The following is a 118,162-nucleotide window of genomic DNA, read 5'->3' on the forward strand; positions in this document are numbered from 1 at the left end:
GCAGGCCAGTCAAGTTCCTCCTCCTCAATCTCGCTCATCCATGTCTTTATGGACCTTGCAATGTGCACTGGTCCAAATCATTTGGTGGAGGGGGGATTATGGTGTGGGGGGTTGTTTTTTTAGAGGTTGGGTTTGGCCCCTTAGTTCCAGTGATGGGAACTCTTAAGGCGTCAGCATACCAAGACATTTTGGACACTTTCATGCTCCCAACTTTGTGGGAACAGTTTGGGGACGGCCCCTTCCTGTTCCAACATGACTGCACACCAGTGCACAAAGCAAGGTCCATAAAGACATGGATGAGCGAGTTTGGGGTGGAGGAGCTTGACTGCCCTGAGTCCTTACTTCAACCCGATAGAACACCTTTTTTGATGAATTAGAGCGGAGACTGCAAGCCAGGCCTTCTCATCCAACATCAGTGCCCGACCTCACAAATGCGCTTCTGGAAGAATGGTCAAACATTCCCATAGACACACTCCTAAACCTTGTGGACAGCCTTCCCAGAAGAGTTGAAGCTGTTATAGCTGCAAAGGACGGGCCAACTCAATATTGAAACTTACAGACTAAGACTGGGATGCCATTAAAGTTCATGTGCAGGCGTCCCGATACTTTTGGTAATATGGTGTATATGTCATGCTTATGATTGGTTATATTATAATTTTGGTGAAAGGACAGTTGCAATGGCAATGATAAATATGCAGGTGGGCTTAAATAACGCTACTTTGATGTTTTTGGACATGTGGATTTGGTGGGTGTGGCAAAGGGGGGGGGGGGGGGGGTCATGAAAGAATGACCAGGTTTTTTTGATCAGTAACAGATTTGCAAGGGATGGGCATTTAATTTGTTCTGCGTTTTTGTTGAAGAATCCCTTACACATGTTTGGAAATTGCTCTTTGAATAAATCTGGATTTAGAAATCGTTCTCTGTGTATACGAGCGGATGAGATCGGTAACCCTGACCCTCCGGTAAAGCTTGGAACATCAGCAGTGGAAATGGCCGGCTGCACAGCCATGCGTATGGCAATCCTTTGCCTTTTCACTGTTCTGCTGCCTGTTGAGTAGGAAGGATTATGTAAAATTTTACAAGAGGAGCATTTTTCTCTTTAAAGGGATTCCTCCGGCTCCTGGCAGTTACAGGTTTGCCCGTCGGGCTCTCTGCCACGTTTTTTTTTTGGAGAATAGCAAACAGACATGCCAGGAGCCTTCCCTCACTGGCTGATTATCTCTGTTTGGGCTGTTTGTACACCTGGCAGGGCGTTCTGCAATGATTCCAGGGCTGCAGAAACTCTGCATTTTGATGTACTCGTGTCTTGCGGATCCTCGCTATGTGTTGATATATTAGCTACAAGTACAAGCTAGATAAGCTATGTCCACTTGATGCAATAAATATCCTGTTGGTTTGCCTTAAGGGGGCATGCATGAGATAAGAGTGTTCAGTTCAGTCTTGCAACAAACTCAACCTGTATGGAAAGCTGAACTCCAAGGTTGAACTTTGTATCAGCATTGGGAAGTATCTCATACCTGGTGGACCACTTGGGAATCTGACAATTGCTCTAGTAGGTGGCACTACTAAAGTAATAGCAGCTATATTCTGGGTCCTGTGCCAAGCAATGCCCCCTAGTGCACCAAGATCAGAGGAGGGGTTCACTTGCTTGGCAGTGCTGCCATTTACAGAATGTCTTGAATGAATACAAGATGGCCTATGAATGGGCGAGATGGCGATCATGGTGTTACCGCCCTTCATCTCTACCTGCTCCAATCATAAAAAGCCCTTATATTCATAAAAAATACAAGGCTTCTTTGGAATGGGATAAGAGTATTCAGTTTGGTCTTGCAACAATCTCAACCTGTTGCTGACCATCCATAGCCTTCGAAAGCCTTGCCATAGTGCAAAGTAATGGTTTGTGAAGGCTCCCAGTGTGCCCATATTGTACCACCATTGTAGTTTTGGAGTAAAGGTAACTTAATCCAGACCAATTTTTCAGAAAGCATTATCACCTTGAATAGTCTGGCTCCTGAACACTGGAGGAACTTGGCCATCTCCTCACAATATGTTTCTGAGGGAAGCAAGAAGCAAGCCAAGGCTGGGTTGAAACCACACTGGGAAACAGTTACTTAACGAGTAGGACTGCCATTTATATTTTAAAGGCAGCAGCAAGAGGATCCAAAGTTTAGTTTTAGGTCTGATTTTAGTTTAATGAAGCAAGGATAAGCTCTGAAGTCTTCCCCTCCAAAACCATTTTTGTAGAGTCTGCTTCCATAATTTCTATCGTACATTGCAGAGCTGCTATTGTTTGCTTTGTATGTTGAGGTGGCTGGGTACTTTGCATCCTTCTTCTCGGCCTTGCCATAGTGGAAAGAAATTGTTTGTGAAGGCTCCCAGTGTGCCCATATTGTACGACCATTGTAGTTTTCTCATTTTTTAGGAAGGTATGTAGCCATGGGTTTTTGTTTTGTTTTTTGTCCCTGTAATACTTTTAGTTGTGACGCACTCTCATCTGTCATTCATTATGTATAATTATGCTTGCATAAGGGAAGTAGAACAAACTTTGGGGTCATTTATACCATGTGTTCCACAGTGAATTTCATTTAACCCCTGGCTACTTGGTTTAATATATTCTATTGAGATTTGTCCTGTACTTACACAAAGAAGAATAAAGAAAAAAAAAATTCCAAAACTGACCGTAGATGTTCTCCAAATGCTGACTGGGTTTTTCTTTCTAGTCTTCATAGTTGACCTCAAACCTCTGGTCAATGCTCCTTCATAGTGGTGCTTGCTTGAGCTCTAAACAGACCGGAATCTAGCACAGTCTTTATCAATCTTTTCAATGCAAAGGAACACTTGAAATCTCTTCCTGGTCTCAGGGAACCCATCTACATCTCATGATACATTAGTGTGATGGTCAGTGGAAAGAATGTGTCTTACACTTAGGGTGATTGGGAGGAATTACCCCTAACAGATCGCTAAAAAGATCAGTGGTGTCAGTGGGAACTTAGCTGAGAGGCACAAGTTGCTCATTGCTCAAGGAACCCCTAGCAACCTCTGGAGGAACCCTAGGCTTCCATGGAACCCTGGTTGAGAAAACCTGATTTTGGGGTGGTCTGTGTGTTTAATACTTTTGTCAATAACCGCTATGGCTGCTCGTTTTCTAACACTTGCAGTATGTACCCCATAGATACCAAATACAGGTTTTGTCAACAAGTGTTTGTGTCCATTAATATATATATATATTATAATTTTGGGGGTGGGTTGGAGATGGAGGTGTTTAGATGGACCTTTTTAGATGGCACTTGGATAGTGAATACAAGATCCAAATCTACGGTCCTATCACATTTACACTATATTGTCAAACGTATTGTGACGCCTGCCTTTACACACACATGGACTTTAATGGCGTCTTAGTCCTTAGGATTCAATATTGAGTTGGCCCACCCTTTGCAGCTATAACCGCTTCAACTCTTCTGGGAAGGCTGTCCACGAGGTATAGGAGTGTGTCTGTGGGAATGTTTGACCATTCTTCCAGAAGCACATTTGTGAGGTCAGGCACTGATGTTGGATGAGGAGGCCTGGCTCACAGTCTCTGCTCTAATTCATTCTAAAGGTGCTCTATCGGGTTGAGGTGCAGGCCAGTCAAGTTCCTCCACCCCCAACTCGCTCATCCTTTTCTTTATGGACCTTGCTTTGTACACTGGTGTGTAATCATGTTGGAACAGGAAGGGGCCATCGCTAAACTGCTCCCATAAAGTTGGGAAAATGAAAATGTCCAAAATGTCTTGGTATGCTGACGCCTTAAGAGTTCCCTTTACTGGAACTAAGGGGCCAAGCCTAATCCTTGAAAAACAACCCAACACCATAATCCCCCCTCCACCAAATGATTTGAACCAGTGCATAAAGCAAGGTCCATAAAGACATGGATGAGCGAGTTTGGGGTGGAGGAACTTGACTGGCCTGCACGGAGTCCTAACCTCAACCCAATAGAACACCTTTGGCATGAATTGGAGCGGAGACTGCGAGCCAGGCCTTCTCGTTCAACATCAGTGCCTAACCTAACAAATGTGCTTCTGGAAGAATGGGCAAACATTCCCATAGACACACTCCTAAACCTTGTGGACAGCCTTCCCAGAAGAGTTGATGCTGTTATAGCTGCTAAGGGTGGGCCAACGCAGTATTGAACCCTACGGACTAAGATTGATCTGCCATTAAAGTTCACGTACCTTTAAAGGCAGGTGTCTCAATACTTTTGACAACATGGTGTATATGCTGATACGTGTGGCAGGGTTAACGTCTAGGTAACAGTAGCAATGAGTTAGTTAAGTCCAACCCAATTCCCTAACTTGTCCCCTTTTGAGATTGGCTGCCCGGGGTTGTTTGCCTACTCTGGAGTTATGTGCTTGTGGTGTTTGTTACCTGATAAGGTTTTGACTGGTGTTGGACTTTAATTCTTACCACGGAGGATCTTGTAATCTTGGGCATGCAGCCTAATAAAAAGGGATGCAAAGCTTTACTGTGGATGGAGCATGATGTCATTGTACGTGTGGCCCAAACCGCCATGGCACCAAAGTGTGATAATAGGAAGGAGCGCAGAGCAAGAGAAAAACCACAACACTCAACACAACACAACAATTTGCTTGAAATCCGTACAGAGATAAAAATCTAATACTGTATCTGGTATAAACATTTCCCTGCAGTAGATGAAACTTAATAAGGACATTTTTTTGGTTAAATCTTGAGCTGAACAATTCCGTTATATACTCCGGCTTTTAATGAGAGAGTTCTGTCTCTTAGGACTTGTTTTTTATTTCATTTTTTTTCTTTTTTTTTTTTTTGTCCCTGTAGTGTGCCCCAGCAAGTGTGAGAGACTCGCCTGTACGGACAAGGGCGAGTGCTGCCATCCCGAGTGCCTGGGAAGCTGTACCGCTGCAAACAACGACAGCGCCTGCGTGGCTTGTCAACACTTCTTCTACGATGGCAGATGTGTCCCAAGTTGTCCGGAGAACACCTACAGCTTTCAGGGGTGGCGCTGCATCACCTTGGAAGACTGTGCCAACATGCACACCATATACAACGACCCAACCCATTTCATCCTCCATAACGGGGAGTGTGTGGGCGACTGTCCATCAGGATATCGAGTCAATGACAGTCAAAGGTAATCGTGTCCATTTCTTTGTAATGACTAGGGCTTTTTTTTTTTCAGCAGGAACGTGGTGGAACGCAGTTCCAGTACCTCCAGTACTGTATTGACTGGGGTGTGCTGGAGGGTCTATCGTTGCTGGTTTCTAGGGGATCTGTTGTCACTGGGGGGGTCTTTTGTTGCTGGAAGGGTTTTATGTTACCTGGGTGTCTGTTGTTGCTGGACGGGATCTACTGTTGAGGGAGGGGTCTGCTGATGCCAGCTCCTGAGAGATATATTATTGCTGGCGGGGGGGCTGTTGTTGCTGGGGTGGATCTATTTTTGCTACGGGGTATGTTGTTGCTGCAGGATCTATGGTTGCTGTGGTGGGGGGGAGTAAATTGCTAGCTGCAGGGAATTTTATTTATTTTTTTTTACTTTTCTAGTTATTAAAGTGTTTGTAAAGGTTTCCCTTTTTTTTTTTTAAATAAACATGTTATCCTTGCCTCCTCTGTGCAAGGGTTTTGCACAGAGCAGCCCCGATCCTCCTATTTTGGGGTGCTCCGGCAGCGCCCCTGACCCCTCCTTTTCATCGGGTGCCGCCATAGAGAGCCACTTTCCATGGGGGGCACCCGTGTGCTCCCGAGTCCTTCTGCTGTATCCATTGACACAGACAGCAGGACTCAGCTCCGCCCCCCAGCTCTGTTGTCACTAGATTTGATGGACAGCAGCAGGAGCCAATGGCTTCTGCTGCTATCAATCTATCCAATAAGGGCCTGCGACAGCGGCTGAAGCTGCTGTGCTCATCCCCGTCGCTGGAACAATCAGGTTCAGGTAAGAAAAAGGGGGGGGGGGGGGGGGGGGGGGCTCTGGGGGCGGCAGCAGCACAGAAGGTTTTTCACCCTAATGCATACTTGCCTCAATCCAAAGCACCTGGTGTGATTCACGGCTGCTGTATCCTTCCTCTGCTATCTGCAGGAGTCACTTCTGACAGTCTAGGTCAGTGATGGTGAACCTTGACACCCCAGATGTTTTGGAACTACATTTCCCATGATCCTCAACTACAATGCAGAGTGCATGAGCATCATGGGAAATGCAGTTCCAAAACATCTGGGGTGCCAAGGTTCGCCATCACTGGTCTAGGCTGACACCAAGGAGATCACAGGGGACCCCCCAGCACACAGCAGGTGATTGGCAGCCTCAGCTGTGCCTCTTTCTATATGGCACTCAGATCCCAGATTACACTTGGCTCCTCCATTCAGGTCTCAGATTACACTCCCTGCTCTATGCTATGTAGTGTGTGACATCAGTCCCCCTCTTTGCTTGAAATGCTATGTAAATTCTGTACTTTGAATGTTGTAGAGGAGAGATGGCAGCAAGTAGATGGGGTACATCTTATGTAGGATATGTTTTATCTCTGTGTAACGCCTGAAGCCTGTCAATTCACTGGGTATATGTAAGGGTTTACAACTGCTTTAAACCAGGACTATTAATATTGTTTTTAAATGCTCGTCAATTCCCCTAGGGGGCCTAGTGCAGGGAGCCTTTGGTTGCTGAGCACCACTCTCCGGCCCCCGCCCTTCCCCTCCACTACACACTCTGCAGAGCTCAGTGAGAGCTGATTGGAGAGAAGGGACACCCCCCCCCCCCCCCCCCCCCCCCCTTCACATAACAAGAACAGAGCTGAGGCTGTCAATCACAGGCTGTGTGATGGAGTTCCTTCCCCTGTCACCTTTTCTTTTCTCTTGATGTCAGGAAAACATGTCAGAAGTACAGCCAGCAACAGTAGATCCCCCCCCACTAGCAACAATAGACCCTCTCCAGCAGCTAGCAACAAACGATCCCCCTCAACAGAAGATCCCCTATGCAACATAGGACCCCCCTCCCCAACAGCAATGGATCCACCAGCAGCAACAATTGATCTCTCTGGCAGACAGCAACAGTAGATCCACTCCAGCAAAAATAGACCCCCAACAACAATAGATACCCCTCAACAGTAGATACCCCCCCCAAGCAGCAATAGATTCAACAGAAACAATGGTTCTCCCCAGCAGCCAGCAACGCTACACCCCCGCCAGCAACAATAGATCTCCGCAGCAGCCACCAACAGTGGACCCCCGCCAGCAAGACATAGATAGACACTTAGATAATTTGGCAACAATAGATCCACCTCTAGCAACCAACGATCTCTGGCAGCCAGCAACAATATACCCCCTAGCAACACCCAAACCCTTCCAGAAACATAATACCCCCCCCAGCAAGAATAGGCCCACTGCCAGCAACACTACCCTCCCCAGCGACAATAGATCCCCCAGCATCAGAAGACCCTCCAGAGCCCCTTCCCTGTACGGACATTCAGCCCTGATGAAGATCAGTCATAAAATGTGTGTCACTTGTGTGGCTCTGTAATCTTGATGATGAAGTTTTGCTTTTGTCTTGCAGTATGTTCTGCATTCCATGTGAGGGCCATTGTCCTAAAGTCTGCATCGAGGATAAGACCATTGACTCCGTCACCTCCGCCCAGATGTTGGAAGGATGTACAGTGCTGCAAGGAAACCTGCTGCTCAACATCCGCAAAGGCCGTAAGTAGCAAAAAAAAAAAAAAAAGACAATGGCCTGTGTGGCTTGTGGTGGACAATGATCGGTCTTTGTAAGGCTTTTCTATGGGGTAGTAATGACCACATCAGACCAATGGGGAGAAGGTGAGCGGGTCCCATCCATGTGCTGAATCATTTTCCGGACCTGGACAGACATTTCTCTCATTTACAATACTACTTCTGTATTCTGCACTTGTGGTTTCCATTCAACGATGGTTTTCTCATTACGTTGGTTCATTTCTTTTTAGTATTTTTCATGATCGGATCTTGTTCTTCTGCTCAGGTAGATTTTGCCTTCACTTCTCGGAGGTTGAGGTTAGGGATCGACCAATCATCGGTGGCCGATATTCATTTTTTTAGAAGTATCGGTCAAAAAACTGATATTGCTTCAAGGGGTTTTACCGGGGGTGATGCCTGCAGCTGCAGGCAGCACCCGGGGACCGTTCTTTAGAGCGGACGGTCAGCTTCACGGTACTAACAACCGATGAGGCTCAGCAGCTGCTCGGCTGTTGTTACAAGCAACGGGAGGGGGCGCCCCCCCTCCCCCCACCTTCCGTCGCTCGCCGGGGCTCTCCCGACCCACCGGGAGTCCCGGGCAACCGGCCGGCACGACCGCCGGCTGGCCGAAGACCCGAACCAAGCCGATGCTTCGTTCGGGTTTTGGACCTAGTAACCCGGAAGAGATGTCACGACATCACATCACTTCCCGGATTACCGTCATTTTAAAGGCGCCAGTTTAAAAAAAAATAGAACGTATTCAAAGATGAAAAGAAAAAAACTTTGAAGTGCAGAGGATGGGCTTGGGGTTTATAGAACCCCCAATCTCTCCATAAAGAGTACCTGTCACTGCCTATTACTGTCACAAGGGATGTTTACAATACTTGTGACAGCAATAACAGTGATTTAAAAAAAAAAAACACAGAAAAATGACAGTGTAAAAAAATAAAAATAAAATGTAAATGTAAAAAATTTCGGGGCATGAGAGGTGGCCAAAATATCCGTGAAATATCTGTATCGTATCGGCACCGAAAAAGCGATATTGGTCGATCCCTATTTGAGGTATAATTTCTATGTGTGATGAATACATGTGAAGAGCATTATATTTTATACATGCCGTGGTTGTTTCAGCTGGTTACACCACTGCTCGCTCCACCTACACTGTGTGGGTGGAAGTGATCATTAGAAAATGTCGTGTCATGCTGTTTTGACCCAAAAACATTGGGATACTTAAAGCGGCCTAAAAAAATTAAAAATCAGCAGCTACAAACACTGTAGCTGCTGACTTTAAATAAGTACTTACCTGTCCTGGGTGCCCGCGATCTCGGCCGCCCGAGGCCGACGTGTCCCTCGGCTCTCGGGTCCCGGCACTGCCATCCTAGGTAAAGGAAACAGGCAGTGGTGCCTTGCGGCTTCACTGCCAGTTTCCTACTGCGCACTCGCGAGCGCTCTGTGAATGGCCCCGTGGTGTTCTGGGAACACACACAGTTCCCAGAAGACAACGGGGCCGCTCACCGAGGAGCAGAAGACGCCGCGGAAAAGGAAGAGGCAGATTATTTAGACTGCCTAGCAACAAGGGTTTAGGTAAGTTTAAAAAATTTTTTTTTTTTATCTTTTTTAGGATGTTTGGTGTCATTTTTTTTTTTTTCAGGGTGGCCCTCCACTTTAAAGTGATTGTAAAGTCTCGTTTTTTTTCTCCTATAAAAATAACAAACATGTTATCCTTGCTGGCTCTGTTGCAGTTGGTTTTGCACAGAGCAGCCCCGATCCTCCTCTTCTCGGGTCCCTCGTCTGTGCTCCTGGCCCCTCCCTCCTGTTGAGTGCCCCCCCCCCGCAGCAAGCAGCTTGCTATGGGGGGCACCCGAGCCGAGTCACAGCTTCCTGTGTCCATTCAGTCATGGAGCCCTGACCTGGCCCTGCCCCCTCTCTCCCCTCATTGGCTAGCTGGCTTTGATTGACAACAGTGGCAGCCAATGGCTGCGGGGGGGATCCTGTGCTTGCGCAGATGGTTGGCTCTCTCAGGACCTGAAGCAATGCAGCACATCTGCTCACGCGAAAACATTTGCTTATGTAGTTGGCCTGTCAGCCCTCCTCCTCCTGATAGGAGCCCAATTGATGCTGCCACTGTGCAGGTGTTCTGACGCCCACCAATCAGCAAGAGGGAGATTCAGCCATCTGGGCTGTATAGCTTGCATGGAGGGACCTGATTTCTTTTTCGTTCAAGTAAAAAAAAAAAAAAAGAAGAAGCGTACGGCCAGCTTTAGCATAACTTTTTAACTGGTGGGTCAGTTTAATCGCAAGCTCTTTGTCACAGGTTTGTATCGAGGTGCCCAAACACTTTGTATATCCATGTAAAGTAGAAAGATCTACTACTAGGTCCAGTTGCAGGCTACTCTGTCTATACTGTTACCATAATATAGAGCGTATCGGCAGATGTTTTACATTTGTTGGAAATAGTCTGTAAAACAAAGAGCGCCTTGTTCTTGCACCTTTATCGCACCTCATTTACCCCGCTTACCTCTGGCTGAATGATATAGCCTTGGTTGTTTGGCAGGGAGCGCAGCACCGAGTCGCAGGGGTTAGTGTAGAAGTCTGCAGATAGATTTGGACGAGGTTACAGATTGGGGGGGGGGGGGGGGTATATCGCAGCCGTGTGATTCTGGAGGAAGCTTCAATAATTCATGCGGCCCTTGACTGCAACTGCTGGCACAGCCCGTGCCAAGAGAGAGGCTGCTGAAAGCTCGGGACCTGTTACTGGCATCCACGTGGAGTATTCTTGGAAACGCGGGCAGATCCATAGAGGACTTATGAATGGGAGTTTAACAGCATCCTTTCCTGATTCTGTACCTGTCACTTCTCTAACGCTGAGGCTGGCGGGTGTTTAATCGCATGCATTTTTGCCGGATATTCTGATTTTTAAAAAGGCAAATCGGTGCCCAGAGCAAGAACTAGCCTTCTTGGAGGGGTTCCACTTTTTTTTTTTTTTTTTTTTCACTAATGAACTGAGGATGAAATTTCTTCACAATAATGCTGGGGGTTTTCTTTCTTCTCAAAGGATAAAAAAAAAAAAAACCTAAAACACATAACGTGGAACTAAACTGCATCCGAGCCCCACAAACTGAAACCGCTATTTCGCTTAATTTTCAAAGCAAACTCCTCCGTCTATCCATGTCTCCGCCATGCTTTTATGTTGTTGCAGAATCCTTTTTGAAAAAGACCCCACCCTAACATTTCTAGCCGTGGTCATCTTAAACCAGGGCAGATGATTCATGTAGTGCAGGGGTAGGCAACCTGGGGCCTTCCAGCTGTTGCAGAACTACAAGTCCCATCATGCCTCTGGGAGTAATTGTAACTACCAGCCTTGCAATGCCTCGTGGGGAAATTTAGTTCCACAAAAGCTGGAGGGCCCCAGGTTGCCTACCCCTGATGTAGTGTTTACTTCCTGGAATCCATCTGCCCTTAGCTCAGGCATGCAGGCAGGAGAGGAGGGTGTGCCCTTTATCCCTTCCTCCACATAAAAGGGAAAAAAAAAGACCCTTTGGATGCAGTGGCAGGACGAGGTCATCTAGTTTCCAGAGCGAAGGTGCACCGCCCTCAAAACGTATGAGCTTTATTTGTCAGCAAAAATCCCCTCCCAAAAAAATTCTAGCGCTAATCTTTACACTTACCTCTAAGCATAAATTCCCTTTTGCAAGGCAAAATTCTCCCCAAACAAAAAACCCTCTTCCAGTACAACCCCCCCCTCCTAAATCAAATCCTCACCCTCCCCAAATCACCCCTCCTAGCATAAATCCCCCCCAACACAAATCCATCCTCCTAGTACAAAGTCTGCCCTCTAAATCACCCCTTCTAATAATATCCCCACTGCGCCCAGGGCAGCCGTCCCTCCGTCCCACACCTTGTCCCAGCTTTGCTTGGATATATCACATTATTGTGGCCTAGGCCAGAAACCAGGAGGCACCATGAAGACTCCTGGAATGTATTACATAATTGTGGCCTAGCCTGAAACCAGGAAGCACCATGAAGTCTCCTGGGATATATGGCATAATTGTGGCCTAGGCCTGAAACCAGGAATCGCCCTGAAGACTCCTGGGATGTAGGACATCATTGCGGCCTAGACCTGTAACCAGGAAGCACCATGAACTCTCCTGGGATATATGACATAATTGTGGCCTAGGCCTGAAACCAGGACGCACCATGAAGACTCCTGGGATGTATGACATCATTGTAGCTAAGGCCTAAAACCAGGAAGCACCATGAAGACTTCTGGGATTTATGACATAATTTCGGAGACCAGGAAGCAGCTGAAGTAATGTAAAAAAATTAAGATTAAAGCGGCAGTAAACTGCTGCATGCTAGCACGTGAAATACCTGCCGGGGCTTCCATCTTCCTCCGGTCTTCATTCTGGGTTCGTGGTCCCTGGCTGTATGAGCGGCCGGGGCTGCAATGCCGGCACGGTATGCCCCACCTTCAGAGCTCATGGGCCGGTGACGTCACCGGCTGCATCCAGTGTAAATATCTCCTAAACACCGCAAGTTTAGGAGCTATTCCCTGTTACTACAGGTACGTCTATAATAAGACTACAAGTTAAACTACAGCTTTAAAACAAGTCAATATAATATACTGTACCTTTCTATCTATTTATTACGGCTAGCAGCATAAGGAATCAAAATGGTCAATGTTGATTGAGTTTTTAGCTCTACTTATAGGAGCTACTAAAACCAAATATGTAAGTTTGTCATGCACGTAAAGTTCTTTTTTATTTGTATTTCCTCTGAAGCACAGTACAGCCTGTATTTATTCCATTAATGCCAACAGCCATTTTAGGCTAAAGTAGACCTAGCAGAAATTGCCATCCCTGTCACGCCCTCTGAGATCTGGTGTTTTTTTTTGGTCCCACAAAATTTAATATATGCCAAAGGAGCCACTCGTGAAAAACGACTTATCCTCCTCATCTAGTAGTAGCTGGTCGAATTCAACTGGACTTCTGTTCAGTGTTAGACGTTCCGTAGTTTACTCACTGACTACTTCTTCGGTACCTAGAACAGCCTTTCTCTACCAGATGGACAACTAAGTGGGGAAAATGCCCCCTACATTGGGTGGTCAGTAAGAAGACTACCCTCATTACAGTGGTGGTCAGAATGCCACACTTACAGACTGCCATAAGAAATAGTTGGTATTGTGCTGTTGGCATTGCCAAGTGGTATTGGCCCTGGAACTACCCAGGCACCGTCAAATGGGAGGTCAATCATCCACAGCCCAAGGAACACCTGGTAACCTTTTGAGGAATCCTAGAGTTCCACAGAGTCCTAACAATTCGGGAAGAAGATACCCAAAATTTATATCCTCAACCAGAACACCTTAATCTTTATAGTGTAAGTTCACCTTCGGCAAGATATCCCCCCCCCCCCCATACATTTCCATATCCTGTGAACAGTACATACTAGAGCCCCTCCTGTTTTACATGGTGCGTGTTCTTCCATTATACATGCAGCTGTTGGTGGGGGGCTCCCCACAAAACATATCCACTTTCTAAATGTGAAGTATAACCTGGAAAATGTTTGAGGGTGAAATGTTGTCTGAAGGGATGTAACCAGGTAGAGCAATGTCAGCACTTGGGGTGTAGTTACTTGGAGAGTACTGCTTGGACCAAGAAGGGAACACCCTGAAAGCTTGTCCTGGAGCTATATTACACAATTGTTTGGGTGGAATTGGAATAATGTTGTTTGTGTCTCACCCTGGTCTTGTCTTATTGCAGAAAACATTGCCGCAGAGCTGGAGAACTTTATGGGTCTCATAGAGACGGTGACCGGGTACGTGAAAATCCGCCACTCCCATGCTCTGGTTTCGCTGTCCTTCCTGAAAAGTCTGCGTTACATCAACGGAGAGAACCTCACCGATGGGTCAGTCTACAGTCTCGTCTGTTACCATCAATTTTTTGTTGGGAACCAGATCTCCAGATGAGGAACATTTTGTAGTAGTTTGTGTATTTAGGGAAAGTTTTTATCATGCATATTATCATAGTAACATATAATAGGTAAACCCTAAAGTGTCAAATTGAATCGCTTGGGTGGCTTTAATGTTCACAATTAGACTTATCCAATAATCTGTTATACATGATATTGTCGAAAGTATTGGGACGCCTGCCTTTACACGCACATGCACTTTAATGACATCCAGTCTTAGTCCATAGGGTTCAATATTGAGTTGGCCCACCCTTAACAGCTTCAGCTCTTCTGGGAAGGCTGCCCACGAGGTTTAGTAGTGTGTCTATGGGAATGTTTGATCATTCTTCCAGCAGCGCATTTGTGAGGTCAGGCACTGATGTTGGACGAGAAGGCCTGGCTCGCAGTCTCTGGTCTTATTTATTCCAAAGGTTTTCCATCAGGCTGAGGTCAGGACTTTGTGCAGGCCAGTCAAGTTCCTCCACCCCCAAACTCGCTCATCCATGTCTTTATGGACCTTGCTTTGTGCACTGGTTCAAATCATTTGGTGGAGGGGGGATTATGGTGTGGAGTTGTTTTTCAGGGGTTGGGCTTGGCCCCTTAGTTCCAGTGAAGGGAACTCTTAAGGCGTCAGCATACCAAGACATTTTGGACAATTTCATGCTCCCAACTTTGTGGGAACAGTTTGGGGATGGCCCCAAAGACATGGATGAGCGAGTTTGGGGTGGAGGAACTTGACTGGCCTGCACAAAGTCCTGACCTCAACCTGATAGAACACCTTTGGGATGTATTAGAGTGGAGACTATGAGCCAGGTCTTCTCGTCAACATCAGTGTCTGACCTCACAAATGTGCTTCTGGAAGAATGATCAAACATTCCCATAGACACACTCCTAAACCTTGTGGACAGCCTTCCCAGAAGAGTTGAAGCTGTTATCTCTCTGATCTGTCCCAGAAGCCAGAAGGGAAGAAAAGCGGGGCTTTCACATTTCTGGACTGCTGCATCAATTGCGTAGGCAGTAACTCCTCACACACGGAGATAAGTGCGGTGGGGGGGGGGGGGGGGGGGGGTCAATTTTTTTAGGTGAATTTACACTTTAAGAAAGATATAAACCATTACTAGTCATGGTAAACTGACTATATATTTTTTCAAATGTTCACAGGAAAATCATTAGTCGGAACATCTTTTTCTCCATCGTTGAATGTTGGTATGGTATGGTGAATCTTCTTTTTTCATTGCAGATAAATAATGGATTCCAAGCAGAAGCAACATGTCATCATTGAGTTCTTGATGAAGGAGGGGTGCAGGCTGTGCAACATCCACAGAAGGCTACAGAATGTTTTACGGAGAGGACACCATTGAGAGGAGCGATGTCTTGTCATTGCTGACGCTTGTCAATGGTGTCGTCTCCTAAACCACTTGCCGACCGTGCCTTAGCCATATAACGACTACAGCATGGTCGTCCAGTTCTGGGAGGCCTCCCGTAATCGCGCCTGCCTCGGGGCGTGGGTAGCGTGCTCTGTGATCAGTGTCCTTTGGACAGTGCTGATCACAGATTGAGGTAAAGAGCCAATCAGCAGCTCTTTACCACGTGATCAGCTCTGTCCAATCACAGCTGATCAGGGAGGTAAACAGAGGCCGGTTATCGGCAGTTCTTTGTTCATGCTGACGGCATGAGGAGAGGAGAAGAGAGCCGATAACCAGCTAGTGTAAAAGGGACATCTACACTGATAATCAGGGCACCGATTATCAGGGCAATCCCAACAGTGCCCACCTGTCCTGCCAATCAGTGCCCATCAGTGCACCTCATTGAAGGAGAAAAGTTACCTGTTTGCAAACAATGTTTTTAAACAAACTATAAAAAATGTTTTTCTTCAAAGTTTTTGGTCTTTATTCAGTTATTTAGCAAAGTATATATAAAAAAAAAACAGTGGAGATTAAATATCACCAAAAGAAAGCTCTATTTGTGTGAAAAAAAAAAAAACAATAAAAATTTAGTTTGGGTACAGTGCTGCATAACCGCGCAATTGTCATTCAAAGTGTGACTTTGCCTCGGCAGTAAGGTGCCGCCTTCTGTGGATGTTGCACAAAAGAAGAACTCAATGATGGCACATTGCTTCTGCTTGGAACCCGTTATTTACCTGCAATGCGAAAGAAGAGCAAGAGTTGCTCCGGAGCAAGAGTTGCTCCGGAGCAAGAGTTGCGATAGAGGAAGTGCTGCTATAGAGCAGTGGTCTCCAAACTGCGGCCCTTTGCTTGCTTTTATCAGGCCCTTGGGGCACCGTTTCATCCACTAATACCAACATTAACCCCCCTCCCCCCCCCATACTGAGACCATTGAAGGGGCACAATTCCTCCCAATGATTGGGCAAAAAGCCACCAATAATGGGGTACAATTCCTCCCACTGACGCCAACGAAGGAGCACTGTTTATTCCCACTGATGTTGGGCCCTTTTCTACTCCCAATGGCCACAGTCCAGCCCCCCTAATGTCTTAGGGACAGTAAACTGGCCCCCTGTTTGGAAAGTTTGCAGACCCCCTGCTATAGAGGAAGCGTTGCTTATAATTTCCATGTTGTAAGTTTATCCAGAAAGTTCACATCTAAATGAATCAATTTTTTGTAATGCGTAAAATTTTAATGATATTCTTTTTATTGTCATTTTTCTGGTGTTGGATGTTATGTCTGCACCTCTCAATATACAGTATTATTTGTCCCAGGCACAGAAAGGGTAAACCTCTGCTTAATTTTGTGTGGCTTGGAATGCCAATGTTTGGACACATTCCACTAGTATCCTGGTTTATCGTTTCACTCCAAAACAGAGGAGAAACCTGTTCTCTTCCCTGGATAGCCGGGTCTTGGAAATAGGGGCTCCTGTGCTGCAAAGGGAAGCACAGCTTTTTTTATTTTTTCTTTTTTTTTTTTTTTGGAGGTCCTGGGAAAAGCTTTGCCTCTGTTAGTTTATCTGACCTGCCCTTCTAAAATTTCCAGCAGGATGAATTCCTGGCAGCGTCTACTCTTTTTTACTTCTCATCTCAGGTTGCTCCTAGTAGTGTGTCAGAAATTCTTGAAATTCTACATCCTTCATCAGCTGATCCGCCACACTTCTGGGGTCCCCTACAGTGCATCCGGAAAGTATTCACAGCGCTTCACTTTTTCCACATTTTGGTATGTTACAGCCTAATGCCGCGTACACACGGTCAGACTTTTCGTCTACAAAAGTCCGACAGCCTGTCCGACAGACTTTCGATGGACTTTTTTCGGACTTGCGGCAGACTTTCTTACGAACAGACTTGCCTACATACGATCACACAAAAGTCCGACGGATTCGTACGTGATGACGTACACCGGACTAAAATAAGGAAGTTGATAGCCAGTAGCCAATAGCTGCCCTAGCGTGGGTTTTTGTCCGTCGGACTAGCACACAGACGAGCGGATTTCTGGGTCCGGCGTAGTTACGACGTAAAGATTTGAAGCATGTTTCAAATCTAAAGTCCGTCAGATTTGAGGCTGGAAAAGTCCACTGAAAGTCCGGGGAAGCCCACACACGATCGGATTGTCAGCCAGCTTTAGTCCGTCGGCCTTTTGTAGACGAAAAGTCCGACCGTGTGTATGCGGCATAATTCCAAAATAGATTAAATTCATTATTTTCTTCAAAATTCTACAAACAATACCCCATAATGACAATGTGAAAGAAGTTTTTTTTTTTTTTTTTTAAATCTTTGCAAATTTATTAAAAAGAAAAAAGAAAAAAAAATCCCATGTACATAAGTATTCACAGCCTTTGCTCAGTACTTTGTTGAAGCACCTTTGGCACCAATTACAGCCTCTAGTCTTTTTGAGTTTGATGCTTCAAGCTTGGCACACCTATTTTTGGGCAGTTTCTCCCATTCTTCTTTATAGGACCTATCAAGCTCCATCAGGTTGGATGGAAAGCATTGGTGCACAGCCATTTTTAGATCTCTCCAGAGATGTTCAATCGGGTTCAAGTCTGGGCTCTGGATTCAAGGACATTCACAGAGTTGTCCCATAGCCACTCCTTTGTTATCTTGGCTGTGTACTTAGTTTTGTTGTCCTGTTGGAAGATGAACCTTCGCCCCAATCTGAGGTCCCAAGCGCTCTCAAGCAGGTTTTCATCAAGGATTTCGCTGTACATCGCTGCATTCATCTTTCCTTCATATTTCATCTTTCAGTGGCAGGAACTGGGACTAGTCTCCCGATTCATGCCACTGAAAAACATCCCCACAGCATGATGCTGCCACCACCATGCTCCATTGTAGGGATGGTATTGGCCAGGGTGATGAACGGTGCCTGGTTTCCTCCAGACATGACGCTTGCCATCCAGGCCAAAGAGTTCAATCTTTGTTTCATCTGACCAGAGAATTTTGTTTCTCATGGTCTGAGAGTCCTTCAGGTGTCTTTTGGCAAACTCCAGGCGGGCTGTCATGTGCCTTTTTACTGAGAAGTGGCTTCTGTCTGGCCACTCTACCACACAGGCCTGATTGGTGGAGTGCTGCAGAGATGGTTGTTCTTCTGGAAGGTTCTCCTCTTCCCACATAGAAAACCCTGGAGCTCTGTCAGAGTGACCATTTTTTAGATGCAATACATTCTCTGCATTAAGGTGAAAAACATTCTGCTAGCTGTTGCCCCCCCCCCCCCCCCCCCCCCTCAATCCAGAGCTGTGCCTGTGTGCCCACTCTCCACTCTCTCTCTTCTCACAATCAGCAGTGGGAGCCATTGGTTCTTGCTGCTTCAAGGGCGGAAGGGTGTGGCTGAGCCCTAAGCCGTGCTGTGTGTCTATGGATGCACAACACAGCTCGGCTCTGGAGCTCGCTTGCACATGTCCCCCCACCCATAGCACATGACTTGCTATGTGGGCACATGCAGGAGAGGAGGAGCGGACAGCACCAGCGGGGGTCTTCAGAAGAAGTGCTCACAGAGGGCCACTCTGTGCAATATCCTTGCCTTTAGTATCACCTTAAGCTACATCTCCACCAAAGTTTGCACTGAAAGCGAAAAGAGAAGCCTCCTTGTGACTGTATTCTGTGTGCTGCAATCACAAGCTTCAAAGTGAAGTCCATTTTCCTCAACATGTTTCATGTTACACCCCGTATTTACCCCTTTGCAAAATGTGGAATTTTCCTTTAAATATTGCTGCTAATATAATCCAATCTTTCACATGACCTCCCCTCTTCCATTCAGACTTGAAATTAGACACACGCCCCATTGAGAAAAAAATTCTGCCTTTTTACATTAATTTTTTTTCCTCCAAGTTGCATTCCCTTGGCTAAAAAAAGCTTGCTTTCCCAAATGAAACCTGTGTGACCATTTTACATTCTGTTAATGGATAGATTTCCCAGCCTTATTTGTTATATGTACTTCATACAGAGGGCTAGGATGGAGACAGGTGAGACAGAGTTCATCGCAGTTGTTGAATGTCTCCTCAGTTCACGTCCTCAGATTGTTTTTCAGAGGTTGCCTTTTGGCCATCCTTATTTTGAAAGGTTGTAGTGTATGCTGTCACAGGTTAAAAGTCTAGTTAATCAAAACTTGAAGCATTTATGAACTTTTTCTCACACATACCAAAGCAAACTCTGCTTCCCAGCTCTTTGACCACTGTAGCCGAAGTACAATGGCTAATTAACAGAGTGTGACATCTTTTTTATTTGAAGAAGAGGTCTAATTTGTATAGCCATGCTCCTTCACTGTGGCCAGAAGACCTGGTTGGGGAATCAGTCTTGTTGTGTAGCCATGCTTTTTCACTGTGGTCAGAAGACCTGGTGAAGAATCGTTCTTGTTGAGTAGCCATGTTCCTTTACTGTAGTCAGAAGACCTGGTTGGACAATTGGTTTGTTATGTAGCCGTTGTCTTTCACTGTGGTCATAAGACTTGGTTGGAGATATGGTCTTCACTATGGTCAGAAGATTTGGTTGGAGAATTGGTCTTGCTGTGTAGCCATGCTCCTTCACTGTGGTGGGAAGACTTGGACAATCAGTCTTATTGTGTAGCCATACGCCTTCACTGTATTTGGAAGACCTGGTTGGAATATCCGTCTGTTTGTGTAGTCATGTGCCTTCAATTTGGTTAGAAGACCTGGTTAGAGAATTGGTTTGTTGTGTAGCCATGGTCTTTCACTGTGGTCAAAAGAGCTGTTTGGATAATCAGTCTTGTTGTGTAGCCATGCATCTTCACTGTGGTCAGAAGACCTGACTGGATAGAGAAGAGCACAGCGGCTAGCTTCTGGCCAACTCTAACTTCATAAATCACTTTGGTAATCTAGAGATTCCCCGTGGGCATAAAGAAGTGAAAACGATATAAGCCATGTCAACCGTCTATATGCAGTTGGTAAAATTTTGTGAAAAAAGCTGTATATTCGCCATACTACCTTGTGTGAACCGAAATTGTAGCGGTGCAGCCATCTTTGTTGATTTTAAGTATCTTTACATTAATTTTGTGCAGGAATTATGCCTTTTATGTTCTGGACAACAACAATCTACAGCAACTGTGGGATTTTTCGAAACACAGCCTCACCATCAAAACCGGCAAGATGTATTTTGCATTTAACCCAAGGCTATGTGTAAAAGAGATCGTTGATATGGAAAATGCGACAGGAACCAGAGGACGGCAGACAGAGCTGGACATAAATCCTAGAAATAATGGAGACCGAGCATCTTGTGAGTAAAAGGAGATTATTTATATATATATCAAATTTCAGTCAGGGTTTTTTTAATTACAGGTATTGACTGTTTACACAATGCTGCACATTCACATCAGTCCCTCCTCTCAAGGAGCTTGCAATCTAAGATCCCTATCTTACATGCATACAGAAACATACTTGGGGACATTTTAGACAGGAGCCAGTTAACACACCTGCATGTCTTTGGAGTGTGGGAGGAAACCAGAATGCCCGGAGGAAACCTACGCAAGTACAGGGAAAACATGCAAAGTCCATGCAGGTAGTGTCCTGGTTGGGATTTGAACCGAGGACCCCAGTGCTGCAAGGCAGGAGTGCTAACCACTAAGAAATGTGTACTCAGAAGAACATAGATGCTGTGATCTCTTTACCTCTTTCTGAAAATGCTAGTTGCCTGCCTGCCTGCAAGTGGTTCGAATAAGTTCTTGGCTGCAGCTGCTGCCATGAGCTTGGTGTTATTTTTTTTACAGTTGGCAATTGTCTGCTCAATAAAAGTGATCTGGGTGGCTGTACAGCCACCTGATCACTTTTACTGAAGGACAAGCACCGCATGTGCCTGATTAGCTGCAGTAGAGAGCAGGGGAGACATTGGGGGTACAATAGACCCCTGAGGTGTCCATACAGAAGATCTGCCACCTAATGTAAGCTATGACATAGCGGGCTTGTTAACCCCTTGTAGTAGTAATGACGATAAAGTGGTTGAAAATGCTCAAGGTTTTTTACCTTCATGCATTCTATACATGAAGGTGAAAAACCTCCTCTGTGCAGCAACCCCCCTCCCCCCCCCCCCAATACCTGAGACCAATCTTCCTCCAGCAATGTGCACGAGAGCCTCGGCTCTCTGAGGACTCGCACTCCTCATTGGCTGAGGCAGCAGCGGGAGCCATTGTCCCAGCCATTGAGGAGATAGAGAGGCAGGGCTGAGCCTACTTGAGTGCCCCTATTGCAAGCTGCTTGCTGTGGGGGGGCACTCAGCAGAAGGGGGGGGCCAAGATTGCCAGCGGGGGACACGAGAAGAGGAGGTTCGGGGCTGCTTTGTGCAAAACTACTACACAGGGCAGGTAAGTATTACGTTATTTAAAAAAAATAAACAAAGCCTTTAATATCACGTTAAATGAAAAAACGTGTAAGAAAAATAACTTTTAATAATATACAAATAATTTTAAAAAATAAAACCACCCCCATATCCTAGTTTAAAGTGTCACCTAATGAAAAATTTTAGTTAGTGTTCTGGAAATATTATAGATAGGACACTCCTATCCTCATATTGATTAGTGGTTCCAATTAATAACTACTGCAGTAGGGAACAGACACAGAAGATACACTCAGCATCTTTCCAAATAACTGTTCTGTTTATTTAACGCAATTGACGTTTTTCTAATAGACATGTTTTACACATGTATCACATTAATATTATAATTGTACTTTTATAGTAACAAGGGGCATAACATAGGCAGGCTAATTTCTAATCAGGACTTGTAATGAAAATATTAGTGCCGTGTGCAATAAATAGGTAAAGCATACAAAGTAGAATACAATTATATACAGAATTGACAATTACCTTAACAGTATTCTAGTTTGATGCCATTTCGACACACAGAATTTTAAGTCTCGACATGTTTGGTATCAGATTGCTCGACGAAACATTCTATTTTCTCTCAACAATGGTGTATTGTTTGTGTGCACTAAAATTCATTTTAGTTTTATTTTTTTTATTTTTTTCTAAAAAATGTGCATTCCATAAATGGCTGCACAAATATCACATAATGTAAAAAAAAAAAATTGCAACAGCCACTAGTTTATTCTCCGGGACCTCAGTTTTCAGAAAATAATTTTTGTTTTGTTTTTTTCTAGCTAAATAAATATGGATTTTAACGTGTTCAAAAAATAAAAAAATTGCCCCGGACAGCAAGTGGCTAAACGTTAGAGGGAGAGTAGTCCTTAAAAAAATTATCCATTTCCTATTTTGTAATCAAAATAATTTTATACTTTTTATTTGATTCACCTCTTATTTTCTTCTCAGGTGAAAGTCACACACTGAACTTCATATTCAACAGCACACAGAAGAACCGGATCATGTTGACCTGGGAGCGATACCGACCACCTGATTACAGAGACCTCATCAGCTTCACTGTCTACTATAAGGAGGCGTACGTTCTAGATAATTTGTTGTTCTTTTTTTTATTATCCTTCTACATTCTTCTATATAAATTGTTGTGATGAGCGATATATGCCTAATGGGTCCTACATAGAAAATAGTTACTGATCAGCCAGCTTGTAGAAGTTTTTTAAGGCTGCACAGACTTAAAGGTCAGATCATGTACCCTTGCTAAGGTTTCTAACATTGTGGCTGACGGACAAAGCTAAAGTGAACCTGCCAAATTCAAACAGACTTCTTTTTACTAGTTACCTGGCAGGCGTGCTTTTCCAATGGCTTCCCTACTTGGTATGCAGGGACGTGACAAGGTGGGAGCGAAGGAGCATGTGCCCCATGGCGCAGTGGCTGTATGTAGAGGAGAGGATGCTCTGGGAGTTCCTGCTGCTCCCTTCTGCCCGCCTCTCACTGACAGGAGTGACTTCAGCGTCACTCGTGTCCGCGGGGCATTTTTTCATCCGGAGTGCGATGATAATGGTCATATGCCGCCTCCGGCACTAGCCCCGTGCTTCCTGCTGTCACTTGTAAACACAGAAGCCGGCTTACTGTAACACCACTGACACAGGGGCGTGGTTTTATTTATTTATTTTTTTCAGTGACCTCACCAACACGGACATTTTTTCCTTCCAGTGTCACCACCAGCCCAGGGACATTTTTTCATTACTGTGACACCACCAGCCCAGGGACATTTTTTTTCATTCCAGGGACACCACCACCCCAGGGACATTTTATCATTTCAGTGACACCACCAGCCCAGGGACATTTTTTCATTCCTGGGACACCAGCAGCCCAGGGGCATTTTTTTCACTCCTGGGACACCACCAGCCCAGGGACATTTTTTCTTTCCAGGGACACCACCAGCCCAGGGACATCTTTTGATTCCTGTGACACCACCAGCCCAGGGACTTTTTTTTTTATTCCAGTGACACCACCAGCCCAGGGACATTTTATCATTTCAGTGACACCACCAGCCCAGGGACATTTTTTCATTCCTGGGACACCAGCAGCCCAGGGGCATTTTTTTCACTCCTGGGACACCACCAGCCCAGGGACATTTTTTCTTTCCAGGGACACCACCAGCCCAGGGACATTTTTTCATTCCTAGGACACCACCAGCCCAGGGACATTTTTTCATTCCTGGGACACCACCAGCCCAGGGACATTTTTTCTTTCCAGGGACACCACCAGCCCAGGGACATTTTTTCATTCCTGTGACACAATCAGCCCAGGGACATTTTTTCATTCCAATTACACCACCACCCCAGGGACAATTTTTTTTTTCATTCCAGGGACACCACCAGGCCAGGGACCTTTTCAGTGACCGCTGAAGCAGGGACATTTTTTTTTCCTTTCAGTGACACCAATAACCTAGGGACATTTTTTCCCTTGTCACTGGCGGGTCCATCGATTTTAAGCTTTTCACTGGAACCATTTCATGCTACAAACATCTTGGTGCTCGCCACTATTGGCTCTGTCCCCAACGGACGGGTGTCCAATAGGCGGATGAGGGCTTCACTTTCCCATCTTCGCCCTGGGCACTGGTCGACCTTGTCACTGTGTCACCTTGGCACTGTGGTATGTAACCCAGAATGAGTCTGCGGGTTGGACTTTATTGACCTCATGCTTGTTCCGCATTAGTAAAAGCTTGTTCACACTAGAGGCGCTCTTTGAAGATCGATCTGCGCTCAGATCGCTTTTTGGAGCACATTTGACAGGCAGGGGAGAGGCGTATCGCCACCTCCCTGCCTGTTTTAACCCCTTGATCTTCACTCTCGCACCCTGCAGCTGCATGGATTGCGCATGCTTGTAGAGTGGCCCCATTCAGTTGCATATAGCAACAGAGAGTAGTATTCTTGCTACAAAGTATGGCCACACACCATGTGTGTGCCACTGCCTCTGCAGCTAAAGGGGAGTAGTGGTATGGGGAGGCGATAAAAGCACAGGTCAACTGTGCTGCGTAAATTGTCAGCACTAAATAAATATTGGTAATAAATAATGCCTGCTCACCGAAAAAAAATCATATTACGTGTATTCTGTTTTCTTTTTCCTGTTTAGTCCTGTTCCTGATGTGACCGAATACGATGGTCAGGACGCATGTGGGTCAAACAGCTGGAACATGCTGGATGTAGACCTGCCACAGAGCAAGGAGAAGAACCCCGGGGTCCTCCTGCAGGGCCTGAAGCCCTGGACTTCCTATGCAATCTTTGTGAAAGCTCTCACACTGACTATGGCGGAGAATCATCACATCCATGGAGCAAAGAGCAAGATTGTCTACATCCGCACCGAGCCTGCAGGTATTTACATTTCTTCATCGTATTTCATGGCAGGGGTGCGTTTTTCACTTCTAGGCATGTTGTAGAGAAAGAGAAAAGCTACATAGAATTCCTCATGAGGAGTAAAAGGAATATTTTCCTTCACCCTACCTAGCAAAAATATATATATTTTATCTATATCTATATATATTTTAAAAAATTAAATATATATAGATATATCTATATAATATTTAATTTTTAAAATATATAGATATAGATATTTATTTTATTATTATTATAAAAAAAATATATATATAATGTACTGTATATCTATATTTATATTTAAAAAAATAAAATATAGATATTTATATTTATTTTATTTTGTTAGAGATATATATATATATATAGATATATAGATTATATATAGATATATATATATATCTATATATAGATATATATAGATTATATATAGATATATAGATTATATATAGATATATATATATATATATATATATATATATATATATATAGATATTCCTCCTCTCCATTGCCCCTTTCTGTGGGGGTCCCCCAAGGCTCGGTTCTTGGACCCCTTCTCTTCTCTATCTACACCTCCTCCCTTGGTCACCTAATAACTGCCCACGGCTTCCAATACCACTTATACGCTGATGACACCCAAATCTATCTGTCTACTCCTCACCTCACTCCTTCAGTCTCCTCTCGCATTACTAACTTACTAACTGACATATCAGCATGGATGTCGCACCACTTCCTTAAACTAAATCTCTCCAAAACTGAGCTATTAATATTCCCCCCCGCCCGTGCCCCCCTCCATGACTTTTCCATCAAAATCAACAATGCAACCATCAGTCCCTCCCCTCACACCAGGGTACTTGGTGTAATCCTAGACTCCGACTTGTCATTTCAGCCTCAAATCCAATCATTGTCAAAAGTTTGTAGAATTCACCTCCGTAACATCTCTAAAATTCGCCCTTTTTTAACAAATGAAACCACCAAGCTCCTCATTCACTCCCTTGTTATCTCTCGCCTTGACTATTGCAACTCCCTTCTCATTGGCCTACCGCTCCATAGGCTATCCCCTCTTCAGTCTATCATGAATGCTGCTGCCAGACTTATCCACCTTACCAACCGCTCAGTGTCTGCCAACCCTCTACTTCAATCCCTACACTGGCTCCCAATCACCCAGCGAATTAAATTCAAAATTCTAACCACAACATACAAAGCCATTCACAACTCTGCCCCAAGCTACATCACTAATCTTGTCTCCAAATATCGCCCAAATCGACCTCTCCGCTCTTCTCAAGACCTCCTGCTTTCAAGCTCTCTCATCTCCTCCTCTCATGCTCGTCTCCAGGATTTCTCCAGAGCCTCTCCCATCCTCTGGAACTCGCTGCCTCCATCTATCCGGCTATCCCCTACTCTTGCTACCTTCAGGCAATCCCTGAAAACTCATCTCTTCAGGAAAGCCTATCATGTCTCCAACTAATCTCCTACCACTTCCACCAGCTCATTCCCCACAGTTACAACCTTTTGTACCACCTGCCCCACCCTATTAGATTGTAAGCTCTTCTGAGCAGGGCCCTCTTAATCCTATTGTATTGTATTGTCTTATATTATAACTGTATTATCTCCCTTTTATATTGTAAAGCGCTGCGTAAACTGTTGGCGCTATATAAATCCTGAATAATAATAATAATAATAATATTCTCTATCTATATAGATATATATATTTAATTTTATTTTTTATATATTTATATATGTCAAAATATATATATATATATAATATATATATATATATATATATATATATATATATATATATATATATATAAAATTGTGTGTGATATATATATATATATATATGTGTGTGTGTGTGTGTGTGTGTATATATATATATATATATATATATATATATGTGTGTGTATATATACATACACACACACATTTTAATAGTACCCATTTATTAGTGGAGTAGTATGGAGTAGTGTACATGTAGTGTTGGGCACGTGGCGCTGGGTATGTGGACACGTACAGCACATGTAATTGAATTGTCTGCAAACATCTTATTTTATTTTTTAGTTCCCTCCATCCCCCTGGACGTCATCTCGGCCTCCAACTCCTCGTCTCAGCTGATTGTGAAGTGGAAGCCTCCGTCTCTTCCAAATGGCAATCTCTCCTATTACATTGTGCGCTGGCAGCAACAGCCTCAGGACAGTTATCTTTACCAGCACAACTACTGCTCCAAAGGTGCCGTTTCCTATTACTATGGAAGGGGGGGGGAGGGTTGTGGATAGTGTGAGTTGGATACACAGATACTGTTTATTCATTTTGCACATAGCATAAAGGCCTTCTAGGGATGTGTGTATAGGAAATAATTCTGCGCTAACTCAAATAGAAGAAAAGTGAAAAGCTGCTACATAGACAATGTGACAAAGATAATAAACAGTGAATGATAAATAATGTAGCACTGAAAAATAAACATATGTATCTATATGCACATGAATGATACGTGAATCAATCATACAAAAAAATAACAAGCAAAATGGAAATGGCAGCTTACAGGAGGGTGACCGTACCAGAAGGACGTGTTTCTTCTTATGAGCTTTTTTAGGGCCTTTTCACACCACAGTGTCTGCATTTTCTGTGCATTAAGGGCTCTTTCAGACTTGTGGTGCCTTCCGAAGAGCATTCAGATCACTTTTCAGAGGGTATTTGGCAGACAGTGAGGAGGTGTTGTAATGCCTTCTCACTGCCTGATTTAACCTGAGTGATTGTAAATGCTCTTTTTTTTTTTTTATTATTTAAATGTTTTGCACAAAGCAGCCCTTATCCTCCTCTTCTCAGGTTCCCCCGTGTGGCACTCCTGGCTCCACCCCTAATCCCCCCCATCCCTTCCCCCCTGTCCCTCCAAGGCACTTGCTCTGAGGGCACTTGTGCATGCATGCTCCCGAGCCCCCGCCATGTGGCTCCCACTGCTGTCTCTGAATCAATGGGGACTGAGAGAGCCGCTGCTCTTGTGCACATGGCAGGATCGAGATGAGCTCAGGTAAGTATAAGGGAGGGGCTGGGGAGCGGCATAAAAAAAGTTTTTTTTACCTTTTAAAGAGGAATTCCACACAAAAATGGAACTTCCGCTTTTCGGAACCCTTCCCCCCTCCGGTGTCACATTTGGCACCTTTCAGGGGGGAGGGGGGTGCAGATACCTGTATAAGACAGGTATTTGCACCCACTTCCGGGCATAGACCCCCCGCAGAATCTGCTGGGGTCTACGCCACTTCCCGTCCCCCCGCTCTGTCTGCTGAGAGACACACAGGTCCCAGAGACAGCAGGGACCATTCGGATTGCGCAGCGTGATTCCCATACCGAAGATGGCGGCGGCATCATCCGAGGACCGAGGGACGATTCGGCCCTCGGGTACCGACATCGCAGGCGCCCTGGACAGGTAAATGTCCATATTTTTAAAAGTCAGCAGCTGCAGTATTTGTAGCTGCTAACTTTTAAAAAAAATTAAAAATCAGCGGACCTCCGCTTTAATGCAGAGAATGCATTTATAGCAGTGATGGCGAACCTTGGCAGCGCAGATGTTTTGGAACTACATTTCCCATGATGCTCATGCACTCTACAGTATTGTGAAGCATCATGGGAAATGTAGTTCCAAAACATCTGGGGTGCCGAGGTTCACCATCACTGCATTATAGGATAAGTTCACATTTTAACAAAAAAAGATAATAAATGCACATTTTTATTTTTATTTTTGCAGGTAAAAAAAAATGTGCATTTATTATTTTATGTTTCTGAAGCCTCTAAAGCAGGGGGTCTCAAACTGGCCGGCCCGCCAGCTGTTGCAGAACTACAAGTCCCAAGAGGCATTGCAAGGCTTGACAGTTCCATCATGCATCTGCCTGTGGGGAGTCATGCTTGTAACTGTCAGCCTTGCAAGGCCTCTTGGGACTTGTAGTTCCGCAACAGCTGGCGGGCCGGCCAGTTTGAGACCCCTGCTCTAAAGCATTGCGCCAGCGACCAGCAGATTGCTGGTGCAATGCAGGTCTCAGTCAGATCTGTCCGTGTATCTGTGCTCCCATACATCGTACAGGGAAAGCAGATACAATCTGACAGGAAGACTTGGTGAACTACTGCAGCACTCCATAGCACCGTGGTAGTTCATTGAGAACTACAAGCCGACAGCCGCAAAGGATATTGGGACTTGTAGTTTTCCATTCATACGGCCAGGTGGGAGGAGCTTTTTTTTTTTTTTTTAAATTGTTGACAGATAGCGGGGGGGGGGGTGCAGATCCCCGCTAGCTGTTAGATTGGGTGGGAGCGGAGGCCGGTCCATTCATACTATGTTACATGTTACACACCGAATATGGGTGTAACGTAATGTTACGAAAAGTGATCCTATCCTCTAAGGTAAAAACCTTCTGCCTTTAGAGCAACTTTAATGCTTCACCACTGTGCCGCAATTGCATGCAGTTGCAGTTGCAGCTCGGCCCCGTTACTTGGCAAACTTGGCAGGCGCTACCACCTGTCAAACCCTCCACAAGGAGTTTAAAATTTCGCAGCCATGGCATCTGTACTGCCCCATCTGGCTGTATTGGGACAGTTTGGGTGAGCAGCCAGGGGGCAATAAAATTGCTATAGCCGCTAGCAGTAATCGATGTGTTCTGCTGGCCAGGAAGGCTCCCCGTGGCAGCCCCTCCACGCTAGCAGAATACAAATACAGGAGGAACCTTGACTGTGTTGAAAATGGAGCGACTTTCTTTCCTTCAACCCATGCTGGAAGGAAAGACTATAGAATCATCTATGGGGCTGCTTTTCTGTCTTAGCCCCCGGTTATACCAAATCCGTCTTTGAAACCGTGCGACTTCACTTGAAAGCGCACGATTTCAAAGCCGCATGTCAGTGCGACTTCAGGTGCTACTTTTCTGACATCTGTGTGATTTCATGCACAGATGTCTATGCAAGTCGCACCTGAAATTGTCAAGAGTGCAGGAACTACTCTTTCAAATCGGTGCTTTGAACAGTTCCATTGATGACAATAGGGTGCCACATGTCATGCGATTTGGACCTGTCAAATCGCATGACAAGTCGCACCGGTGTGACCAGGGGTTTACAGAGAAAAAAGGCTTAGAGTATACATACTGCCCCCCCACCCCCCCAACCTTCCACCTGAACCATGTAGCCGCTCAGGGCTGTACACATGCCGTGGCATGTCGCATTTGCCGGGTGTTACCACCACCGAACCCGACCAGTGCAAGTCTGTGGGGCCATGCGGCGTGGTGGTGCAATATTTATAGGTGTTAAATCAAACAGTGAGGAGGCCACATGTTGCCTACTTGTTGCCTGTCAAATCCCCATTGATCCATCGCAAAGCACTTCTTGCTTGAGGTTGCCATTTTGATAAAGCCCAGAGCCCCCCCGAGCAGCAGTAAATCTTAAAGCTGTCAGCAGATCGGCCTCTACATTTTAGGCACAGTGCCAGGGAATAGAGAGCAACTGAGCATGTGCAGAGCATGGTGAGACAGTATAGTACTGGATTTTAACCACTTCCCGTCCCTGCCTATAGCAGAATTATGGCCAGGCGGTGGTTCTGTTATCCTGACTATGACGTCTTTCAGGATAACATGCCGGCGCGCCCACTTGGGTGCAGAGTGGCGATCGGTGGTGCTGTGTGTCATTCTGGCACACGTCTCCGATCGCGGTAAGGAGTCCCTGATGGAGGCTCCTTACCACGTGATCAGCTGTGCCCAATCACAGTGTGAACCAGGAAGTGCCCGTAAATGGCTTTCCTCGGTTCACGCTAACAGGGAGAGCTGATCGGTGGCTCTCCCTGTCAGAAGGGGGGGGCGGGGTCTGCGCTGATAATCAGCATATTGATTATCAGCGTAGCCCCCATGAGAGGTGCCCATCAGTAACACCTGTCAGTGCCCCATCAGTAATGCCCGTCAATGCCCTTCAGATGCCAATCAGTAATGCCTGTCAGTAGCTCCTCATCAGTGCTGCCTATCCAGTGCCATCTATTAGTGCCGATCAGTGCCGCCTATCAGTGCCCATCAATTGTTCATATGGGTTCCTTCTCATCGGTGCTCGTCAGTGAAGGAGAAAACAAAATTTTATAACAGAAACGAAGAACAGAAAAAGAAAAACTTTTTTTTTTTTTTTTTTCCAAAATATTTCAGTCTTTTTTTAGTTTAGAAAAAAATAAAAACCCCTGAAGTGATCAAATACCATCAAAAGAAAGCTCTATTTGTGGGAAGAAAATGTTTAAAAATGTAGTTTGTGTACAGTGTAGCATGACCGCGCAATTGTCCTTCAAAGTGCGACAGCTGAAAATTGTCCTGGGCAGGAAAGGGGGGGGGGGGGGGGGGGGAGTGCCCGGTATTGAAGTGGTTAAACAGTATAGATACTTTATTTTTAATGTATTGCATAGCTAAACCTGCAGAATTTGCCAGCCTGAAGAGATCTAGGAGGACTTCATTTTTTTTTTTGACCACTTTAAAATGTACACATGTAGCGCTTCATTCTCAAAGCTAACACATCAGGATAAATACTTATTTAAAAAAAAAAAAAAAAATGACAGTTATTTTAAGTTTGAATCCAATATAATTTGAGCATTACAGTCACTTGGCTGATAATAGAGGTGCCTTAGGCTGGTGTTAAAGCTTTAAGAATTCGATCTGTAGTGCCAGACAGCCTGAGATGAGATGCAGTTGTTAAATTCCTCTTTACTTTAAAAACATCCTTATAGTGGAATTCCGCGCATACTTCCCAATACTTCATTCTGACGTTCAGATAACGCAGGATTAGAATGTCACCATTGGGTTGTATTGATAGCCTTTGTATTGATTTGTTTTTAGGGATCGACTATGGTATGTGCAAAACTTGGCTGTTATCTAATATTATCTTATATTATGTTTTATCATGGACATTTTTCGCTGTCTCTCATTATTTCGCGGTTCCCAACCTTTATTTCACTTGTTGTACCCCTTGGCAATCCATTATCATAAACTGTGACCCCGCCCCCAAAATCAGTCAGTATGATACTGACGCTAAATTAATAGTGCGCTAAATTTCAATTCTAAACTTCATTTTAAACTCCAGTGAGTATGTGACAAACCGAGATCTTAAAAAAAAATACGTAAAAAGTCCACATGCACAATAATATAAAAAACCTCTTGATTGCTGAAGAAACGTGAATAAACTCAATCCTTGCTCTGTGTTAGTCTCTACAAAGAATACGGGCCGACCAGTAATCACCACCACCTCCATGTGCAATGCCTGCTCACCTCAATTAAAGACCCCCTTGGGTCTATTTGCACTTTTGATAATAATCCACGAACGGGTTCCGATCGATCGTACACTAGTTTTCAGCTAATGGCTCCAGGAATACCAGGACTTTTCCCATAGACCATTTCTTCCTCCAGATTACAGTTTCTCAAAGCAAATAAAACATAATCATCGCGCAAGATTGCTTAAAAAGTACTTGCTTTTAATAAATAACATCGTATACGCTCACATTTAGGCAGAAATAAAACCACATTGAACGATGAGTTCAGTATTGGGACAGCTCTCCTCCTCACTACACATCCAGGGTAATGAGACACTCAAGGTGTCATCACCAGCTCCTCCCGACGCGTTGCGTCACAGGTCACGTGACTTGAGAAAGCTTAATATGAAGTTTATAATCGCAATTTAGCGCACTATTAATTTTTGCTATTCTATTTTATATGTGGTAACAGAACACATTTGAAATGGTTGCAGCTGTTTTTCATTAATATAATTAGTCACATTATTTTAGTTTTAGGTTGTTTGTTACTCATATCAGCGCTTTAGTAATATATTTCACAATGTGATACTGACACTGCCTGAAACATGTCCACAAGTTGTATACATAGAATGTGTAATTAAAATCATCACCATCAGAACACCAGGACTCACCCCAAACCTTATACTATACTTTTTCTAATTTACAAAATTACAGTTTACCAGTATTGGGTGTGGTTTAGGTACTCCTGTGGCTCTGATTTTAAGTACACCACAATATTTAAGGATCAAAAGCATACAGCTTGTCAGCATTGGGTGAGGTATTGGGTGAATCCTGGTGCTCCTGTGGCCCCCGATTTTAAGTATAGTTGTCACTTAACAGCACAATTACATTCCCCGCATCTGATATTCACTGTCATCCTGTGCCTTAATCCTCACTTCTCTTTTCTCCTTCTCCTCTCCCTCCTCCTCTCTTTCACCTCTTCTTCTCCTTCCCTCCTCCTCTTTTCTTTCCCCCTCTTTTCCTTCCCCTTCCTTTTTCTCTGCTCATCTCCTTCCCCTTTCTCCTCTCTTTGCCTTCCCTTTCCCCGCTCTTTGCCTTCCCTTTCTCCATTCTTCACCTTCCCTTTCTGTGCTCTATACCTTCCATTTCTCCATTCTTCACCTTCTCTTCTCTTTGCCTTCTCTTTCTCCTCTCTTCTCTTTGCCTTCTCTTTCTCCTCTCTTCTCTTTGCCTTCCCTTTCTCCTCTCTTCTCTTTGCCTTCCCTTTTTCCTCTCTTCTCTTTGCCTTCCCTTTCTCCTCTCTTCTCTGTGCCTTCCTTTTCTCCCCCTCTGTGCCTTCCTTTTCTCCCCCTCTGTGCCTTCCTTTTCTCCCCCTCTGTGCCTTCCTTTTCTCCCCCTCTGTGCCTTCCTTTTCTCCCCCTCTGTGCCTTCCTTTTCTCCCCCTCTGTGCCTTCCTTTTCTCCTTCCCTTTCTCTGCTCTTTACCTTCCTTCTCTTTGCCTTCCTTGTCTCCCCTCTTTGCCTTCCCTTTTTTCTGCTCTTTGCCTTTTCTTTTCTCTGCTCTTTGCCTTTTCTTTTCTCTGCTCTTTGCCATTTCTTTTCTCTGCTCTTTGCCTTCCTTTTCTCTGCTTTTCTCCTTGTCTTTCTCTGCTCTTTACCTTCCTTCTCTTTGCCTGCCCTTTCTCCCCTCTTTGCCTTCCCTTTCTCCCCTCTTTGCCTTCCTTGTCTCCCCTCTTTGCCTTCCTTGTCTCCCCTCTTTGCCTTCCTTGTCTCCCCTCTTTGCCTTCCTTGTCTCCCCCTCTTTGCCTTCCTTGCCTCCCCCTCTTTGCCTTCCTTGCCTCCCCCTCTTTGCCTTCCTTGTCTCCCCTCTTTGCCTTCCTTGTGTCCCCCTCTTTGCCTTCCTTGTCTCCCCTCTTTGCCTTCCTTGTCTCCCCTCTTTGCCTTCCTTGTCTCCCCTCTTTGCCTTCCTTGTCTGCCCTCTTTGCCTTCCTTGTCTGCCCTCTTTGCCTTCCTTGTCTGCCCTCTTTGCCTTCCTTGTCTGCCCTCTTTGCCTTCCTTGTCTGCCCTCTTTGCCTTCCTTGTCTGCCCTCTTTGCCTTCCTTGTCTGCCCTCTTTGCCTTCCTTGTCTGCCCTCTTTGCCTTCCTTGTCTGCCCTTTACCTTTCCCTTTCTCTGCTCTTTACCTTCCCTTTCTCTGCTCTTTACCTTCCCTTTCTCTGCTCTTTACCTTCCCTTTCTCTGCTCTTTACCTTCCTTTTCTCTGCTCTTTACCTTCCTTTTCTCTGCTCTTTACCTTCCTTCTCTTTGCCTTCCCTTTTTCCCCTCTTTGCCTACCTTTTCTCCGCTCTTTGCCTTCTTTTTCCCGGCTCTTTGCCTTCCTTTTCTCCGCTCTTTGCCTTCCTTTTTTCCCTTCTCTGCTCTTTTCCTCTCCTCTCCTCTCCTCTCCTCTCCTCTCTTCTCCCTCCCTCCTCTTCTCTTCTTCCTTCATTCACTCTTCTCCTTCCCTTCACTCATTCTTTTTTTTGTATGGATCATATGTTTTAGGATATAGTTTGTAGGACCAGATTGTGAGTGTTTCTGGTGTTCATCTGCGGGATTGTATGTGTCTTTATGCAGGTAAAGTTCCTAGTCGAAAATATGCCAACGAGACGATTGACGCAGAGGGCGAGAAGGAGCCCACCAAGACTGATGCTGGAGGGGGGCGAGAGAAGGGGATGTGCTGTGCCTGCCCCAAAACTGAAGCGGAGAAGAAGAAAGAGAAAGATGAGGCCGAGTACAGGAAGATGTTTGAGAATTTCCTACATAACTCCATCTTTGTACCCAGGTAACACAGCATAGCCCAGCATACAGTATGTTTGTAACAAGTGCCTTCAGGGCGAGAACGACATTGTCCTCACTGCTGAGAGTGAATGTAGGCATGGCCTGTTTACCTGTTCAAGCTCTGCAACCTCTAGCAGACTCTTCCACCACTTCCTCAAACTCAACCTATTCAAAACCGTGCTCATAAGTTTCCCTCCCCCATGTGCCCCTTCCCCCTGATCTCTCTGTCAAGATCGATGGCACAACTATCTGCCTGGCATGCCAAGGATCTAGGTGTAGTCCCGGACTCTGAAATCTCCTTTCGGCCCCACATCCAATCACTGTGCCGCCTCAACCTCCGTAACATCTCCAAAATATGCCTCTTTCTAACCAATGACACCATAACTTTCCTAATTCCTGGTTATCTCCCGCCTCGACTCGCTCCTCATTGGCTTATCTTTAAATAGGCTATCCCCCCTTCAGTCAGGCTAACAGGCTCATCCACCTTACAAACCGCTCTCTGCCAATCCTATTGGCTCCCGCTCACCCAACAAATTACACTCATAATATTAACAACTTACAAAGCCATCCACAACACGGCCCCCAGCTACATCACTAACCTGGTCTCAAAATACCAACCAAATCTTTCTCCCAAGACCTCCTCGCCTTTTTCTGAGCCTCTCCTATCCTATGGAACTCCCTACCCCAATCTGTCCGACTATCTCCTTCTCTGTTTGCTTTTAGACGATCCCTGAAAACCATCCTCTTCAGAGAAGCTTATTCTGCCCACACCTAACAATTGTACTTAATTTTCTCCATCAGATCGTCCCCCACAGCTATTACCTTTTGTATTACTTGACCCTCCCTTCTAGATTGTAAGCTCTAATGAGCAGGGCCCTCTGATTCCTCCTGTATTAAATTGTATTGTAACTGTACTGTCTGCCCTCATGTTGAAAAGCGCTGCGCAGACTGTTGGCATTGCCCATTCGCTGATCACCGCCATTTGTAGTTAAAAAAAAAAATAAAAACAAATTTCAGTATTTCTACCATAGTTTAGGCACTAGAACGTTTACGCAAACCAATCAGTATACACTTATTGGGATTTTTTTTTTTTTTTTTTTTTAGCCAAAGACATGCAGTAAAATACATTTTGGCCAAAATTTATGAAGAAATTTGATTTTTTTACATTTTTTTATTGGATAAGTTATGTAACAGAAAGTAAAAAATATTTGTTTTTTTTGTTTTTTTTTTGTTTTTTTCAATATTTTCGTTCTTCTTTTTTTCTTTTTATTGCAAAAAAAAAAACCCAGTTCTGATCAAATACCACCAGAAGAAAGCTCTATGTGTGTGAAAAAAAATTGTATACATTTTGTTTGTGTACAGCATTACATGATCTCGCAATTACTAGTTAAAGAAGCGCAGTGCTGAATAGCAAAAAAATAAAAAAAAATGACCTGACCATGAAGGGGGTAAAATCTTCCGAAGCTCTATAATTATTTATTTACTCATTTTGATTTATTTATTTTTGTTTAGGTTAGGGGGTTAATTTATTTATTTTATTTCATTATATTATTTATTTTTAATTACTGCATTTGAGCAGAAAAATGCTCAAAAACTCACAAAAAACGCTAAAAAAAATGTACAAAACGTGCGTTTTAATGCATTTCTGAGGGGGGAATATGCTTTTGAAAATGCACCAATCTACCCAAATCAAGTTACAGGCGACTTGGAGTGGAGAGGTGTACCAACTCCATAGAGAACAATTGATTTATTTTTTTTTTTTTTTCCTTCTACTCCAGCGTTTTGGAGCTTCGAGCTACAAAATGCTCCGATCTGAATTGGGCCTAAAGCCTAGTACACGCAATCAGAGAATTGTACGAAAAATACCACTTTCGAATCGATCGTACGATAATCTGATTGTTAGTACACAGCTTTTGAAAGCCGTACACGACAGTTCATCCGAAATTATTGGAAGGGACAAACGCGAAAATGTTTCTCGTACTATACCAGATTGTACGATTTTTCCTTTAACCACCTCAATACCGGGCACTTTCACCCCCTTCCTGCCCAGTATTTTGTATTTTATCACTGCTGGGATTTTTATTTTTTTCAAAAAGAAAAAAGACCGAAAGTTTTGAAAAAATTGTTTTTCTTATTTTCTGTTAGTAAATTTTGTTAATAAGTAATGATGGGCCGCACTCATGGGCGGGCATTGATTGGCGGCACTGATGGGCACTGATTGGCGGCACTGATGGGCACTGATTGGCAGCACTGATGGGCACTGATTGGCGACACTGATGGGCACTGCTGGGGCTTTGCTGTAATCAGGGCACTGATGATCAGTGCCCCGTTTACCTGCCCAGGTCTCCTCTGCGAGGAGATGCCACTGATCGGCACTCCTTGCCACACACTGTCTGTGTGAGGATAGCCGATTCACGGCACTTTCATATTTACATGTGACCGACTGTGATTGGACACCGCCCATCACATGGTTAAAGAGCCGCGGCTCCTCCCAGAATGAAAGCCGCACCGCCCCTCCATTATTTGACGGTGGGCGGGCGGCAAGCGGTTAATTAATACAGTTTTCATCTGATAATACAATACAACACATTACATCACTTCCGAAGTTGTATTCTGTCATAAGGGAGTGTTTGGAACTTTAGTAACCTCTTCATTTTTGATTTATGAGACTAGCATGAAAAAAAAATGGACGACCATTTGTCTGATAATCTCGTGTGTACCAGGCTTTGGTGTTGAGTATTTAAAGAAAATATATACAGTGCCTTGAAAAAGTATTCATACCCCTTGAAATTTTCCACATTTTGTCATGTTACAACCAAAAAATGTAAATGTATTTTATTGGGATTTTATGTGATAGACCAACACAAAGTGGCACATTATTGTGAAGTGGAAGGAAAATAGTAAATGGTTTTCAAATTTTTTAGAAATAAATATGTGAAAAGTGTGGTGTGCATTTGTATTTAGCCCCCTTTGCACTGATACTCCTAACTAAAATCTAGTGGAACCAATTGCCTTCAGAAGTCACCTAATTAGTAAATGGGGTACACCTGTGTGTAATTTAATCTCAGTATAAATACAGCTGTTCTGTGAAGCCCTCAGAGGTGTGTTAGAGAACCTTAGTGAACAAACTGCATCATGAAGGCCAAGGAACACACCAGACAGCTCAGGGATAAAGTTGTAGAGAAGTATAAAGCAGGGTTAGGTTATAAAAATATATCCCAAGCTTTGAACATCTCACAGAGCTCTGTTCAATCCATCATCCGAAAATGGAGAGAGTATGGCACAACTGCAAACCTACCAAGACATGGCCGTCCACCTAAACTGACCGGTCGGGCAAGGAGAGCATTTATCAGAGAAGCAGCCAAGAGGCCCATGGTAACTCTGGAGGAGCTGCAGAGATCCACAGCTCAGGTGGGAGAATCTGTCCACAGGACAAGTATTAGTCGTGTTCTCCACAAATCTGACCTTTATGGAAGAGTGACAAGAAGAAAGCCATTGTTCAGAGAGAGCCATAAGAAGTCCCATTTGCAGTTTGTGAGAAGCCATGTGGGGGACACAGCAAACATGTGGAAGAAGGTGCTCTGGTCAGATGAGACCAAAATTGAACTTTTTGGCGTAAGGCCCCTTTCACACGAGGCGGGCTCCGTTTCTACGGAGCCCGCCTCGGTCCGCCGGCTCAGCGGGAGATCTGTCCGTTGATCTCCGCTGAGCCGGCGGATGACAGGTCCCTCTCTGCTCACTGAGCGGGGAGGGGCTTGTCAGGCGCCGCTGCCGCCTATGGAGGGATCGGACGAAAACGGACAGCGTGTCCGTTTTCGTCAGATCTCACCCGATCCGATCCGCCAGCGACGGATCTGGACGTAGAGCCATACGTCTGCTTTTAGCGGATCGGACGGGGTCGGATGTCAGCGGACATGTCTCCGCTGACATCCGACGCTCCATAGGCTAACATGGAGCGCCCGTTCAGGTCCGCCGTCAAAACTGACAGGCGGACCTGAACGGTCCGATCGTGTGAAAGGGGCCTTAAAGAAAAGGGCTACGTGTAGCGGAAAACTAACACTGCACATCACCCTGAACACACCATCCCCACCGTGAAACATGGTGGTGGCAGCATCATGTTGTGGGGATGCTTTTCTTCAGCAGGGACAGGGAAGCTGGTCAGAGTTGATGGGAAGATGGATGAAGCCAAATACAGGGCAATCTTAGAAGAAAACCTGTTAGAGTCTGCAAAAGACTTGAGACTGGGGAGGAGGTTCACCTTCCAGCAGAACAACAACCCTAAATATACAGCCAGAGCTACAATGGAATGGTTTAGATCAAAGCATATTCATGTGTTAGAATGGCCCAGTCAAAGTCCAGACCTAAATCCAACTGAGAATTTGTGGCAAGACCTGTTCACAGATGCTCTCCATCCAATCTGACAGAGCTTGAGCTATTTTGCAAAGAAAAATGGGCAAAACTTTCACTCTAAATGTACAAAGCTGGTAGAGACATCCCCAAAAAGACTTGCAGCTGTAATTGCAGTGAAAGGGGGTTCTACAAAGTATTGATTCAGGGGGGCTGAATACAAATGCCCCCCACACTTTTCACATTTATTTTATAAAAAAAAATTGATAACCAATTATTTTCTTTCCACTTCACAATTATGTGCCACTTTGTGTTGGTCGATCACATAAAATCCCAATAAAATACATTTACATTTTTGGTTGTAACATGACAAAATGTGGAAAATTTCAAGGGGTGTGAATACTTTTTCAAGGCACTGTACACTCACCGGCCACTTTATTAGGTACACCTGTTCAATTGCTTTGTAACACAAATTGTAATCAGCCAATCACATGCCAGCAATTCAATGCATTTAGGCATCTAGGCGTGGTGAAGACGACTTGCTGAAGTTCAAACCGGGCATCAGAATGGGGAAGAAAGGGAATTTAAGTGACTTTGAACATGACATGGTTGTTGGTGCCAGACAGGCTGGTCTGAGTGTTTCAAAAACTACTCATCTACTCACCTTGTTGAATCTATGCCATGAAGAACGAAGGCAGTTCTGAAGGTAAAAGGGGGTTCAACCCGGTACTAGCAAGGTGTACCTAATAAAGTGGCCGGTGAGTGTATATCTGGTTAGCGTTTAACTTTAACCGTGTCTACACTAAAAATGGTTAAAAATTCAGCTTCTCCGCCTATTTGTGTAAAGGTCGGCCAGACTAAGTAGACAAGAAAAAAAAAAAAAAGCAAGATGTAGCTGCAGGAGGAATGTGAAGCGGGATTTTGTTTTAATCCTACCTGACAAGTACAGGCAGCCCAAGGAGAGGAAAAGTCTATCCAAGGGGGGTGGCCGAATCACAATGGAAAGTCCTAATTTCTTGTGTTCTGTGTGACATCATGTTTACCTGCTGTTTTCTGTGTTAACCCCTTCCATTGAAAAGATGACAGGAAATGGCACGATGCATGAAAGACTGCTGTCACTTCTTCATTACAGTGATGTAAGTGCAGTTGGGTTCTTTGCATAAGTTCCTGCCAGTCCAATGCCTTCTGACTTTTTTGTAGTTCTTCGCTGCACCATGCACTCTTCTGAAGTTGAACCCAGTCTTGTTGTAGCAGAGAAACACAACAGTGTAGCTTAGAAAGAACATTGTGCCCTAGTCTCTGTCCTAAAGTGGGGCAGCACAGTGGCTAAGTGGTTAGCACTTCCACCTGGCAGCACTGGGGTCGTTGGGTTCAAATCCCAACTACAGCACTACCAGCCTGGAGTTAGCTTGTTCTCCCTGTGCCTGCGTGCAGTCTTCTCCGTGTACTGCGCTGCTTAAATTGACGACTCTAAATAACTTCATGTAATTAACCATTTGCCGACTGTGCTTTAGCCACGTGACGGCTACTGCGCGGATGTCCAGTTCTGGGAGGAGCGCCTATTGACGATTTCCCAGAACCACGCCCTCCCAGAACGCCACGCTCTGTAAATAGTTGTGTCCTTCATTTTGTCAATCATAGTGGCCCTTTACCATGTGATTGGCTGTGCCCAATCACGGCTGATCACGATGTTAACACACTTGCCGGTTATCAGCATTCCTTTCCTCATGCTGTCACTGTGTGAGGAGAGGAGAGGCGCTAACCGGCAAGTGTGAAAAAAGAAATCTACACTGATTAGTAGGGCACTGATCATCAGTGTTCTGATGATCAGTGAAGCCTCAACAGTGCCCACCAGTGCTGCCTCTTCAGAGCCCACCAGTGCTGCCTCTTCAGAGCCCACCAGTGCTGCCTCTTCAGAGCCCACCAGTGCTGCCTCTTCAGAGCCCACCAGTGCTGCCTCTTCAGAGCCCACCAGTGCTGCCTCTTCAGAGCCCACCAGTGCTGCCTCTTCAGAGCCCACCAGTGCTGCCTCTGCAGAGCCCACCAGTGCTGCCTCTGCAGAGCCCACCAGTGCTGCCTCTGCAGAGCCCACCAGTGCTGCCTCTGCAGAGCCCACCAGTGCTGCCTCTGCAGAGCCCACCAGTGCTGCCTCTGCAGAGCCCACCAGTGCTGCCTCTGCAGAGCCCACCAGTGCTGCCTCTTCAGAGCCCACCAGTGCTGCCTCTTCAGAGCCCACCAGTGCTGCCTCTTCAGAGCCCACCAGTGCTGCCTCTTCAGAGCCCACCAGTGCTGCCTCTGCAGAGCCCACCAGTGCTGCCTCTGCAGAGCCCACCAGTGCTGCCTCTGCAGAGCCCACCAGTGCTGCCTCTGCAGAGCCCACCAGCGCTGCCTCTGCAGAGCCCACCAGCGCTGCCTCTGCAGAGCCCACCAGCGCTGCCTCTGCAGAGCCCACCAGCGCTGCCTCTGCAGAGCCCACCAGCGCTGCCTCTGCAGAGCCCACCAGCGCTGCCTCTGCAGAGCCCACCAGCGCTGCCTCTGCAGAGCCCACCAGCGCTGCCTCTGCAGAGCCCACCAGCGCTGCCTCTGCAGAGCCCACCAGCGCTGCCTCTGCAGAGCCCACCAGCGCTGCCTCTGCAGAGCCCACCAGCGCTGCCTCTGCAGAGCCCACCAGCGCTGCCTCTGCAGAGCCCACCAGCGCTGCCTCTGCAGAGCCCACCAGCGCTGCCTCTGCAGAGCCCACCAGCGCTGCCTCTGCAGAGCCCACCAGCGCTGCCTCTGCAGAGCCCACCAGCGCTGCCTCTGCAGAGCCCACCAGCGCTGCCTCTGCAGAGCCCACCAGCGCTGCCTCTGCAGAGCCCACCAGCGCTGCCTCATTAGCGCCCACCAGCGCTGCCTCATTAGCGCCCACCAGCGCTGCCTCATTAGCGCCCACCAGCGCTGCCTCACTAGCGCCCACCAGCGCTGCCTCACTAGCGCCCACCAGCGTTGCCTCATTAGCGCCCACCAGTGCTGCCTTATCAGCGCACATCAGGGAAGGCAAAAAATTACCTGTTTGCAAAATTTTATAACACGAACTAAGAAAAACTTTTATTTTTTTCTTTCAAAACTTATGGTCAAATTTCATATGAGTACAGCGTTGCAAGGGCCGTGCAATTGTCATACAAATTATGACAGCGCTGAAAGCTGAAAATTGGCTTGGGCAGGAAAGGAGTCAAAGTGCCCGGTAGGCAAGTGCTTACGCCCAGCATTGGTCGGTATCTGACATGATTCTGCATGACTTGGTTCTGTTGGCAAGTGTGTGTTTTTTCCCCACATACACTTTTTTGGGGATGCCTGGGGGTTATAGAACAGGTATAGACAGTGATCACTATTAAACCCTTCTATCCTAATCTTACAGGACACAGACCGAGTGTTCATTATTATGATAATGTTCATTTATTATTTTATCAGTCAACTTTACTGTTACTGCAACGATAGAAGCAGTGTATCCGGAGCAGTGTAACCTTGGTAAATCCTTGGGAACCCTACCTGGACCCCACGATGTGTGATATCTAAACCCTTATTTTTTTTTCCAGAAGAGTAGGTCCACACTTAAAATTAGATAATTTTTGTTCTTTTAATTTGTCTCTTTCCGTCTTATCTGGCTGGTCCCCAAAATTCTAAGGCCCCCCCCCCCGCTTGCTTGCAGGTGTTTTCTTTAGCTACCGTAGCTTGGTTGCTAAAGAAACTCCCGTATCTGCGGTAAGGGAGCAGAGCTGTGTGAATCCCTAGACACACGCAGCTCCCGGCAAGCCGTACCCGGCTTCCTCCTCCTCTCTGCTCCCAGCAATTTGACTGACAGAAGCAGGAGCCTATCACCCAACTGCTCTCAGTACTCTCCTCTACAACCTGTAATTTTGGAGAATGTGCATTTTCTTAGACCCGACGGCCGTGACAGGAGACTGCAGGTAAGTGTTTGGGGACGGGAGGTCGTAAAAAGTAATGGTGGTGTTTTTTTAACTTAATGCAAAGAATGCATTAGGAATTAAAAATGCCTAACGTTTAGTTTTCACGATTGACAGTTCACCTCTTGCCACCCATGTGAGACATATATGCAGTGTGGCAAAGAGGATCTGGATTTTCAGTAGACCCCGGTTTTGAGAAATGGTCAGGAGCTGGTAGCACCAGATGCTGATCACCTGACTGCTGTGACAGCCAGTCACAGTGGTCACGTAATAGGGCAGTCTTGACCGCCCCCCCCCCCCAGGTATAAAGACCCTGTTAAAGAGACTCTGGGCTGGGGGAGAAGATATTTTGTGCTTTTAAAGATTGAAACATTAGCCTGTTGCCATCCGCATAACACTCATGTGCGGAACCAAAAGTATGGGCTTTAAAGGCCACGCGCCACACACGTGTCACTGGGCAGCCAATGTTTTTTGTGCGGAGAACGGGCTCCCAGCACAGAGACCAAGCTGTCAGTCCCCACTAATGACCCCCCTGCCCCCTTCCCGAGCATACAGACCATATTAAAGGGACCCCAGGGCTGGATGGGAAGAGGTTAAATGTCTAGTGATGGGGTCTTAAAATGTATCTGGCCCTACTGGGTACTATACCTTCTACTGCCCCCAAAGAAGGGGCTCTATTCCTTCCACTAACACAAACAATGGGGTACTATGGGGCACAAACAATGGGGTACTATTCCACCCACTAATGTGAGAGATGGTGAACTAATAGTCCCATTGACACCAATGATTGGGCACTATTCCACCCACTGACAGGAAAGACGAGCACTATTTCTCCTATTGACTCCAAAGATTGGGGCACTATTCCTCCTACTGACACAAACAATGGAGTGCTATTCATCCCACTGATATCAGAGATGGGGAACTAATAGTTCTACTGACACCAATGCTGGGGCACTATTCTTCCCACTGACACCAATGACAGGACACTATTCCTCCCACTGCTATCAGAGATGGGGAACTAATAGTCCCACTGACGCCAATGTTGGGGCACTATTCCTCCTACTGACACCAATGACAGGACACTATTCCTCCCACTGATATCAGAGATGGGGAACTAATACTCCCACTGACACCAATGATGGGGCACTATTCTTCCCACTGATATCAGAGATAGGGAACTAATAGTCCTACTGACACCAATGATTTAGCACTATTCCTCCTACTGACACCAATGATGGGCCACTATTCCTCCCACTGACCAATTATGTTCTTTCATTCCCACTGACCGCCAAGCCTATGGCGTTGTGTGCTCCCATAGGCCATAGTCCGGTCCCTGTAAAGTTTGAAGGGGAGTAAACTGGCCCTTGGTTTTGAAAATTTGGAGACCCCTGGTCTAGTGTAATATCTAAAAAAGAAATACAAAAAAATTGTATTTTTGTTAATTTTTTTTTTTTACAATATTTGCTGATGCGATACGATCATTGCATGCCGTGAAAATTGCAGTAGTTTCAGTCGCAAAAAAACGTTTCTAGGCTGACAAACCAAGCAGACACTTTTCCAGGAAGATGAGACTTTACAAGCATCGGTTTCCATCACCGAATGCTTTGAACACGACACCCAACAAGAATTTCGATTTTGCCCTTAAAATATCCCATGTGAATGGCAGCTGAATGCCGAGTGTTTGTGAAACTTCTAAAGAATAGATAAAGTGAATTCATCACTCATCGCGGCTCCTGTTAATGGTGGATCACATTTCTCAGCTACGTTCTGAGAGCAATTCCGCCCTTATTTATCTTCAACCGTGGCTGGAGGAGTCTGTAGGATACACACTACATGGTGATGAATGTAAGTGCTTGGATGGCTTATGACTTCATCCTGCCCGAGCTTGTCTGGTGGGTTCTGCGGAATATTGTTTTTGCAGAGAAGAGGAAGTAATGCAGTTAGACAGGTGATCCTCATTTGCCCTTATTAAGGTGAGGATGGGGCTCCTTGGTTTGTTTTTTTTTTGCAAATACACAGAGGGACTGATTTCTGCTGTTTGCACAGCTTTTTGCTGCCTTGAAGGTACGTTGTCCATGAAAACAATTGCATCATGTGGGAGAGCTTATAATAACATTTACAACTGTGTGTGTAAAAGTACCCACGTCTAGTTGAGCAGCTTAGTTCTTTGTTAGCTGCCAAAGGAGGCAACCCAAGGAAAGTTGGTTGTTTTCTCCTCTGGGACTTCTTGACGAGAGTTTGGCTGTGCGAACAGTGGTGATACTCTCTCCAGGATGACCCCCTAGCTCTACTTTTACACCTTACCCCCTTCATAAAAGAAGGCCTACAAAAAAAACAAAAAACTCTTCTTGTCCATCTACTTCAGGGGTCTCCAAACTTTCTAAACAAAGACCAGTTTACTGTCCTTCAGACCATAGAGGGGCCAGATTGTGGCCAGTGGAAGTAGATAATGCCTCAGGCTTGGTGGTCAGTGGGAGGAAGAAAAAATACATACCACTCATATGGTTTAGTAGGAGGTGGAATAGTGCCCCAATATTGGTGTCAGTAGGAGAAATAGTGCCCCATCATTGGTATTATTTTGACGAATATTGCATTGAATCAGCAGAAGGAATAGTGTCCCAAGGGCCACATCTGCCCTGTGCACCACATTTTGGAGAGTAACAAAGTGGGAGTTAAAAAAAAAAATACATACCACCCATGTGGTTAGGAGGAGGAATAATGCCCCATGATTGGTATCAGTGGGAGGAATGTGCCTCATCATTGGCGTCAGTGAGGGGGGGAATAGTGCCCCATCATTGGCGTCAGTGGGGGGGATAGTGCCCCGTCATTGGCATCAGTGGGGGGGATAGTGCCCCGTCATTGGCATCAGTGGGGGGGATAGTGCCCCGTCATTGGCATCAGTGGGGGGGATAGTGCCCCGTCATTGGCATCAGTGGGGGGGATAGTGCCCCGTCATTGGCATCAGTGGGGGGGGATAGTGCCCCGTCATTGGCATCAGTGGGGGGGATAGTGCCCCGTCATTGGCATCAGTGGGGGGGATAGTGCCCCGTCATTGGCATCAGTGGGGGGGATAGTGCCCCGTCATTGGCATCAGTGGGGGGGGATAGTGCTCCGTCATTGGCATCAGTGGGGGGGGATAGTGCTCCGTCATTGGCGTCAGCGGGTGGGAAAATAGTGCCCCATCATTGGCGTCAGCGGGTGGGGGAATAGTGCCCCATCATTGGTGTCAGTGGGAGGAATAGTGCCCCATCATTGGTGTCAGTGGGAGGAATAGTGCCCCATCATTGGTGTCAGTGGGAGGAATAGTGCCCTATCATTGGTGTCAATGGGAGGAATAGTGCCCTATCATTGGTATCAGTGTGGAAAATTGTGCCCCATCATTGGTATTATTGGGAGGAATAGTGCAGTGAATCTGCAGCAGGAATAGTGTCCCAAGGGCCGCATCTGCCCTGTGAGCCAAAGCTTGGAGATCACTGGTCCTACTCAATGATTCCAAGGCATGCATCCCACCTCAAGAGAAGAACTCTCATCTCCAACTCCAACCTAAGATTGTGTAGTGGTTAGTGAGAATTGAGTAGTAATGACCATGGAGGATCTTACGACTTCCCTTAAGGCCTGGAATGAAGAATTCAGATGTACATGGTTCTCCTGGATCGAATACAAAACCTCTCCTGAATATGGACTCCATTTGTCCTCTTCCACACCTTCCACAATTCACCCACATAGCTAGATCCCCAACTGGATCCTTCCACCACAGATCAGGACTTCTCTTTTCTATGTCTTCCTTCCTCTCTCTGCTTCCTCGGTATTCCTCTCCCCCATTCTTACATCCCCTTCCCCTCTCCTCATTCCCCATTCCTGTTCCATGCTCTTCACATGGTCCTCTGAACCCTCTGTGTTCTAGGACCTTTTCGCACTTCACCCCTCTTTTCTTTCCCCTCCCTTCAACCCCCCCCTCCCCCTTCCCAACCCATTCCTTATATTTAGAAACATGAACATTTTGGACCACACACCATATGTTTTTACTCCCTGTTTTCTGGAATGCTTATAATGCTGTGATTGATGCATACTGCCTTCAGCGGTCAAATGCTGAGCACCTGACCGTCTGTTTTATGTCCAAATGTGTTTACAATCCTATAAATGAATTTTTCTTTTAAATGAGGACCCACAATATAAATCAATATAAATTATAGAATTGTATCTAAACCAAAGCTTTTCTTTCCTTTTTTTTTTTTTTTTTTTTTTTTTGATAGAGCGGTGATAGATGATAATCTGTCGGGTTCTTATTGCTTTCCGTGTTGCTACGGAGGGGAGACAATATTTCTATTTGTTTTATTATTATTATTATTATACAGGTTTACATATTGCCAACAATTTGCGCAGCACTTTACAACATGAGGGCAGACAGTACACTTACAATACAAATCAATACAGGAGGGATCAGGAGGCCCTGCTTGTTAGAGCTTACAATCTAGAAGAGTGGGTCAATTGGAACAAAAGGTAGTAACTGTGGGGGGTGAGCTGATGGAGAAAATGAAAAAACAGTTGTTAGGTGTTGGTAGGGTAGGCTTCTCTGAAGAGAAGGGTTTTCAGGGATTGTCCAAAAGCTATTAGAGTAGAAGATAAGCGGACAGATTGGGGTAAGGCATTCCATAGGATTGGAAAGGCTTTGGAAAAGTCCTGGAGGCGAGCATGGGAGGAGATGACGAGGGAGCTAGAGAGCAGGAGGTCCTGGGAGGAAGGAAGAGAACGAGTAGGTTGGTATTTAGAGACTAGGCTAGTGCTGTAGCTGGGGGCTAAATTGTGGGTGGCTTTATAAGTAGTTTGAATTTATTTGTTGGGTCAGCGGAAGCCAGTGGAGGGATTGGCAGAGAGGGGTAGCAGACACAGAGCGATTGGTAAGGTGTATAAGTCTGGCAGCAGCATTCATGATGGATTGAAGAGGTGATAGACTATGTAGAGGTAAGCCAATGAGAAGGGAATTGCAATAGTCGAGGCGAGAGATGACCAGCGAGTGAATTAAGAGCTTTGTTGTGTCATTGGATAGAAAGGGTTGTATTTTGGAGATGTTACGTAGGTTGAGGCGGCAAATTTGGACAGTGATTGGATGTGGGGCTTAAAGGAGAGTTCAGAGTCCAGGACTACACCTAGAACCTTGGCATGCGGGGATGGGTTTATAGTTGTACCATCGATTTTGACAGAGAGATCAGGGGAAGGGAAAAGGACATATGGGAGAGGAAAAATGATACATTCGGTTTTGGATAGATTGGGTTTCAGGAAGTGGTGTGACATCCAGACTGATATATCTGATAGTAAATTAGTGATACGTGAGGAGACCGAGGGGGTGAGCTGAGGGGTAGAGAAATAGATTTGGGTGTCGTCAGCGTAGAGGTGGTATTGGAAGCCATGGGAGGCTATCAGCTGACCCAGAGAGGAGGTGTAGATTGAAAATAGGAGAGGTCCAAGAACAGAACCTTGGGGAACCCCAACAGAGAAAGGAAGAGGGGAACCCCAACAGAGAGGAGGAAGTAGAGTTGTAAGAAACGCTAAAGGTTCAGTTGGATAAGTAGGAAGAGAACCAGCGAAGAGTACGGTCACGGAGACCAAAGGCGTGGAGTTTTTTTTAGGAGGAGGGGGTGGTCAACCGTATCAAAGGCAGCAGAGAGGTCCTGGAGTTAGGAGTACAGAATAGTGTTGATTGGTTTTGGCCATTAGTAGATCGTTTGTTAGTTTTAGGAGAGCCGTTTCTGTGGCGTGTTGAGGATGAAATCCAGACTGAAGGGGATCAAGAAGGCCATTATCAGTGAGGTGGACGCTCAGTTGGCTGTGGACCAGATCCTCAAGGAGTTTGGATAAGAAGGGGAGCAAGGAGATGGGACATAGGTTGTTAAGATTGGATGGGTCCAGTGAGCGCTTTTTAAGTATGGATTTGACAAGTGTAAGTTTTAGAGAGTTGGGGAAGATGCCAGAAGAGAGGGAGAGATTGAAGATGTGGGTTAGAGAGTGTAACATAGAGCCAGAGGGTGAACGTAGCATTTGCGTGGGAACAGTTTAGCAACCTCGTCTATAGTGGTGGGGTTGAAAAAGAGAAGTAATGATTGTGCCTGTGGGCATGAAGTGTAAAGTTTGGAGGGTATCTGAACAGTAGAGATCTCCTCACAAATTGTATCAATCTTCTGTTTGAAGTGATTGACGATCTCCTGGGCAGTGAATGAGTTGCCGGGTGGAGGCAGTGGAGGACGAAGCAGAATGTAGAAGGTAGAGAAGAGTTGACGGGGACGTGATGACAAGTTGCTAATGAGAGTGATAAAATAGGTCTGCTTGGCAGTGAGGAGGCTGGAATTGTATTTTTGGAGGGCAGATTTATATTGGTTGAAATCTTTCTGAGACTTAGTCTTACGCCACAGGTGCTCATGAGCACGACTATGTTTTTTTCTTCTAGTATCATCTGTTTGCCAAGGTTGAAGAGGTCGGGGCCTGATTTTTTGTCTAGTGAGGGGGGCCAGTGAGGCTAGAAGTGAAGCGTTGTAGACAGAAGTGGCTAGGTTGCTGCAGGATAGGAGTGAGATTTTGTCGTAGAGGTTGTCGGTAGCAGAGAAGGGTTGAGATGAGGTAGGTTTCTGCGGGTAACTTTGAGGCGGTTGGAGGGAGAGGAGGTGGAGTGAAACTAATAAGGTAGTGATCAGAGAGAGGAAATGGATAGCTGGAGAGGTTGCATGGAGTGCAAAGGTGAGAGAAAACGAGGTCAAGGGAATTGCCTTCAAAGTGTGTAGAAGCGTGTATCCACTGCTTCAGGTCAAAGGAGGAGGTTAGGCTGAGAAGTTTGGAAGTGGCAGGAGTGTTAGTATTAATAGGGATGTTGAAGTCACCCAGAATGATTATGGGGAATTTCAGAAGAAAGAAAGTAGGGTAGCCAGGCAGAGAAGTCATCAAGAAAGGTTGATACTGGTCCAGGGGGTCTATAGATCACAGGTATCCTTAGAGAAATTGGAGTTTTATGGACCAATGTCACCAGGGCACAAAGAGAGGCCAACATTTTGGGTTGCCAGCAGAACAGAAATAGAAGGGAAATCTTTCAATAAGAAAGATCTACAGAGATCTACAAAATACATCTGTTAAATTCGTCAAATGCAATGTAACCTTGTAGCTGCAAGAAAAGATCTTTTACTGCCACATTTTACCTTTTTAGAGTTTTTTTTTTTTTTTTTTATGCCTCCTGTAGACATTGCTACAGCCTCTGAAAAACACACAAATGCAGGCTCTCTCAAAGTCAGTATTTGCATATCGCTTTTTCCAGTCAAGGCACCCTTTAAAATTCTGCACAATCTCAAGGTATCCCATTATAAAATGTAAAAAATGAAACTAATAGTTTTACATAATGCAGCAACATCTACACATGTAGGACACACCCAACATTAGAGATGATTTATTCTTCTAAAGCAGGGGTCTCCAAACTTTCAAAACAAAGGGCCAGTTTTCTGCCCTTCAAATATTAGGGGAAACTGTATCCAGCGGGAGTAGGAAATGCCCTGGCATTGGTGGGAGTAAAAAAAATGACATCATTGGTGCCAGTTGGAGGAATAGAGCCCCATCATGGGTATCAGTGGGGGTATAGTGCACCATCATTGGTGTTGGTTGGAGGAATAGTGCCCCATCAATGTCAGTTTGTAGGAATAGTGCCCCATCATTGGTGTCAGTTGGAGGAATAGTCCCCCATCATTGGTGTCAGTGGGAGGAATAGTGCCCCATCGTTGGCGGCAGTGCGGGGAATAATGCCCCATTATTGGCGTCAGTGGGGGGAAAAGTGCCTCATTATTTGTGTCAGTGGGAGGAATAGTGCCTCATTATTGGTATCAGTGGGAGGAACAGTGCCCCATCATTGGTATCAGTGTGGAAATTGTGCCCCATCATTGGTATTATTGGGAGGAATAGTGCAGTGAATCAGCAGAAGATATAGTGTCCCAGGGGCCGCATCTGCCCCGTGAGCCAAAGTTTGGAGATCACTGGTTCTACTCAATGATTCCAAGGCATGCATCCCACCTCAAGAGAAGAACTCTCATCTCTAACTCCAACCTAAGATTGTGTAGTGGTTAGTGAGAATTGAGTAGTAATGACCATGGAGGATCTTACGACTTCCCTTAAGGCCTGGAATGAAGAATTCAGATGTACATGGTTCTCCTGGATCGAATACAAAACCTCTCCTGAATACGGACTCCATTTGTCCTCTTCCACACCTTCCACAATTCACCCACATAGCTACAGTGCCTTGCAAAAGTATTCAACCCCCTTGAACTTTTCAACCTTTTGCCACATTTCAGGCTTCAAACACAAAGATATAAAATTTTAATTTTTTGTGAAGAATCACCAACAAGTGGGACACAATTGTGAAGTGGAACGAAATCTATTGGATATTTTAAACTTTTTTAGCAAATAAAAAACTGAAAAGTGGTGCGTGCAAAATTATTTGGCCCCTTTACTTTCAGTGCAGCAAACTCACTCCAGAAGTTCAGCGAGGATCTCTGAATGATCCAATGTTGTCCTAAATGACTGATGGTGATAAATAGAATCCACCTGTGTGTAATCAAGTCTCTGTATAAATGCACCTGCTCTGTGATAGTCTCAGTGCCGGTTCACATAGGGGCGACTTGTCAGGCGACCTAGTCGCCTGACAAGTCGCCTCCCGTTCTATGCTACGGAACCGTTCTAATAGGAGCGACGCAAGTCGCTCCGACTTAGAAAAAGGTTCCTGTACTACTTTGGGGGCGACTTGGGGCGACTTGCATAGACTTCTATACAGAAGTCGTTTTGCAAGTCGCCTCGGAAGTCGTTTGCAGGTCGCCTCGCTGAGGCGACCTGCAAGTCGTGCCGCCCCTGTGTGAACCGGCACTCAGGGTTCTGTTGAAAGCGCAGAGAGCATCATGAAGACCAAGGAACACACCAGGCAGGTCCATAATACTGTTGTGGAGAAGTTTAAAGCCGGATTTGGATACAAAAAGATTTCCCAAGCTTTAAACATCCCAAGGAGCACTGTGCAAGCGATTATTTTGAAATGGAAGGAGTATCAGACCACTGCAAATCTACCAAGACCTGGCTGTCCCTCTAAACTTTCAGCTCAGACAAGGAGAAGACTGATCAGAGATGCAGCCAAGAGGCCCATGATCACTCTGGATGAACTGCAGAGAACTACAGCTGAGGTGGGAGAGTCTGTCCATAGGACAACAATCAGTCGTACACTGCACAAATCTGGCCTTTATGGAAGAGTGGCAAGAAGAAAGCCATTTCTCAAAGATATCCATAAAAAGTCTTGTCTAAAGTTTGCCACAAGCCACCTGGGAGACACACCAAACATGTGGAAGAAGGTGCTTTGGTCCGATGAAACCAAAATCGAACTTTTTGGCCACAATGCAAAATGATATGTTTGGCGTAAAAGCAACACAGCTCATCACCCTCAACACACCATCCCCACTGTCAAACATGGTGGTGGCAGCATCATGGTTTGGGCCTGCTTTTCTTCAGCAGGGACAGGGAAGATGGTTAAAATTGAGGGGAAGATGGATGCAGCCAAATACAGGACCATTCTGGATGAAAACCTGTTGGAGTCTGCAAAAGACCTGAAACTGGGACGGAGATTTATCTTCCAACAAGACAATGATCCCAAACACACAGCAAAATCTACAAAGGAATGGTTCACAAATAAACGTATCCAGGTGTTAGAATGGCCAAGTCAAAGTCCAGACCTGAATCCAATCGAGAATCTGTGGAAAGAGCTGAAAACTGCTGTTCACAAACGCTCTCCATCCAACCTCACTGAGCTCGAGCTGTTTTGCAAGGAAGAATGGGCAAGAATTTTAGTCTCTCGATGTGCAAAACTGATAGAGACATACCCCAAGCGACTTGCAGCTGTAATCGCAGCAAAAGGTGGCTCTACAAAGTATTAACGCAAGGGGGCCGAATAATTTTGCACGCCCCACTTTTCATTTTTTTATTAGTTAAAAAAGTTTCAACAATCCAATAGATTTCGTTCCACTTCACAATTGTGTCCCACTTGTTGGTGATTCTTCACAAAAAATAAAAATGTTATATCTTTATGTTTGAAGCCTGAAATGTGGCAAAAGGTTGAAAAGTTCAAGGGGGCTGAATACTTTCGCAAGGCACTGTAGATCCCCAACTGGATCTCTCCACCACAGATCAGGACTTCTCTTTTCTATGTCTTCCTCCCTCTCTCCGCTTCCTCGGTATTCCTCTCCCCCATTCTTACATCCCCTTCCCCTCTCCTCATTCCCCATTCCTGTTCCATGCGCTTCACATGTTCCTCTGAACCCTCTGTGTTCTAGGACCTTTTCCCACTTCACCCCTCTAACCCCCCCCCCCCCCCCCATAGTAAGCTTGTCTCCCACCCCTTCAACCCATCACTTCCCCAACCCATCCCTTACATTTAGAAACATGAACATTTTGGACCACACACCATATGTTTTTACTCCCTGTTTTCTGGAATGCTTATAATGCTGTGATTGATGCATACTGCCTTCAGCGGTCAAATGCTGAGCACCTGACCGTCTGTTTTATGTCCAAATGTGTTTACAATCCTATAAATGAAATTTTCTTTTAAATGAGGACCCACAATATAAATTTTAGAATTGTATCTAAACCAAAGCTTTTCTTTTCTTTTTAATTATTTTTGATAGAGCGGTGATAGATGAGAATCCATGTCGGTGTTCTTAATGCTTTCCGTGTTGCTACGGAGGAGAGACAATATTTCTATTTGTTTTATTGACCAATGTCACCAGGGCACAAAGTGTGAGAGAGGCCAACATTTTGGGTTGCCGGCAGAGCAGAAATAGAAGGGAAATCTTTCAATACGGACACTTTTCTCATTTTTTTGAAATGTTTCTTCTCACTTCCTGTGGTGCCTATAAGGCAGGATGTTGAGGACCATTTCTGAAATGTGACATAAATGGCAAAGAAAATAAACTGCCAGGAGCTTAAATTATTACCTACACTATCCAAAATTTGGCTTTAGACATTCCTCAAAGTACATCTGTTAAATCCGTCAAATGCGATGTAACCTTATAGCTGCAAGAAAAGATTTTTTTTTTTTTTTAGAAGTTTTTTTAGACGTTTTTTTAAAAATTTTTTTATGCCTCTTGTAGGCATTGCTACAGCCTCTGAAAAAACACACAAATGGAGGCTCTCTCAAACTCAGTATTTGCATATCACTAGACCAGTGTTTCTCAACCTTTTTCCAGTAAAGGCACCCTTTAAAATTCTGCACAATCTCAAGGTACCCCATTCTAAAATGTAAGAAAAACGAAACAAATAGTTTTACATAATGCAGCAACATCTACACATGTAGGACTCCCAACATTAGAGATGATTTATTCTTCTAAAGCAGGGGTCTCCAAACTTTCGATACAAAGGGCCAGTTTACTGCTCTTCAAATGTTAGGGGGGAACTGTATCCAGCGGGAGTAGGAAATGCCCTGGCATTGGTGGGAGTAAAAAAATGACATCAGGAATAGAGCCCCATCATTGGTATCAGTGGGGGTATAGTGCACCATCATTGGTGTTGGTTGGAGAAATAGTGCACCATCATTGGTGTCAGTTGGAGGAATAGTGCCCCATCATTGGTGTCAGTTGGAGGAATAGTGCCCCATCATTGGTGTCAGTTGGAGGAATAGTGCCCCATCATTGGTGTCAGTTGGAGGAATAGTGCCCCATCATTGGTGTCAGTTGGCGGAACAGTGCCCCATCATTGGTGTTAGTTGGAGGAATAGAGCCCCATCTTTTGTATCAGTGGAAGGATTAGTGCCCCAAGGGCATAAAGGCAAGCAAAGGGCCACATCCGGCCCACGGGCCCCAGTTTGGAGACCCCTGTTCTAAAGCAAACACACCTTTGCACACTGGTACTGACTAGCATTTTAATGTTTCTTTTCTGTCAGTTTCTCTGCCTCACTTAGTTAATGTGACCCCAGTGCTGGCGGAGGAGCAGGGGAGGAACAAACAAGGATGCTGTGCAGGTGCCTGACGTCCTCCTTATCAACCGATGATGGCATTGGTTGTTCGGATGCTGGCGGCTTGAAGGTTGTAATGGTGCACAATAAAAACCTGTGGCTTTGTGTAACTAAAAGGCAGGCTTCATCCACCCGCTGGCTTGTATACTATTTTTGGGCAATTTTTAGGCATTTTGCCAAGGCACCCCAGGGTGTCTGGGCACCCTGGTTGAAAAAGGTTGGACTAGACACTCCCCACACCTTGGTAACACAGGGAACGGGATGCAAAGTTCTCCCCTGATTCGTGAAGTTCAGATACTGTAGGGGATACTGAGATGTGCAGGCAAATTAAAGGTTATGAAATGATCTTCAGCAACATACCCCGATATTTAGAGCTGAATGTGGCTGGAGTGTCAGAAAAAAACTCAAAAGGATTTTTACAAACACCGCTACAGACTTGTGAACCGCCACCACATAAAATGCGTGCTTACCAGAAGGCAAGCTTAATCATGCTTGCGGCTTTCAACCCAGCCAGGGCCTTTATCCAGGGGATGTAAAATGCCGACACACAATGGTTCCTTAGTATGTATTAGGCAGGACAGCCACCAATCAGGGCTAGGGCGACTCCGATAGCCAATTGCCATAGACAAGGCAGTTAAACCCAATAAAAGAAAATTCACCATAGTGTAATATGTAACACACAGGTTTATTTCAATTAAAATTGCACTTACATCAAGAGCGTGCAATAATAGCATAGTTTGTAAAAAGCCGGCCAACTAGCGATCACCCGTCCTCTCAGGACCTCATAGCGATGACGTCAGCATGCCACTCCTCCCGATGCGCGTTTTGTCACAAGCTGACGTCCTCCTGGGGCACTCCACACCACCAAAAGAAAGCTTTATTTGTGGTACAGTGTCGCACTACCGCACAATTCGTATTGCAATTGCGTATCACAAAAAATGGCCTGGTCAGTAAGGGGGTAAAGCCTTCCGGAGCTGAAGTGATTAATGCTCTTGTTGCCCGGCCTGTCAGTTTAGGTGGACGGCCATGTCTTGGTAGGTTTGCAGTTGTGCCATACTCTTTCCATTTTCGGATGATGGATTGAACAGAGCTCCGTGAGATGTTTAAAGCTTTGAATATTTTTTTATAACCTAACCCTGCTTTAAACTTCTCCACAACTTTATCCCTGACCTGTCTGGTGTGTTCTTTGGCCTTCATAATGCTGTTTGTTCACTAAGGTTCTCTAACAAACCTCTGAGGGCTTCACAGAACAGCTGTATTTATACTGAGATTAAATTACACACAGGTGGACTCTATTTACTAATTAGGTGACTTCTGAGGGCAATTGGTTCCACTAGATTTTAGTTAGGGGTATCAGAGTAAAGGGGGCTGAATACAAATACACGCCACACTTTTCACATACTTGTTTGTAAAACATTTTGAAAACCATTTATCATTTTCCTTCCACTTCACAATTATGTGCCACTTTGTGTTGGTCTATCACATAAAATCCCAATAAAATACATTTATGTTTTTGGTTGTAACATGACAAAATGTGGAAGATTTCAGGGGGTATGAATACTTTTTCAAGGCACTGTAAATGCTGGGGTATGTATTTGACACACATTAGAAATGCACAAGTTACCTGGATGAGTGGGGAAATGTCTTCCAGCATTACACATTAAGTCTAGTTGAATGTGACTAAATGCTTCTGCATCTTGTTCTGTTTCTTTCATAGACCGGATCGTAGACGACGTGATGTTTTCGGTGCTGCAAATGCAACGCTCTCCGGCGACAGCAAGAACAGCACCACGATAGACTTCTCTAACGTGTCCGACTCTGAGCCGAAGGAGAAAGAGTATCCGTTCTATGAAACAAAAGTGGACTACAAACATGAGAGGACAGTTATTTCGAACCTGCTGCCATTCACTCTCTACCGCATTGATATCCATAGCTGCAACCATGCAGCAGAAACACTTGGCTGCAGCGCTTCCAACTTTGTCTTTGCCAGAACCATGCCTGCAGGTGCGTACTTCAGCGTTTTTGATCTCCGCCATTGTGCACTAGTGCTCAGTGGTCAGAACTCAAGGGATTCGTTTTTATTTTTCAGCATGGATCCTGACTTAGATGTTTGTACCCATGTTTGCTAGGAGCCAGCCGTTATGGTTGTGGTGGCCTAATACCAAATGTGAAATTCATTATTTTAGGAGAATCTTTTGTTAATGAGCATTGCTAAAAGGAACTTCCTCCATAATTGAACAGACTTCAGAATGGAGGCCTCCTAGGAACTTGTATCTCCAAAATTTCTCTATATCTGTGATCTCCAGACTGCGGCCCGGGGCAGGACGTGGCCCTTTACTTGCATTTATCTGACCCTTTTAGGCACTATTTCACTAACTGACGTCAATAATGGGACACCATTCCTCCCACTGACACCATTAATTACACTATTTTTCCCACTGATACCGCCAGTGGGGGCTTCTTCTTCCCATTAAGATGAACGATGGGGCCTTGTTTATGCCCACTGATGCCAGGGCATTTTCTGCTCCCACTGGCCACTACCCCGAGAAGGGCAGTAAACTGGACCTTTGCTTAGAAAGTTTGGAGACCCCTGTTCTATATGACAGGCCATGTTTGCCAGTTATTGACCTGTACGGTGTATGTCAAGCCAAAAATGTTTTTGTTTCATGGTGGATAGCACTGGAATGGAATAAAACCCAGGTCTTGTTTTCGCTTCCATCCAGGGCTCCGTAAGGAGCTATTGGAGTTCTCCTCACTACTTTTCTAATGAAGACCCAGGTAGCCGTAAAACCTGATAGGGTTTTCAACCCTTCTCCACCCCAAAAGTAAGAGAAAAAGTTTTGGCTTGACCTACACCTAAGTGGTGACCTCCACATGTTCTCTCAGTCCTATAATCCAAAGTTTTTTCAAAAAGTCAATGTGGAAGAGAAGACATGGTGAGCATAATCAGGATGCACTGAATTAAAAGCAAGCCACCCTTCTAATTGTTACTAACTGGACAAACTGCAAACAGGCTGCACAACAGTGTTTCTCAATTTATTTAATTTTTTTTTAAACATTTAGGAACCCTTTAACTTTATAGTCTCCGGGAGCCCTTGCTGATAATTACTGTATCTGCAGCTCACTGTACATTAGGGTGATGGTCAGTGGAGAAAGCCTTTTACAATTTTGGTCAGTATGAAGAATTACCCCCTTGCAGATGGGTAAAGAGATCAATGGTGTCATTGGGAACTTGGCTAAGAGGCAGTCATTGCTCATTGTTCAAGAAAACCCCTTGCAATCTTTTCAACACAGAGGAACCCTTGAAATAACCTTCTAGTCTTAAGGAACCTCTGCTGAAAAATTACTATACTTGCATCTCATGATACATTAGGATGATGGGAAGAATGTTCCTTACACTTGTGGTCATTGGGAAGATTTACCCCCTTACAGATAGCTACAAAGATCAACAGTGTCAGTGGGAACTTCTGAAAAGCAGAAATTTGCTCAAGGACCCCCTAGCAACCTCTGGAGCATCCTTGGGGTTCCAAAAAAACCCTGGTTGAGAGAGGCTGCTGTACACAGTATCTGTGAGTGTAAACCCCTTTTATGATGCAAAGCTTTGACACACATTACAATATTGTACTTTTCAGCTGGTGCCGATAATATACCTGGAGCGGTCCTCACTGAAGAAGCAGAAGAAAATGCAGTCATCTTAAAGTGGTCAGAGCCACCTAATCCTAATGGACTTACTCTGATGTATGAAATTGAATTCAAGCAGGGGGAGGTAAGTGTGTGTATGTATATATGATGGCAACCCCAACATAGTGTTTTCAGGATGAACCTAGACCATGCCATGAGATGGAGGGGGCGGGGCCAAGCCACGGCTCTGTGTGTGAATGGACACACACAGCAGTGGCTTGGCTCGGGTGCCCCCATAGCAAAGTGCTTACTGTGGGGGCACCTGACAGGAGGGTGGAGCCAGGAGCGCCGACGTGGGACCCGAGAAGAGGAGGATCAGGGCTGCTCAGTGCCAAACCACTGCACAGAGCAGGTAAGTATAACATGTTTGTTGTTTTAGAGAAAAAAAATTAAAGCTTTACAATCACTTTAAGTATATATTTTGTAGAGTACATAGTCCTTCATTGTAAATTTGTGCATTTCTGTCCATTATAGAGTTGTGTCTTCAGCTCACTTTTTGTATTCTCTTCTTTTCTTATGTACTGCTGATTGTTTTCTGTGATTTTTTTTTTTATTTATTTTTTTTAACCTATATGTAGTCTCTCTTTTCTTTCTTTCTTTCTTTCTTTCTTTCTTTCTTTCTTTCTTTCTTTCTTTCTTTCTTTCTTTCTTTCTTTCTTTCTTTCTTTCTTTCTTTCTTTCTTTCTTTCTTTCTTTCTTTCTTTCTTAATTTATTTTATTTTTTTATGCTGTTTCCTCAGCAACGCCATAAAGAATGTGTTTCCAGACAAGACTATGGTAACTTGGGAGGTACCAAACTCACGCGGCTTAACCCAGGCAACTACACCGCGCAGGTGCGCGCCATTTCGCTCTCTGGAAATGGTTCGTGGACGGATATGGTGTCATTCTTTGTAAAGGAGAGAAGTGAGTGTCCTTTTTAGCAATGAGCTGCTGTTATAATATGTATGTTAGTTTATGCATAATGACTAAAATCAAGGATTTACTATTTTTCATGACATACTAGAGCTGCACGATTATTGGTTAAAAAATTGCGATCTCGATTCAACACACACCCGCCCCCCTCCCCCCCTCACGATCTTCATCCGGCATTTCGTTTGCAATTTTTTTTATTCAGGTTTTTAAAGTATACAACGTCAGCAATAGCCGTTACGACCGTTAGTCAGTCGTTGGCTATAAACCAGGATAATAATCTTTGTAACAATTAAAGGGGTTTAAACAGTCATGGTTTTTCACCTTAATGCATTCTATGCATTAAGGTGAAAAACCTCCTGTGGTGCTGCAGCCCCCCTGAGCCCCCCTTTTACTTACCTTACCCCGATCCTTCGCTGACCGGGAACGAGCAGACCAACTCTAGCTCTGGGATAGATTGATAGCAACGCAGCTATTGGCTCCCGCTGCTGTCAATCAAATCCAATGATGGGGGCGGGGCCGAGTCCTACATTCTGTGAATGGACACCGATGCAGGACTCGGGAGCGCGCTCGCACGGGTGTCCACCGTAGAAGAGAGCTTCTCCAACGTGGACACTCGATGGAACATTGTGCCATTCATACCACACCCTGTGAAACACTGCGGGGACGCACCAGGGATGAAGGTCGCCACTCTTGCTGGCACCTTATACCACCGCAGAAGGACCTTCTAGTTCGCCTCAATCAGCGATGTCTTGATATATGACTTACATGCACTTTGTGCTATCTTACTCCAATCCTCCACAACCAGAGTCTCCTCCAGATCCTGCTCCCATTTGTGCATATAAAATAGCTTTTCAGATGTGGGGGGTCAATATGGAATATGTTTTGGATATGTGACCAGTGTGTTTGTCGAAACTCCTGCATAGTAATTCCATTGGTGTCGACGAGGTTAAATCTGAGGTGCAATTTAGTGTCGCTAAAAAGTGCGCTATGAATTGGGGAGCTGGTGTAATTCCTGAAGGGATTGTTTCCACAGAACACCTCTTAATCCGAAATCTCCATGATTCATTCGTGTAACAAGTGCAGAGCCGTTCTCTGCTCACTCACAACTGTCAAAAAATATATTTTTTAAATCTGGCAAATGTTTATTAAAGCTTCATGACCTTCAGTCATTTTTTTCAACTTTCCATCTATTAAATCTTCTGCTCTTGTTGTTTTAACTTTGGATAGTAAAACATTTTTTGTCTGCCAGTAAATACCTTATACAGCCCACTTCCTTGTTTCTTGTCTGGTCATTGGCCTAGGCTTATTTCATGAACAGCGCTCTCTCTCTCTCTCTCTCTCTCTCTCTCTCTCTCTCTCTCTCTCTCTCTCTCTCTCTCTCTCTCTCTCTCTCTCTCTCTCTCTCTCTCTCTCTCTCTCTCTCTCTCTCTCTCTCTCATGAGTTTGCCTGGAAGGGAGGGGGGGGGGTGAGTCAAAAGAGGGCCAACGAGAGCTGGAGGTGTGCCTCTGTGTGTCTGTGTAAATCCAGGAAGTGAACAGGCAGCAGCTTCAGCTGCCCACAGTTAAAATGGCTGCAGCCAGACTCAGCGGAGGGAGATTTTTGCAGCATATTTGGCAAGTACGGAATCGCAGTATATATAAAATAATATGCAAAGTGGTTGGAGGGAAGCTTCAGAATGGCAAAGATGTTTTTATTACAAATTACGTGAGCAGACTGCAGTTTCTCTTTAACATTGCTCAGATGAACTTTGGTCTGCAAATGAGATCAGTTGCTTACAATTTTAAATCAGAATTTTCTGCTAGAAAATTACTTAGGACCCCCAAACATTATATATATTTTTTGTTAGAGACCCTAGAGAATAAAATGGCGGTCGATGCAATATTTTATGTCGCACTGTATTTGCACAGCAGTCTTTCGAGCGTGTTTTTTTTTTTTTTTGGGGAAAAAAATTCAATGAATTTAAAAAAAAAAAAAAAACTAAACCGTAAAGTTAGAACAATTTTTTTTTGTATAATGTGAAAGGTGATGTTATGCCAAGAATCGTGATCTTTATTCAAATCGATCTTTAGTAAACCCTCTTGAACGCAAACGGGGCTTGTAAGCGCTGCTTAAAGAGGAGTTCCACCCGAGGTCCATTAAAAAAAAAAAAAAAATTAAAAGTCAGCAGCTACAAATACTGCAGCTGCTGACTTTTAATTGGACACTTGCCTGTCCCTGGGTCCAGCGATGCGGGGGATTGAAGCCCCGCTCGTCTCCCCCTCCGTTCAGCGGCGCCGGCATTGCAACTGTGGGCGCCGGGCTGTGGCTTCACAGCCTGGCACCCACTGCGCATGCGCGAGCGGCGCCGCGCGCCGTGATTGGCCGCTCAGTCACCTGGGACCTGTAATGGGTCCCAGATGATTGGCAGGAGGGAGGGAGCAGAGCTGAGCCCTTCCTGTGCCGAGGGGGAAGTGATGTCACCAGCCCAGGCACTGGAAGAGGCAGACTACAAGGGACCACCTAGCAACAGGCATTTAGAGGTAAGTAAAAAAAAAAAAATATCCAAATTTTTTTTGTATTTTTTTTTTTTTTAGGATTTTTTATGTATTTTTTTTTTTTTTTTTTGGGTGGAACCCCACTTTAATACATGTTTTTAAGCGTGGATTACTAGCTGTGATGTTCCAGCATCCAGGAGGGGTTGAGAAACGCCCCGTGTACATGAAGCCTTACCTGGCGGTTCCTCTATGATTATATCAGCCATGGATCTGTATGCAACTGTGACTTGTCATAACTGGTATAACTTTTCACAAGGTCCTGAGCGCTGTTTATCTCTGGCCTTTCGTTTGACCACTGATCCAAGTGATTTTACATGAATAGAATAATATTGACTTAGCGCTTGGTATTTAAGTTTTTAAAGGGATAAAAGCCATCCTAGATGGAGGAAGAAAAATGCTGACTATGACCCTAATGCCGCGTACACACAAGCGGACTTCTCGTCGGACTTCTCGTCGGACTATGCTCCGAAGGACTTTTCGACAGAGTTCCGACGGAGTTCCTACGGACAATCACACCAAAGTCCAATCGTTTCGAACATGATGACATACGACCGGACTAGAATAAAGAAATTCATAGCCAGTAGCCAATAGCTGCCCTTGCGTCGTTTTTGGTCCGTCGGACTAGCATATAGACTAACTGTTTTTTCAGTAGGAATCGAGTCCGTCGGAAAGATTTGAAACATGTTCTATTTCTAAGGTCCGTCAGATTTTTAGACAGAAAAGGTCCGATGAAGCCCACACACGATCGAATTGTCCGATGGATTCGTTCCGTCGGACCTTTGATGTCAAAGTCCGGTCGTGTGTACGCGAACACCATAGAACACCATTCCTTCAGTTAAGCACAGAGGTGGAAACATAATGCTTTGGGGCTGTTTCTCTGCTAAAGGCACAAGGCCGACTTTGCCGCATTGAGGGGCCAATGGATGGGGCCATTTAAAATACACCTATGATAAAAATTATAGACCCTTCATTTTCTTTGTAAGTGGGCAAACTTACAAAATCTGCAGGGGATCAAATCATTATTTTCTCCACCGTATGCCCCCTGTTGCTGTAGGTGGGAGCTACCGCCTGCCGATCGCGATCCATTCAAGTGAATGGTTGCCCGCTTTGCAAATGCACCGCAAGCGCAAGCATTATTGTCCTGCTAGTGCGGGATTCAAGGGGTTAAAGCAGGCAGTCAGGAGGTGACACTTCCTCACTGTCTGTCAAATGCTCTCTGAAAAGTTATTTGATCGTACTTCAGACAACACTAGTGTGAATGGGCCCTACATCTCTTCCATCACATGCTGCCAATGAGAAATATCGGTTATAGTGCCCGTAACTGAATGGAAGATAATTGTCATCTTTGTAACATTGCTGTACGGTGTGTTTCCATGTCCTCCATCTAAGCTTATTAAGACTTGTGGTTGGACCCGCCAAAAGATAAAAGATGCAGTCATTATATTAATCACCTCTGTTAAGTTTGTCTTACCAAGAAAATTGATTATGATTGTAGACCGGCTCTTGTCTTGTTGCTGACTCTTCGTGTTTTTTGTGCAGCTTCTGAGACTCCTGAAAGCCTCGTGCACCTGGCCGTGGTCCTACCAGTCACAACAGTTTTATTACTTGTGTCCATCTTTATCATTGCCTGCTATGTCACCAAGAAGAGGTAAGTCCTGCTGTGTTCTAATAAGTAATCTAAAAACCTCCTGTATAAGGACACCCAAACGGATCGTAAAAATAAAGATCCACTGAAGAAAACCAATTCCATTAAACTTGCAGTGTAAAGTTGTACCTACAGGTAAATGCATAATAAGGCTTTACCTGTAGGTACAGTGACTATCTCTTAAACTTGAGCTGCTTAGGAGATGTTCACATTGGCTGCAGCTGATGACGTCACACTGGGTGTGCCCTGAATGCGGAGAGCCGTGCTGCGATTGAGACGTCCATGCGTAGGAGTGACATCATCGCAAACCGGCCATTCGAAAAGCTGGAGAGCGCAAACCCAGTAGGAATGCCGAGTGAATATGGAAATCCCGGGAGAGTGGTGCATATATGGAAGGAGCGCGAGACCAAACGATAAGAGTTCAATTTAATTTATTGGCATTGTGCTAAAAGACATCCAATGCATTTTGGGGGTCAAAGGGCGTCTGCCCCCTTCATCAGTAGCCCTGATCAAGGGGTAAATGCGTTGGTTATCTTTTAGCAAAATACCATTTAATGAAATAGGACTCTTCTATCTTGATCTGGTGCTCCTTCCAGATATGCACTTTTTTTTTTTTTTTTTTCTGGTAACCTTCTGGGGTACCCACTGGAGCATAGCCTGGGCTGTCATGAGCAGCCTAACCTGAGTCTGTAAGCTCTTCAAACCTTTTTGCCCTCTCACTACGTCATATAAACTTTCATATATACAGTTGTGCTCATAAGTTTACATACCCTGGCAGAATTTTTGATTTCTTAGCCATTTTTCAGAGAATATGACTGATAACACAAAAACTTTTCTTTCACTCGTGGTTAGTGTTTGGCTGAAGCCATTTATTATCAATCAACTGTGTTTACTCTTTTTAAATCATAATGACAACAGGAACTACTCAAATGACCCTGATCAAAAGTTCACATACCCCAGTTCTTAATACCGTGTATTGCCCCCTTTAACCACTTCCCCCCCAGTCAATAGCATATTGACGTCCGGGGAAGTGGTTCTGTTATCCTGACTGGGCGTCATATAATGTCCAGCAGGATAACATGCCGGCGCGCGCCCGTAGGGGCGCAGCAATCATGGCATGTCAGTGTGAAATGCCGCATCTCCGATCGTGATAAGAAGTCTCTAACAGAGGCTTCTTACCACGTGATCAGCTGTGACCAATCACAGCTGATCATCGTGTGAACCAGGAAGTGCCGGTAAACGTGAAATAAGACATGAAATTTTCACCACATGTCGGTAACAACCCTTGCAATCCATATATACAAATACACCAAAATGAAGCTCAGAAATTAAGTTATGTATAATAAAATGGAATGACACAGGGAAAAAGTATTGAACACGCTAACTGAATTGTATTAATTGGTACAAAATCCTTTGTTGGTAATGACAGCTTCAAGACGCCTCCTGTATGGAGAAACTAGTCGCATGCGTTGCTCACGTGTGATTTTGGCCCATTCTTCCACACAGCCTTCAAATCTTGAAAGTTCCATGGGCCTCTTCTATGGACTCTGATCTTTAGTCCTTTCCATAGATTTTCTATTGGATTCAAGTCAGGTGATTGGCTGGGCTATTCCAGCAGCTTTATTTTCTTTCTTTGAAACCAATTGAGAGTTTCCTTGGCTTTGTGTTTGGGATCATCGTCTTGCTGAAATGTCCTCCCTCGTTTCATCTTCATCATCCTGGTAGATGGCAGCAGATTTCTATCAAGAATATCTTGGTACATTTTTTCACTCATCCTTCCTTCAATGATATTAAGTTTGCCAGTACCGTATGCTGAAAATCAGCCCCATCCACACCATGATGTTCCCTCCTCCAAACTTCACTGTAGGTATGGGGGTGTTTTGGGGGTGATGTGCAGTGACATGTGACCTCCAAACAAGAGTTCAATTTTGGTCTCATCTGACCAGACTATATTCTCCCAGTAATTCTCAGGCTTGTCTAAATGTTCTGCAGCAAACTTTAAACGAGCTTCAACATGCTTTTTCTTCAGCAATGGACTCTTGTGTGGTGAGCGTGTATACAGGCCATGGCGGTTGAGTGCATTACTTATTGCTTTCTTTCAAACATTTGTACCTGCTAATTCCAAGTCTTTCTGAAGCTCTCCACAAATGGTCCTTGGCTCTTGGACAACGCGTCTGATAATTTTTTTCACTACTCTGTCAGAAATCTTGCAAGGAGTACCTGGTCGTGGCCGGTTTATGGTGAAATGATGTTCTTTCCACTTCTGAATTATGGCCCCAACAGTGCTCACCGGAACATTCAGAAGTTTAGAAATCCTGTAACCAATGCCTTCAGTATGTTTTGCAACAATAAGGTTGCAAAGGTCTTGAAAGAGCTCTTTGCTTTTACCGATCATGAGATGCTTCTTGTGTGACACCTTGGTAATGAGACACCTTTTTATAGGCCATCAGTTGAGACTGAATCAGCTGATATTAATTTGCCTTGACAAGGGGCTGGATTGCTTTCTAATTACTGATAGATTTCAGCTGGTGTCTTAGCTTTCCATGTCTTTTTGCACCTCCCTTTCCTCATGTGTTCAATACTTTTTCACTGTCATTCATATTTTTTTTACACATAACTTCATTTCTGAACTTATTTGTTTTGGTTTCTTTTGTATGTATGGGTTGCCATGGGTTCTTACTGACATGTAGTGAAAATTTCATGTCAATAGCACCTTTAGAAATATATTTACCTAGAAAAATGGTGACCTGTTCAATACTTCTTTTACCTGCTGTATATTATGCCACTACCACGAACAGAGTATGTTGTTGCCGTTTTCTATGGCATATAGATGCAATTGGTGGTATCCCACTTTTTTTAAAGTTTATATGCAAACTAGAGAATCTACTATATTCAAATTATTTTTTTAATTTCGGTGATATCCTGTCCTGGCTGTGATGAATAAATGAATACATCACCTCCAAAAAATACAGTTTTTTTTCTATCTTTTATCCCTTCAACCCAAAATGAAGATATCTAGAAGGTTCAAAAGCAATATAACATAAAATAGGTTTTTAATTTTATAGGGTTCGATTCCACATTCAAAGATGCTTCAAAGTTTCGGCTGTTCATGGTTGATTTCATTTTAGTGGTGCAGGACTTGTCTGCGCTTGTATGATTATGTCAGACAGATGAATTAATTCCGCGTTTTTCCTTTATTTATATAAAGCAAACCAGTCTGCCATTCTAATTTTAGGGTTTTATGAATCTTGTTTTGGTTTTGTCTCCCATTTCTATTACCTTTTGACTGTGACCAGTGTGTAGAAAAGAGAGATTAGGTATAAAGAAAAGGTTATGTTTGTCTATGATTACTCCTTGGAGTTACCAGTATTTTTACAGGATTAAAATAGAAAGTAGTGGATGCGTTTGGGCGTGCATGTATATCATGTGAGACATGGCAATATTTTGTTTTGTTTTTTTACTATTACATGTAGCACTACTCCTAACTTCAAAATAAAAGTTTAAATCTACGTTAATTTCCAGGCAGATTACTATGTGAATGATTTCTTTTCTAATCCTATATTAAGGGACAAAGGGTAAAGTCTTTGAGTACATTGGGTTATGCTGCTGCCTTAAGGAAATTAGACACTGGCAAACAAAGTTGTAAGGACAGCCCCTCCCCCTCCCAGCCTTCCTCAGTCTTTTGCTAGTGTCCTACGAGAAGTACTTGTACTTCAGGAGCACACACCTTGGTCGGTGCCTGGTACCAGGAAAGAACCTCCTTCGGCTACTTGGAAGAACCTCAAGCTAGCAAAAACATAGTACATATGCACGCAGGTCTTTGATTGTATTAAAAGCTCTTTCACTCTATTGCAAAAGCATGATGGTGCAAATTACTCCAGAGATAAAATGATAATCATGCCACTTTATAAAACTCTGGTTCGAACACATCTGAAGTCTTCCGTCCCGTTCTGGTCATTGGTCCTCGGCAAGAATGTGCTGGAACGGGAGAGAGTCCAGAGAAGGGCAACACAGCTAATAAGGGAACTGGAGGACCTCAATTATGAGAAATGATTACAAGCACTAAACTTCTCCCTGGAGAAGACGCTTGAGAGGACATATGATGGCGATCTACAAATGGCTCGATGGTGATTCCAGCGTAGGTAGGAAACAATTCAGTCTTAGGAAATGTAGACACAGGGCCATTCAATTAGATTGGAGGAGAAGCTGTTTAACCTTAAGCTGCGTAGGGGGTTTTCCACTGTCAGAGCGATAAGAATGTGGAACCTTCATCCACTATCGGTGGTGTCGGCTGGAAGTATTGATAGTTTTTAAACACTCTTGGACCTGCATTTTAGTGAACACAATATACAGGGATTTGGGAAATGATTATCGACATGAACACACATAAAACAAGCACACAGGTTGGTCTGGATGGACTAGTGTTTTTATTCAACCTTACCAACTATGAAATAGTCAAGCTCTCAACCATGTCTAGCTCTTCATCAAGCTAGGAGCAAACTGCACGCTAAAGCACAAGCACCAAACATTGTTTTATCCCTCCCACCAATCACAGCAAAGGAAGTATCTCCACTGACCAATGGGAAGACTTTAAATGAGGGTCCACCTGATGAAGATCTTCTAAATTTGTGTGTGGAAGGGAATAAAATTAATGGTAATGTCCTGGGGATAAAAAAACGAGTAATGTGGCCCTAAACACCTCATTATACATCCAATGGCTTCCCTGGGGGGGGGGGGGCAGAGGGGGCCCTGACACCCCCCCCCCCCAACATTATGCTGTGCCCCACCATGTGCGTGCAGATCCCCCCCCCCCCCCCCCCCCCCCCCCCCCAATAAAGGAAAAAAAAAATTTTTTTACAAAAAAGTCTAAGAGGGAGAGCGTCCCCAGTCAGCTCCTGTGGGTGATTCCTCCCCCCTCCCTCTGCTCGCTGACACTGCATAATGCGAGCGCTCACACAACCACGGCCGCCCGATCTGCTCCTTCCCCTGCATCCTCATTGGCAGGGAGAAGAGTGAGTTGCAGGAAGGACTCCACCAGGACTCTCAGTTACTGAAAAAACAGACTGATTTCTCCTGTCCTTAGGACAGGAGAACCAGCCTGTAAATTCCAAGAGATGCCAGACCAGCGCTGTCAATAGCAGGGGCAGGACAGCAAGAGGAGGCTGGGGAACCCCACAGTGGCAGAACACCAGGGCCTGGTGACAAGACAACCTTTGCAACCCTGATAGTTCTCCCACTGCTTTGGACCCTTATATTTTCTTAATATGCTGGTGACATACATCTCTTGTTTTCTGACACCCTGGTGTGGGGCCCCAATACAGTAGGAAGGGAGCTCACTGCAGAAAATGTGAAAGGGTCGTTGTGGGATCGTAGTAAAGGGGCCCCCAGGATATATATATAATTGCATTTTATAGTTGCCCCCCTACTTTTGTCCCTGTCCCCCCATGTGTGCCCCCCCTAAATATGAAAGCTGGTGACGCCACTGTATACATCATATTATTCCCTACAGGAACTTTCTATTCCATAGGATAATTATGTATCCTTTTGCCAGAGACAAAAAAAGGCTAAATCTTTATCTCCATCTACTCCTTGGACTAAGAGGAGTTCCTTTCGTTTCTCCCAGGCCTCCAGAGCAAATTCTGGAACCCAGTTCTGCTGTAGGTACTGGCCCCCTGAATCTTCAAAATCCACAAGCAAGTTCTCTTCACAATCAGGGTGTTCCCCCCACTTGTCAATATAGGCAGACATCTGCTGGCTATTGTGACTATCTAGAACCAGGACATTTTAGATGTTTGGGTCCAGAATGTTATATCCAGAGGCTTTAAACCAGACGTTTGGTCTCTGCCTCCCCCTTTTTCATATTGCCAAATTTTCCAGCATCCCCACAAGGATTGGCAAACCTCCATACTGCTTTGACTCCTCTCCTCCTGCAAGGGGTCATAGCCATTGTCCCGGAAAATGAAAGGTTCCAAACTTTCTATTCAAACCTGTTCACCATTACAAAAAACCAAAGGGAGCACCCACTCCATACTGAATCTAAAGGTTCTCAATACTTTTCTCCAGGTACAAAAAAATTAAGTATGGAATCAGTTAGGTCTGTCATTGCTTCCTTCCATCTGGGAGACTTTCTGGCCTCTGTGGAAATCAAGGATGCCTTCTTGCATATCCACAACTTCCCAGCTTACAAGTGCTATCTGCATTTTGCTCTCTGTACGCAAGATTACAAATTTGTTGCGAATTCCTTTGGCCTGTCCACTGCACCTTGTGTCTTTGGCAAGGTGGTAGCCTTTGTTCTTGCTCTGCTATGCTCTCAGGGCATCCCCATAGTGGGATATCTTCTTTTGAGGAAACAGTCAGCACTGGCTCTATTAGTCAATGTCCAACGGAATGTCTGAATACTACAGGGATTCAGGTGAATCCTAAATCTCAAAAATACCTCTGAAGCCGTCTAATCGCTTATCTGGGCTTGATTTTTGATATGACCCTGTCCCCAAGTTCTCCTTCCCATGGAGAAATCCCAGGCTCCCTGCTTCCACATTCAGACTCTACAGCCCAGGAGCCAACCTACCAATGCACAATTGTGCTGTGTAATTGTTTATATATATATATATATATATATATAATTTTTTTTTTTTTTGTAGGTCCCAAAACAGTCCAGACCCGTTGAGGCATTGGCTCCACTGGACAGAGGCATCACACCTTTGCTGGCCTACCTTCTTCTCATAGTGCATCCTGATGTAACATCATGTGGATAGCGGGGTGTGGTACATGCACACACACCTGGCCATCCACATGATGTTAAAAACAAAAAAAAAAAAAGGGATTTATTAGACCAGGCCACCTTCTTCCATTGCTCCGTGGCCCGATTCTGATACTCGTGCAATTTTAGGCTGTGGACATGGGTCACCATGGGCACCCTGACCAGACTGTGACTGCACAGCTCCATACGCAATAAACTGCAAAGCTCTGCATGTTCAGACACCTTTCTATCAGAACATATTCAGCAATTTGAGCCACATTAGCCTTATAATGGACTGCACGTTTGGCTGCCCATGACCCTGTTTTTTTTTCCTTGGACCACTTTTGGTCAGTCATGACCACTGCAGATCGGGAACATCCCACAAGAGCTGCAGTTTTGGAGTTGCTCTAACCCAGTCGCCTAGCCCAGGGGTCTTCAAACTTTTCAAACAAAGGGCCAGTTTACTGTCCTTTAGACTTTAGTGGGAGCCAGATTGTGGCAAAAGGGGGTAGAAAATGTCCCGGGCCCAACATCAGTGAGAATAAACATGGCCTCAGGGTTGGTGGTCAGTAGGAGGAGGAATATTACTACATCGCTAGTAAAAGTGGGAGGAATAGTACACCATTGTTGGTATCAGTGGGAGGCATAGTTCCCCATCATTAGTGTCAATGGCAGGAATTATGCCCCATGTTGGTGTCAGTGGTGCCTCATATCATTGGGATGAATAGTGCCTCATATCATTGGGAGGAATATCATTGGGAGGAATAGTGCCTCATATCATTGGGAGGAATAGTGCCTCATATCATTGGGAGGAATAGTGCCTCATATCATTGGGAGGAATAGTGCCTCTTGTCATTGGGAGGAATAGTGCCCCAAGGGCCAATCAAGGCTTGCAAAGGGCCACAGTTTGGAGACCACTGGTCTAGCCATTATAATTTGGCCAAAGTTGCTCAAAACCTTAGGCTTGCCCATTTTTTTTCTCATTTCAACACATCAACCTCAGAGACAACATGTTTACTTGCTGCCTAATTCATCCTACCCACTTTCAGGTGCCGTTGCCACGACATAATCAATGTTATTCACTTGATCTGTCAGTGGCCATAATGTTATGGTTGGTCAGTGTACGTTCCAAAGTATTCAAGAGTGTAGATGGCCAAATTACAGGCACAGCACTAGTTTATTGTTCATTGCTTTTAATAAGCTGACTCAGGCATCCTTTAACAGCCACGGCATTTCATTTACAGCCGAGAAAGGGGAGATTTTTAAAGTCAACACTTCTTGTGAAATATGTTGGTGACTGTAATTTCTACTCCACTAGTATTAACGCAGAATTTTTAAGTTGTGCGTGATACATCTTCACCAGTGCAGTGATCAGTGATAAAGCACAACACAATTTCGTTTTTGTTCATACAGTAAAACCTTGGATTGTGAGCATAATTCGTTCCGGCAACATGCTTGTAATCCAAAGCACTTGTATATCAAAGCGAATTTCCCCATAAGAAATAATGGAAACTCAGTTGATTCGTTCCACAAACATTTATTCATAGGTCTTTCAGATTATAGTCCATATAAAAAGATTATAGCAATGTGATGGGTTGTGTAACCATAAAATGTCCGTCTGCAAATGGAAGCCTCCACAAGGGGATTAGAAGCAAAACCCAACAGGAGCTCCAGAGTATAAAAGAGAAGAGAGGCGCCTCTAAGTGTAGCAATATGGTTACATTTAATGAAGGTACAACATTTAGCAACTTACATGGTTGATGATTAAAAGAGGCACATCTAAGTATGCAGGCATCCGGGGTAAATCTGTCCACATAGACCGTCCTCCTCACCGCCGGCTCTCTCACCGCTGTCAGTCTGCAATCGTGACCGGGAAAAGTACCCTGCAATAGAGTGATCTGAAAGTGAGGCTTGAAGCGCTCGTGGAGTGCAGTGTGGAAGGGATGACGTCAATGGCGGTACGGAGGACGGTCTATGTGGACATCTTTACCCTGGATTCCTGCATACTTAGATGTGCCTCTTTTAATCATCAACTTTGTGAGTTGCTAAATGTTGTACCTTCATTAAATGTGACCATATTGCTACACTTGAAGGCGCCTCTCTTCTCTTTTATACTCGATTGTGACATGATGCTACTTGTATATGAAGGTATCGTTTGTATATAAAGTCAAAATTTATCAAAAAATGATGCTTGTCTTGCAAAACACGCTCAAACCAAGTTGCTCTCAAACCAAGGTTTTACTGTATATAGAATTTAGTGATATGTTTCTTTAATACACATCAGAATAATGTCACCTTTTTGCATCCCCACAGGAACAGTGATCGGCTAGGAAATGGAGTGCTGTACGCATCGGTGAATCCTGAGTACTTCAGCGCAGCAGAAAGTAAGTAGCTGCTGCCATCAGTTATGTAACTTGTGTTGTTCAGTGGCTGGCACTGCCTTTGTACCCAGAGATATAGAAGAAAGACAGCGGATCTCTGTAGCGTAGAGCAGTTTGGTGCCTGACGTCATTTGGCATTTCTAGACATAGGTTACTTTGGCTGGTTCGGTTTGTTGCCAGAGTGGAAATTCCAAAGCTTTGTTTTACTAGCTGAACAAGTTTTGGCACGACCCATCACATTCACATTGGTAATGAACCAGGGCAAAAAAATATTCAGCTTCCACCGAGACCGCAGTATGTTATAGTTCATAGCCTCATAACCTTGCATACCCCAGGGACTGTTAGCAGTCTAATACCACAGGTTGCTATGCAAAAAACTCCCATTCATTCATGTTCTACATCAGGGGTCTCCAAACTTTCTAAACAAAGGGCAAGTTTACTGTCCTTCAGACTTAGTGATGGTAAAGTTTTGGGTTTTTTTTAGTTAAAGATAACAAACATGCTATACTTACCTGCTCACTGCAATGGTTTTACACAGAGCAGTCCTGATCCTCCACTTTTCGGGTCCCTCTTGTGCGCTCCTGGCCCCTCCCTCCAGTTGAGTGCCCCCACAGCAAGCAGCTTGCTATGGGGGCACCCGAGCCAAGCTGCCGCTCCATGTGTCCATTCAGACATGGCGCCCCGGCCCCGCCCCCTTTCTCTCCTTATTGGCTGACTGACATTGACAGCAGTGGGAGCCAATGGCGCCGTGCTGCTGTCTCAGCCAATGAGGGGAGGTGAGTCCCAGGCAGCCGAGACACTCCTACAACATTGGTGGATAAAGATGGGGCTTAGGTAAGTATGAGGGGGGTTGCTGCCCTCAGAAGGCTTTTTATCTTTATGCATAGAATGCAAGATTAAGATAAAAAAAGCCTTCTGCACTTACAATCACTTTAAGGAGGGCTGGACTGTGGCCATTGGGAGTAGAAATGGTCTCGATGTCAGTGGGAATAAACCATGCCCCATCGTTAGTGGGAGGAATTGTGCCCCATTGTTGGTTTCATTGGTGCGGGTTGTGCCCCGTCATTGGTGCGGGTTGTGCCCCGTCATTGGTGCGGGTTGTGCCCCGTCATTGGGGAGGAGTTGTGCCCCGTCATTGGGGAGGAGTTGTGCCCCGTCATTGGGGAGGAGTTGTGCCCCGTCATTGGGAGGAGTTGTGCCCCGTCATTGGGAGGAGTTGTGCCCCGTCATTGGGAGGAGTTGTGCCCCGTCATTGGGAGGAGTTGTGCCCCGTCATTGGGAGGAGTTGTGCCCCGTCATTGGGAGGAGTTGTGCCCCGTCATTGGGAGGAGTTGTGCCCCGTCATTGGGAGGAGTTGTGCCCCATCTATGAAGTCATTGGGAGGAATTGCGCCCCATCTTTGGAGTCATTGGGCGGAATTGCGCCCCATCTTTGGAGTCATTGGGCGGAATTGCGCCCCATCTTTGGAGTCATTGGGCGGAATTGCGCCCCATCTTTGGAGTCATTGGGCGGAATTGCGCCCCATCTTTGGAGTCATTGGGCGGAATTGCGCCCCATCTTTGGAGTCATTGGGCGGAATTGCGCCCCATCTTTGGAGTCATTGGGCGGAATTGCGCCCCATCTTTGGAGTCATTGGGCGGAATTGCGCCCCATCTTTGGAGTCATTGGGCGGAATTGCGCCCCATCTTTGGAGTCATTGGGCGGAATTGCGCCCCATCTTTGGAGTCATTGGGCGGAATTGCGCCCCATCTTTGGAGTCATTGGGCGGAATTGCGCCCCATCTTTGGAGTCATTGGGCGGAATTGCGCCCCATCTTTGGAGTCATTGGGCGGAATTGCGCCCCATCTTTGGAGTCATTGGGCGGAATTGCGCCCCATCTTTGGAGTCATTGGGCGGAATTGCGCCCCATCTTTGGAGTCATTGGGCGGAATTGCGCCCCATCTTTGGAGTCATTGGGCGGAATTGCGCCCCATCTTTGGAGTCATTGGGCGGAATTGCGCCCCATCTTTGGAGTCATTGGGCGGAATTGCGCCCCATCTTTGGAGTCATTGGGCGGAATTGTTCCCCATCTTTGGAGTCATTGGAAGGGATTGTACCCCATCTTTGGTGTCATTGAGAGGAGTAACAGTTTAGTTTGCGTACTTATACAGTCATCAAGTAAGACATAACCACCACACCACCAAATGTAGAGTGTTTTTTTGTGATTGTGTTCCATGCGATCTGAATATGCATAGAATATAACTTTTAAGCACTAACTAGGTGCTATTTGCACACGTGGTCACTGTGTGGTAACTGTGCTCAAGATGGTAGATGTAGTAGTCGTATTGTTCTTGACATACAAATCCAGCCTCTCATGAAAGAATGGCATCTTCTAAACGCTAGGGAAAGCTGTATTGGTTACCCTAGTAATCTTGGAGGATGATTCCAAAATGCTAACAACCTATGACCCTGCCAGATCCACAAATGTCTCGACCAACTTTTGTCAAACAAGCTGGACTGAAAATGGTCACCAGATTAGCACCAGCAACCAGCCAGTTGCAGGCACTGTTCAGGAATTCTGACAGCTGCTTTACCACTGCCCCTTAAAATGGTTATAAACACTTACATATACTCAGTGAAGCGAGAAGGCCTCAGGTGATCCACAAAGATGAAACAAATTCTCCTACATAAGTCTTACCTGTTTATCTGCAGCCCTCTCTTCTCTACAGCTGTTCAAAGCACAGAATTTATAAAGCTTGTGTGAGCTGTCAGAAAAAAGGGGCATAGACCTGAAATTACACACTGCAGATCTCTGTGAGGAGAGCTCTGAGAGCTGATTGGAGGGATAGGAACAGAGCTGAAGCTGTCAATCACAGGCTGTGTGCTGGAGCTCTTTCTCCTGCTACCTTTTTTTCTCTTGGTGTCAGGAAAACTTGTCATAAGTGATTTGTGTTGATAGCAGAGAAACAAAGCAGCACACAGAAATGATACTTGGCGGTCTGGATTGAGACAAGTACACAGTATAGAGAGATATGCTTTGTTCATATTTCATGCCTGAGGTTTACAACCACTTTAAGCTACAAGGCACACCGGGGGTTGTATACTCACTGCAATGCTTTGCTTTGTGGTGCGGCAAAAAAATGAACTAAAATGTACATGTTGCATTGGGCAACAGTACCACATGCTGAACACTTCTCCACCGCGGATCGCTCTTCAGAGGGCAACGAGCCCTTAGAAAGACCAGCAGATTGTAGCCTGTAGGAACAGACACCCGCTTCGTTTTACGCGCAAGCTTTATTGCAATGAAATTACTACCAGGTAATGTTGTACATTTCGTTTCTGCAAATCAGATACTGAAATAAATCTGGAAGCTGACTACTCGTTTACGGGACATTATCTGCCATCATGTGCAGACCTTTCCGAGCGCATTCAGTTAAATTTTACAAATCTGTATTTAACTCATGTGCAGTCTCACCTAGAGGCATGTCGTTAAAATGCCATCCATATCCTTTTCCTGACAATTTATAATTTTGTCTCTACTCCGCTGGCATCTGTTTCATACAGTCTCTATGCCGCTTTTTGTGCAGAATGACAATTTACATTCTTTTCTCCCAAAATGCTTACTCTGACACCTAGATAAGGTGTATTCATAATAATGGCAGATATGAGCTTTTTAAAATTCTTAAAGAATAATTTAGAGCTATCTATCTGGGAAGAGGGGAGCAGAAGGAACCATGGTACTTGGCAGTTGTAGAACATTGTTACATCCTCTGCTTCGAAGGTAGATTTACTTCCAAAGGTGCTTTATGTGAGCCTTTGCTATTGAATGTGCTTTTTTTAATTTGCAGGAAAGAAAACCTGGGAGGGGGAGCCTTGTAGCTTAAATGTATATAACAGTTTAAAGAGTCCTAATGTACAGTGAGAAGTGGCGAGTCGCTTTGAGCTGGGTATTTTTTTCCATATTGCAGGGGCCACATTGTGGGTTTAGAAACAATTGCAGGCCAAAAAGAAAATAATTTGTTTCATTATACAAGTCTCCCCTTACATCTAGCAGTGCCCAGCACAGTCCCTTCTTAGATCCAGAAGGACCACAGAGTTCCCCCTTGGATCCAGGAGGATCCCAGCAGACAGAGCTCCCCCTTGGATCCCAGCAGGATCCCAGCAGACAGAGTTCCCCCTTAAATCCCAGCAGGATCCCAGCAGCATCCCAGCAGACAGAGTTCCCCCTTGGATCCCAGCAGGATCCCAGCAGACAGAGTTCCCCCTTGGATCCCAACAGGATCCCAGCAGACAGAGTTCCCCCTTGGATCCCAGCAGGATCCCAGCAGACAGAGTTCCCCCTTGGATCCCAGCAGGATCCCAGCAGACAGAGTTCCCCCTTGGATCCCAGCAGGATCCCAGCAGACAGAGTTCCCCCTTGGATCCCAGCAGGATCCCAGCAGACAGAGTTCCCCCTTGGATCCCAGCAGGATCCCAGCAGACAGAGTTCCCCCTTGGATCCCAGCAGGATCCCAGCAGACAGAGTTCCCCCTTGGATCCCAGCAGGATCCCAGCAGACAGAGTTCCCCCTTGGATCCCAGCAGGATCCCAGCAGACAGAGTTCCCCCTTGGATCCCAGCAGGATCCCAGCAGACAGAGTTCCCCCTTGGATCCCAGCAGGATCCCAGCAGACAGAGTTCCCCCTTGGATCCCAGCAGACAGAGTTCCCCCTTGGATCCCAGCAGACAGAGTTCCCCCTTGGATCCCAGCAGACAGAGTTCCCCCTTGGATCCCAGCAGACAGAGTTCCCCCTTGGATCCCAGCAGACAGAGTTCCCCCTTGGATCCCAGCAGACAGAGTTCCCCCTTGGATCCCAGCAGACAGAGTTCCCCCTTGGATCCCAGCAGACAGAGTTCCCCCTTGGATCCCAGCAGACAGAGTTCCCCCTTGGATCCCAGCAGACAGAGTTCCCCCTTGGATCCCAGCAGACAGAGTTCCCCCTTGGATCCCAGCAGACAGAGTTCCCCCTTGGATCCCAGCAGACAGAGTTCCCCCTTGGATCCCAGCAGACAGAGTTCCCCCTTGGATCCATCCAATGCCCATTAGGGGGACTAGGGAAGGGTCATGGCCAACAGTGGATGCTCCAGTCTTTATATTCTGAGACGAAGACCACTGCCAGCCAGTTGGTGTATTTTCATGGACAATTGCTGAGGGCCAGATACAATCTTGGGTAGCATGTGTCCCTCAGGCCAAAATTTGGAGACCCTTGCCTTATACTATGAGTGGGGTCCTTTTGACACCGGCTTTCGGATTGGAAGCTTCATGTAAGTCTATGGGCAGGTGAATATAAACAGACGTGCGCCCGTTTACATCCGCTTACCTCTGAGTCCATTCAGGTTCAGAAAAAGGAAGAGATCTTTGACCTTCTCTGTTTTTCTGGACCTAAGCATGGCAGATCTGAGGTAGATTAATGTACTGTAAGTGGACACAAGTCCGTTTTCATTTGATCGTCCATAGATCTCCAAAGGTCCAGTTGCAAAATACAGGAAAAAAAAAAAAAAAAACTGAACGGGCACGCATGTTCTGCTCCAGTTTAGCAGGGGGTCTGCCAACGGATCGCCAGCTGAACGTACCGGATGAGGCCCATGTGAAAGGAACCTTAATATATGTTTAAAGTTCAACATGTCACTTTTTCCTAATTCTGGGGAAACCTTTGAAGCCAAATGTTCGGTATTGTTTGTCAAGCTAGTGAGGTTAATAAGCAGCTCACAAAGGATGGACTCCACAGAGTCTGATGCTTTTAGTAAGCGAGCCACTCCTTCTGGAGGAATTTGTGGTAGCACACAGCAGAAGGTAACTCCAGATGCACCGAGACCCTGGAGCTGTCTCTGTAAAAGAAAAATCTTTTCACATTCATATTAATTACCCATCCAGCACATTCTGAAAGGTTGTTGTTCTTTCCCCTGTTTATCCCATAATTACTTTCCACCTGGGTTCTGATTTTCCTGAGCCTCAGGGAGATTTAACCTGTTGAAGAATTTACTCTCCTCCTTCTGTGTCATATCCCCTTAAATCTTCAGGGTTTGGTTGGGTCAGAATTGCCAATTTACATCCTTCCATCTCTTCCCGTAGATAAGATTTTTTTTTTTAACCTGCTATATCTCCTGCTGTTCGTATGCATTGTATACATTACTTTCAATTAAAAAAATGTGCTATGTAGGATATTGCAGCTTCTCTAGAAGTAAATATATATAATCTATTTTTTTAATGGCTTCCCACCTAATACGACAGTCATTACTCATTTAGGCATCTCCAAAACTTGTATAAAGGTGAGCTCCAGGAAAAGCAAGACTATTCCCTTGGAGTGCGGCTGCCACAGCACTGCAAGAGATTAATGCTTGTTTAGGTCTAGGGCAGTGGCTCCAAACCTTCACACAAAGGGACCAGTATACTGTCCTTCAGGCACTGAAGAAGGCGGATTGCTGGTCCGCTCCGCTTATGTAGTGGGGACATAGACACCGCCCGCTCTCCGGACCGTCTGTTTACACCCTACACCCAACTGCCATCCGATCCAGTCCGTCAGACGAATGGGGAATGGATCCCCATCTGTCTGCTGTTAGCGGATAGGATCGGATTGGAACATATTTGTATACACTCACCACTCCACAGTGTCCTAGATGATGGACCTTTTCTGCCTTTTGCTCTTTGCTTATCTACTTTTATTATTTTATCTTCGGATTCCTATATCAACTCTTCACAATAGTAAAATATTTGTTTGGAAAGTCTGTTCTGGTTTAGGACACCTTTGATTGCATGGCACTGTATGACAAGTAATTGCCATTACAATTATGATAATCGGCCAGTAACGTGTCAACTGATTAGCTATCTGCTCTTGGCTAATATTGTTAGATAAGGCTCAGGGCACGTTCTCAGTTGACGATTTTATTAACCTCTGTGTGTTCCTATCAGTTTCAGAAAACTGTTTTACTATAAATATAGTCTTAAGCTGCTGATCAAATGAAAATTTTAACTTCCCATTCAACAAAAGTCAGTGGGAAAGGCCATAGATGGATCAAAATCAGGCCTTTCCCTGCTGAACCAGACACATTTCGATCCATCTATGGCAGTGGTTCTCAACCCTTCTAGTGCCGTGACCCCTTGATAAAATTTCCCAAGTTGTGGGGACCCCTAACAGTAAAATTTTTATAGCGTGGGTTGTCAGCACCCAAGGCAAGACAAGTAATTTGCGCCCCTAAACCCATGGACATAGAGCGTTCCCTGAGTCCCTTCCACTTGTACAGTATTAAAACCCTTTATGGTACATTTTAGGATGTTCTACTTTCTCTTTGTTCTCCTTTCTTTCCCTTTTATCTCTCTCTATCCTAATGTCTTGTTTTTTTTCCCCATCCCTCTCTCTAGCCATCTTTCTTGTTCTTTCTCCTATTTTTTCTCTCCCTTTTTCTTTGTTCCTCCCCCTCTTTTCCTCTCCCTTTAGTCTCTATTTTTATTCCTTCTCTTACTCCTTGGTGGGGGGAATGGGATGAGTGGCAGTGCTGGGGGGGAGTTCTGATCAGCCAACTTAGGTGCTCTTGATTAAGGTCATCTGCTGATCTGAGAACTGTAGTGGGGACTTTTAATGGCAACTCTAAAAACAGGTAGTGTTACTCACTGTGTCTCCAGCTCTGTGTGTGTCTCGTAGCAGTGACACCTTTGCCGAAATCCAGAGATAGGGTCTCCTCTAGCCCCTCCCACTTCACATTCCTCACCAGTCAGCTGATCTCTAGTCTCTGCCCCCCCAGCCATGCCGTGAACTGAATGGGGGGCCGCAAAAAGGCTGGGAGAGCGGTGCGGGCATCAGGAACAGCCCAGGATTTGGTGACCCCTGGCAAATTGTCATTTGACCCCCGAGGGGGTCCCGACCCCCAGGTTGAGAACCAGTGATCTATGGCCTCCTTTAGGCTCTTGATCTAATCACAAATATACATTATTTTATTTTTTTGGTTCTTGTAAAAAGACTTGCATTATATGAAGTATATCCCTCAGACATTTGGGGTGCCCAGATTGTGGCCAGCAGGAGTGCAAATTTTCCTGGCATCAGTGGGAGAAAACATCACCACATTTGATATTAGGGGGAGGAATAGTGCCCTGTTGTTGGTATCATTGGGAGGAAAGGTACCCCATTATTGGTGTCAGTGGGAGAAAATGTGCCCCGTTAGTGTCGGCAGAATAGTGTCTCATGTCAGTTGGAGGAATAGTACCCCATTATTGGTGTCATTTGGTGAAAATGTGCCCCATTGTTGGTGTCAGTTGGCAGAATAGTGTCTCATATCTGTGGGAGGAATGGTACCCCATTACTGGTGTCAGTGGGAGAAAAGGTGCCCCATTGTTGGTGTCAGTTGGCAGAATAGTGTCTCATATCAGTGGGTGGAATAGTACCCCATTATTGGTGTCAGTGGGCAAAAAGGTGCCCCATAGTTGGTGTCAGTTGGCAGAATTAGTGTCTCGTATCAGTGGGAGGAATAGTGCCCCAATGACTTAATAAAGACATGGAAACGGCAACAGTTTGGAGACCATTGATCCATACCTAATATCCACACCTACATGACTTCTAACCCTGTTCGTTCTTCATTTTACAGTGTATGTGCCCGACGAGTGGGAGGTTCCTCGAGAGAAGATAACTATGAACCGTGAGCTGGGTCAAGGCTCGTTTGGCATGGTGTATGAAGGCATTGCGAAAGGGGTAGTAAAAGACGAGTCAGAGACTAGGGTAGCCATAAAAACAGTGAACGAAGCAGCTAGCATGCGAGAGAGAATAGAGTTCTTAAACGAAGCTTCGGTGATGAAAGAATTTAACTGCCATCATGTGGTAAGAACACTAGATGTAATTTGATTTCATTTTTCCGTAAGCTACAAATGAAACTGTACTTGTTTATCTTCCGTCTAATGATTCCTTTTCCACCTTCTAGGTCCGTCTGTTAGGCGTTGTTTCCCAAGGTCAGCCAACACTTGTCATCATGGAGTTAATGACTCGTGGAGACCTCAAAAGTTACCTGAGATCTCTAAGGCCAGATGCCGAGGTTAGTATTACTTTCTCATACTTTGGATGGTGCATTTGCTAATTGTAGTTTTGTTTCGTCTGGCTAGTACTTAAGGGGTACGTATACTGTACCTTTTCAGCCTAGTGCCCGGTCGGTAAATAAATTCAACATCTCCATACATACCAGGTACCTTTAAGCTGAAGTTCACTACAACCTTAACCTCCTACTGGCCTGGATTTTCTTCCTGCAATGTGTAATCACAGCAGAACTCCATAGACTTTGGGGATTTCTGCTGAAGAAGAATGCCCCATATAAGTCTGTCTTTATTTTCTTTTTTTTATTCTGTGCATATGTGGACTGCAGAAAGGACCTCCAGACCAGCAGGATGTATACAATGAGGTAAGAACCTCAGCTACTGCGATTTGGGGAAGGTGGGTTAGATTAAGGTTCAGCAACAGAAACGGTGCTGATCATCTAGAAAGCAGTGGGCAGGACTAGGTTTGGCCAGGTGTTAATTGACAAGTTACAGTCTTCTGTACCAGCAGTGAAAATGCATACATGAGAGTGACAACTCTGCCCAAAATTCAGGAGCAGGGCAGTATAGTTGCCACCCCATCGAAAGAAGCTGGATTAGGTGGACTTAAGTAGCAGGCTTGACAAGTATTTGTGGGCTTTTGCAGTAGGAGAAAACTGTATGTGCTGATGCACTTAAGAGATGTTGCAGCACTTTTTTTTTTTTTTTTCAATGAAATGCCATGGTTCTATTTAAAGGTTTTGGGGAGAAGTAGATGCCTAAGAGGTTTAGGATAGCTGGTGTTTGGCCAATGAGGAGCCTTCTGCTGTTACATTGGGGTGGGGAGAAAGCCTTGACGGAGGGCTCCTCTGCATTCCTAGCACCTGGGGATTGAAAGGTAGGTGAATATGTGAAGTGCAACAGTTAAGTGAACCCGTTACAATGATCTGTGTGAGCAAAGCCCAGGTTCACTTTAACAGGTACTAGAGATCTTGATGCCAGCTCCTGTTACTCTGCTCCTCCTCAAGGATGCCACTTTTTAGACCATGGGTGCTCAACCTGTGGCCCTCCAGCTGTTGCGAAACTACAAGTCCCATCATGCCTTAGCCTTTGGGAGTCATGCTTGCACCTGTCAGCCACTTGCAATGCCTCATGGGACTTGTAGTTCTGCTGGAGGGCCACAGGTTGAGAAACCATGTTTTAGACTAAACCTTTTTAGTGACTCTTGAGAGAGGTAGGTCACCAACAAAACCCAGTAAAGACAAATGCCTTGCTCATACTGTAGGTTGTGCTGCTGGCTCTGGTCTTGTAAGCAGCCCAAAAAAATATTTTTAAACTTTTTAATAGGGGGGAGGAAGGGTAAGCACCTCTGTCAAGTTTTAAATGTTTTCCTTTCAAAGAGACTTTTTTTTAAAATACTGTTCTGTTTGGTGTCCGTCACCTTGACTGGGAAGCATGGGGTACTTTCCCCAGTAGGGGCTCAAAAAGCAATAAAAACTGTAACAGAGGTTTTCTCCCCTCCCTGTCCAAAGGGAGCCCTCTAATCGCATGTTTACACATCTAATGAATCCATTGACTTGGAGGTTCTTTATGGCCACCCCCATCCCCCCTGCTGTCCATCTTGTCAACAAGCGTGTCCCAGCTATGGATATTGGTGTTCTCATTGACCAAAAGGATGTTGTGGTGGGACAGAATTAATTTCCTAGGCTCAGAGGTCTCTCTTTCCTTAGACTATATAGCCTTCAAAAGGAGCATCAAAAACTTCAAAAACTTAGCAAACCTGGCAGTTTCGCTTTAAAAAAGACCTTCAGGATCGGGGTATGGTGCCTAAAATTGTGTGATTTTTATTTTTTCTCTATGCCCCCAATCCAGAGGTTTTAAATTGCATAGTTTTGGGTTCCAGCATGCCTCTGTCCACTGTAATCCATCCAGCCATAGACATAAACATCTTTTGGGCCAACGACTGGTTCTGGCAAGCTTGAGCATCTTGGAACTTAAACTTTGCATCTGATCAAGGGCACAGAGATAACTGTAAAGCAAATGATTGCACTGGTCTTACTCAAGAGCCCTATGTTTTTTTGTTTTTTTTCTAAAAACATCCTGACCTGAATTCAAAAGTGCCTAAGGTAACAGCAATGTAAAGTGCAGACACGTTGCCTACAAGTACCTAAGTTGATCTTTCAGTGGACTCCTCCTGGACACAGGTTGTACATAGGTTAGTTCCCTGGATGCCAGACCCAGGCTGTACATGGGACCTTGACTTCTGTTGTCCTTTCAGTGGAGGGCCCCCTACATCCTAGATCCAGGCTGTACATGGGGCCTTGACTTCTGTTGTCCTTTCAGTGGAGGGCCCCCTACATCCTAGATCCAGGCTGTACATGGGGCCTTGACTTCTGTTGTTCTTTCAGTGGAGGGCCCCCTACATCCTAGATCCAGGCTGTACATGGGGCCTTGACTTCTGTTGATCTTTCAGTGTAGCCCCCCTGGATCCTAGACCCCTGTTGATTTTTTTCAGTGGAGTTTCCTGGATCCTAGACCCAGGCTGTACATGGGGCCTTGACTTCTCTCCAATTTGGGATTAAACTCCCCCATCATCATTACCAGTATAACGTTGAGCATCTACTGTCCACTTGGGCTCTTCCATTTTGCACTTACTTGGCAGAGGTATTTGGGGTTTAATCAAGGTTCGGTTAGAAGTTGATGTTTCATGTATAGCCTGGATCCAGAATCCAAAGTCGATCAACAACTATCAATGTGAAGATGAATACAAAGGCTTTCAGCCAACACAAGGTCCCTTCACTTCAGCATTAGTGTTGGCTTAGTAATTTTGGCCAGGTGGGTTACTTTATTCTAGGCAAATAATCAATATAAGTTTATATGTCCTTTTAACATGGAGACCATAAATGGCATTCTGAACCTATGAAGACACTTTGAGTTAATATCCCCCCCATACACCCCTCTGCAGCATGTTAGCGTGCTCCAAGAATCCCTTGATTATTGATTTGTAAGTTGGCCCGGGAGGTCAACTGTGTGTTACATCTGGAGCTCAGCTATTTAAAGACATTTCAGTGGTGCAGGTGGAAGTAAACAGGAAAGGGGTTGGAGGAGCTGTCGGGTAAGAATAAGAAATGAAGGCTTCTGGTTTAGATTGCAAAAGGAAATTAAATCAAAAGGGCAGTTATTATGAGCAGAAAGATCTGATCTACTGTCTTTTTCAATTGTGCCTACACATAGATCAGCAGAGTCTTTCCTCCCACTCTTTAGTTAAGTAGAGGCAGTTGATTCCATTAAAATTGATTAGTAATCGATTACAGGTTTGCTTTATAAAATTGTTACCAATAAAATTCTATCATTTTGATTTGGTACTTTTTTTATAAGAACCAAAGCTATTTGTAAAGTTGTGCCAATGCTGATGCCGGTTCACTCGTTCTTGCTCCGGTGGGCTTGGCAACATTTGTTTCACCAAGGAGCAGTGGTAGTGTGAGCCAGGGACACCTTTTATTCTTGGTTCAGCTCTAGAAAAACAATTTCAAGGAAGGTTGAGACAGTTGCTGGGTCTCTCCGGTATTCTATACTAGATCTCTGTTGGATCGCCCCATAGCAAAATTACGGGACCCTTGGAACCTGATTGGCACGTATGATATATCAGTTGTGTACATTCTGTTTCCAAACATTGCTTATATAGTGGGGTTGATTGATTATTCGAGGCTTATTTCTTAGCTCATTCTCTGCATTCCATGGTTACCTCTTCCCAGATAATAAATCATCCTGGTGCCAGGTACCATTGTGAGAAAGTTAAATGGCAACGTTAGACCCAAGGCTGCCTATCTGCATTCCAGTGTCCAAGAAAGCAACTTCCAAATTCCAGGAAGAGCTCTTGTGGCCCTGCTATCACCAGCACTCTAAATTCCAATGTTTATAGAGCTGGATGGCCTTAAAACAGACTTGTGAGAATCTAGAGATTTTTTATTTTTTATTTTTATGGCTTGGTTGCCAGGCAGCTGCTTAATAAGTCACTTTAGATATGTAATAATATCATAGGCAATTCTTCATTTAATGACACGGTTGTGTGTAGCTAAATGTCATGATTCTTTTATCACATGGGATGGGTAAGGCTATGTTTTATAACCACCATAGCATGGCTGTGTTCACATGGACTTCACATCTCCATGCAGCTTTTATTTAGGTCATCTCGTACAAACTTGAACACCCAGAACTAGGAACCCAATTAAAAACCTAGGAGCAAGCACTACGCAGCCTTCATAAAGTTAAGCAGTTAAATGGAAAACATTTGTTCTGTTTTAAATAGACTTTATATTAACAAATGAGCAAAACTACAGAGCAAATTTAAACCATTAAACCGAAAGTTCCATAGAAAGTACAGGCCGGCAACTCGACAGCTTCTCCATAGAAAATATTTATTTAAGCATCCACAGCAATAACATCATCCAAAAATGCTGACGCGTTTCGGCCTTAGGCTTTGATCAAAAGCATAAAGCTATTAAACCGAAACTGCCAAATGTTCAACATTTGCTAACCTGCATAGTGGTAGCTGCATCTGTCTCTCACGGTGTAGACCAGTCATGGTCCTGGAGCTGACCGTTATCGGTTTGAGAAAGGGAGGAAGCATTTGGGCACAGGATTGTAGGGGTGGTCAGCTAAAGGAATCTAACAGTGGGTGGGACTTAAAATTTGAGCTAATTTACTGTGTGCACAGTAACATATGGCACAATTCTTGTATCCAAAGAATATTTTTTTAATTACTGTGCCATTGTTTTCCGCTCACCCAACAAATTAAATTCAAAATACTAACAACTACTTACAAAGCCATCCACAGCTCGGCCCCCCAGCTACATCACTAACCTAACCTCAAAATACCATCCCTAATCAGTCTCTTCGTTCCTCTCAAGACCTCCTGCTCTCCAGCTCTCTTGTCTCCTCCTCCCATGCTCGCCTCCAGGACTTTTCCAGAGCCTCTCCCATCCTATGGGAACTCCCTACCCCCAACCTGTCCGATTATCTCCTACTCTGTTTATCTTTTTTAGATGATCCATGAAAACCCTCTTCAGAGAAGCCTATCCTGCCCCACCTAACAACTGTACTTTTATTGTCTCCATCAGCTGATCCCCCACAGTTTATTACCTTTTTGTATCACTTGACCCTCCCTCTTAGATTGTAAGCTCTAACGAGCACGGCCCTCTGATTCCTCCTGTATTGTAACTGTACTGTCTGCCCTCACGTTGTAAAGTGCTGTGCAAAATGTTGGTGTTATATAACTCCTGTATAATAATAGGAGTCTAACAGAGATCTGTAATGTAGGGGTCAGGAGTGCGCAATGCACAGGTCAGTAGAGTAGAGCAAAACAAAAAATTACCAACCCAGCTAAGTCAAGTCAAAACCCCACAGTACAGTTCTCCCCCTCTCACTACTAAATGCCCCCCCGCTTCCCAGTGCAGTTTTTCCCTCTCTCACTAATAAATACCCCCCCCTTAAAGCTCTCCCCCCTCCCACTGCTAAGGTAAGTGGTCGTAAAGAAGAAAGAAATGGCTGCAAATCCAGAACTTGCAATTGCTTTTTATTTTGTTTCACCAGACACCAACACTTTGGTGTTAACACCAAAGACACCAGACTGTGGTCACGTAGACACGTTTCACACATACATCTTGTGCTAGATGGTTGATTTCCCCCCCCCCCCCCCTGCCCAGCACAGATCTTACTCCCCAGTACAGATCTCCTCCCCCTACCACTAGTAAATGCCCCCCACCACAAGTCTTCCTCTCCAGTACAGATCTCACCTCTAGTAAATGTCCCAATGCCCCCCTCTACAGATCTCACACCTTACACTAGTACATGTCAGTCTCCCCTGCAGTACAGATTTTACCCCTTCTAGTAATGTTTCCCCCTCCCAGTACAGATGCCCCAATGCCTCCTCCCTCAACCTAGTAAATGGGCGCCCCCCCCCCCTCCCTTTCCTGTACAGGTCTGTCCTTTCAGTAATAAATGTTTCCCCCTCCCAGCACAGATCTTATTCCCCCGTACAGATACCCCCCCCCCCCCCCCAATACAGGTCTCCCCTCTCCCACTAGTGAATGTCAGTCTCCCCCGCAGTACAGATTCTACCCCTCGTACTAATAAATGCCTCCCTGACCAACTTCACAGTTGGTAGTGTAGAGAGCCTGCCCCCCCCCCCCAACTGTGATGTGCCCGTGCCCCCCTCCTGTCTGCTGCCCATTTGTTTTCTTGTAGTCGCAGGTACGTTGTGTGGATGAGCAGCACAGTGATGATGCCCCATGTGGACCCGAGCGCCCAAGTTTTTTTGTTTTTTTGTTTTTTTGTTTTTTGTTTTTGTTTCAGGTGCCCTGGGGACTAGGAGTTGTCTGGCCTTCTACTAATATTTAGCTTTTTTTTTTTTTTTTTTTTACTCTGTATGAATTGTGGGGTCACCGACCCGATTTCTGCACTCATGTGTCTGATGTGGCACCATAGTGACTTGCCACTGATTTTCTAACCTGACTTGTAAGAATGAAAGCAAGTATTTACTTAATAATAGACTTTGACAACTTAGATCTAATGAAAAAAAAAAAAAAATCTTACTGTGCATTCATTTCACAACGCGCTGAGAACAAGCAGTTATGGGATTGTATGCTTTCAAAAGAAACATTTTATTTTATTTTTTATTTTTTTATTTATTTATTTTAAAAAGAAACATTTTATAGACTGCGAAGACTGGTGTTTCGTATTGGGACTTGCTCATATATGGAGGCTTTACAACAACGTGAACCAGGACAATTAACCTAAACTAGAGTCTGGCACATCTAAAAGAAATGTAGATAACGTTTTATCAGTGCGTATTTTTTTTTTTTAGGCGGCAGGATTTGGCCGTGGTAAGCGATTATTTGGTGAACGCAGCTGACTTCCTGCCCAGTTAGCACATTGAAGGACGCGGCGGCCGGCCTCTCCCTAGCCTGGAGTGGCTGATAATGCAAAGAATATGTTTCACTCAGCTAAACAGCAGATGTGAAGAACATGAAATCTCACTGCTAACATATGGGAACTTCTGCCTACAGATTTCGTGAATGCCGATATATGAGACCACTTGTGTTGTAGTGGCCCCTTAAATATGTGTTTACCAGAAAGTCGGCTTCTATCACTTTTAAAGATTTGGATTAAAGTATAAAGGCAAAACTTTTTTTCTTTCGCTTTGGACAGAGAGAAGAGGGATTGTTAGGTTTTTATTGCTGTCTGTGTCCCTGTTGGGGCTCATGGACACTGCAGCTCAAGGGAGCGGCTCCTACGGGCTTTTGAGTAGGGCTGAAACAATTGATTTTAATCGACAACTATCCGATTATGAAATGAATCAATTACTATTTTCATAATCGAATCATCGCCCAGTAACATAATGGGGTTAACCATGTAAATGAACTGTAGTGCGTTTCTGCAAAAAGCACCAAAAAACACATAGATGTGAACTAGGTCTGAGACGTTTAGTAACCATAATGGGGTTAAAAAAAAAAACTAACGTTCTTAAAATTACATTTTTTTTTTGTTTTGTTTATAGAGTGGTTAAGAAAATACTATCTAGGAGGGTTTGTGGGGAAAAAAAATGCTTATGCGCAAAGAAGCTCAAAGGAGCTTGAAGAAGCTCAATAAAAATGTACACAAGAGCACAAAAAAGCACAAGCTTCTTCAAGCTAAAATAAAAGCTCAAATGCCTGTAAAAGCATTTTTTTTTTTTTTTTTTTAGCTGCAGTGTACATGAGCCCTTAGGGTGATTCACCCGCTTTGTCTCCTGTTTACTATAATCACAGAATGTAAAAGAAATTATTTTGTTTTGGGTTGTCCCCAGAACAGGAGTTGGGGTGGGGGGGGGGGAATCTTCCAATGGGGGGGCACAAGTTCTGTTGACCTTGGTGACAACCAAGGATTCTCTGACGTTGGAGGGATTTCCTCTCACTTCCTGTTTTGGCTATAAAGATAACTAAATAGGGAGAGAGGAGGCGCCCAGTGTCCAGAATAAGTCAACTCTTGATGAAGAATGCAATTTGTTGATTGAAACTTAAGTACAAACTGAGCCAACGCGTTTCAGAGGAATTGCATCCCCCTTCATTGGGGCTGTTGGTTCTCACTAACGGCGATGGATGGGCTCTGCGGTGGCACCTGCATTTCGTATCCAAGAGCCTCTGCATCATTCTAGCCATCAGCTTTCATAAGAAACTTGGGTATCACCGCAGGGCCCACCCATCTCCTTTATCGTGTACCAACAGCCCTAAAGGGGGAAGCAATTCCCCCGAAGCGCATTGAAAGTAAAACCATTACAAATCGAGCCAATGTGTTTCGGGTGCCCCATCATTGATGTCAGTGGGAGGAATAGTGCCCCATCATTGGTGTCCGTGGAAGGAATAGTGCCCCATCATTGGTGTCCGTGGAAGGAATAGTGCCCCATCATTGGTGTCCGTGGAAGGAATAGTGCCCCATCATTGGTGTCCGTGGAAGGAATAGTGCCCCATCATTGGTGTCCGTGGAAGGAATAGTGCCCCATCATTGGTGTCCGTGGAAGGAATGGTGCCCCATCATTGGTGGTAGTGGGAGGAATGTGGAATCTTCTTCCTCTTCCTCTTCTTCTTCGATAGATGAAGAGTAATGCAAGGCCTGAAATACTAATCTTTTCTGGGGAAATGTATTCTTCAAGCTCCCACCAGTGTTGATTGCATGACCTAAATCGGTTTGGTCAGGAGATTTGTATGGAAGGTGGAAGATCATGTGACCAGCATGCCTAGGCTTTTGGTAATGTAACCAACACTGGAGGGAGCCGGGAGCAGCACTCTCTCTATGAAAGAGGCATATCGCAGCCTCCCTATTTCTCTTTATTTATCAAAGCAATACTGTTACTGGGTGAGCAATTGGTCCGCTTTAGGCCCCGTTTCACATTTGTGCGACTTGAAAGTCGTGCGATTTTGCCGAAATTATACCGTGACTTTTTGCCCCGACTTTGACGCAATTTTGATGCGACTTGAAGCAATGCCTGTGTAATGTTGAGGTCTATGCACCTCAAGTCGCATCAAAGTCGGACACATCAAAGTAGTGCAGGGACTACTTAGAAGTCGCTGCGATGGACCTCAACTCATTGAAAATCATGGGGTACGACTTGTCATGTGACTTTGCCGTCCCAAGTCGCAGGACAAGTCGCACAAGTGTGAAAAGGGGCCTTAATAAAACTTGTTTATATTTTCTCCTCCTCAAAATAGCTGCCTGATCCAGAAGTGGCGTTTCACTTTGTATAGTCACTTGATGTGGCAGAGTCCAGAGCATGCAGCGTTCCCACTAAGTAGGCGCTTCGGTCAGCGTAATGACAGGCTGCCTCCCAACCCGTTTGATTTAAAAAGAAAAAAAAAAATCACTGGCAGTCTGAGGTTCAACTTTTTTTTCCCATCCTCCTATAAAGTATTTAAGAAACACACACACACTGCTCTTATTGTCGGCCCTGCATTCTGCATACAATAGAAGATGCAAATTAAGGCCGGCCATAGACAGATCAAAATTCAACAGCAGGAACTTGCAGAATTTCGATCCATCTATGGGCAGGCTGGTTGTACTGAAGTCTTTCTGTTTATCTCTCTATTTCTCCCCCTCTCCATCCATCCATCCATCTCTCCCTCCGTCCGTCCTTCTCCCCCTCCATCCATCCTTCTCCCCCTCCATCCATCCTTCTCTCCCTCCATCCATCCTTCTCTCCCTCCATCCATCCTTCTCTCCCTCCATCCTTCTCTCCCTCCATCCTTCTCTCCCTCCATCCATCCTTCTCTCCCCCCATCCATCCATCCACCCTTCTCTCCCTCCATCCATCCACCCTTCTCTCCCTCCATCCATCCTTCTCTCCCTCCATCCATCCATCCACCCTTCTCTCCCTCCATCCACCCTTCTCCCCCTCCATCCATCCTTCTCTCCCTCCATCCGTCCTTCTCTCCCTCCATCCGTCCTTCTCCCCCTCCATCCGTCCTTCTCCCCCTCCATCCGTCCTTCTCCCCCTCCATCCGTCCTTCTCCCCCTCCATCCGTCCTTCTCCCCCTCCATCCGTCCTTCTCCCCCTCCATCCGTCCTTCTCCCCCTCCATCCGTCCTTCTCCCCCTCCATCCATCCTTCTCCCCCTCCATCCGTCCTTCTCTCCCTCCATCCGTCCTTCTCCCCCTCCATCCATCCATCCATCCTTCTCCCCCTCCATCCGTCCTTCTCCCCCTCCATCCATCCTTCTCCCCCTCCATCCGTCCTTCTCTCCCTCCATCCGTCCTTCTCCCCCTCCATCCATCCATCCATCCTTCTCTCCCTCCATCCGTCCTTCTCCCCCTCCATCCATCCTTCTCCCCCTCCATCCATCCTTCTCCCCCTCCATCCATCCTTCTCCCCCTCCATCCATCCTTCTCCCCCTCCATCCATCCTTCTCCCCCTCCATCCATCCTTCTCTCCCTCCATTCATCCATCCATCCATCCTTCTCCCCCTCCATCCGTCCTTCTCTCCCTCCATCCGTCCTTCTCTCCCTCCATCCGTCCTTCTCTCCCTCCATCCGTAATTCTCTCCCTCCATCCGTCCTTCTCTCCCTCCATCCGTAATTCTCTCCCTCCATCCGTCCTTCTCTCCCTCCATCCGTCCTTCTCTCCCTCCCTCCCTCCATCTATCTATCCTTCCCTCCCTTCATCCATCTGTACAGCCTCGTAATAGACTCAGTTCCATCCAGTTCAACCTGAGTGTGTGTGAGTGTGTGGTTTTGTCGCAACCCGTTTCCAAATCCTTGTACATTGTGTTGGCTGAAAACCCCTTTCACACTGGGGCGCGGGGGCCGTCGGCGGTAAAGCGCCACTGTTTTTAGTGGCGCTTTACCATAGTTTTTGCAGGCCCTTTTGCAGGCACTTTTAACCCCCGCTAGTGGTCCGAAAAAGGGTTAAAACGACCCGCAAAGCGCCGCTGCAGCGGTGCTTTGCCGGGGGTTCTGCAGCGGTGCCTATTTAGTTCACTGGGCAGGAGCGGTGCTTACACCGCTCCAAAGATGCTGCTAGCATAACTTTAACGTCCTGCCAGCGCACCGCTCCAGTGTGAAAGCCCTCCGGCTTTCACACTGGAGAGACAGGAGAGACTGTTTACAGGTGCTAGTTACAGGCACTATTTTTAGCGCTGTAGGGCCTGTAAAGCGCCTCAGTGTGAAAGGGGTCTTAAGGTTTTTTTCAAAGATATCTACACTCCCCGCTGACACCTCCTAAGTGTGGAAAGGAACAGTAAAAGAACCCCTGAGCTGCTTCTCATCAAACTTCATTGTGTGGCCGCGTGTTTTCTTTAGAGACCCTCTGCCTTTTTGTATGTGATGTGCGGCCTTTGGAACTCAGCAGTCTGCTACTCCACTCTACTTCTCCAGGGCTTCTCCCATCCTCTGGAACTCCCTACCCCAATCTGTCCGGCTATCTCCTTCTCTGTCCACTTTTAGGCAACCGCTCATCTCTTCAGGGATGCCTATTCTGCCTTCAGATAATAACTAAATCTTCTATTTTTTCCCATCAGTTCATCCCTCACAGTTATTATCTTTTTGTTCCACCAGCCCCTCCCTATTAGATTGTAAGCTCCCAGGAGAAGGGCCCTCCTAACCAGCTTGTATTGAATTATATTGTTGTATTGCTGTATTGTTTCCCTTTATGTTGTAAAGCGCTGAGCAAACTTTTGGCGCTATATAAATCATGTATAATAATAATAATCTCTACTAGCCTCCAGTAACATGTTCCCAGTTTTGTATTGTCTTCTGCAGCATCTCCCCAGCCAACAATGTATCCTGTCCTCACTCTCTGACCCTCATTTCCTCTATTGGGTCTACAGTTTCTCTGCAGTCCTCTCAGAAATTACATTTATTGAACATTAGGTGCAGCCCTTGGGTGATATCAGGGGCCACATTTGAGACCCCCTTCAGCTCATAAGTTGACAACCACTGCCTTAGGCTAAATAATTTCCTCTCCATGATACAGTCGCCATTTAAAGAAGTATTCCAGGTATGGATCCATGTAATTATGCATATACCATACCTGGAGGCTGGAAATCACTGGAGTGTGTTCTCTGATCAAGTTGGAGAGGCGACTAGACGATGTCTTGGTCTCCACCCCGTCCAATCAGAGAACGCTTTGCATTAATTTAGAGAATGCAAAGCATTCTCTAAATGGTGCCCGTGCCAAGCGGTCAACCTCCTGTGTTCACAAAGCAGTAGGTCAGCACAGGACCCGGAAGCAAATGGAGATCACTGGAGTAGCGGTATCTACAGTGATTTCCAGCTTTCAGAGGGATTCCACAGGTGTGGTCTAGGCGTCCGTTACATTGGTCCAAGCTGGATCAATGTAACTATGTAAAAATGTCCATACCGGGAATTCATCCTTAACCACTTCCGGACCGCCGCACACCGATGTACATCCTTACTTTGAAGGGGGATGTTGTTGTTATGGCGGCAGCTAGCTGCCATAAACCCCCCCGGTATCCTCTTCTTCGGCCGGCGGTCCGCTTTCCGATAAGAGTGGTCTCTGCGGCGGATTCACCACAAGATCACTTTTATCGGCGGCGGGGAAGGGCCCCCTCCTCCTGCCGCGCTCCGGTGCCCTCCGCCGCTTACCTGAGCCATCGGCAGCGGCGGAGGAGATCGGATCTTCACCCTTGCTGGGCATGGAAACGAGTGAGGGGAATATGGCCCCCACCTGTCTCCATACCATTGCAGGGCGGAAGCGACGTCAAAACATCACTTCCGCCCATAGCTCTTTAAAAGGCCATTTTGTCATTAAAAAAAAAAAATTGCATTCAAGTGTAAATATGAGATCTGAGGCCTTTTTGACCCCAGATCTCATATTTAAGAGATCCTGTCATACTTTTTTTTTTCTATTACAAGGGATGTTTACATTACTTGTAATAGGAATAAAAGTGACATAATTTTTTTTTTTTTTTAAATCCGTGTAAAAATAAAAGGCAAAATAAATAAGAAAAAAAAATTTTTTAAACGCGCCCTGTCCCTCCGAGCTCACGTGCAGAAGCGAACGCATATGTGAGTAGCGCCGCATATGAAAATGGTGTTGAAACCACACATGCGATCTGTAGAGCAAGGGCAATAATTCTAGCCCTAGACCTCCTCTGTAACTCAAAACATACAACCTGTAAAAATTTTTAAACTTCGCCTATGGAGATTTTTAAGGGTAAAAGTTTGTCGCCATTCCACGAGCGGGCGCAATTTTGAAGCTTGACATGTTGGGTATCAATTTACTCGGCGTAACATTATCTTTCACAATATAAAAAAAAATTGGGTTAACCTTACTGTTGTCTTATTTTTTAATTCAAAAAAGTGTATTTTTTTTCCAAAAAAAGTGCGCTTGTAAGACTACTGCGCAAATACAGTGTGACAGAAAGTATTGCAATGACCGCCATTTTATTCTCTAGGGTGTTAGAAAAAAAATGTATAATTTTGGGGGTTCTAAGTAATTTTCTAGCAAAAAAAAATATTTTTAACTTGTAAATAACACATCTCAAAAAGAGGCTCGGTGGTTAAAGTGGTTAAAGATTTGTGTGTAGCGATCATATCCCCTCTCAGAGCTGGTTCACACTAGAAGCGGCACGACTTGCAGGTCGCCTCACCGAGGCAACCTGCACACGACTGCCACGGCGACTTGCAAGACGACTTCTGTATAGAAGTCTATGCAAGTCGCCCCCAAAGTAGTACAGGAACCTTTCTTCTAATTCGGAGCGACTTGCGTCACTCCGATTAGAACGGTTCCATTGTACAGAACGGGAGGCGACTTGTCAGGTGGCTAGGTCGCCTGACAAGTCGCCCCCGTGTGAACCGGCTCTTAAGCTTTCCCAGGGAGGCTACATTTTAATTTTTTTAGTTGGTCCTCAACTGAGGTCCTCCAGCCACCCCCCACTTTTAGGTGCTGCAGCCTTGTTAAAGCTGTAATGTTATCAGGTGGGCATTTCATTTTAACAATTAATCTTTCCAATTTTAGAACAACCCTGGACAACCACCCCCCTCCCTGAAGAAGATGATCCAGATGGCAGGAGAGATTGCAGATGGGATGTCCTACCTCAATGCAAACAAATTTGTTCACAGAGACCTCGCTGCCCGGAACTGTATGGTTGCAGAAGACTACACAGTGAAGATTGGAGGTATGGCTGGATGGGATTTCCTAAACAACTCAGCTCTGTGTGGCATGTTTTCCCTGGTGGAATATCATCTCTGTTAACTCAATGATCACATGTGTAACACACGTATACAAATCACAGACAACCTACTTTTCTTTTCTCAGAGTTGGAAACCTATTCTCTTCAAAATTCCAAAAACTAGAAGGGTTGAGCAGTCAGTAATGCAATGACAACGTATGCCAAGAGGTGACCAAACACCAAACTTTGCTCATGGCAGCTTGGGTTCTCCCTCAATTTTTCAATTGCAAGCTAGAAAATATAAAGGGCAGGATCTGATTGGTCATTGCTGTTCTATGACCCCCCCAAAAAAATACTTTCCTTAGTCCTCTATTGATCTAGAAATGTGCCCATCTGCCGGTCTCCTCTTCTCTTTCCCCGCTTTCACATGCTTGGCTGAGAGCAATGGGAGTCATTGGCTCAAAGCCTGTAAGGTGGGGGGGGGGGGGGGCAGGCTGAGTCCCACAGATGCACACAGCCCAGCTCAGCAGCAAGCCCACACATGAGCCCCCATAGATAGCGAATTGTTCCACTTGACCCTCCCTTCTAGATAGTAAGCTCTAAAGAGCAGGACCCTCTGATTCCTCTTGTATTGAATTGTATTGTAACTGTACTGTCTGCCCTCATGTTGTAAAGCGCTGGGCAAACTGTTGGCGCTATATAAATCCTGTATAATAATGCCGTGGATAGTGTAAGCGGGGAACCCCAGAAGAGGTGGTTCAAGACCGCTAAGTGTAATACCCATGCACAGAGCAGGTAAGCATAGCATCTTTTTTTTTTTTCAGTTAAAAAAAAAAAAAAAAAAGACTTTACAGCCTCTTTTAAAGCTGGCCATATAATGCGCAAATTTCATCCAGTTCTTGATGAACCAGCCAGAATTGGCTTAGTGGGTGACCCTGTTGAACCTCTTCCCATTCAGCAACCCAAGGCAAAACATTTGTGTATAGATATGAGGGGAAAAAAAAAATTATAAATACCTTTTTCTTTTTTCTTCCCTTTTTTTTTTTTTTTTTTTAAAGTGATCACATTCCCTCTGCTCTCAGCTGCATAAAAGCTGGAGAAGGAGAAACAGCGGTACACTGATCTTCCCAGTAAAGGGGAGGGGACGTCCCCACCTTCTGCTGCTCTTCCCAGGGCCTCCGTTCCACCGGGAGACCCGATCCACGATCCGGCACTTCCGCCAGCTAGGCTGAGACTGGAACAAAGCCGGAAGCTGCTTCGTTCCAGTCTTCTATGTAAAATCACGGAAGCGACATCACTTCCGGTTTACATCGGCTGCCAATGGCGCCGGTTTAAAAAAGAAATTACAGTATTCAGAATCGCTGTTTTTTTTAGACCCCCAATCCCTCCATAAAGAGTACTTGTCACCACCTATTACTGTCACAAGGGATGTTTACATTCCTTGTGACAGCTATAAAAGTGATCAGAATTCTTTTTTTTTTTTTTTAAAGTAACAATGTTAAAAAATAATAAAACAAATTAGTAAAAAAAATGTATTTTTTTTAAAGTGCCCCTGTCCCCGTGAGCTCACGCAGCAAAAGAAACCGCATGCCTAAGTCACGCCCGCTTATGTAAACGGTGTTCAAATCACATGTGAGGTATCGCCGCGATCGTTTGAGCGAGAGCAATAATTCTTAGCAAAAGTCCTCCTCTGTAACTCTAACCTGTTAACCGTTACATTTTTTTAAAGCGTCACCTATGGAGATTTTTAGGTAAGTTTGTTGCCATTCCACGAGTGTGCGCAATTTCAAAGCATGACATGTTAGGTATCTATTTACTCGACGTAACATCTTTTACATTATACAAAAAAATTGGGCTAACTTTACTGTTTCGTTTTTTTTTAATCCATGAAAGTGTCTTTTTTTTCCCCACAAAATTGCATTTGAAAGACCACTGTACAAATACCGCGTGACATAAAAATTTGCAACATTTTTACCACTTTATTCTCTTGGGTCTCTGCTAAAAAAATATATATATATATATAAAGTTTGGGGGTTCTAAGTGATTTTCTAGTAAAAAAAAATGGATTTATACTTGTAAGCAACAAATGTCAGAAATAGGCTTGAAAGGGTTAAAGAGACTTTTGTTCCCCTTTAAGCTGCCCATACACTGTTAAAATTTCAGCCAATTTAGAGGAGTCGACCAAAACTCTAACAATATTCTTGCTCAATCTACTCTGGTCGAAGGTGCTGGGCCAAAAAAAAAAAAATGGCGACCCAACAGCCCCTGCAACCAATCAGCTGCAGGCACTGTTTGGGTATTTTGACGGGTGACGCTAGCGGCTGTTTCAGGTTACAATAACCCGCTGCTCTACATGCAACGCCACATGCTCCATCGCACCTGCATTGTGTAAACAGAGCCTTATTGTAAAGAGTTTGCAATCAATCGATGTGCTTGTGAATGAACCTGGACAAGTTGCTGCCCTAAACAGAACAGGGAATTATTATTATTATTTTTAATCACTATTTTTGTCTTCTCTTTAGACTTTGGAATGACCCGAGACATCTATGAGACAGACTACTATCGTAAGGGAGGGAAAGGTCTCCTTCCAGTACGTTGGATGTCTCCGGAGTCTCTCAAGGATGGAGTCTTCACCATTCACTCCGATGTCTGGTAATTAGTGATATCTGATGTGTTCTGATAATGTACTTTAGAGTTATTCAACCACAAAGGCCAATGTTTTATGTTGGACGGAGGAAGGCACTGTGGAAGAAATGTTCATTACTGGACGAAGACATTGGGGTTGATTTACTAAAGGCAAAATGACTGTGCACTTTGCAGTTGCTCCAGAGCTTAGTAAATGAGGTAAGGCTTCGCTTTGCAAAGAACACCCAATCACATGCAAGGAAAATAAAAAAAACTGCATTTTTGCTTGCACATGATTGGGTGATGGAAGTCAGCAGAGCTTCAGCTAATTTACTAAGCTCTGGAGCAAATGCTCTTGCAGAGTGCACAGTCTTTTTTTTGCCTTTACTAAATCAACCCCATAGTTCCTTAAAGCAGAGTTCTGCTGAAATTTTTTTGTTTTAAAAGTCAGCAGCTACAAGTACTGCAGTTGCTGACTTTTAAAATATGGACACTTACCTGTCCAGGGTGCCTGCGATGTCCTGTCCCTCGGCTCTCCGGGGGAGGCGCAGCCATCTTCAGTAAGGGAATCAGGGAGTGAAGCCTTGCGGCTTCACAGCCTGGTTCCCTGCTGCGCATGCACGAGTCGCGCTGTGCGTCCTCACTGGTCCGTGCTGTCTTCTGGGACCTGTGCGTCTCCCAGAAGACAACGGGGGGGACGGAGGAGGGACCGGACCTTGCGTAGATGACCGCGGATCTATGCCCTTAAGTTGGAACAAATACCTGGATTAGACAGGTATCTGCTCCCCCCCTCCCCCCTGAAAGGTGCCAAATGTGACACCTGGGGGGGGGGGGGGGGGGGGTCCGATCAGCGGAAGTTCCATTTTTGGGTGGAACTCCGCTTTAAACGCTAAAATCTGTGGCTCAAGGGATGATATAGAGTATCCAAGGAATTGTGACTCCTCCAGAACCAGTGTAGCTGACCAATAGCATGTGGAAAAGATGTGGAATAAAAGAAAACGGAAAGCGCTCAATGGACTGGATAATCAAGTGGGAGAACTATAGGAGTCAATTAAGCCATGTATATAGTCCATGTTTATTTCATAAATGGACATAGTAATGAGTTAAAAAGATATAAAACAGTAAAAGAGCCAACAAGACCACTAAGATTCCCATGGGCATGGAGGGGTCAACACCATCCAGAGGACCAGCTGATGGAGCATGGAGGGGTGCCAATGTCCATGCTGTGGAAGATGGACACCTGGTCCAAGGGATCCCTGATGACTGGATACCGGAGCACCAGCGTGCCTGAGAGATGTCACTGCTGCCCGCCACGGGATGGTGTGTGCCCACCAGGAGACCCAGCTGGGGGGATCCGGCATCACTGCTTGTGAAAGTGTCACTGCCTGTCGTCGGAGCCGAGCCAGGGAGACCGGCACCCCTGAATGACATGCGGCACCAACAGGAAGTTTGGGGAGAAGATGGAAGCCCGTGAACCAGTGTGGAACACAAGCTCGTCTGTTGCCGTGAGGACACGTTTCTCACCCATGCGCTTTGTCAGAGTCACGGCAACAGATGAGCTTGCATTCCACGCTGGTTCACGGGCTTCCATCTTCTCTTCACACTTCCTGTTGGTGCCGCACAACATCTGGGCGTGCCGATCTCTTGGCTCAGCTCCCCTGGTCCCTGGATCGACTCCTCTGGTCGGCTCTACCATTCCACCATGACAGGCAGCGACACTTTCACAAGCTGTGATGCCGGATCCCCCAGCCGAATCTCCTGGCACACACCATCCTGCAGTAGGTGGCAGTGACTTCTCTCAGCCATGCTATTGCCCTTGTATCCATCCACCAGGGATCCCTTGGACCAGGTTCCCATCCTCCACAGCATGGACATTGGCGCCCCTCCATGCTCCATCAGCTGGTCCTCTGGACGATGTTGACCCCTCCGTTCCCATGGGAATCATAGTGGTATCGGCTCTTTTACCTTTTTTTACCTTTTTAACTCATTACTGTGTCCAATGGTGAAATAAACATCGTCTATATACATGGCTTAATTGACTTCTAAAGTTCTCCCACTTGATTATCCAGTCCATTGAGTGCTGTCCTTTGTTTTCTTTTATGCCGCATTACTGGACTGACCAAAGCTGGGGAAACACTAGTAGATTTTGAAATGATTGTTCGTAAGAAAATTCTCAGTACAGTTGTAACGTTGTAAAAAAAAATTTCAAATTGAATTTGCTTTAAACATTCGATTTCGGAGTTTAAAAAAAGGATTACCTTTATTGAAGGTTTGTTCTGAGGAGCTCGCAGTGTGCAGTGGGGATCAGAGTAAGCACAGGAGAGGAGCCTGTACAACTGTGCAAAGCCATAGAGAGGGCTGAAGTTCAGTTTTCGGTATTTCATTTTTTTTCCCAATTACAGGTCTTTTGGCGTGGTCTTATGGGAGATAGCCACGCTGGCAGAGCAGCCATACCACGGCATGTCCAATGAGCAGGTTCTCCGCTTTGTTATGGAAGGCGGACTCCTGGAGAAGCCAGACAACTGTCCAGATATGCTGTAAGTTATCCCTTCTTTTTATTTTATTCATACTTCTTTCTTTAATAATACAATGCAAACAAGAAACCATTGACCCCTCAAACTTTCTGACAAAAAAAAAAAATAAAAATAAATTAATAAAAATAAATGGCACATTACCGCACATGCATGTATGCAGAATGGAAGATCCAAACGTAACCACTTGACCTCTGAAAGGTTCCCCTTTCCCTGCGTTACTTTAGCTGACAATTGCACGGTCATGCGAAGCTGTACCCAAATCAAATTTATGTCATTTTTTTTCCCCATACATAGAGCTTTCTTTTGGTGGTATTTGATCACCTCTCCGGTTTTTATTTTTTGCGCTATAAATGAAAAAAGAACGAAAGTTTGAGAAAAAAAAATATATATAGAGATATATAGATATATATATATATATATATATATATATATATATATATATATATATATATATATATATATATATATATTTAGAGAGAGATTATATCTATATAGATAGATATAGTGTATGTATATGTGTGTGTATGTATATATATATATTATGGAGATATATATAGATATAGAGTCTCTCTCTCTCTCTCTCTCTCTCTCTCTCTCTCTCTCTCTCTCTCTCTCTCTCTCTCTCTCTCTCTATATCTATATCTATATATATATATATATATATATATCTAGATATATATCTAGATATATATATATATATATCTAGATATATATATAGATATATATTTATATCTCTGTAGATATATATATATCTCTATAGATTTTTTTTTTTTTTTTACTTTCTGCTATAAAACATATACAAAAAATGTAAAAAAAAAAAAAAAAATCAAATTTCTTCATAAATTTAGGCCACTATGTATTCTACTGCATATTTTTGGTAAAAAAAAAAAATCCCCATAAGCGTATATTGATTGGTTTAAACATTATAGCATCTACAAACTATTGGATAAATACTGGATATTTTTTTTGTAATACTTGTAATGGTGGTGATCAGCGACTTTTATAACAGGACTGCGATATTGCGGCGGACAATCTGACACTTTGTGGGAACCGGTGACACTAAATACAAGGATCAGTGCAAAATATATACACTGTCACTGTACTAATGACACTGTCTGGGAGGGGATTTACATCTAGGGCGATCAAAGGGTTAAATGTGTGTCTAACCAGTGTTTCTGTGTTAACTGTGTGCTGCTTTCACTAAGGGATGTGCTGGATTTTATTCCATGCTTTGGAGGGAAACAAATTCCATCACATCCCAGCTAACAGGACAGAGCTCTGCCTCTGTCTCCTCGCCGATCAGTGGGTGTCGGACGGTCATCCATTGGCCGGCATAAGCTGATTGTCTTGTGCTGTGCCTAATCCTAGCACAAGCTGGGCCCCTGTGTGCATGCACCTCCTACCCAGGGGTGCACAGAGAGAGCCACTTTGCCGCCGTATAAGGGCATTATGCGGTCAGCAAGTGGTTAAAAATACAGTACAAACAATAAGAAACCATTAGACCTCCCTCAAACCTTCTCGCAAATAAAAAAAAAAAAGGCGCTTCCATCTTCATCCGGTCTTCCTTCCAGGGATCTCGGACTCCCACTGTGAGAGTGGCTGGAGCCGCGATAAAGTCACTCCAGCGCATGCGCGCGGGACCTGCCTTTTACAGCACAGGACTGTGAAGGAAAGGCACGGATATGCCGTTCCTTCAGAGCGCATGCACTGGTGCACATTTAGGAGATATTTACAGTACCTATAGGTAAAAATCATGCATGGGAGTTTACTTCCACTTTAAGTACATATCTGGTCAAATGCAAAATCTGCATAGGTGTCCCGGTCCCTCTGATGATGGTGAATCACTGCCGCTGGAGGAGATGTAGAGGCGGTCCGCCTCCAAGCTGACATCACTTCCGCCCTGTAACCACAGGGGATCTCCTCCAGCCCTGTGAGCACCTCCAGCGGCTGTGATTTCCCGCCATCATCAACGGGACACTATGGAGTGGGCAACTACATGGCAAATGAGGTTCATTGTAGAAAAATGTAAAATAATGCATTTGGGTGGCAAAAATATAAATGCAATCTATACACGGGGGGGGGAGAACCTCTGGGGGAATCTAGGATGGAAAAGGACCTGGGGGTCCTAGTGGATGATAGGCTCAGCAATGGCATGCAATGCCAAGCTGCTGCCAACAAAGCAAATGGAATATTGGCATTAAAAGGGGATTCATTCCAGAGATGAAACGATAATTCTCCCGCTCTACAAGACTCTGGTCCGGCCGCACCTGGAGTATGCTGTCCAGTTCTGGGCACCAGTCCTCAGGAAGGATGTACTGGAAATGGAGCGAGTACAAAGAAGGGCAACAAAGCTAATAAATGGTCTGGAGGATATTAGTTATGAGGAAAGGTTGTGAGCACTGAACTTATTCTCTCTGGAGAAGAGACGCTTGAGAGGGGATATGATTTCAATATACAAATACCGGACTGGTGACCCTACAATAGGGATAAAACTTTTTTGCGGAAGGGAGTTTAACAAGACATGTGGCTACTCATTAAAATTAGAAGAAAAGAGGTTTAACCTTAAACTACATAGAGGGTTCTTTGCTGTAAGAGCGGCAAGGATGTGGAATTCCCTTCCACAGGCTGTGGTCTCAGCGGGGGGCATTGATAGATTCAAGAAACTATTAGATAAGCACCTGAACAACCACAACATACAGGGATATACAATGTAATACTGACATATAATCACACACATAGGTTGGACTTGATGGTCTTTTTTTCTACCTCATCTACTATGTAACTATGGTGTCACTATTGGTGACAGGTTCTCTTTTTAATGAAACCGTAATAAGGAGAGCCGGCAAAACTGTAATCCTTAACCACTTCAGCACCGGCCTATTGTCAAATGACGTCCACAGATGGGATCTCCCATCCTGGGTGGACGTCATATGACGGCCTCGGGTTCCCGGCCGCCTAGGGGTCGCGCGCCCGCCGCGTTGCTCGGGACCTGGTGCGTGTGCCCAGCGGCCGCGATGTCCGCCGGGCACCCGCGATTGGCCGTTAACCCGGGCCGGACCGTGGATCTGTGTGTGTTAGACACACAGATCCACGTCCTGTCAGCTCAGAGGAGAGCGATCTGTGTTCCCAGAACGGAGGAACACCGATCGGTCTCCTCCCCTTGTGTGTCCCCTCCCCCTACAGTTAGACGCATTCCCTAGGAAACACATTTAACCCCTCCCCACCCCCTAGTGGTTAACCCCTTCACTGCCTGTCACATTTACACAGTAATCAATGCAATTTTATAGCATTGATCGCTGTATAAATGTGAATGGTCCCAAAAATGTGTCCGATGTGTCCGCCATAATGTCGCAGTCACGAAAAAAAATCGCGATCACCGCTATTACTAGTAAAAAAAAAAAAAATAATTTTTTTTTTAAAAATGCCATAAATCTATCCCGTATTTTATAGACGCTATAACTTTTGCGCAAACCAATCAATATATGCTTATTGCTTATTTTTTTTTTTTACCAAAAATATGTAGAAGAATACGTATCGGCCGAAACTGAGGAAAAATTTTGTTTTGTTTTTTTTTTAAATTGGGATATTTATTATAGCAAAAAGTAAAAAATATTGGTTTTTTTTTTTTTTTTTTTTTTTTCAAAATTGTCGCTCCTCTTTTGTTTATAGCGCAAAAAATAAAAACCGCAGAGGTGATCAAATACCACCAAAAGAAAGCTCTATTTGTGGGGAAAAATTGCAATTGTCGATTAAAGTGCGACAGCGCTGAAAACTAAAAATTGGTCTGGGAAGGAAGGGGGTGAAAATGCCCGGTATTGAACCGGTTAAAGTGTCGTTTATTGGTACATCAGAGTAACAATAAAGCTGACGCGTTTCGGCATTAGCCTTAGTCGTAGCCAGCTACGACTAAGGCTATTGCCGAAACCCGTCAGTGATATTGTTTAATTGTCACTCTGATGTACCAATAAACGACACTTCAAGGATTACAGTTTTGCCGGCTCTCCTTATTACTGTTGCATTGGAGTGTGTTGTGACACATCGAGCCTCGGCACCTGTGAGTGGACCGGGTGTATGGATTGTCCCTGCAGAGAGCGCTGTTGCCTTTCTTCTCTTTTTAATGAGACATGCGGGGTCTAAAAGACTCTGCATGTCTCCTCTGGGCTCCACTGAATGTATTGCAATGCAGATCGCATTGCAATACATTGCTTCTTGCCTATGCTACCTGGAGGGGGGGAGGGGGGGGTGACAGGGTGACCCAGAAGTCACGTCGCTTTCCGGGTCACCAACAAAAGGGGAGGAGAGCGGACGTGTCTGCTCTGCTTCCTCCACTGGCACCCGCCATGTTGGTCCCGGGCCCATAGATGGGCAAGCGGGGGGGAGATCTAGGAAGTTCCAATCTCTGATCTATTGTGTGTGTCCTCCCATTGTTTGCGAGGAACCTTGTTACATTGTAGCTACCAGTGGTGGCCCGTGCGCTGTGGGCGGGTTTAGGGAAGTGACAAGTGGCTGCATTTGACGGGCACCAGTGGCTGCGTATGATGGGGCACAATGGCTGCGTTTGATTGGCACAGTGAGGCTGCAATTGATGGGGGGGGGTGTTCAGTATTTTTCAGTTTGTTTGCGCCACTCCAAAAACGTTGAGCACCAGCCGCCACTGGTAGCTACCTTATGTAAACTTAGGAAGTCGTTTTAATTACTGATCATTGACGTAAGATTAGGAAACGTCCATGTTTTCTGGGCAATGCTTAAACATCCCCCGGGGTTTTGTATGTTTTTTTTTTTGTTTCTTTTTCTTTATAGGTTTCCCCTTTTGACTATGAAAGCAAATCTTCTACTCCCCTCCGACAGCAAACTGTCACCAGAGCTTAGACAAAAAAAAAAAAAAATTGGCCCACCAGACAGAGCGCGCTCGCTGCCTGCAAAACATGTTTGTTTCTTTTTGAGCTCTCTGAGAATCACTGGATGTTTCTAAAGAGGCCGGCGAGAGGGGGGCAGCCATCTGACTTGGATGTCCTTTTGCAGAACTCTTCCAGAGCACGGGCCACCCTTTATGATCAGTTGTGGGGGATTCTGCGGCTTGCCGAGATCATATTGCCCTTATTTTTGGACAGCTCTTAGTCATGCGACACAAATGTATGATTCATAGTTTGCTATAGTAACTGAGCTAACAACAGCGATCGCTGAATACTCGAGCAGGGGCGGCCTTGTTTCAGCATGCATCTGCTGCTTGGTGACCTTGAGTAGTTTTCTTGTTTATTGCCGGAATATCTGCCGGGTTGGAAGTTGACGGTATTTAGAAGTTTTAACGCCAAGTTGGTATAAAGCCTGGTTTGCTGCCAAGCCTCTCTTACTCCATTTATAGGTGCGATCCCTTTATGGGTTTGTAATTCAATTCTTGTCCCAGAGATGGATAGAAAGCGCAAGGAAATCACTTAAAGGGTAACTCCAGAGAGGGGAACCCCCCCCCCCCCCCCCCCCGCCGCGATCCGGTGCCTTCCGCCGCGATCCGGAGCCGTCGGTAGCGGCGGAGGCGATCGCGTCCTTCTCTGTGGTGTGCCTGGAGACGAGTGAGGCTAAGATGGCGCCCACTCGTCTCCATGACACTGCTGGGCGGACGCGACGTCAAAACGCCTCTTAAAGGCATATTTTTTTCAATGTCATTTTTTTTTTTTTTTTATTGCATTTTAGTGTAAATATGAGATGTGAGATCTTTTTGACCCCAGATCTCATATTTAAGAGGTCCTGTCATGCTTTTTTCTATTACAAGGGATGTTTACATTACAGGAATAAAAGTGACACAATTTTTTTTTTTAAAACAGTGTAAAAATAAATAAAATAATGTAAAATAAATAATAATAAAAAAAAAATTTTAATCACCCCCCCGTCCCGACGAGCTCGCGCGCAGAAACGAACGCATACGTGAGTAGCGCCCGCATATGAAAACGGTGGTCAAACCACTCATGTGAGGTATCGCCGCGACCGGTAGAGCGAGAGCAATAATTCTAGCCCTAGACCTCCTCTGTACCGCAAAACATGCAACCTGTAGAATTTTTTTAAACGTCGCCTATGGAGATTTTTGAGGGTAAAAGTTTGACGCCATTCCACGAGTGGGCGCAATTTTGAAGCGTGACATGTTGGGTATCAATTTACTCGGCATAACATTATCTTTCACAATATAAAAAAAAATTGGGCTAACTTTACTGTTGTCTTACTTTTTTATTCAAAAAAGTGAATTTTTTCCCAAAAAAGTGCGCTTTTAAGACCGCTGCGCAAATACGGTGCAAAAAAAAAGTATCGCAACGACCGCCATTTTATTTTCCAGGGTGTTAGAAGAAAAACCATATATAATGTTTGGGGGTTCTAAGTAATTTTCTAGCAAAAAAAACTGTTTTAAACATGTAAACACCTAAAATCCAAAACGAGGCTGGTTCTTAAGTGGTTAAACATCTCCATAGGCGACGTTTTAAAAGCCTTTTACAGGTTACCGGTTTAGAGTTACAGAAGAGGTCTAGCACTACAATTATTGCTCTCACTCGAATGTTCGCAGCGATACCTCACGTGTGGTGCAAATACTGTTTCCATATGTGTGCGTGACTTGCGTATGCGCTCGCTTCTGCATGTGAGCACGGAGGGGGGATGGAGTATAGCAAACTGAATACACTTACATATATGATTGGGACTTTAGTTATGCCTCCAATAGTGAATATACGAAATAACAAAGGGCAAGTATTAAAACTTGAATAGTTGTTTTGTTTTTGTTTTTTTTACAAATATTCCTGTATAAAAATTGTGAATGAGCATATCCAAAAAAAGGGACATTAAAATACAGTAAAATGAGTATAATCTAATGCAGGGGTCTCAAACTGGCGGCCCTCCAGCTGTTGCAAAACTACAAGTCCCATCATGCCTCTGCCTGTGGGAGTCACGCTTGTAACTGTCAGCCTTGCAATGCCTCATGGGACTTGTAGTTTTGCAAATATATCACTCCATGTGTAATGAATCTATATAAAATACCCTATTTATCGGCATATAACATGCACCTTCATTTTAAGAGGGAAGTTTCAGGAAAAAAAACTTACATTTTAAATAAAGAACTTTGAAGTAAAATAAGAGTCACAGTCCATCAATGCAGCCTGCACATTGCCCATCAGCAGCCTTTCCATTGCCCATCAGCAGCCTCTCCATTGCCCATCAACAGCCTCTCCATTGCCCATCAGCCGCCTCTCCATTGCCCAGCAGCCGCCTCTCCATTGCCCAGCAGCCGCCTCTCCATTGCCCAGCAGCCGCCTCTCCATTGCCCAGCAGCCGCCTCTCCATTGCCCAGCAGCCGCCTCTCCATTGCCCAGCAGCCGCCTCTCCATTGCCAATTAATGCAGCCTGCACATCCCTGCTCATCTACAGCCTCGCCAGTGCCGGATTACACAGCACTGCGATCTGTGTACCCAGTGATCAGTCGCACACAGTCCCGCCTCCTGGGCCGCCTCTTGTGATAGACAGAACAGAAGTCCAATCCTGGGCCAGAAGGCGGGTCTGTGTGTGACTGAGCACCGGGTACACAGGAGATCGCCGCTCTGTGTAATCCGGCGGCGCCCCTCCTTCCACTCAGAGACAGCAGGAATCGGCGTATAACACGCAGACACGCGATTTCCTCCTGATTTTCAGGGGGGAAAAGTGCATGTTTTACGCCGATAAATACGGTATATGAGTTTCACTTTTTGAATTGATTTACTGAAATAAATTTACTTTTTGATGATATTCTAATTTTATGAGATGCACGTGTACATTGCCGCCTAGATGATCCGGGGAGTTTTGCTCTTATCGTGCTAGTTTAGAAACTTGCCAAGACAAGATGGTAGAGCAGCTTTATGATAAATACAGCACAGTAAACGATAAAGAAAACCATAATACTATTGCTTGTTTAACCACTTCAATACCGGGCACTTTCGCCCCTTCCTGTCCCGGACAATTTTAATCTTTCAGCGCCGTCGCACTTTGAATGAGAATTGCGCGGCCATGCAACACTGTACCCAAACTAAATTTTTAGCATTTTTTTAGCGGACAGGCGGCTGGGATGGGCACGGACAGGCGGCTGGGATGGGCACGGACAGGCGGCTGGGATGGGCACGGACAGGCGACTGGGATGGGCACGGACAGGCGGCTGGGATGGGCACGGACAGGCGGCTGGGATGGGCACGGACAGGCGGCTGGGATGGGCACGGACAGGCGGCTGGGATGGGCGCGGACAGGCTGAGTGTACCCAGGTCGATCCATCGATCAACGGCCTGCAGAACACAATAGCGCTGCAGGAGGGATTCCCTCAGTGTTGATGGGCGAATTGAACGATTAGAAAATTGATTCATCTATAGGGCTGTCTTAAAATGCTTGGCCATAGCTAAAGATGAGTTGGCTTTTGTCTTTCAGCACTAGACAAATGATCGCTAAAATAATTGGCCTACATTGATAAAACGGCCACCATGTTCTCATAGATGTAGCCACAGTGGGCTTGTCGTAAGGTATTTTTGTTTCAACTTTGAATAACTTGATTGAAAAGTATTTTTCTCACACATTGAGCCGTATGCACACTTTGGTAGAATGTGCACCTTGGTCGTTTTTTTTATTTTTATCGCTAGATCTCCTTTAACAGAACATTTCACCTTCTGTCCTTCTTACAAATGTACGGGAGGGTAAAAGCAATCTCCATCCTCCCAAGCATGTGTTATTGGGGAAGGGGGGGGGCAGGGGGGTCTGGTGTGCTTGTGTGCACATGATTCCTTTCCCTGTTCAGGAGGCTGCTCCTTGAGATTCAGTAAACAAGGTATTAAATCCACACGAGGGGAAGAGGGGGGGATTAAAAAGTCTTCCATTTATGGCAAGAGCTGGAAGCATGGTCAGTGCGGAATGGCTCGGAGAGCGTCAAGTGACAGAGCTCTGTGTACACGTCAGACGTCTGGCTTCCCAGCTCAGCCTTGTTTCCCCAATGTGGACCCCAAGTGAAGGGGGCCAGGAGGGTACAGGAGAGATCCTGTGTGCAGCACAGACTCTTACAGGAAAACAGATCACTGACGGGAACATTCTGGACGTAGATCATGGCGACTGTCCTTTTTTTTTTTTTTTTTTTCCTTGAAATTAATAAAGGGCTGTTAGCGAGCAAACCCAATGCCTACAGCCCAAGACCTTTACACTAAAACACGTTGTGATAATTACTTAGTAGAGTTTTATGTGTGTAGAAATTCAGGGGGTTTTTTTTTCAGTTAGAAGAGATCTTTTAGGAATTCTGCCATCACACTGGCATTTGTGAACGTGTAAATACCTGAAAAAGTCATATTTGCTTCCTACAGTGTTATTAATGCGTTAATGTTTACCTGTCACCCGTTTATAGCAAACCAGCCATTTTATCTATAAAAATATAACTTGTTTGAGCTGCAGTACAATGCATAGGAGGAAGCTGAAATGTTAAAACACGGACTGTCGTGCTTGCAACCTTGGTAGATCGATAGGAATTTGGGACAGGCCTAACCAGGCTATATGCGGTTCGATTTTCATTCGAACATTCGCACTGTAATTGAAAAATCATTTTGCGATGTGGATGGGGAATCCTTCCTGCCGAGTCGGTGTATTCTGACAGCAGAAAGTCGCCCCCCCACCCCCCCCCCCCCCCCCCCAAGAATACAGTTATCAGTGCTTCCGGCAGCACTGATCAATCAGAAGAGACCCGAAAGGCTTGTTCAGAGGTCGATCAGTAGACTGACTTCTGTACAACCAGCCTTGACCATTCATCGATTGAAATGTGTCTGGTCCCCGCTGAACCGGCCGATTTTGGATCCATGTATGGCCACCTTAAGCTTATTCACTAGACCAATGATCTCCAAGCTGCGGCCCGTGGCCCGAATGTGGCCTTTGCCTTTATCCAGCCCTCTGGGCACTGTTCTTCCCACTGATATGAGGCACTATTCCTCCACTGACACTAATGATGAGGCACCATTCCATACACTGACACGAACATTTGGGCACAATTCTTCCCCCTGACACCACTGATGGGGCACTAGTCCTCCAGTGACGCCAGCGCTGGGGCACCATTCCTCCCACTGACGCCAGCGCTGGGGCACCATTCCTCCCACTGACGCCAGCGCTGGGGCACCATTCCTCCCACTGACGCCAGCGCTGGGGCACCATTCCTCCACCCACTGGGCATAAGTGCTATGTAATTTTTTTATCCAACTGACAACCAAACGTGAGGCATTGTCTATGGGGCATTATCTACTCCACTGGCCAAAGTCAGACCCACCTAAAGTCTTAAGGACAGTAACCTGACCCTTTATTTAGAAAGTAGGAGCCACCTGCACTAGACCATCAGAAGCTTGGCTTCAAACTGTCCTTTTCAACACCCGGACCACATTTATACTACTCGTGCTTCACCTGAATGTATTTTCTTTCTTTCTTTAAGACTTCTGTAAACATTCATTGGACCCCTCCAACCCCTCCCCCTCTTAGGACTGTATTGATTTTGCTAGCAACCTTATGTTTCGTTGTACACTTTTAGTTAAAAAAGTTTTGCAATCAATCTCAGAAATATTAGGAGTCCATATACAAGAGAATACAAGTAAAGAGCAGTGTCTTTACGTGCATCCAGAAATTCGGTAGTAGAGTTAAAGGAATTGTTGCACCTTGGGACCCGGTATTTCCAGGTTTAGTTGTGGAAAAGGTAAAGTAGGAGGAATAAAAAAGGGGGAGAGGTGGGTTTAGGGAGAGAGGGGGGTGGAAGGGGGGAGGAATAGGTGGAGGGAGATGGAAATTGGTTGGCGATTTGGTTTTGTTGTCTTCAATTCCCAGACTGGAAAATGTTCACGGTAGGTATGGAGAAGAAGTGGGAACATTTTAAAGGCCTGTTATCTAGATGTGTCGAGTTAAAGATAAGAGAAGAAGGGGGGGGGGGGGGGGGCAGAAAAAAGTTAAGACAGTCAGGAGGGTATGATTGGTGGGAAAGAAAGGAATGGATACAGGGGAGCTTGGTGCAGGGCCCCCCCCCCTGATGAGTTCCTCACAGAGTTGTCACTCTCAGTGGAGAGCGTCCACGTCAATGGATCCATGGACCCCACACTTTATGAAAACTGATGTGTGTTTGTGAGGATACTAGTCTATTGGGCTCTTTGCTTCCCATTGGACCAGTACATTTTATCGATTGCTTTTATTTTAAAATTTCTGAATATCTATAAATATTTTTGAGTTATTATACAGGATTTATATTGCGCCAACAGTTTGTGCAGTGCTTTTACAACGCTAGGGCAGAAAGTACAGTCAGATACAATATAGTAGAAATCGAGGACCTTGCTCGTTAGAGCTTACAATCTAAAAGTGTTTGAATATCTTGGAAAAATTAGATGTTGAAATGTATCATTGCTGATATTGTTTGGAACAGTGATTTGACCTCCTTTTTTTTTTTTTTTTTTTTTTTTTTTGCTATCCACCGCCCCATAGTACATTTACTGCTATAGGGCATCCACACTGCACAGGATCACATATGTATGTATGTATGTATGTATATATATTACACACACACATGATCACGCAGTTCCGGGTATCGGGTGCAAGGACGCACCACCGGCGGTTCTCTCCAGTCCTGCAAACCCGATGTTCACCGGTACCCGCTGATCGTTCGGTACACAGGTAGAACGGTGATCTGCCTATGTAATCAAGGCAGATTGCCATTCTGTTAGTGCAGAAAGCATGGATCCTGTGTCCCTGTAAAACAGGAGCACCGATCTATACCTTTCACTAGTAAAAGCACCTCCCCCACTACACTGAATCACCAGCTAGACACACAGTTAACCCTTTGATTTCCCCTGATGTTAACCCCTTCCCTGCTAGTGTTATTAGTACAGTGACTGTGCATATTTTTAGCACTGATCAATGTATTGGTGTCACTGGTTCCCAGAAAAGTGTCAGTCAGTGTCCAATTGGGCCGCGGCAATATCGCAGTCCCACTGATCACGGGCATTACTAGGAAAAAAAAAATGAAATAAATAAATAAAAATTCCGTAAATATATCCCATAGTTTGTAGACACTATATTAATATACACTTATTGTTTTGGTTTTTTTACCATAAAATATGTAGCAGATTACATATTGGCCTAAATTGATGAAGAAATTAGATTTTTTACATTTTTTTTATTGGATGTGTTTTAGAGAAGAAAGTATGAAATATCGCTTGACCCTAGCATGGATACCTCCTCTGGTACTTCCTCTGTTCCCCTCAGTTCCAGGAATGATATACAGCAAAAACTTCATAACCTGCAGCTTGTAAACCCCTAGCACATTTTCCATGCCAGAGAACAAGATTTCCCTTTCTTCTCCGCACGTCACCAGTTGTTTTCCAGGATCGACCTCTTTCTGGTCCCTCACAAACTACTTCCTCTTGTCCTAGACGTCTCTATCAGTCACATAACCTGGTCTGATCACGCACCAGTTATGCTGCATCTCTCCCTGTCAGCCTCTACCTCCACTTTGGATTTGAGATGGCGCCTGAATGAGAGTCTGTTTCAGATCCCAGAGGTCTTGACTGACGTGGCCTAAGAACTCACAGCTTATTTTCAGACGAATGCCACCCTTGAGAGTGACCCAGGTATAGTGTGGGAAGCCCAAAAGGCGATCATACGGGGTACCCTGATCAAACACTGCTCCCGTGTTAAAAAGGCGAGAGAAGCACAATTGACAAAACTGTTAGCCGATATGCAGATTCTTGAGCTGCAGCATAAAAGAACACTGATCCCATCTTTAGGGACAGAACTTGCTCATCTCTGTCGACAGGTCTCCGTTCTTCTTCATTACAAAGCTAAAGCACTCCAATCTTGCAAGAAGCTGGTGTATGAATCGGGTGACAAGTGTGGCAAATGGCTAGCACAGGCCCAACGTAAGGGTACGGACAAACAAAGAATTTCCTTACCCAAGGATATCGCCCATACCTTTGGGGAATTTTATTCCTCCCTATACAACCCCCTCCCTCCTCTTCCATTGAAGATTACTTCTTCAGCATGCTTGTCGCGCTTCCCATCCCCGATTCGGGGAGAGCTTGAAGTCAAGATCACTGTCGAGGGCTGAGCAGAGCTGTGAAGTCAGCCAAACAAGCAAAAGCACCAGGCCCAGAGGGGTTCACTATACAGTACTACAAGACCCTTCTGCCTCTGTTAGGTCCACATAAGGTAAAAGTTTAATGGCCTAGGACAGACTACCTCGTTCCCCCCCCCCCCCCCCGGCGTCACTGTTAGACCACGTCTCGGTTATTCCAAAAGAAGGGAAAGATACCTTTGTTTGTAGCAACTATCGGCCGATTTTCAATGCTCAATGTGGACCTGAAGCTCTTTACCAAAATACTGGCCTCTCAGCTCCAATCTTTGTTACCCAAACTGGTCCACCTTGACCAAGTGGGCTTCATCCCTTCCCGCGACACCAGGGACAACACGGGTAAAGTACTTAATCTGGTCCACTTCGCCAGTCAAACGGGCTCTCCTTATGTATTTCTTAGTACCGATGCGGAGAAGGGCCTTTGATAGGGTGAATTGGGACTTTGTGTTTGCAGTCCTGAGACGCATGTGTGTCGGAGAGCAGATGCTTTGTTGGATATCTAGCATATACTCCTTTCCACGGGCTGCTTTATCATGCCAAGTCTCGACAAATGGGAAAGGGATTTTGCTAGGATCTTCACGGCGGCACAGCGTCAAAATATCATCCACCTTTGCCTGAAATCCTCCATCTGCACACGCACACAGGAATCCAACTATAAAGTATTGACGCGTTGGTATCTTATCCCGTCAGTCTTGAGTAAATATTTTCCAGAGGCTTCGAAGGGATGCTGGAGATGTGGAGACGAGAAGGGAACTTTCCCTCACGTCTTCTGGTCCTGTGCAAAGCTTCAGTACTGGTCTGAGGTACAGAGAATCTCCCAACAATTCACGGAATTCCCTATCCCGAGGGATCCGGCCTTCTTATTGCTCCACTGCTCACAGATGCCAGTTCGGATATACAAAAAAATCAATCCTTCGTCACTTGACTAACGTTGCCAAAGCCTGTGTCACGCTGTGTTGGAAAGACCCCAATCCTCCTTCCAATGCCATGTGGCTCAATAAGGTTAGGAGTGTCAATAGGTACAAACAAGGCCAAGGATAAATCCAAGGGAAAACCAAAGCTTAATTTACCACCAGCTCACAGACAACCAAATAACCTGTCTAACAGTATGCGTTAAAAGCAGGGGTTTAGTCTGCACACATTTGCAAATGCATGCGTAAGCCACAGAGCCTCGTCAAGGCACCCTGGTATCTGTGGGATTTATCCTTGGCCTTGTTTGTACTTGTTGTTAGCCTTCCAATGGTTCTTACTGCGATAGCCAGCTATAGATGGGAGCAAGTGGCGTCTTTTTTTGTATCATAGGAGTGTCAATAACCTGAAAGATCTGAGTTTAAAAAAAAAAAAAAAAAAATGTTCCCACTCTATTAGATATTCACATATGAATGTGTCAGCCTAATTCACAGAATATTGTGAATGTATCATATTGTTTTGTAATATTTTTCTCACTTTTTTTTTTTTCTAGGTTTGAGTTGATGCGCATGTGCTGGCAGTACAACCCCAAGATGAGACCCTCTTTCCTGGAGATCATCAGCAGCATTAAAGACGAGATCGATCCAAACTTTAGGGAGGTGTCCTTCTTTTACAGCGAAGAGAACAAACCGCCGGACACGGAAGAACTAGACCTGGAGGCAGAGAACATGGAAAGCATTCCATTGGACCCGTCGTGTACCTTGCAAACATCAGAACACCATGTGGGGCACAAGGCAGAAAACGGTCCCGGCGTAGTTGTCCTCAGGGCAAGCTTTGACGAGAGACAACCCTACGCACACATGAATGGGGGGCGCAAGAACGAGAGGGCGCTACCTCTGCCACAGTCCTCAGCCTGCTGATCCAGGCTTGTGGTCTGACGGAACACTTGTGGAAACACAGCCCCCCTTGTGTTTACCTGTAGGACATAACCCACAGGAGGCTTCCTCCAACAACAACAACAACAAAAAAAAAAAAATCAGTGCAAACACTAATCCACTTTCTGTCTTTTTGTTTGACTTCAGCCTCCTGGCTGAGTTAGCACTGGTGTACTTGCTTATGGATGGATCTAGTACGTCAGACCAGTGCCCCAACCTGCGCCTGTGTGACACGGTAAGTGTGTACTTGCTCTTGCACACAACAAGGCTGAAAGCACTTATTTTGCATCGTTTGGGCCAGATGGAAACAAACTACTTTTTTCACTTTTGGCTCACTATAAAAAAAATATAAAAAAAAAAAGACACATTTAAGAAAGGTAAAGCATATTGCAACCCTGACATCTATTTAATTCTGCCAGTCTTTGCCAAATAGATTTTTTTTTTTTTTTTTTTTTACAGCATGGACAGTTCGGATGTATGAAGTCACTTTTCATATCGCAAAGCCCATGCACACCTTGATCCTTTTTTTTTTTTTTATTCTTTTTTTTTTTTTTTTTCCTCCTCATCCAATGGGGGACGTCTTTTTTTTATGGAGTAATCATCATTTTTGAGGCGGAAATGGTCTTGCTTTGTGTGCATGGAAATAACATATATTCAAAGTAAATGTAATATATGTTATAAACATGATCTGGACGAACCCAGCGAGAAGTCTGTTACAAACGTAGATGACTAAGCCGACATTTTCAGGGGATCGCCGGAAGAAACAGCAATGATAATAGATCTTTTTTTTTTTTTTGCAGAAGGTTTTCTTTATTGTAAGGGAAAAAAAAAAATGCGTCGGCCACTTGGAATTCTGGAATCGCGTGCTGGAATGTTCTAGAACAGACTCACCTGCAATTGCCAGCTGTCTCCGCATCTCCCTGAAGTTACTATTTTGGGCCTCATATATACAAGTACATAATTTGGCGGGGGGGGGGGAGAATGGGTAGAGTGGGATTTTTTCTTTCTTGCTAAGACTTTTGTAGAAGGTCCTTACAGTTCAATGTGAGGTCATAGCGTCATTTACATACGCATTTTGTGTCCCTTTTATAACTTTTTTATGGTTCAGATATTCATCTATGTCTGTACAGAAAAGGCTGCTATTTTTTTCTTTATCTTTTTTGTGTATTTAATCTATGATAGAAAAAAAAAAAAAAAATGAAAAAAAGCACCTTCAGGTCTACTCTTCCATCTCCTCATGTTCTATAAAATTTGCTTCTTGTTTCCCTAAGGCTTACACACACACACACACACACACACACACACACACACACACACACACACACAATAAAAATAGTTATATGTACAAGCGACTTCCATTGGATGGAATGGGAGACTTTAATGGATCGCAAGGTGACGCGCTGTTTCTACACTTATATGAATAAGCCCCCCCAATTGTGTCATATGATTCCCGACATTGTACACCTCCCATGAATGAACTTGTAGAGGTAGCCATTTAATTGTTTATTGCCTTTTATGTGTGGCATGATTTTGTTTTTTGTTTTTTATTATTATTTTTTTTTTTTTTATTTGTGCTTCATTGTAGTGTAAAACCAATTGTTTAGAGAAGGGTGGTGGTGCAGACAAAGTATCTCAAGATACAGACAGTGTAATTATTGTCCCTTTTTTATCTCCTCACACAGCTTATCATTTTTGTTATGTTGCAATGCGTCAAATAACTCAGGTCAAAAAAACAAAACTGACAACGAAAAAAAAAAAAAAAAATCATCACACAGTCTCATATTAACGCTGTTTATCCCTTCCTAGCATCAGAGCCAGAGCCCC

General features: G+C 44.9%; 1 protein-coding gene across 1 annotated transcript; it reads left to right on the plus strand.

Moving 5' to 3' along the window:
• Positions 1-4,833: 4,833 nt before the first annotated feature.
• On the plus strand, positions 4,834-117,673 carry IGF1R (insulin like growth factor 1 receptor; the record flags this gene model as incomplete). The annotated part of the gene is given in 19 exon segments (XM_073618391.1): positions 4,834-5,143; positions 7,550-7,689; positions 13,461-13,605; positions 20,104-20,318; positions 22,362-22,488; positions 24,549-24,787; positions 26,846-27,013; positions 34,648-34,855; positions 56,870-57,156; positions 58,785-58,918; positions 59,574-59,736; positions 63,820-63,928; positions 72,978-73,048; positions 81,640-81,869; positions 81,970-82,080; positions 96,062-96,221; positions 98,738-98,867; positions 101,243-101,377; positions 115,957-117,673. Coding segments are annotated over 19 exon segments (3,449 nt in total), but the record flags the coding sequence as incomplete, so codon positions are not given.
• Between the last annotated feature and the right edge of the window lie 489 nt (positions 117,674-118,162).

The sequence above is a fragment of the Aquarana catesbeiana genome, linkage group LG03 (assembly GCF_042186555.1).
Source record: "Aquarana catesbeiana isolate 2022-GZ linkage group LG03, ASM4218655v1, whole genome shotgun sequence".
Classification (NCBI taxonomy): Eukaryota; Metazoa; Chordata; class Amphibia; order Anura; family Ranidae; genus Aquarana; species Aquarana catesbeiana.